The following is a 144,179-nucleotide window of genomic DNA, read 5'->3' as shown; positions in this document are numbered from 1 at the left end:
GTTCCATCTGGGGGAGGCGGGATGCGGTACCTACCCCATCTGGGACTTCCCGATGATCTCGGCTCTTTGTGGAACCTGTTTTTTTTTTTTTCCCTTCGGGATTTGTGGATCCCGCCCTCCATGTTGTCCTTCTCTTCGGCTAAATGCTGTCAAGATGGCGCTGGGGGGCGGTCTGTGGGCGTGAATTCCGGAATCTGAGGTTACCTGGGAGATGTAGTCCCGGCATTTTTGAGGAAAAGTCCTAGTTCCCGCATACTCGAGCTGTGCTTGTAGAGGTTTCTGGTCACCGGGGTTCCATCTGGGGGAGGCGGGATGCGGTACCTACCCCATCTGGGACTTCCCGATGATCTCGGCTCTTTGTGGAACCTGTTTTTTTTTTTTTCCCTTCGGGATTTGTGGATCCCGCCCTCCATGTTGTCCTTCTCTTCGGCTAAATGCTGTCAAGATGGCGCTGGGGGGCGGGCTGTGGGCGTGACTTCCGGAATCTGAGGTTACCTGGGAGATGTAGTCCCGGCATTTTTGAGGAAAAGTCCTAGTTCCCGCATACTCGAGCTGTGCTTGTAGAGGTTTCTGGTCACCGGGGTTCCATCTGGGGGAGGCGGGATGCGGTACCTACCCCATTTGGGACTTCCCGATGATCTCGGCTCTTTGTGGAACCTGTTTTTTTTTTTTTTCCTTCGGGATTTGTGGATCCCGCCCTCCATGTTGTCCTTCTCTTCGGCTAAATGCTGTCAAGATGGCGCTGGGGGGCGGGCTGTGGGCGTGACTTCCGGAATCTGAGGTTACCTGGGAGATGTAGTCCCGGCATTTTTGAGGAAAAGTCCTAGTTCCCGCATACTCGAGCTGTGCTTGTAGAGGTTTCTGGTCACCGGGGTTCCATCTGGGGGAGGCGGGATGCGGTACCTACCCCATCTGGGACTTCCCGATGATCTCGGCTCTTTGTGGAACCTGTTTTTTTTTTTTCCTTCGGGATTTGTGGATCCCGCCCTCCATGTTGTCCTTCTCTTCGGCTAAATGCTGTCAAGATGGCGCTGGGGGGCGGGCTGTGGGCGTGACTTCCGGAATCTGAGGTTACCTGGGAGATGTAGTCCCGGCATTTTTGAGGAAAAGTCCTAGTTCCCGCATACTCGAGCTGTGCTTGTAGAGGTTTCTGGTCACCGGGGTTCCATCTGGGGGAGGCGGGATGCGGTACCTACCCCATCTGGGACTTCCCGATGATCTCGGCTCTTTTTGGAACCTGTTTTTTTTTTTTTCCTTCGGGATTTGTGGATCCCGCCCTCCATGTTGTCCTTCTCTTCGGCTAAATGCTGTCAAGATGGCGCTGGGGGGCGGGCTGTGGGCGTGACTTCCGGAATCTGAGGTTACCTGGGAGATGTAGTCCCGGCATTTTTGAGGAAAAGTCCTAGTTCCCGCATACTCGAGCTGTGCTTGTAGAGGTTTCTGGTCACCGGGGTTCCATCTGGGGGAGGCGGGATGCGGTACCTACCCCATCTGGGACTTCCCGATGATCTCGGCTCTTTTTGGAACCTGTTTTTTTTTTTCCCTTCGGGATTTGTGGATCCCGCCCTCCATGTTGTCCTTCTCTTCGGCTAAATGCTGTCAAGATGGCGCTGGGGGGCGGGCTGTGGGCGTGACTTCCGGAATCTGAGGTTACCTGGGAGATGTAGTCCCGGCATTTTTGAGGAAAAGTCCTAGTTCCCGCATACTAGAGCTGTGCTTGTAGAGGTTTCTGGTCACCGGGGTTCCATCTGGGGGAGGCGGGATGCGGTACCTACCCCATCTGGGACTTCCCGATGATCTCGGCTCTTTTTGGAACCAGTTTTTTTTTTTTTCCTTCGGGATTTGTGGATCCCGCCCTCCATGTTGTCCTTCTCTTCGGCTAAATGCTGTCAAGATGGCGCTGGGGGGCGGGCTGTGGGCGTGACTTCCGGAATCTGAGGTTACCTGGGAGATGTAGTCCCGGCATTTTTGAGGAAAAGTCCTAGTTCCCGCATACTCGAGCTGTGCTTGTAGAGGTTTCATGTCACCGGGGTTCCATCTGGGGGAGGCGGGATGCGGTACCTACCCCATCTGGGACTTCCCGATGATCTCGGCTCTTTTTGGAACCTGTTTTTTTTTTTCCCTTCGGGATTTGTGGATCCCGCCCTCCATGTTGTCCTTCTCTTCGGCTAAATGCTGTCAAGATGGCGCTGGGGGGCGGGCTGTGGGCGTGACTTCCGGAATCTGAGGTTACCTGGGAGATGTAGTCCCGGCATTTTTGAGGAAAAGTCCTAGTTCCCGCATACTCGAGCTGTGCTTGTAGAGGTTTCTGGTCACCGGGGTTCCATCTGGGGGAGGCGGGATGCGGTACCTACCCCATCTGGGACTTCCCGATGATCTCGGCTCTTTTTGGAACCTGTTTTTTTTTTTTTCCTTCGGGATTTGTGGATCCCGCCCTCCATGTTGTCCTTCTCTTCGGCTAAATGCTGTCAAGATGGCGCTGGGGGGCGGGCTGTGGGCGTGACTTCCGGAATCTGAGGTTACCTGGGAGATGTAGTCCCGGCATTTTTGAGGAAAAGTCCTAGTTCCCGCATACTCGAGCTGTGCTTGTAGAGGTTTCTGGTCACCGGGGTTCCATCTGGGGGAGGCGGGATGCGGTACCTACCCTATCTGGCACTTCCCGATGATCTCGGCTCTTTTTGGAACCTGTTTTTTTTTTTTTCCCTTCGGCATTTGTGGATCCCGCCCTCCATGTTGTCCTTCTCTTTGGCTAAATGCTGTCAAGATGGCGCTGGGGGGCGGGCTGTGGGCGTGACTTCCGGAATCTGAGGTTACCTGGGAGATGTAGTCCCGGCATTTTTGAGGAAAAGTCCTAGTTCCCGCATACTCGAGCTGTGCTTGTAGAGGTTTCTGGTCACCGGGGTTCCATCTGGGGGAGGCGGGATGCGGTACCTACCCCATCTGGGACTTCCCGATGATCTCGGCTCTTTTTGGAACCTGTTTTTTTTTTTTCCCTTCGGGATTTGTGGATCCCGCCCTCCATGTTGTCCTTCTCTTCGGCTAAATGCTGTCAAGATGGCGCTGGGGGGCGGGCTGTTGGCGTGACTTCCGGAATCTGAGGTTACCTGGGAGATGTAGTCCCGGCATTTTTGAGGAAAAGTCCTAGTTCCCGCATACTCGAGCTGTGCTTGTAGAGGTTTCTGGTCACCGGGGTTCCATCTGGGGGAGGCGGGATGCGGTACCTACCCCATCTGGGACTTCCCGATGATCTCGGCTCTTTTTGGAACCTGTTTTTTTTTTTTCCCTTCGGGATTTGTGGATCCCGCCCTCCATGCTGTCCTTCTCTTCGGCTAAATGCTGTCAAGATGGCGCTGGGGGGCGGGCTGTGGGCGTGACTTCCGGAATCTGAGGTTACCTGGGAGATGTAGTCCCGGCATTTTTGAGGAAAAGTCCTAGTTCCCGCATACTCGAGCTGTGCTTGTAGAGGTTTCTGGTCACCGGGGTTCCATCTGGGGGAGGCGGGATGCGGTACCTACCCCATCTGGGACTTCCCGATGATCTCGGCTCTTTTTGGAACCTGTTTTTTTTTTTTTTCCCTTCGGGATTTGTGGATCCCGCCCTCCATGTTGTCCTTCTCTTCGGCTAAATGCTGTCAAGATGGCGCTGGGGGGCGGGCTGTGGGCGTGACTTCCGGAATCTGAGGTTACCTGGGAGATGTAGTCCCGGCATTTTTGAGGAAAAGTCCTAGTTCCCGCATACTCGAGCTGTGCTTGTAGAGGTTTCTGGTCACCGGGGTTCCATCTGGGGGAGGCGGGATGCGGTACCTACCCCATCTGGGACTTCCCGATGATCTCGGCTCTTTGTGGAACCTGTTTTTTTTTTTTTTCCCTTCGGGATTTGTGGATCCCGCCCTCCATGTTGTCCTTCTCTTCGGCTAAATGCTGTCAAGATGGCGCTGGGGGGCGGGCTGTGGGCGTGACTTCCGGAATCTGAGGTTACCTGGGAGATGTAGTCCCGGCATTTTTGAGGAAAAGTCCTAGTTCCCGCATACTCGAGCTGTGCTTGTAGAGGTTTCTGGTCACCGGGGTTCCATCTGCGGGAGTCGGGATGCGGTACCTACCCCATCTGGGACTTCCCGATGATCTCGGCTCTTTTTGGAACCTTTTTTTTTTTCCCTTCGGTATTTGTGGATCCCGCCCTCCATGTTGTCCTTCTCTTCGGCTAAATGCTGTCAAGATGGCGCTGGGGGGCGGGCTGTGGGCGTGACTTCCGGAATCTGAGGTTACCTGGGAGATGTAGTCCCGGCATTTTTGAGGAAAAGTCCTAGTTCCCGCATACTCGAGCTGTGCTTGTAGAGGTTTCTGGTCACCGGGGTTCCATCTGGGGGAGGCGGGATGCGGTACCTACCCCATCTGGGACTTCCCGATGATCTCGGCTCTTTGTGGAACCTGTTTTTTTTTTTTTCCCTTCGGGATTTGTGGATCCCGCCCTCCATGTTGTCCTTCTCTTCGGCTAAATGCTGTCAAGATGGCGCTGGGGGGCGGGCTGTGGGCGTGACTTCCGGAATCTGAGGTTACCTGGGAGATGTAGTCCCGGCATTTTTGAGGAAAAGTCCTAGTTCCCGCATACTCGAGCTGTGCTTGTAGAGGTTTCTGGTCACCGGGGTTCCATCTGGGGGAGGCGGGATGCGGTACCTACCCCATCTGGGACTTCCCGATGATCTCGGCTCTTTTTGGAACCTGTTTTTTTTTTTTTTCCCTTCGGGATTTGTGGATCCCGCCCTCCATGTTGTCCTTCTCTTCGGCTAAATGCTGTCAAGATGGCGCTGGGGGGCGGGCTGTGGGCGTGACTTCCGGAATCTGAGGTTACCTGGGAGATGTAGTCCCGGCATTTTTGAGGAAAAGTCCTAGTTCCCGCATACTCGAGCTGTGCTTGTAGAGGTTTCTGGTCACCGGGGTTACATCTGCGGGAGGCGGGATGCGGTACCTACCCCATCTGGGACTTCCCGATGATCTCGGCTCTTTTTGGAACCTGTTTTTTTTTTTTTCCCTTCGGGATTTGTGGATCCCGCCCTCCATGTTGTCCTTCTCTTCGGCTAAATGCTGTCAAGATGGCGCTGGGGGGCGGGCTGTGGGCGTGACTTCCGGAATCTGAGGTTACCTGGGAGATGTAGTCCCGGCATTTTTGAGGAAAAGTCCTAGTTCCCGCATACTCGAGCTGTGCTTGTAAAGGTTTCTGGTCACCGGGGTTCCATCTGGGGGAGGCGGGATGCGGTACCTACCCCATCTGGGACTTCCCGATGATCTCGGCTCTTTTTGGAACCTGTTTTTTTTTTTCCTTCGGGATTTGTGGATCCCGCCCTCCATGTTGTCCTTCTCTTCGGCTAAATGCTGTCAAGATGGCGCTGGGGGGCGGGCTGTGGGCGTGACTTCCGGAATCTGAGGTTACCTGGGAGATGTAGTCCCGGCATTTTTGAGGAAAAGTCCTAGTTCCCGCATACTAGAGCTGTGCTTGTAGAGGTTTCTGGTCACCGGGGTTCCATCTGGGGGAGGCGGGATGCGGTACCTACCCCATCTGGGACTTCCCGATGATCTCGGCTCTTTTTGGAACCTGTTTTTTTTTTTTCCCTTCGGGATTTGTGGATCCCGCCCTCCATGTTGTCCTTCTCTTCGGTTAAATGCTGTCAAGATGGCGCTGGGGGGCGGGCTGTGGGCGTGACTTCCGGAATCTGAGGTTACCTGGGAGATGTAGTCCCGGCATTTTTGAGGAAAAGTCCTAGTTCCCGCATACTCGAGCTGTGCTTGTAGAGGTTTCTGGTCACCGGGGTTCCATCTGGGGGAGGCGGGATGCGGTACCTACCCCATCTGGGACTTCCCGATGATCTCGGCACTTTTTGGAACCTGTTTTTTTTTTTCCTTCGGGATTTGTGGATCCCGCCCTCCATGTTGTCCTTCTCTTCGGCTAAATGCTGTCAAGATGGCGCTGGGGGGCGGGCTGTGGGCGTGACTTCCGGAATCTGAGGTTACCTGGGAGATGTAGTCCCGGCATTTTTGAGGAAAAGTCCTAGTTCCCGCATACTCGAGCTGTGCTTGTAGAGGTTTCTGGTCACCGGGGTTCCATCTGGGGGAGGCGGGATGCGGTACCTACCCCATCTGGGACTTCCCGATGATCTCGGCTCTTTTTGGAACCTGTTTTTTTTTTTCCCTTCGGGATTTGTGGATCCCGCCCTCCATGTTGTCCTTCTCTTCGGCTAAATGCTGTCAAGATGGCGCTGGGGGGCGGGCTGTGGGCGTGACTTCCGGAATCTGAGGTTACCTGGGAGATGTAGTCCCGGCATTTTTGAGGAAAAGTCCTAGTTCCCGCATACTCGAGCTGTGCTTGTAGAGGTTTCTGGTCACCGGGGTTCCATCTGGGGGAGGCGGGATGCGGTACCTACCGCATCTGGGACTTCCCGATGATCTCGGCTCTTTGTGGAACCTGTTTTTTTTTTTTTTTCCCTTCGGGATTTGTGGATCCCGCCCTCCATGTTGTCCTTCTCTTCGGCTAAATGCTGTCAAGATGGCGCTGGGGGGCGGGCTGTGGGCGTGACTTCCGGAATCTGAGGTTACCTGGGAGATGTAGTCCCGGCATTTTTGAGGAAAAGTCCTAGTTCCCGCATACTCGAGCTGTGCTTGTAGAGGTTTCTGGTCACCGGGGTTCCATCTGGGGGAGGCGGGATGCGGTACCTACCCCATCTGGGACTTCCCGATGATCTCGGCACTTTTTGGAACCTGTTTTTTTTTTTTCCTTCGGGATTTGTGGATCCCGCCCTCCATGTTGTCCTTCTCTTCGGCTAAATGCTGTCAAGATGGCGCTGGGGGGCGGGCTGTGGGCGTGACTTCCGGAATCTGAGGTAACCTGGGAGATGTAGTCCCGGCATTTTTGAGGAAAAGTCCTAGTTCCCGCATACTCGAGCTGTGCTTGTAGAGGTTTCTGGTCACCGGGGTTCCATCTGGGGGAGGCGGGATGCGGTACCTACCCCATCTGGGACTTCCCGATGATCTCGGCTCTTTTTGGAACCTGTTTTTTTTTTTTTCCTTCGGGATTTGTGGATCCCGCCCTCCATGTTGTCCTTCTCTTCGGCTAAATGCTGTCAAGATGGCGCTGGGGGGCGGGCTGTGGGCGTGACTTCCGGAATCTGAGGTTACCTGGGAGATGTAGTCCCGGCATTTTTGAGGAAAAGTCCTAGTTCCCGCATACTCGAGCTGTGCTTGTAGAGGTTTCTGGTCACCGGGGTTCCATCTGGGGGAGGCGGGATGCGGTACCTACCCCATCTGGCACTTCCCGATGATCTCGGCTCTTTTTGGAACCTGTTTTTTTTTTTTCCCTTCGGCATTTGTGGATCCCGCCCTCCATGTTGTCCTTCTCTTCGGCTAAATGCTGTCAAGATGGCGCTGGGGGGCGGGCTGTGGGCGTGACTTCCGGAATCTGAGGTTACCTGGGAGATGTAGTCCCGGCATTTTTGAGGAAAAGTCCTAGTTCCCGCATACTCGAGCTGTGCTTGTAGAGGTTTCTGGTCACCGGGGTTCCATCTGGGGGAGGCGGGATGCGGTACCTACCCCATCTGGGACTTCCCGATGATCTCGGCTCTTTTTGGAACCTGTTTTTTTTTTTTTCCCTTCGGGATTTGTGGATCCCGCCCTCCATGTTGTCCTTCTCTTCGGCTAAATGCTGTCAAGATGGCGCTGGGGGGCGGGCTGTGGGCGTGACTTCCGGAATCTGAGGTTACCTGGGAGATGTAGTCCCGGCATTTTTGAGGAAAAGTCCTAGTTCCCGCATACTCGAGCTGTGCTTGTAGAGGTTTCTGGTCACCGGGGTTCCATCTGCGGGAGTCGGGATGCGGTACCTACCCCATCTGGGACTTCCCGATGATCTCGGCTCTTTTTGGAACCTTTTTTTTTTTCCCTTCGGTATTTGTGGATCCCGCCCTCCATGTTGTCCTTCTCTTCGGCTAAATGCTGTCAAGATGGCGCTGGGGGGCGGGCTGTGGGCGTGACTTCCGGAATCTGAGGTTACCTGGGAGATGTAGTCCCGGCATTTTTGAGGAAAAGTCCTAGTTCCCGCATACTCGAGCTGTGCTTGTAGAGGTTTCTGGTCACCGGGGTTCCATCTGGGGGAGGCGGGATGCGGTACCTACCCCATCTGGGACTTCCCGATGATCTCGGCTCTTTGTGGAACCTGTTTTTTTTTTTTTCCCTTCGGGATTTGTGGATCCCGCCCTCCATGTTGTCCTTCTCTTCGGCTAAATGCTGTCAAGATGGCGCTGGGGGGCGGGCTGTGGGCGTGACTTCCGGAATCTGAGGTTACCTGGGAGATGTAGTCCCGGCATTTTTGAGGAAAAGTCCTAGTTCCCGCATACTCGAGCTGTGCTTGTAGAGGTTTCTGGTCACCGGGGTTCCATCTGGGGGAGGCGGGATGCGGTACCTACCCCATCTGGGACTTCCCGATGATCTCGGCTCTTTTTGGAACCTGTTTTTTTTTTTTTCCCTTCGGGATTTGTGGATCCCGCCCTCCATGTTGTCCTTCTCTTCGGCTAAATGCTGTCAAGATGGCGCTGGGGGGCGGGCTGTGGGCGTGACTTCCGGAATCTGAGGTTACCTGGGAGATGTAGTCCCGGCATTTTTGAGGAAAAGTCCTAGTTCCCGCATACTCGAGCTGTGCTTGTAGAGGTTTCTGGTCACCGGGGTTACATCTGCGGGAGGCGGGATGCGGTACCTACCCCATCTGGGACTTCCCGATGATCTCGGCTCTTTTTGGAACCTGTTTTTTTTTTTTTCCCTTCGGGATTTGTGGATCCCGCCCTCCATGTTGTCCTTCTCTTCGGCTAAATGCTGTCAAGATGGCGCTGGGGGGCGGGCTGTGGGCGTGACTTCCGGAATCTGAGGTTACCTGGGAGATGTAGTCCCGGCATTTTTGAGGAAAAGTCCTAGTTCCCGCATACTCGAGCTGTGCTTGTAAAGGTTTCTGGTCACCGGGGTTCCATCTGGGGGAGGCGGGATGCGGTACCTACCCCATCTGGGACTTCCCGATGATCTCGGCTCTTTTTGGAACCTGTTTTTTTTTTTTTCCTTCGGGATTTGTGGATCCCGCCCTCCATGTTGTCCTTCTCTTCGGCTAAATGCTGTCAAGATGGCGCTGGGGGGCGGGCTGTGGGCGTGACTTCCGGAATCTGAGGTTACCTGGGAGATGTAGTCCCGGCATTTTTGAGGAAAAGTCCTAGTTCCCGCATACTCGAGCTGTGCTTGTAGAGGTTTCTGGTCACCGGGGTTCCATCTGGGGGAGGCGGGATGCGGTACCTACCCCATCTGGGACTTCCCGATGATCTCGGCTCTTTTTGGAACCTGTTTTTTTTTTTTCCCTTCGGGATTTGTGGATCCCGCCCTCCATGTTGTCCTTCTCTTCGGTTAAATGCTGTCAAGATGGCGCTGGGGGGCGGGCTGTGGGCGTGACTTCCGGAATCTGAGGTTACCTGGGAGATGTAGTCCCGGCATTTTTGAGGAAAAGTCCTAGTTCCCGCATACTCGAGCTGTGCTTGTAGAGGTTTCTGGTCACCGGGGTTCCATCTGGGGGAGGCGGGATGCGGTACCTACCCCATCTGGGACTTCCCGATGATCTCGGCACTTTTTGGAACCTGTTTTTTTTTTTCCTTCGGGATTTGTGGATCCCGCCCTCCATGTTGTCCTTCTCTTCGGCTAAATGCTGTCAAGATGGCGCTGGGGGGCGGGCTGTGGGCGTGACTTCCGGAATCTGAGGTTACCTGGGAGATGTAGTCCCGGCATTTTTGAGGAAAAGTCCTAGTTCCCGCATACTCGAGCTGTGCTTGTAGAGGTTTCTGGTCACCGGGGTTCCATCTGGGGGAGGCGGGATGCGGTACCTACCCCATCTGGGACTTCCCGATGATCTCGGCTCTTTTTGGAACCTGTTTTTTTTTTTCCCTTCGGGATTTGTGGATCCCGCCCTCCATGTTGTCCTTCTCTTCGGCTAAATGCTGTCAAGATGGCGCTGGGGGGCGGGCTGTGGGCGTGACTTCCGGAATCTGAGGTTACCTGGGAGATGTAGTCCCGGCATTTTTGAGGAAAAGTCCTAGTTCCCGCATACTCGAGCTGTGCTTGTAGAGGTTTCTGGTCACCGGGGTTCCATCTGGGGGAGGCGGGATGCGGTACCTACCGCATCTGGGACTTCCCGATGATCTCGGCTCTTTGTGGAACCTGTTTTTTTTTTTTTCCCTTCGGGATTTGTGGATCCCGCCCTCCATGTTGTCCTTCTCTTCGGCTAATTGCTGTCAAGATGGCGCTGGGGGGCGGGCTGTGGGCGTGACTTCCGGAATCTGAGGTTACCTGGGAGATGTAGTCCCGGCATTTTTGAGGAAAAGTCCTAGTTCCCGCATACTCGAGCTGTGCTTGTAGAGGTTTCTGGTCACCGGGGCTCCGTCTGCGGGAGTCGGGATGCGGTACCTACCCCATCTGGGACTTCCCGATGATCTCGGCTCTTTTTGGAACCTGTTTTTTTTTTTCCCTTCGGGATTTGTGGATCCCGCCCTCCATGTTGTCCTTCTCTTCGGCTAAATGCTGTCAAGATGGCGCTGGGGGGCGGGCTGTGGGCGTGACTTCCGGAATCTGAGGTTACCTGGGAGATGTAGTCCCGGCATTTTTGAGGAAAAGTCCTAGTTCCCGCATACTCGAGCTGTGCTTGTAGAGGTTTCTGGTCACCGGGGTTCCATCTGGGGGAGGCGGGATGCGGTACCTACCCCATCTGGGACTTCCCGATGATCTCGGCGCTTTGTGGAACCTGTTTTTTTTTTTTTCCCTTCGGGATTTGTGGATCCCGCCCTCCATGTTGTCCTTCTCTTCGGCTAAATGCTGTCAAGATGGCGCTGGGGGGCGGGCTGTGGGCGTGACTTCCGGAATCTGAGGTTACCTGGGAGATGTAGTCCCGGCATTTTTGAGGAAAAGTCCTAGTTCCCGCATACTCGAGCTGTGCTTGTAGAGGTTTCTGGTCACCGGGGTTCCATCTGGGGGAGGCGGGATGCGGTACCTACCCCATCTGGGACTTCCCGATGATCTCGGCTCTTTTTGGAACCTGTTTTTTTTTTTTTTTCCCTTCGGGATTTGTGGATCCCGCCCTCCATGTTGTCCTTCTCTTCGGCTAAATGCTGTCAAGATGGCGCTGGGGGGCGGGCTGTGGGCGTGACTTCCGGAATCTGAGGTTACCTGGGAGATGTAGTCCCGGCATTTTTGAGGAAAAGTCCTAGTTCCCGCATACTCGAGCTGTGCTTGTAGAGGTTTCTGGTCACCGGGGTTACATCTGCGGGAGGCGGGATGCGGTACCTACCCCATCTGGGACTTCCCGATGATCTCGGCTCTTTTTGGAACCTGTTTTTTTTTTTTTCCCTTCGGGATTTGTGGATCCCGCCCTCCATGTTGTCCTTCTCTTCGGCTAAATGCTGTCAAGATGGCGCTGGGGGGCGGGCTGTGGGCGTGACTTCCGGAATCTGAGGTTACCTGGGAGATGTAGTCCTGGCATTTTTGAGGAAAAGTCCTAGTTCCCGCATACTCGAGCTGTGCTTGTAGAGGTTTCTGGTCACCGGGGTTCCATCTGGGGGAGGCGGGATGCGGTACCTACCCCATCTGGGACTTCCCGATGATCTCGGCTCTTTTTGGAACCTGTTTTTTTTTTTTTCCTTCGGGATTTGTGGATCCCGCCCTCCATGTTGTCCTTCTCTTCGGCTAAATGCTGTCAAGATGGCGCTGGGGTGCGGGCTGTGGGCGTGACTTCCGGAATCTGAGGTTACCTGGGAGATGTAGTCCCGGCATTTTTGAGGAAAAGTCCTAGTTCCCGCATACTCGAGCTGTGCTTGTAGAGGTTTCTGGTCACCGGGGTTCCATCTGGGGGAGGCGGGATGCGGTACCTACCCCATCTGGGACTTCCCGATGATCTCGGCTCTTTTTGGAACCTGTTTTTTTTTTTTCCCTTCGGGATTTGTGGATCCCGCCCTCCATGTTGTCCTTCTCTTCGGCTAAATGCTGTCAAGATGGCGCTGGGGGGCGGGCTGTGGGCGTGACTTCCGGAATCTGAGGTTACCTGGGATATGTAGTCCCGGCATTTTTGAGGAAAAGTCCTAGTTCCCGCATACTCGAGCTGTGCTTGTAGAGGTTTCTGGTCACCGGGGTTCCATCTGGGGGAGGCGGGATGCGGTACCTACCCCATCTGGGACTTCCCGATGATCTCGGCACTTTTTGGAACCTGTTTTTTTTTTTTCCTTCGGGTTTGTGGATCCCGCCCTCCATGTTGTCCTTCTCTTCGGCTAAATGCTGTCAAGATGGCGCTGGGGGGCGGGCTGTGGGCGTGACTTCCGGAATCTGAGGTTACCTGGGAGATGTAGTCCCGGCATTTTTGAGGAAAAGTCCTAGTTCCCGCATACTCGAGCTGTGCTTGTAGAGGTTTCTGGTCACCGGGGTTCCATCTGGGGGAGGCGGGATGCGGTACCTACCCCATCTGGGACTTCCCGATGATCTCGGCTCTTTTTGGAACCTGTTTTTTTTTTTTTCCCTTCGGGATTTGTGGATCCCGCCCTCCATGTTGTCCTTCTCTTCGGCTAAATGCTGTCAAGATGGCGCTGGGGGGCGGGCTGTGGGCGTGACTTCCGGAATCTGAGGTTACCTGGGAGATGTAGTCCCGGCATTTTTGAGGAAAAGTCCTAGTTCCCGCATACTCGAGCTGTGCTTGTAGAGGTTTCTGGTCACCGGGGTTCCATCTGGGGGAGGCGGGATGCGGTACCTACCCCATCTGGGACTTCCCGATGATCTCGGCACTTTTTGGAACCTGTTTTTTTTTTTCCTTCGGGATTTGTGGATCCCGCCCTCCATGTTGTCCTTCTCTTCGGCTAAATGCTGTCAAGATGGCGCTGGGGGGCGGGCTGTGGGCGTGACTTCCGGAATCTGAGGTTACCTGGGAGATGTAGTCCCGGCATTTTTGAGGAAAAGTCCTAGTTCCCGCATACTCGAGCTGTGCTTGTAGAGGTTTCTGGTCACCGGGGTTCCATCTGGGGGAGGCGGGATGCGGTACCTACCCCATCTGGGACTTCCCGATGATCTCGGCTCTTTTTGGAACCTGTTTTTTTTTTTTTCCTTCGGGATTTGTGGATCCCGCCCTCCATGTTGTCCTTCTCTTCGGCTAAATGCTGTCAAGATGGCGCTGGGGGGCGGGCTGTGGGCGTGACTTCCGGAATCTGAGGTTACCTGGGAGATGTAGTCCCGGCATTTTTGAGGAAAAGTCCTAGTTCCCGCATACTCGAGCTGTGCTTGTAGAGGTTTCTGGTCACCGGGGTTCCATCTGGGGGAGGCGGGATGCGGTACCTACCCCATCTGGCACTTCCCGATGATCTCGGCTCTTTTTGGAACCTGTTTTTTTTTTTTCCCTTCGGCATTTGTGGATCCCGCCCTCCATGTTGTCCTTCTCTTCGGCTAAATGCTGTCAAGATGGCGCTGGGGGGCGGGCTGTGGGCGTGACTTCCGGAATCTGAGGTTACCTGGGAGATGTAGTCCCGGCATTTTTGAGGAAAAGTCCTAGTTCCCGCATACTCGAGCTGTGCTTGTAGAGGTTTCTGGTCACCGGGGTTCCATCTGGGGGAGGCGGGATGCGGTACCTACCCCATCTGGGACTTCCCGATGATCTCGGCTCTTTTTGGAACCTGTTTTTTTTTTTTTCCCTTCGGGATTTGTGGATCCCGCCCTCCATTTTGTTCTTCTCTTCGGCTAAATGCTGTCAAGATGGCGCTGGGGGGCGGGCTGTTGGTGTGATTTCCGGAATCTGAGGTTACCTGGGAGATGTAGTCCCGGCATTTTTGAGGAAAAGTCCTAGTTCCCGCATACTCGAGCTGTGCTTGTAGAGGTTTCTGGTCACCGGGGTTCCATCTGGGGGAGGCGGGATGCGGTACCTACCCCATCTGGGACTTCCCGATGATCTCGGCTCTTTTTGGAACCTGTTTTTTTTTTTTTCCCTTCGGGATTTGTGGATCCCGCCCTCCATGTTGTCCTTCTCTTCGGCTAAATGCTGTCAAGATGGCGCTGGGGGGCGGGCTGTGGGCGTGACTTCCGGAATCTGAGGTTACCTGGGAGATGTAGTCCCGGCATTTTTGAGGAAAAGTCCTAGTTCCCGCATACTCGAGCTGTGCTTGTAGAGGTTTCTGGTCACCGGGGTTCCATCTGGGGGAGGCGGGATGCGGTACCTACCCCATCTGGGACTTCCCGATGATCTCGGCTCTTTTTGGAACCTGTTTTTTTTTTTTTCCCTTCGGGATTTGTGGATCCCGCCCTCCATGTTGTCCTTCTCTTCGGCTAAATGCTGTCAAGATGGCGCTGGGGGGCGGGCTGTGGGCGTGACTTCCGGAATCTGAGGTTACCTGGGAGATGTAGTCCCGGCATTTTTGAGGAAAAGTCCTAGTTCCCGCATACTTGAGCTGTGCTTGTAGAGGTTTCTGGTCACCGGGGTTCCATCTGGGGGAGGCGGGATGCGGTACCTACCCCATCTGGGACTTCCCGATGATCTCGGCTCTTTGTGGAACCTGTTTTTTTTTTTTCCCTTCGGGATTTGTGGATCCCGCCCTCCATGCTGTCCTTCTCTTCGGCTAAATGCTGTCAAGATGGCGCTGGGGGGCGGGCTGTGGGCGTGACTTCCGGAATCTGAGGTTACCTGGGAGATGTAGTCCCGGCATTTTTGAGGAAAAGTCCTAGTTCCCGCATACTCGAGCTGTGCTTGTAGAGGTTTCTGCTCACCGGGGTTCCATCTGCGGGAGTCGGGATGCGGTACCTACCCCATCTGGGACTTCCCGATGATCTCGGCTCTTTTTTGAACCTGTTTTTTTTTTTTCCCTTCGGGATTTGTGGATCCCGCCCTCCATGTTGTCCTTCTCTTCGGCTAAATGCTGTCAAGATGGCGCTGGGGGGCGGGCTGTGGGCGTGACTTCCGGAATCTGAGGTTACCTGGGAGATGTAGTCCCGGCATTTTTGAGGAAAAGTCCTAGTTCCCGCATACTCGAGCTGTGCTTGTAGAGGTTTCTGGTCACCGGGGTTCCATCTGGGGGAGGCGGGATGCGGTACCTACCCCATCTGGGACTTCCCGATGATCTCGGCTCTTTGTGGAACCTGTTTTTTTTTTTTTTCCTTCGGGATTTGTGGATCCCGCCCTCCATGTTGTCCTTCTCTTCGGCTAAATGCTGTCAAGATGGCGCTGGGGGGCGGGCTGTGGGCGTGACTTCCGGAATCTGAGGTTACCTGGGAGATGTAGTCCCGGCATTTTTGAGGAAAAGTCCTAGTTCCCGCATACTCGAGCTGTGCTTGTAGAGGTTTCTGGTCACCGGGGTTCCATCTGGGGGAGGCGGGATGCGGTACCTACCCCATCTGGGACTTCCCGATGATCTCGGCTCTTTGTGGAACCTGTTTTTTTTTTTTTCCTTCGGGATTTGTGGATCCCGCCCTCCATGTTGTCCTTCTCTTCGGCTAAATGCTGTCAAGATGGCGCTGGGGGGCGGGCTGTGGGCGTGACTTCCGGAATCTGAGGTTACCTGGGAGATGTAGTCCCGGCATTTTTGAGGAAAAGTCCTAGTTCCCGCATACTCGAGCTGTGCTTGTAGAGGTTTCTGGTCACCGGGGTTCCATCTGGGGGAGGCGGGATGCGGTACCTACCCCATCTGGGACTTCCCGATGATCTCGGCTCTTTTTGGAACCTGCTTTTTTTTTTTTCCCTTCGGGATTTGTGGATCCCGCCCTCCATGTTGTCCTTCTCTTCGGCTAAATGCTGTCAAGATGGAGCTGGGGGGCGGGCTGTGGGCGTGACTTCCGGAATCTGAGGTTACCTGGGAGATGTAGTCCCGGCATTTTTGAGGAAAAGTCCTAGTTCCCGCATACTCGAGCTGTGCTTGTAGAGGTTTCTGGTCACCGGGGTTCCATCTGGGGGAGGCGGGATGCGGTACCTACCCCATCTGGGACTTCCCGATGATCTCGGCTCTTTTTAGAACCTGTTTTTTTTTTTTTCCCTTCGGGATTTTTGGATCCCGCCCTCCATGTTGTCCTTCTCTTCGGCTAAATGCTGTCAAGATGGCGCTGGGGGGCGGGCTGTGGGCGTGACTTCCGGAATCTGAGGTTACCTGGGAGATGTAGTCCCGGCATTTTTGAGGAAAAGTCCTAGTTCCCGCATACTCGAGCTGTGCTTGTAGAGGTTTCTGGTCACCGGGGTTCCATCTGGGGGAGGCGGGATGCGGTACCTACCCCATCTGGGACTTCCCGATGATCTCGGCTCTTTTTGGAACCTGTTTTTTTTTTTTTCCCTTCGGGATTTGTGGATCCCGCCCTCCATGTTGTCCTTCTCTTCGGCTAAATGCTGTCAAGATGGCGCTGGGGGGCGGGCTGTGGGCGTGACTTCCGGAATCTGAGGTTACCTGGGAGATGTAGTCCCGGCATTTTTGAGGAAAAGTCCTAGTTCCCGCATACTCGAGCTGTGCTTGTAGAGGTTTCTGGTCACCGGGGTTACATCTGCGGGAGGCGGGATGCGGTACCTACCCCATCTGGAACTTCCCGATGATCTCGGCTCTTTTTGGAACCTGTTTTTTTTTTTTCCCTTCGGGATTTGTGGATCCCGCCCTCCATGTTGTCCTTCTCTTCGGCTAAATGCTGTCAAGATGGCGCTGGGGGGCGGGCTGTGGGCGTGACTTCCGGAATCTGAGGTTACCTGGGAGATGTAGTCCCGGCATTTTTGAGGAAAAGTCCTAGTTCCCGCATACTCGAGCTGTGCTTGTAGAGGTTTCTGGTCACCGGGGTTCCATCTGGGGGAGGCGGGATGCGGTACCTACCCCATCTGGGACTTCCCGATGATCTCGGCTCTTTGTGGAACCTGTTTTTTTTTTTTTCCTTCGGGATTTGTGGATCCCGCCCTCCATGTTGTCCTTCTCTTCGGCTAAATGCTGTCAAGATGGCGCTGGGGGGCGGGCTGTGGGCGTGACTTCCGGAATCTGAGGTTACCTGGGAGATGTAGTCCCGGCATTTTTGAGGAAAAGTCCTAGTTCCCGCATACTCGAGCTGTGCTTGTAGAGGTTTCTGCTCACCGGGGTTCCATCTGGGGGAGGCGGGATGCGGTACCTACCCCATCTGGGACTTCCCGATGATCTCGGCTCTTTTTGGAACCTGCTTTTTTTTTTTTCCCTTCGGGATTTGTGGATCCCGCCCTCCATGTTGTCCTTCTCTTCGGCTAAATGCTGTCAAGATGGCGCTGGGGGGCGGGCTGTGGGCGTGACTTCCGGAATCTGAGGTTACCTGGGAGATGTAGTCCCGGCATTTTTGAGGAAAAGTCCTAGTTCCCGCATACTCGAGCTGTGCTTGTAGAGGTTTCTGGTCACCGGGGTTCCATCTGGGGGAGGCGGGATGCGGTACCTACCCCATCTGGGACTTCCCGATGATCTCGGCTCTTTTTGGAACCTGTTTTTTTTTTTTCCCTTCGGGATTTGTGGATCCCGCCCTCCATGTTGTCCTTCTCTTCGGCTAAATGCTGTCAAGATGGCGCTGGGGGGCGGGCTGTGGGCGTGACTTCCGGAATCTGAGGTTACCTGGGAGATGTAGTCCCGGCATTTTTGAGGAAAAGTCCTAGTTCCCGCATACTCGAGCTGTGCTTGTAGAGGTTTCTGGTCACCGGGGTTCCATCTGGGGGAGGCGGGATGCGGTACCTACCCCATCTGGGACTTCCCGATGATCTCGGCTCTTTTTGGAACCTGTTTTTTTTTTTTCCCTTCGGGATTTGTGGATCCCGCCCTCCATGTTGTCCTTCTCTTCGGCTAAATGCTGTCAAGATGGCGCTGGGGGGCGGGCTGTGGGCGTGACTTCCGGAATCTGAGGTTACCTGGGAGATGTAGTCCCGGCATTTTTGAGGAAAAGTCCTAGTTCCCGCATACTCGAGCTGTGCTTGTAGAGGTTTCTGGTCACCGGGGTTCCATCTGGGGGAGGCGGGATGCGGTACCTACCCCATCTGGGACTTCCCGATGATCTCGGCTCTTTTTGGAACCTGTTTTTTTTTTTTTTCCCTTCGGGATTTGTGGATCCCGCCCTCCATGTTGTCCTTCTCTTCGGCTAAATGCTGTCAAGATGGCGCTGGGGGGCGGGCTGTGGGCGTGACTTCCGGAATCTGAGGTTACCTGGGAGATGTAGTCCCGGCATTTTTGAGGAAAAGTCCTAGTTCCCGCATACTCGAGCTGTGCTTGTAGAGGTTTCTGGTCACCGGGGTTCCATCTGGGGGAGGCGGGATGCGGTACCTACCCCATCTGGGACTTCCCGATGATCTCGGCTCTTTTTGGAACCTGTTTTTTTTTTTTTCCCTTCGGGATTTGTGGATCCCGCCCTCCATGTTGTCCTTCTCTTCGGCTAAATGCTGTCAAGATGGCGCTGGGGGGCGGGCTGTGGGCGTGACTTCCGGAATCTGAGGTTACCTGGGAGATGTAGTCCCGGCATTTTTGAGGAAAAGTCCTAGTTCCCGCATACTCGAGCTGTGCTTGTAGAGGTTTCTGGTCACCAGGGTTCCATCTGGGGGAGGCGAGATGCGGTACCTACCCCATCTGGGACTTCCCGATGATCTCGGCTCTTTGTGGAACCTGTTTTTTTTTTTTCCCTTCGGGATTTGTGGATCCCGCCCTCCATGTTGTCCTTCTCTTCGGCTAAATGCTGTCAAGATGGCGCTGGGGGGCGGGCTGTGGGCGTGACTTCCGGAATCTGAGGTTACCTGGGAGATGTAGTCCCGGCATTTTTGAGGAAAAGTCCTAGTTCCCGCATACTCGAGCTGTGCTTGTAGAGGTTTCTGGTCACCGGGGTTCCATCTGGGGGAGGCGGGATGCGGTACCTACCCCATCTGGGACTTCCCGATGATCTCGGCTCTTTTTGGAACCTGTTTTTTTTTTTTTCCCTTCGGGATTTGTGGATCCCGCCCTCCATGTTGTCCTTCTCTTCGGCTAAATGCTGTCAAGATGGCGCTGGGGGGCGGGCTGTGGGCGTGACTTCCGGAATCTGAGGTTACCTGGGAGATGTAGTCCCGGCATTTTTGAGGAAAAGTCCTAGTTCCCGCATACTCGAGCTGTGCTTGTAGAGGTTTCTGGTCACCGGGGTTCCATCTGGGGGAGGCGGGATGCGGTACCTACCCCATCTGGGACTTCCCGATGATCTCGGCTCTTTTTGGAACCTGTTTTTTTTTTTCCCTTCGGGATTTGTGGATCCCGCACTCCATGTTGTCCTCCTCTTCGGCTAAATGCTGTCAAGATGGCGCTGGGGGGCGGGCTGTGGGCGTGACTTCCGGAATCTGAGGTTACCTGGAAGATGTAGTCCCGGCATTTTTGAGGAAAAGTCCTAGTTCCCGCATACTCGAGCTGTGCTTGTAGAGGTTTCTGGTCACCGGGGTTCCATCTGGGGGAGGCGGGGTGCGGTACCTACCCCATCTGGGACTTCCCGATGATCTCGGCTCTTTGTGGAACCTGTTTTTTTTTTTTTCCCTTCGGGATTTGTGGATCCCGCCCTCCATGTTGTCCTTCTCTTCGGCTAAATGCTGTCAAGATGGCGCTGGGGGGCGGGCTGTGGGCGTGACTTCCGGAATCTGAGGTTACCTGGGAGATGTAGTCCCGGCATTTTTGAGGAAAAGTCCTAGTTCCCGCATACTCGAGCTGTGCTTGTAGAGGTTTCTGGTCACCGGGGTTCCATCTGGGGGAGGCGGGATGCGGTACCTACCCCATCTGGGACTTCCCGATGATCTCGGCTCTTTTTGGAACCTGTTTTTTTTTTTTTCCCTTCGGGATTTGTGGATCCCGCCCTCCATGTTGTCCTTCTCTTCGGCTAAATGCTGTCAAGATGGCGCTGGGGGGCGGGCTGTGGGCGTGACTTCCGGAATCTGAGGTTACCTGGGAGATGTAGTCCCGGCATTTTTGAGGAAAAGTCCTAGTTCCCGCATACTCGAGCTGTGCTTGTAGAGGTTTCTGGTCACCGGGGTTCCATCTGGGGGAGGCGGGATGCGGTACCTACCCCATCTGGGACTTCCCGATGATCTCGGCTCTTTTTGGAACCTGTTTTTTTTTTTCCCTTCGGGATTTGTGGATCCCGCCCTCCATGTTGTCCTTCTCTTCGGCTAAATGCTGTCAAGATGGCGCTGGGGGGCGGGCTGTGGGCGTGACTTCCGGAATCTGAGGTTACCTGGGAGATGTAGTCCCGGCATTTTTGAGGAAAAGTCCTAGTTCCCGCATACTCGAGCTGTGCTTGTAGAGGTTTCTGGTCACCGGGGTTCCATCTGGGGGAGGCGGGATGCGGTACCTACCCCATCTGGGACTTCCCGATGATCTCGGCTCTTTTTGGAACCTGTTTTTTTTTTTTTCCCTTCGGGATTTGTGGATCCCGCCCTCCATGTTGTCCTTCTCTTCGGCTAAATGCTGTCAAGATGGCGCTGGGGGGCGAGCTGTGGGCGTGACTTCCGGAATCTGAGGTTACCTGGGAGATGTAGTCCCGGCATTTTTGAGGAAAAGTCCTAGTTCCCGCATACTCGAGCTGTGCTTGTAGAGGTTTCTGGTCACCGGGGTTCCATCTGGGGGAGGCGGGATGCGGTACCTACCCCATCTGGGACTTCCCGATGATCTCGGCTCTTTTTGGAACCTGTTTTTTTTTTTTTCCCTTCGGGATTTGTGGATCCCGCCCTCCATGTTGTCCTTCTCTTCGGCTAAATGCTGTCAAGATGGCGCTGGGGGGCGGGCTGTGGGCGTGACTTCCGGAATCTGAGGTTACCTGGGAGATGTAGTCCCGGCATTTTTGACGAAAAGTCCTAGTTCCCGCATACTCGAGCTGTGCTTGTAGAGGTTTCTGGTCACCGGGGTTCCATCTGGGGGAGGCGGGATGCGATACCTACCCCATCTGGGACTTCCCGATGATCTCGGCTCTTTTTGGAACCTGTTTTTTTTTTTTTCCCTTCGGGATTTGTGGATCCCTCCCTCCATGTTGTCCTTCTCTTCGGCTAAATGCTGTCAAGATGGCGCTGGGGGGCGGGCTGTGGGCGTGACTTGCGGAATCTGAGGTTACCTGGGAGATGTAGTCCCGGCATTTTTGAGGAAAAGTCCTAGTTCCCGCATACTCGAGCTGTGCTTGTAGAGGTTTCTGGTCACCGGGGTTCCATCTGGGGGAGGCGGGATGCGGTACCTACCCCATCTGGGACTTCCCGATGATCTCGGCTCTTTGTGGAACCTGTTTTTTTATTTTTCCCTTCGGGATTTGTGGATCCCGCCCTCCATGTTGTCCTTCTCTTCGGCTAAATCCTGTCAAGATGGCGCTGGGGGGCGGGCTGTGGGCGTGACTTCCGGAATCTGAGGTTACCTGGGAGATGTAGTCCCGGCATTTTTGAGGAAAAGTCCTAGTTCCCGCATACTCGAGCTGTGCTTGTAGAGGTTTCTGGTCACCGGGGTTCCATCTGGGGGAGGCGGGATGCGGTACCTACCCCATCTGGGACTTCCCGATGATCTCGGCTCTTTTTGGAACCTGTTTTTTTTTTTCCTTCGGGATTTGTGGATCCCGCCCTCCATGTTGTCCTTCTCTTCGGCTAAATGCTGTCAAGATGGCGCTGGGGGGCGGGCTGTGGGCGTGACTTCCGGAATCTGAGGTTACCTGGGAGATGTAGTCCCGGCATTTTTGAGGAAAAGTCCTAGTTCCCGCATACTCGAGCTGTGCTTGTAGAGGTTTCTGGTCACCGGGGTTCAATCTGGGGGAGGCGGGATGCGGTACCTACCCCATCTGGGACTTCCCGATGATCTCGGCACTTTTTGGAACCTGTTTTTTTTTTTTTTCCTTCGGGATTTGTGGATCCCGCCCTCCATGTTGTCCTTCTCTTCGGCTAAATGCTGTCAAGATGGCGCTGGGGGGCGGGCTGTGGGCGTGACTTCCGGAATCTGAGGTTACCTGGGAGATGTAGTCCCGGCATTTTTGAGGAAAAGTCCTAGTTCCCGCATACTCGAGCTGTGCTTGTAGAGGTTTCTGGTCACCGGGGTTCCATCTGGGGGAGGCGGGATGCGGTACCTACCCCATCTGGGACTTCCCGATGATCTCGGCTCTTTTTGGAACCTGTTTTTTTTTTTTTCCTTCGGGATTTGTGGATCCCGCCCTCCATGTTGTCCTTCTCTTCGGCTAAATGCTGTCAAGATGGCGCTGGGGGGCGGGCTGTGGGCGTGACTTCCGGAATCTGAGGTTACCTGGGAGATGTAGTCCTGGCATTTTTGAGGAAAAGTCCTAGTTCCCGCATACTCGAGCTGTGCTTGTAGAGGTTTCTGGTCACCGGGGTTCCATCTGGGGGAGGCGGGATGCGGTACCTACCCCATCTGGGACTTCCCGATGATCTCGGCTCTTTTTGGAACCTGTTTTTTTTTTTTTCCCTTCGGGATTTGTGGATCCCGCCCTCCATGTTGTCCTTCTCTTCGGCTAAATGCTGTCAAGATGGCGCTGGGGGGCGGGCTGTGGGCGTGACTTCCGGAATCTGAGGTTACCTGGGAGATGTAGTCCCGGCATTTTTGAGGAAAAGTCCTAGTTCCCGCATACTCGAGCTGTGCTTGTAGAGGTTTCTGGTCACCGGGGTTCCATCTGGGGGAGGCGGGATGCGGTACCTACCCCATCTGGGACTTCCCGATGATCTCGGCTCTTTGTGGAACCTGTTTTTTTTTTTTTCCCTTCGGGATTTGTGGATCCCGCCCTCCATGTTGTCCTTCTCTTCGGCTAAATGCTGTCAAGATGGCGCTGGGGGGCGGGCTGTGGGCGTGACTTCCGGAATCTGAGGTTACCTGGGAGATGTAGTCCCGGCATTTTTTGAGGAAAAGTCCTAGTTCCCGCATACTCGAGCTGTGCTTGTAGAGGTTTCTGGTCACCGGGGTTCCATCTGGGGGAGGCGGGATGCGGTACCTACCCCATCTGGGACTTCCCGATGATCTCGGCTCTTTTTGGAACCTGTTTTTTTTTTTTCCCCTCGGGATTTGTGGATCCCGCCCTCCATGTTGTCCTTCTCTTCGGCTAAATGCTGTCAAGATGGCGCTGGGGGGCGGGCTGTGGGCGTGACTTCCGGAATCTGAGGTTACCTGGGAGATGTAGTCCCGGCATTTTTGAGGAAAAGTCCTAGTTCCCGCATACTCGAGCTGTGCTTGTAGAGGTTTCTGGTCACCAGGGTTCCATCTGGGGGAGGCGAGATGCGGTACCTACCCCATCTGGGACTTCCCGATGATCTCGGCTCTTTGTGGAACCTGTTTTTTTTTTTTCCCTTCGGGATTTGTGGATCCCGCCCTCCATGTTGTCCTTCTCTTCGGCTAAATGCTGTCAAGATGGCGCTGGGGGGCGGGCTGTGGGCGTGACTTCCGGAATCTGAGGTTACCTGGGAGATGTAGTCCCGGCATTTTTGAGGAAAAGTCCTAGTTCCCGCATACTCGAGCTGTGCTTGTAGAGGTTTCTGGTCACCGGGGTTCCATCTGGGGGAGGCGGGATGCGGTACCTACCCCATCTGGGACTTCCCGATGATCTCGGCTCTTTTTGGAACCTGTTTTTTTTTTTTTCCCTTCGGGATTTGTGGATCCCGCCCTCCATGTTGTCCTTCTCTTCGGCTAAATGCTGTCAAGATGGCGCTGGGGGGCGGGCTGTGGGCGTGACTTCCGGAATCTGAGGTTACCTGGGAGATGTAGTCCCGGCATTTTTGAGGAAAAGTCCTAGTTCCCGCATACTCGAGCTGTGCTTGTAGAGGTTTCTGGTCACCGGGGTTCCATCTGGGGGAGGCGGGATGCGGTACCTACCCCATCTGGGACTTCCCGATGATCTCGGCTCTTTTTGGAAACTGTTTTTTTTTTTTTCCCTTCGGGATTTGTGGATCCCGCCCTCCATGTTGTCCTTCTCTTCGGCTAAATGCTGTCAAGATGGCGCTGGGGGGCGGGCTGTGGGCGTGACTTCCGGAATCTGAGGTTACCTGGGAGATGTAGTCCCGGCATTTTTGAGGAAAAGTCATAGTTCCCGCATACTCGAGCTGTGCTTGTAGAGGTTTCTGGTCACCGGGGTTCCATCTGGGGGAGGCGGGATGCGGTACCTACCCCATCTGGGACTTCCCGATGATCTCGGCTCTTTTTGGAACCTGTTTTTTTTTTTTCCCTTCGGGATTTGTGGATCCCGCACTCCATGTTGTCCTCCTCTTCGGCTAAATGCTGTCAAGATGGCGCTGGGGGGCGGGCTGTGGGCGTGACTTCCGGAATCTGAGGTTACCTGGAAGATGTAGTCCCGGCATTTTTGAGGAAAAGTCCTAGTTCCCGCATACTCGAGCTGTGCTTGTAGAGGTTTCTGGTCACCGGGGTTCCATCTGGGGGAGGCGGGGTGCGGTACCTACCCCATCTGGGACTTCCCGATGATCTCGGCTCTTTGTGGAACCTGTTTTTTTTTTTTTCCCTTCGGGATTTGTGGATCCCGCCCTCCATGTTGTCCTTCTCTTCGGCTAAATGCTGTCAAGATGGCGCTGGGGGGCGGGCTGTGGGCGTGACTTCCGGAATCTGAGGTTACCTGGGAGATGTAGTCCCGGCATTTTTGAGGAAAAGTCCTAGTTCCCGCATACTCGAGCTGTGCTTGTAGAGGTTTCTGGTCACCGGGGTTCCATCTGGGGGAGGCGGGATGCGGTACCTACCCCATCTGGGACTTCCCGATGATCTCGGCTCTTTTTGGAACCTGTTTTTTTTTTTTCCCTTCGGGATTTGTGGATCCCGCCCTCCATGTTGTCCTTCTCTTCGGCTAAATGCTGTCAAGATGGCGCTGGGGGGCGGGCTGTGGGCGTGACTTCCGGAATCTGAGGTTACCTGGGAGATGTAGTCCCGGCATTTTTGAGGAAAAGTCCTAGTTCCCGCATACTCGAGCTGTGCTTGTAGAGGTTTCTGGTCACCGGGGTTCCATCTGGGGGAGGCGGGATGCGGTACCTACCCCATCTGGGACTTCCCGATGATCTCGGCTCTTTTTGGAACCTGTTTTTTTTTTTCCCTTCGGGATTTGTGGATCCCGCCCTCCATGTTGTCCTTCTCTTCGGCTAAATGCTGTCAAGATGGCGCTGGGGGGCGGGCTGTGGGCGTGACTTCCGGAATCTGAGGTTACCTGGGAGATGTAGTCCCGGCATTTTTGAGGAAAAGTCCTAGTTCCCGCATACTCGAGCTGTGCTTGTAGAGGTTTCTGGTCACCGGGGTTCCATCTGGGGGAGGCGGGATGCGGTACCTACCCCATCTGGGACTTCCCGATGATCTCGGCTCTTTTTGGAACCTGTTTTTTTTTTTTTCCCTTCGGGATTTGTGGATCCCGCCCTCCATGTTGTCCTTCTCTTCGGCTAAATGCTGTCAAGATGGCGCTGGGGGGCGAGCTGTGGGCGTGACTTCCGGAATCTGAGGTTACCTGGGAGATGTAGTCCCGGCATTTTTGAGGAAAAGTCCTAGTTCCCGCATACTCGAGCTGTGCTTGTAGAGGTTTCTGGTCACCGGGGTTCCATCTGGGGGAGGCGGGATGCGGTACCTACCCCATCTGGGACTTCCCGATGATCTCGGCTCTTTTTGGAACCTGTTTTTTTTTTTTCCCTTCGGGATTTGTGGATCCCGCCCTCCATGTTGTCCTTCTCTTCGGCTAAATGCTGTCAAGATGGCGCTGGGGGGCGGGCTGTGGGCGTGACTTCCGGAATCTGAGGTTACCTGGGAGATGTAGTCCCGGCATTTTTGACGAAAAGTCCTAGTTGCCGCATACTCGAGCTGTGCTTGTAGAGGTTTCTGGTCACCGGGGTTCCATCTGGGGGAGGCGGGATGCGGTACCTACCCCATCTGGGACTTCCCGATGATCTCGGCTCTTTTTGGAACCTGTTTTTTTTTTTTTCCCTTCGGGATTTGTGGATCCCTCCCTCCATGTTGTCCTTCTCTTCGGCTAAATGCTGTCAAGATGGCGCTGGGGGGCGGGCTGTGGGCGTGACTTGCGGAATCTGAGGTTACCTGGGAGATGTAGTCCCGGCATTTTTGAGGAAAAGTCCTAGTTCCCGCATACTCGAGCTGTGCTTGTAGAGGTTTCTGGTCACCGGGGTTCCATCTGGGGGAGGCGGGATGCGGTACCTACCCCATCTGGGACTTCCCGATGATCTCGGCTCTTTGTGGAACCTGTTTTTTTATTTTTCCCTTCGGGATTTGTGGATCCCGCCCTCCATGTTGTCCTTCTCTTCGGCTAAATCCTGTCAAGATGGCGCTGGGGGGCGGGCTGTGGGCGTGACTTCCGGAATCTGAGGTTACCTGGGAGATGTAGTCCCGGCATTTTTGAGGAAAAGTCCTAGTTCCCGCATACTCGAGCTGTGCTTGTAGAGGTTTCTGGTCACCGGGGTTCCATCTGGGGGAGGCGGGATGCGGTACCTACCCCATCTGGGACTTCCCGATGATCTCGGCTCTTTTTGGAACCTGTTTTTTTTTTCCTTCGGGATTTGTGGATCCCGCCCTCCATGTTGTCCTTCTCTTCGGCTAAATGCTGTCAAGATGGCGCTGGGGGGCGGGCTGTGGGCGTGACTTCCGGAATCTGAGGTTACCTGGGAGATGTAGTCCCGGCATTTTTGAGGAAAAGTCCTAGTTCCCGCATACTCGAGCTGTGCTTGTAGAGGTTTCTGGTCACCGGGGTTCCATCTGGGGGAGGCGGGATGCGGTACCTACCCCATCTGGGACTTCCCGATGATCTCGGCACTTTTTGGAACCTGTTTTTTTTTTTTTTCCTTCGGGATTTGTGGATCCCGCCCTCCATGTTGTCCTTCTCTTCGGCTAAATGCTGTCAAGATGGCGCTGGGGGGCGGGCTGTGGGCGTGACTTCCGGAATCTGAGGTTACCTGGGAGATGTAGTCCCGGCATTTTTGAGGAAAAGTCCTAGTTCCCGCATACTCGAGCTGTGCTTGTAGAGGTTTCTGGTCACCGGGGTTCCATCTGGGGGAGGCGGGATGCGGTACCTACCCCATCTGGGACTTCCCGATGATCTCGGCTCTTTTTGGAACCTGTTTTTTTTTTTTTCCCTTCGGGATTTGTGGATCCCTCCCTCCATGTTGTCCTTCTCTTCGGCTAAATGCTGTCAAGATGGCGCTGGGGGGCGGGCTGTGGGCGTGACTTGCGGAATCTGAGGTTACCTGGGAGATGTAGTCCCGGCATTTTTGAGGAAAAGTCCTAGTTCCCGCATACTCGAGCTGTGCTTGTAGAGGTTTCTGGTCACCGGGGTTCCATCTGGGGGAGGCGGGATGCGGTACCTACCCCATCTGGGACTTCCCGATGATCTCGGCTCTTTGTGGAACCTGTTTTTTTATTTTTCCCTTCGGGATTTGTGGATCCCGCCCTCCATGTTGTCCTTCTCTTCGGCTAAATGCTGTCAAGATGGCGCTGGGGGGCGGGCTGTGGGCGTGACTTCCGGAATCTGAGGTTACCTGGGAGATGTAGTCCCGGCATTTTTGAGGAAAAGTCCTAGTTCCCGCATACTCGAGCTGTGCTTGTAGAGGTTTCTGGTCACCGGGGTTCCATCTGGGGGAGGCGGGATGCGGTACCTACCCCATCTGGGACTTCCCGATGATCTCGGCTCTTTTTGGAACCTGTTTTTTTTTTCCTTCGGGATTTGTGGATCCCGCCCTCCATGTTGTCCTTCTCTTCGGCTAAATGCTGTCAAGATGGCGCTGGGGGGCGGGCTGTGGGCGTGACTTCCGGAATCTGAGGTTACCTGGGAGATGTAGTCCCGGCATTTTTGAGGAAAAGTCCTAGTTCCCGCATACTCGAGCTGTGCTTGTAGAGGTTTCTGGTCATCGGGGTTCCATCTGGGGGAGGCGGGATGCGGTACCTACCCCATCTGGGACTTCCCGATGATCTCGGCACTTTTTGGAACCTGTTTTTTTTTTTTTTCCTTCGGGATTTGTGGATCCCGCCCTCCATGTTGTCCTTCTCTTCGGCTAAATGCTGTCAAGATGGCGCTGGGGGGCGGGCTGTGGGCGTGACTTCCGGAATCTGAGGTTACCTGGGAGATGTAGTCCCGGCATTTTTGAGGAAAAGTCCTAGTTCCCGCATACTCGAGCTGTGCTTGTAGAGGTTTCTGGTCACCGGGGTTCCATCTGGGGGAGGCGGGATGCGGTACCTACCCCATCTGGGACTTCCCGATGATCTCGGCTCTTTTTGGAACCTGTTTTTTTTTTTTTCCTTCGGGATTTGTGGATCCCGCCCTCCATGTTGTCCTTCTCTTCGGCTAAATGCTGTCAAGATGGCGCTGGGGGGCGGGCTGTGGGCGTGACTTCCGGAATCTGAGGTTACCTGGGAGATGTAGTCCTGGCATTTTTGAGGAAAAGTCCTAGTTCCCGCATACTCGAGCTGTGCTTGTAGAGGTTTCTGGTCACCGGGGTTCCATCTGGGGGAGGCGGGATGCGGTACCTACCCCATCTGGGACTTCCCGATGATCTCGGCTCTTTTTGGAACCTGTTTTTTTTTTTTTCCCTTCGGGATTTGTGGTTCCCGCCCTCCATGTTTTCCTTCTCTTCGGCTAAATGCTGTCAAGATGGCGCTGGGGGGCGGGCTGTGGGCGTGACTTCCGGAATCTGAGGTTACCTGGGAGATGTAGTCCCGGCATTTTTGAGGAAAAGTCCTAGTTCCCGCATACTCGAGCTGTGCTTGTAGAGGTTTCTGGTCACCGGGGTTCCATCTGGGGGAGGCGGGATGCGGTACCTACCCCATCTGGGACTTCCCGATGATCTCGGCTCTTTGTGGAACCTGTTTTTTTTTTTTTCCCTTCGGGATTTGTGGATCCCGCCCTCCATGTTGTCCTTCTCTTCGGCTAAATGCTGTCAAGATGGCGCTGGGGGGCGGGCTGTGGGCGTGACTTCCGGAATCTGAGGTTACCTGGGAGATGTAGTCCCGGCATTTTTGAGGAAAAGTCCTAGTTCCCGCATACTCGAGCTGTGCTTGTAGAGGTTTCTGGTCACCGGGGTTCCATCTGGGGGAGGCGGGATGCGGTACCTACCCCATCTGGGACTTCCCGATGATCTCGGCTCTTTGTGGAACCTGTTTTTTTTTTTTTCCCTTCGGGATTTGTGGATCCCGCCCTCCATGTTGTCCTTCTCTTCGGCTAAATGCTGTCAAGATGGCGCTGGGGGGCGGGCTGTGGGCGTGACTTCCGGAATCTGAGGTTACCTGGGAGATGTAGTCCCGGCATTTTTGAGGAAAAGTCCTAGTTCCCGCATACTCGAGCTGTGCTTGTAGAGGTTTCTGGTCACCGGGGTTCCATCTGGGGGAGGCGGGATGCGGTACCTACCCCATCTGGGACTTCCCGATGATCTCGGCTCTTTTTGGAACCTGTTTTTTTTTTTCCCTTCGGGATTTGTGGATCCCGCCCTCCATGTTGTCCTTCTCTTCGGCTAAATGCTGTCAAGATGGCGCTGGGGGGCGGGCTGTGGGCGTGACTTCCGGAATCTGAGGTTACCTGGGAGATGTAGTCCCGGCATTTTTGAGGAAAAGTCCTAGTTCCCGCATACTCGAGCTGTGCTTGTAGAGGTTTCTGGTCACCGGGGTTCCATCTGGGGGAGGCGGGATGCGGTACCTACCCCATCTGGGACTTCCCGATGATCTCGGCTCTTTTTGGAACCTGTTTTTTTTTTTCCCTTCGGGATTTGTGGATCCCGCCCTCCATGTTGTCCCTTCGGCTAAATGCTGTCAAGATGGCGCTGGGGGGCGGGCTGTGGGCGTGACTTCCGGAATCTGAGGTTACCTGGGAGATGTAGTCCCGGCATTTTTGAGGAAAAGTCCTAGTTCCCGCATACTCGAGCTGTGCTTGTAGAGGTTTCTGGTCACCGGGGTTCCATCTGGGGGAGGCGGGATGCGGTACCTACCCCATCTGGGACTTCCCGATGATCTCGGCTCTTTTTGGAACCTGTTTTTTTATTCCTTCGGGATTTGTGGATCCCGCCCTCCATGTTGTCCTTCTCTTCGGCTAAATGCTGTCAAGATGGCGCTGGGGGGCGGGCCGTGGGCGTGACTTCCGGAATCTGAGGTTACCTGGGAGATGTAGTCCCGGCATTTTTGAGGAAAAGTCCTAGTTCCCGCATACTCGAGCTGTGCTTGTAGAGGTTTCTGGTCACCGGGGTTCCATCTGGGGGAGGCGGGATGCGGTACCTACCCCATCTGGGACTTCCCGATGATCTCGGCTCTTTTTGGAACCTGTTTTTTTTTTTTCCCTTCGGGATTTGTGGATCCCGCCCTCCATGTTGTCCTTCTCTTCGGCTAAATGCTGTCAAGATGGCGCTGGGGGGCGGGCTGTGGGCGTGACTTCCGGAATCTGAGGTTACCTGGGAGATGTAGTCCCGGCATTTTTGAGGAAAAGTCCTAGTTCCCGCATACTCGAGCTGTGCTTGTAGAGGTTTCTGGTCACCGGGGTTCCATCTGGGGGAGGCGGGATGCGGTACCTACCCCATCTGGGACTTCCCGATGATCTCGGCTCTTTTTGGAACCTGTTTTTTTTTTTCCCTTCGGGATTTGTGGATCCCGCCCTCCATGTTGTCCTTCTCTTCGGCTAAATGCAGTCAAGATGGCGCTGGGGGGCGGGCTGTGGGCGTGACTTCCGGAATCTGAGGTTACCTGGGAGATGTAGTCCCGGCATTTTTGAGGAAAAGTCCTAGTTCCCGCATACTCGAGCTGTGCTTGTAGAGGTTTCTGGTCACCGGGGTTCCATCTGGGGGAGGCGGGATGCGGTACCTACCCCATCTGGGACTTCCCGATGATCTCGGCTCTTTTTGGAACCTGTTTTTTTTTTCCATCGGGATTTGTGGATCCCGCCCTCCATGTTGTCCTTCTCTTCGGCTAAATGCTGTCAAGATGGCGCTGGGGGGCGGGCTGTGGGCGTGACTTCCGGAATCTGAGGTTACCTGGGAGATGTACTCCCGGCATTTTTGAGGAAAAGTCCTAGTTCCCGCATACTCGAGCTGTGCTTGTAGAGGTTTCTGGTCACCGGGGTTCCATCTGGGGGAGGCGGGATGCGGTACCTACCCCATCTGGGACTTCCCGATGATCTCGCCTCTTTTTGGAACCTGTTTTTTTTTTTCCCTTCGGGATTTGTGGATCGCGCCCTCCATGTTGTCCTTCTCTTCGGCTAAATGCTGTCAAGATGGCGCTGGGGGGGCGGGCTGTGGGCGTGACTTCCGGAATCTGAGGTTACCTGGGAGATGTAGTCCCGGCATTTTTGAGGAAAAGTCCCAGTTCCCGCATACTCGAGCTGTGCTTGTAGAGGTTTCTGGTCACCGGGGTTCCATCTGGGGGAGGCGGGATGCGGTACCTACCCCATCTGGGACTTCCCGATGATCTCGGCTCTTTTTGGAACCTGTTTTTTTTTTTTTTCCTTCGGGATTTGTGGATCCCGCCCTCCATGTTGTCCTTCTCTTCGGCTAAATGCTGTCAAGATGGCGCTGGGGGGGCGGGCTGTGGGCGTGACTTCCGGAATCTGAGGTTACCTGGGAGATGTAGTCCCGGCATTTTTGAGGAAAAGTCCTAGTTCCCGCATACTCGAGCTGTGCTTGTAGAGGTTTCTGGTCACCGGGGTTCCATCTGGGGGAGGCGGGATGCGGTACCTACCCCATCTGGGACTTCCCGATGATCTCGGCTCTTTTTGGAACCTGTTTTTTTTTTTTTCCTTCGGGATTTGTGGATCCCGCCCTCCATGTTGTCCTTCTCTTCGGCTAAATGCTGTCAAGATGGCGCTGGGGGGCGGGCTGTGGGCGTGACTTCCGGAATCTGAGGTTACCTGGGAGATGTAGTCCCGGCATTTTTGAGATAAAGTCCTAGTTCCCGCATACTCGAGCTGTGCTTGTAGAGGTTTCTGGTCACCAGTGTTCCATCTGGGGGAGGCGGGATGCGGTACCTACCTCATCTGGGACTTCCCGATGATCTCGGCTCTTTTTGGAACCTTTTTTTTTTTTTTCCTTCGGGATTTGTGGATCCCGCCCTCCATGTTGTCCTTCTCTTCGGCTAAATGCTGTCAAGATGGCGCTGGGGGGCGGGCTGTGGGCGTGACTTCCGGAATCTGAGGTTACCTGGGAGATGTAGTCCCGGCATTTTTGAGGAAAAGTCCTAGTTCCCGCATACTCGAGCTGTGCTTGTAGAGGTTTCTGGTCACCGGGGTTCCATCTGGGGGAGGCGGGATGCGGTACCTACCCCATCTGGGACTTCCCGATGATCTCGGCTCTTTTTGGAACCTGTTTTTTTTTTTCCCTTCGGGATTTGTGGATCCCGCCCTCCATGTTGTCCTTCTCTTCGGCTAAATGCTGTCAAGATGGCGCTGGGGGGGGCGGGCTGTGGGCGTGACTTCCGGAATCTGAGGTTACCTGGGAGATGTAGTCCCGGCATTTTTGAGGAAAAGTCCTAGTTCCCGCATACTCGAGCTGTGCTTGTAGAGGTTTCTGGTCACCGGGGTTCCATCTGGGGGAGGCGGGATGCGGTACCTACCCCATCTGGGACTTCCCGATGATCTCGGCTCTTTTTGGAACCTGTTTTTTTTTTTCCCTTCGGGATTTGTGGATCCCGCCCTCCATGTTGTCCTTCTCTTCGGCTAAATGCTGTCAAGATGGCGCTGGGCGGCGGGCTGTGGGCGTGACATCCGGAATCTGAGGTTACCTAGGAGATGTAGTCCCGGCATTTTTGAGGAAAAGTCCTAGTTCCCGCATACTCGAGCTGTGCTTGTAGAGGTTTCTGGTCACCGGGGTTCCATCTGGGGGAGGCGGGATGCGGTACCTACCCCATCTGGGACTTCCCGATGATCTCGGCTCTTTTTGGAACCTGTTTTTTTTTTTCCCTTGGGGATTTGTGTATCCCGCCCTCCATGTTGTCCTTCTCTTCGGCTAAATGCTGTCAAGATGGCGCTGGGGGGCGGGCTGTGGGCGTGACTTCCGGAATCTGAGGTTACCTGGGAGATGTAGTCCCGGCATTTTTGAGGAAAAGTCCTAGTTCCCGCATACTCGAGCTGTGCTTGTAGAGGTTTCTGGTCACCGGGGTTCCATCTGGGGGAGGCGGGATGCGGTACCTACCCCATCTGGGACTTCCCGATGATCTCGGCTCTTTTTGGAACCTGTTTTTTTTTTTCCTTCGGGATTTGTGGATCCCGCCCTCCATGTTGTCCTTCTCTTCGGCTAAATGCTGTCAAGATGGCGCTGGGGGGCGGGCTGTGGGCGTGACTTCCGGAATCTGAGGTTACCTGGGAGATGTAGTCCCGGCATTTTTGAGGAAAAGTCCTAGTTCCCGCATACTCGAGCTGTGCTTGTAGAGGTTTCTGGTCACCGGGGTTCCATCTGGGGGAGGCGGGATGCGGTACCTACCCCATCTGGGACTTCCCGATGATCTCGGCTCTTTTTGGAACCTGTTTTTTTTTTTCCTTCGGGATTTGTGGATCCCGCCCTCCATGTTGTCCTTCTCTTCGGCTAAATGCTGTCAAGATGGCGCTGGGGGGCGGGCTGTGGGCGTGACTTCCGGAATCTGAGGTTACCTGGGAGATGTAGTCCCGGCATTTTTGGGGAAAAGTCCTAGTTCCCGCATACTCGAGCTGTGCTTGTAGAGGTTTCTGGTCACCGGGGTTCCATCTGGGGGAGGCGGGATGCGGTACCTACCCCATCTGGTACTTCCCGATGATCTCGGCTCTTTTTGGAACCTGTTTTTTTTTTTCCTTCGGGATTTGTGGATCCCGCCCTCCATGTTGTCCTTCTCTTCGGCTAAATGCTGTCAAGATGGCGCTGGGGGGCGGGCTGTGGGCGTGACTTCCGGAATCTGAGGTTACCTGGGAGATGTAGTCCCGTCATTTTTGAGGAAAAGTCCTAGTTCCCGCATACTCGAGCTGTGCTTGTAGAGGTTTCTGGTCACCGGGGTTCCATCTGGGGGAGGCGGGATGCGGTACCTACCCCATCTGGGACTTCCCGATGATCTCGGCTCTTTTTGGAACCTGTTTTTTTTTTTTTCCTTCGGGATTTGTGGATCCCGCCCTCCATGTTGTCCTTCTCTTCGGCTAAATGCTGTCAAGATGGCGCTGGGGGGCGGGCTGTGGGCGTGACTTCCGGAATCTGAGGTTACCTGGGAGATGTAGTCCCGGCATTTTTGAGGAAAAGTCCTAGTTCCCGCATACTCGAGCTGTGCTTGTAGAGGTTTCTGGTCACCGGGGTTCCATCTGGGGGAGGCGGGATGCGGTACCTACCCCATCTGGGAATTCCCGATGATCTCGGCTCTTTTTGGAACCTGTTTTTTTATTCCTTCGGGATTTGTGGATCCCGCCCTCTATGTTGTCCTTCTCTTCGGCTAAATGCTGTCAAGATGGCGCTGGGGGGCGGGCCGTGGGCGTGACTTCTGGAATCTGAGGTTACCTGGGAGATGTAGTCCCGGCATTTTTGAGGAAAAGTCCTAGTTCCCGCATACTCGAGCTGTGCTTGTAGAGGTTTCTGGTCACCGGGGTTCCATCTGGGGGAGGCGGGATGCGGTACCTACCCCATCTGGGACTTCCCGATGATCTCGGCTCTTTTTGGAACCTGTTTTTTTTTTTTTCCTTCGGGATTTGTGGATCCCGCCCTCCATGTTGTCCTTCTCTTCGGCTAAATGCTGTCAAGATGGCGCTGGGGGGCGGGCTGTGGGCGTGACTTCCGGAATCTGAGGTTACCTGGGAGATGTAGTCCCGGCATTTTTGAGGAAAAGTCCTAGTTCCCGCATACTCGAGCTGTGCTTGTAGAGGTTTCTGGTCACCGGGGTTCCATCTGGGGGAGGCGGGATGCGGTACCTACCCCATCTGGGAATTCCCAATGATCTCGGCTCTTTTTGGAACCTGTTTTTTTATTCCTTCGGGATTTGTGGATCCCGCCCTCTATGTTGTCCTTCTCTTCGGCTAAATGCTGTCAAGATGGCGCTGGGGGGCGGGCCGTGGGCGTGACTTCTGGAATCTGAGGTTACCTGGGAGATGTAGTCCCGGCATTTTTGAGGAAAAGTCCTAGTTCCCGCATACTCGAGCTGTGCTTGTAGAGGTTTCTGGTCACCGGGGTTCCATCTGGGGGAGGCGGGATGCGGTACCTACCCCATCTGGGACTTCCCGATGATCTCGGCTCTTTTTGGAACCTGTTTTTTTTTTTTCCTTCGGGATTTGTGGATCCCGCCCTCCATGTTGTCCTTCTCTTCGGCTAAATGCTGTCAAGATGGCGCTGGGGGGCGGGCTGTGGGCGTGACTTCCGGAATCTGAGGTTACCTGGGAGATGTAGTCCCGGCATTTTTGAGGAAAAGTCCTAGTTCCCGCATACTCGAGCTGTGCTTGTAGAGGTTTCTGGTCACCGGGGTTCCATCTGGGGGAGGCGGGATGCGGTACCTACCCCATCTGGGACTTCCCGATGATCTCGGCTCTTTTTGGAACCTGTTTTTTTTTTTTTCCTTCGGGATTTGTGGATCACGCCCTCCACGTTGTCCTTCTCTTCGGCTAAATGCTGTCAAGATGGCGCTGGGGGGCGGGCTGTGGGCGTGACTTCCGGAATCTGAGGTTACCTGGGAGATATAGTCCCGGCATTTTTGAGGAAAAGTCCTAGTTCCCGCATACTCGAGCTGTGCTTGTAGAGGTTTCTGGTCACCAGTGTTCCATCTGGGGGAGGCGGGATGCGGTACCTACCCCATCTGGGACTTCCCGATGATCTCGGCTCTTTTTGGAACCTGTTTTTTTTTTTTCCTTCGGGATTTGTGGATCCCGCCCTCCATGTTGTCCTTCTCTTCGGCTAAATGCTGTCAAGATGGCGCTGGGGGTCGGGCTGTGGGCGTGACTTCCGGAATCTGAGGTTACCTGGGAGATGTAGTCCCGGCATTTTTGAGGAAAAGTCCTAGTTCCCGCATACTCGAGCTGTGCTTGTAGAGGTTTCTGGTCACCGGGGTTCCATCTGGGGGAGGCGGGATGCGGTACCTACCCCATCTGGGACTTCCCGATGATCTCGGCTCTTTTTGGAACCTGTTTTTTTTTTTCCTTCGGGATTTGTGGATCCCGCCCTCCATGTTGTCCTTCTCTTCGGCTAAATGCTGTCAAGATGGCGCTGGGGGGCGGGCTGTGGGCGTGACTTCCGGAATCTGAGGTTACCTGGGAGATGTAGTCCCGGCATTTTTGAGGAAAAGTCCTAGTTCCCGCATACTCGAGCTGTGCTTGTAGAGGTTTCTGGTCACCGGGGTTCCATCTGGGGGAGGCGGGATGCGGTACCTACCCCATCTGGGACTTCCCGATGATCTCGGCTGTTTTTGGAACCTGTTTTTTTTTTCCTTCGGGATTTGTGGATCCCGCCCTCCATGTTGTCCTTCTCTTCGGCTAAATGCTGTCAAGATGGCGCTGGGGGGCGGGCTGTGGGCGTGACTTCCGGAATCTGAGGTTACCTGGGAGATGTAGTCCCGGCATTTTTGAGGAAAAGTCCTAGTTCCCGCATACTCGAGCTCTGCTTGTAGAGGTTTCTGGTCACCGGGGTTCCATCTGGGGGAGGCGGGATGCGGTACCTACCCCATCTGGGACTTCCCGATGATCTCGGCTCTTTTTGGAACCTGTTTTTTTTTTTTCCCTTCGGGATTTGTGGATCCCGCCCTCCATGTTGTCCTTCTCTTCGGCTAAATGCTGTCAAGATGGCGCTGGGGGGGCGGGCTGTGGGCGTGACTTCCGGAATCTGAGGTTACCTGGGAGATGTAGTCCCGGCATTTTTGAGGAAAAGTCCCAGTTCCCGCATACTCGAGCTGTGCTTGTAGAGGTTTCTGGTCACCGGGGTTCCATCTGGGGGAGGCGGGATGCGGTACCTACCCCATCTGGGACTTCCCGATGATCTCGGCTCTTTTTGGAACCTGTTTTTTTTTTTTTTCCTTCGGGATTTGTGGATCCCGCCCTCCATGTTGTCCTTCTCTTCGGCTAAATGCTGTCAAGATGGCGCTGGGGGGGCGGGCTGTGGGCGTGACTTCCGGAATCTGAGGTTACCTGGGAGATGTAGTCCCGGCATTTTTGAGGAAAAGTCCTAGTTCCCGCATACTCGAGCTGTGCTTGTAGAGGTTTCTGGTCACCGGGGTTCCATCTGGGGGAGGCGGGATGCGGTACCTACCCCATCTGGGACTTCCCGATGATCTCGGCTCTTTTTGGAACCTGTTTTTTTTTTTTTCCTTCGGGATTTGTGGATCCCGCCCTCCATGTTGTCCTTCTCTTCGGCTAAATGCTGTCAAGATGGCGCTGGGGGGCGGGCTGTGGGCGTGACTTCCGGAATCTGAGGTTACCTGGGAGATGTAGTCCCGGCATTTTTGAGATAAAGTCCTAGTTCCCGCATACTCGAGCTGTGCTTGTAGAGGTTTCTGGTCACCAGTGTTCCATCTGGGGGAGGCGGGATGCGGTACCTACCTCATCTGGGACTTCCCGATGATCTCGGCTCTTTTTGGAACCTTTTTTTTTTTTTTCCTTCGGGATTTGTGGATCCCGCCCTCCATGTTGTCCTTCTCTTCGGCTAAATGCTGTCAAGATGGCGCTGGGGGGCGGGCTGTGGGCGTGACTTCCGGAATCTGAGGTTACCTGGGAGATGTAGTCCCGGCATTTTTGAGGAAAAGTCCTAGTTCCCGCATACTCGAGCTGTGCTTGTAGAGGTTTCTGGTCACCGGGGTTCCATCTGGGGGAGGCGGGATGCGGTACCTACCCCATCTGGGACTTCCCGATGATCTCGGCTCTTTTTGGAACCTGTTTTTTTTTTCCCTTCGGGATTTGTGGATCCCGCCCTCCATGTTGTCCTTCTCTTCGGCTAAATGCTGTCAAGATGGCGCTGGGGGGGCGGGCTGTGGGCGTGACTTCCGGAATCTGAGGTTACCTGGGAGATGTAGTCCCGGCATTTTTGAGGAAAAGTCCTAGTTCCCGCATACTCGAGCTGTGCTTGTAGAGGTTTCTGGTCACCGGGGTTCCATCTGGGGGAGGCGGGATGCGGTACCTACCCCATCTGGGACTTCCCGATGATCTCGGCTCTTTTTGGAACCTGTTTTTTTTTTTCCCTTCGGGATTTGTGGATCCCGCCCTCCATGTTGTCCTTCTCTTCGGCTAAATGCTGTCAAGATGGCGCTGGGCGGCGGGCTGTGGGCGTGACATCCGGAATCTGAGGTTACCTAGGAGATGTAGTCCCGGCATTTTTGAGGAAAAGTCCTAGTTCCCGCATACTCGAGCTGTGCTTGTAGAGGTTTCTGGTCACCGGGGTTCCATCTGGGGGAGGCGGGATGCGGTACCTACCCCATCTGGGACTTCCCGATGATCTCGGCTCTCTTGGAACCTGTTTTTTTTTTTTCCCTTCGGGATTTGTGTATCCCGCCCTCCATGTTGTCCTTCTCTTCGGCTAAATGCTGTCAAGATGGCGCTGGGGGGCGGGCTGTGGGCGTGACTTCCGGAATCTGAGGTTACCTGGGAGATGTAGTCCCGGCATTTTTGAGGAAAAGTCCTAGTTCCCGCATACTCGAGCTGTGCTTGTAGAGGTTTCTGGTCACCGGGGTTCCATCTGGGGGAGGCGGGATGCGGTACCTACCCCATCTGGGACTTCCCGATGATCTCGGCTCTTTTTGGAACCTGTTTTTTTTTTTCCTTCGGGATTTGTGGATCCCGCCCTCCATGTTGTCCTTCTCTTCGGCTAAATGCTGTCAAGATGGCGCTGGGGGGCGGGCTGTGGGCGTGACTTCCGGAATCTGAGGTTACCTGGGAGATGTAGTCCCGGCATTTTTGGGGAAAAGTCCTAGTTCCCGCATACTCGAGCTGTGCTTGTAGAGGTTTCTGGTCACCGGGGTTCCATCTGGGGGAGGCGGGATGCGGTACCTACCCCATCTGGTACTTCCCGATGATCTCGGCTCTTTTTGGAACCTGTTTTTTTTTTTCCTTCGGGATTTGTGGATCCCGCCCTCCATGTTGTCCTTCTCTTCGGCTAAATGCTGTCAAGATGGCGCTGGGGGGCGGGCTGTGGGCGTGACTTCCGGAATCTGAGGTTACCTGGGAGATGTAGTCCCGTCATTTTTGAGGAAAAGTCCTAGTTCCCGCATACTCGAGCTGTGCTTGTAGAGGTTTCTGGTCACCGGGGTTCCATCTGGGGGAGGCGGGATGCGGTACCTACCCCATCTGGGACTTCCCGATGATCTCGGCTCTTTTTGGAACCTGTTTTTTTTTTTTTCCTTCGGGATTTGTGGATCCCGCCCTCCATGTTGTCCTTCTCTTCGGCTAAATGCTGTCAAGATGGCGCTGGGGGGCGGGCTGTGGGCGTGACTTCCGGAATCTGAGGTTACCTGGGAGATGTAGTCCCGGCATTTTTGAGGAAAAGTCCTAGTTCCCGCATACTCGAGCTGTGCTTGTAGAGGTTTCTGGTCACCGGGGTTCCATCTGGGGGAGGCGGGATGCGGTACCTACCCCATCTGGGAATTCCCGATGATCTCGGCTCTTTTTGGAACCTGTTTTTTTATTCCTTCGGGATTTGTGGATCCCGCCCTCTATGTTGTCCTTCTCTTCGGCTAAATGCTGTCAAGATGGCGCTGGGGGGCGGGCCGTGGGCGTGACTTCTGGAATCTGAGGTTACCTGGGAGATGTAGTCCCGGCATTTTTGAGGAAAAGTCCTAGTTCCCGCATACTCGAGCTGTGCTTGTAGAGGTTTCTGGTCACCGGGGTTCCATCTGGGGGAGGCGGGATGCGGTACCTACCCCATCTGGGACTTCCCGATGATCTCGGCTCTTTTTGGAACCTGTTTTTTTTTTTTTCCTTCGGGATTTGTGGATCCCGCCCTCCATGTTGTCCTTCTCTTCGGCTAAATGCTGTCAAGATGGCGCTGGGGGGCGGGCTGTGGGCGTGACTTCCGGAATCTGAGGTTACCTGGGAGATGTAGTCCCGGCATTTTTGAGGAAAAGTCCTAGTTCCCGCATACTCGAGCTGTGCTTGTAGAGGTTTCTGGTCACCGGGGTTCCATCTGGGGGAGGCGGGATGCGGTACCTACCCCATCTGGGAATTCCCAATGATCTCGGCTCTTTTTGGAACCTGTTTTTTTATTCCTTCGGGATTTGTGGATCCCGCCCTCTATGTTGTCCTTCTCTTCGGCTAAATGCTGTCAAGATGGCGCTGGGGGGCGGGCCGTGGGCGTGACTTCTGGAATCTGAGGTTACCTGGGAGATGTAGTCCCGGCATTTTTGAGGAAAAGTCCTAGTTCCCGCATACTCGAGCTGTGCTTGTAGAGGTTTCTGGTCACCGGGGTTCCATCTGGGGGAGGCGGGATGCGGTACCTACCCCATCTGGGACTTCCCGATGATCTCGGCTCTTTTTGGAACCTGTTTTTTTTTTTCCTTCGGGATTTGTGGATCCCGCCCTCCATGTTGTCCTTCTCTTCGGCTAAATGCTGTCAAGATGGCGCTGGGGGGCGGGCTGTGGGCGTGACTTCCGGAATCTGAGGTTACCTGGGAGATGTAGTCCCGGCATTTTTGAGGAAAAGTCCTAGTTCCCGCATACTCGAGCTGTGCTTGTAGAGGTTTCTGGTCACCGGGGTTCCATCTGGGGGAGGCGGGATGCGGTACCTACCCCATCTGGGACTTCCCGATGATCTCGGCTCTTTTTGGAACCTGTTTTTTTTTTTTTCCTTCGGGATTTGTGGATCACGCCCTCCACGTTGTCCTTCTCTTCGGCTAAATGCTGTCAAGATGGCGCTGGGGGGCGGGCTGTGGGCGTGACTTCCGGAATCTGAGGTTACCTGGGAGATATAGTCCCGGCATTTTTGAGGAAAAGTCCTAGTTCCCGCATACTCGAGCTGTGCTTGTAGAGGTTTCTGGTCACCAGTGTTCCATCTGGGGGAGGCGGGATGCGGTACCTACCCCATCTGGGACTTCCCGATGATCTCGGCTCTTTTTGGAACCTGTTTTTTTTTTTTCCTTCGGGATTTGTGGATCCCGCCCTCCATGTTGTCCTTCTCTTCGGCTAAATGCTGTCAAGATGGCGCTGGGGGTCGGGCTGTGGGCGTGACTTCCGGAATCTGAGGTTACCTGGGAGATGTAGTCCCGGCATTTTTGAGGAAAAGTCCTAGTTCCCGCATACTCGAGCTGTGCTTGTAGAGGTTTCTGGTCACCGGGGTTCCATCTGGGGGAGGCGGGATGCGGTACCTACCCCATCTGGGACTTCCCGATGATCTCGGCTCTTTTTGGAACCTGTTTTTTTTTTTCCTTCGGGATTTGTGGATCCCGCCCTCCATGTTGTCCTTCTCTTCGGCTAAATGCTGTCAAGATGGCGCTGGGGGGCGGGCTGTGGGCGTGACTTCCGGAATCTGAGGTTACCTGGGAGATGTAGTCCCGGCATTTTTGAGGAAAAGTCCTAGTTCCCGCATACTCGAGCTGTGCTTGTAGAGGTTTCTGGTCACCGGGGTTCCATCTGGGGGAGGCGGGATGCGGTACCTACCCCATCTGGGACTTCCCGATGATCTCGGCTGTTTTTGGAACCTGTTTTTTTTTTCCTTCGGGATTTGTGGATCCCGCCCTCCATGTTGTCCTTCTCTTCGGCTAAATGCTGTCAAGATGGCGCTGGGGGGCGGGCTGTGGGCGTGACTTCCGGAATCTGAGGTTACCTGGGAGATGTAGTCCCGGCATTTTTGAGGAAAAGTCCTAGTTCCCGCATACTCGAGCTCTGCTTGTAGAGGTTTCTGGTCACCGGGGTTCCATCTGGGGGAGGCGGGATGCGGTACCTACCCCATCTGGGACTTCCCGATGATCTCGGCTCTTTTTGGAACCTGTTTTTTTTTTTTCCCTTCGGGATTTGTGGATCCCGCCCTCCATGTTGTCCTTCTCTTCGGCTAAATGCTGTCAAGATGGCGCTGGGGGGGCGGGCTGTGGGCGTGACTTCCGGAATCTGAGGTTACCTGGGAGATGTAGTCCCGGCATTTTTGAGGAAAAGTCCCAGTTCCCGCATACTCGAGCTGTGCTTGTAGAGGTTTCTGGTCACCGGGGTTCCATCTGGGGGAGGCGGGATGCGGTACCTACCCCATCTGGGACTTCCCGATGATCTCGGCTCTTTTTGGAACCTGTTTTTTTTTTTTTTCCTTCGGGATTTGTGGATCCCGCCCTCCATGTTGTCCTTCTCTTCGGCTAAATGCTGTCAAGATGGCGCTGGGGGGGCGGGCTGTGGGCGTGACTTCCGGAATCTGAGGTTACCTGGGAGATGTAGTCCCGGCATTTTTGAGGAAAAGTCCTAGTTCCCGCATACTCGAGCTGTGCTTGTAGAGGTTTCTGGTCACCGGGGTTCCATCTGGGGGAGGCGGGATGCGGTACCTACCCCATCTGGGACTTCCCGATGATCTCGGCTCTTTTTGGAACCTGTTTTTTTTTTTTTCCTTCGGGATTTGTGGATCCCGCCCTCCATGTTGTCCTTCTCTTCGGCTAAATGCTGTCAAGATGGCGCTGGGGGGCGGGCTGTGGGCGTGACTTCCGGAATCTGAGGTTACCTGGGAGATGTAGTCCCGGCATTTTTGAGATAAAGTCCTAGTTCCCGCATACTCGAGCTGTGCTTGTAGAGGTTTCTGGTCACCAGTGTTCCATCTGGGGGAGGCGGGATGCGGTACCTACCTCATCTGGGACTTCCCGATGATCTCGGCTCTTTTTGGAACCTTTTTTTTTTTTTTCCTTCGGGATTTGTGGATCCCGCCCTCCATGTTGTCCTTCTCTTCGGCTAAATGCTGTCAAGATGGCGCTGGGGGGCGGGCTGTGGGCGTGACTTCCGGAATCTGAGGTTACCTGGGAGATGTAGTCCCGGCATTTTTGAGGAAAAGTCCTAGTTCCCGCATACTCGAGCTGTGCTTGTAGAGGTTTCTGGTCACCGGGGTTCCATCTGGGGGAGGCGGGATGCGGTACCTACCCCATCTGGGACTTCCCGATGATCTCGGCTCTTTTTGGAACCTGTTTTTTTTTTTCCCTTCGGGATTTGTGGATCCCGCCCTCCATGTTGTCCTTCTCTTCGGCTAAATGCTGTCAAGATGGCGCTGGGGGGGCGGGCTGTGGGCGTGACTTCCGGAATCTGAGGTTACCTGGGAGATGTAGTCCCGGCATTTTTGAGGAAAAGTCCTAGTTCCCGCATACTCGAGCTGTGCTTGTAGAGGTTTCTGGTCACCGGGGTTCCATCTGGGGGAGGCGGGATGCGGTACCTACCCCATCTGGGACTTCCCGATGATCTCGGCTCTTTTTGGAACCTGTTTTTTTTTTTCCCTTCGGGATTTGTGGATCCCGCCCTCCATGTTGTCCTTCTCTTCGGCTAAATGCTGTCAAGATGGCGCTGGGCGGCGGGCTGTGGGCGTGACATCCGGAATCTGAGGTTACCTAGGAGATGTAGTCCCGGCATTTTTGAGGAAAAGTCCTAGTTCCCGCATACTCGAGCTGTGCTTGTAGAGGTTTCTGGTCACCGGGGTTCCATCTGGGGGAGGCGGGATGCGGTACCTACCCCATCTGGGACTTCCCGATGATCTCGGCTCTCTTGGAACCTGTTTTTTTTTTTTCCCTTCGGGATTTGTGTATCCCGCCCTCCATGTTGTCCTTCTCTTCGGCTAAATGCTGTCAAGATGGCGCTGGGGGGCGGGCTGTGGGCGTGACTTCCGGAATCTGAGGTTACCTGGGAGATGTAGTCCCGGCATTTTTGAGGAAAAGTCCTAGTTCCCGCATACTCGAGCTGTGCTTGTAGAGGTTTCTGGTCACCGGGGTTCCATCTGGGGGAGGCGGGATGCGGTACCTACCCCATCTGGGACTTCCCGATGATCTCGGCTCTTTTTGGAACCTGTTTTTTTTTTTCCTTCGGGATTTGTGGATCCCGCCCTCCATGTTGTCCTTCTCTTCGGCTAAATGCTGTCAAGATGGCGCTGGGGGGCGGGCTGTGGGCGTGACTTCCGGAATCTGAGGTTACCTGGGAGATGTAGTCCCGGCATTTTTGGGGAAAAGTCCTAGTTCCCGCATACTCGAGCTGTGCTTGTAGAGGTTTCTGGTCACCGGGGTTCCATCTGGGGGAGGCGGGATGCGGTACCTACCCCATCTGGTACTTCCCGATGATCTCGGCTCTTTTTGGAACCTGTTTTTTTTTTTCCTTCGGGATTTGTGGATCCCGCCCTCCATGTTGTCCTTCTCTTCGGCTAAATGCTGTCAAGATGGCGCTGGGGGGCGGGCTGTGGGCGTGACTTCCGGAATCTGAGGTTACCTGGGAGATGTAGTCCCGGCATTTTTGAGGAAAAGTCCTAGTTCCCGCATACTCGAGCTGTGCTTGTAGAGGTTTCTGGTCACCGGGGTTCCATCTGGGGGAGGCGGGATGCGGTACCTACCCCATCTGGGACTTCCCGATGATCTCGGCTCTTTTTGGAACCTGTTTTTTTTTTTTTCCTTCGGGATTTGTGGATCCCGCCCTCCATGTTGTCCTTCTCTTCGGCTAAATGCTGTCAAGATGGCGCTGGGGGGCGGGCTGTGGGCGTGACTTCCGGAATCTGAGGTTACCTGGGAGATGTAGTCCCGGCATTTTTGAGGAAAAGTCCTAGTTCCCGCATACTCGAGCTGTGCTTGTAGAGGTTTCTGGTCACCGGGGTTCCATCTGGGGGAGGCGGGATGCGGTACCTACCCCATCTGGGAATTCCCGATGATCTCGGCTCTTTTTGGAACCTGTTTTTTTATTCCTTCGGGATTTGTGGATCCCGCCCTCTATGTTGTCCTTCTCTTCGGCTAAATGCTGTCAAGATGGCGCTGGGGGGCGGGCCGTGGGCGTGACTTCTGGAATCTGAGGTTACCTGGGAGATGTAGTCCCGGCATTTTTGAGGAAAAGTCCTAGTTCCCGCATACTCGAGCTGTGCTTGTAGAGGTTTCTGGTCACCGGGGTTCCATCTGGGGGAGGCGGGATGCGGTACCTACCCCATCTGGGACTTCCCGATGATCTCGGCTCTTTTTGGAACCTGTTTTTTTTTTTTTCCTTCGGGATTTGTGGATCCCGCCCTCCATGTTGTCCTTCTCTTCGGCTAAATGCTGTCAAGATGGCGCTGGGGGGCGGGCTGTGGGCGTGACTTCCGGAATCTGAGGTTACCTGGGAGATGTAGTCCCGGCATTTTTGAGGAAAAGTCCTAGTTCCCGCATACTCGAGCTGTGCTTGTAGAGGTTTCTGGTCACCGGGGTTCCATCTGGGGGAGGCGGGATGCGGTACCTACCCCATCTGGGAATTCCCAATGATCTCGGCTCTTTTTGGAACCTGTTTTTTTATTCCTTCGGGATTTGTGGATCCCGCCCTCTATGTTGTCCTTCTCTTCGGCTAAATGCTGTCAAGATGGCGCTGGGGGGCGGGCCGTGGGCGTGACTTCTGGAATCTGAGGTTACCTGGGAGATGTAGTCCCGGCATTTTTGAGGAAAAGTCCTAGTTCCCGCATACTCGAGCTGTGCTTGTAGAGGTTTCTGGTCACCGGGGTTCCATCTGGGGGAGGCGGGATGCGGTACCTACCCCATCTGGGACTTCCCGATGATCTCGGCTCTTTTTGGAACCTGTTTTTTTTTTTCCTTCGGGATTTGTGGATCCCGCCCTCCATGTTGTCCTTCTCTTCGGCTAAATGCTGTCAAGATGGCGCTGGGGGGCGGGCTGTGGGCGTGACTTCCGGAATCTGAGGTTACCTGGGAGATGTAGTCCCGGCATTTTTGAGGAAAAGTCCTAGTTCCCGCATACTCGAGCTGTGCTTGTAGAGGTTTCTGGTCACCGGGGTTCCATCTGGGGGAGGCGGGATGCGGTACCTACCCCATCTGGGACTTCCCGATGATCTCGGCTCTTTTTGGAACCTGTTTTTTTTTTTTTCCTTCGGGATTTGTGGATCACGCCCTCCACGTTGTCCTTCTCTTCGGCTAAATGCTGTCAAGATGGCGCTGGGGGGCGGGCTGTGGGCGTGACTTCCGGAATCTGAGGTTATCTGGGAGATATAGTCCCGGCATTTTTGAGGAAAAGTCCTAGTTCCCGCATACTCGAGCTGTGCTTGTTGAGGTTTCTGGTCACCGGGGTTCCATCTGGGGGAGGCGGGATGCGGTACCTACCCCATCTGGGACTTCCCGATGATCTCGGCTCTTTTTGGAACCTGTTTTTTTTTTTTTTCCTTCGGGATTTGTGGATCCCTCCCTCCATGTTGTCCTTCTCTTCGGCTAAATGCTGTCAAGATGGCGCTGGGGGGCGGGCTGTGGGCGTGACTTCCGGAATCTGAGGTTACCTGGGAGATGTAGTCCCGGCATTTTTGAGGAAAAGTCCTAGTTCCCGCATACTCGAGCTGTGCTTGTAGAGGTTTCTGGTCACCAGTGTTCCATCTGGGGGAGGCGGGATGCGGTACCTACCCCATCTGGGACTTCCCGATGATCTCGGCTCTTTTTGGAACCTGTTTTTTTTTTTTCCTTCGGGATTTGTGGATCCCGCCCTCCATGTTGTCCTTCTCTTCGGCTAAATGCTGTCAAGATGGCGCTGGGGGTCGGGCTGTGGGCGTGACTTCCGGAATCTGAGGTTACCTGGGAGATGTAGTCCCGGCATTTTTGAGGAAAAGTCCTAGTTCCCGCATACTCGAGCTGTGCTTGTAGAGGTTTCTGGTCACCGGGGTTCCATCTGGGGGAGGCGGGATGCGGTACCTACCCCATCTGGGACTTCCCGATGATCTCGGCTCTTTTTGGAACCTGTTTTTTTTTTCCTTCGGGATTTGTGGATCCCGCCCTCCATGTTGTCCTTCTCTTCGGCTAAATGCTGTCAAGATGGCGCTGGGGGGCGGGCTGTGGGCGTGACTTCCGGAATCTGAGGTTACCTGGGAGATGTAGTCCCGGCATTTTTGAGGAAAAGTCCTAGTTCCCGCATACTCGAGCTGTGCTTGTAGAGGTTTCTGGTCACCGGGGTTCCATCTGGGGGAGGCGGGATGCGGTACCTACCCCATCTGGGACTTCCCGATGATCTCGGCTGTTTTTGGAACCTGTTTTTTTTTTCCTTCGGGATTTGTGGATCCCGCCCTCCATGTTGTCCTTCTCTTCGGCTAAATGCTGTCAAGATGGCGCTGGGGGGCGGGCTGTGGGCGTGACTTCCGGAATCTGAGGTTACCTGGGAGATGTAGTCCCGGCATTTTTGAGGAAAAGTCCTAGTTCCCGCATACTCGAGCTCTGCTTGTAGAGGTTTCTGGTCACCGGGGTTCCATCTGGGGGAGGCGGGATGCGGTACCTACCCCATCTGGGACTTCCCGATGATCTCGGCTCTTTTTGGAACCTGTTTTTTTTTTTTCCCTTCGGGATTTGTGGATCCCGCCCTCCATGTTGTCCTTCTCTTCGGCTAAATGCTGTCAAGATGGTGCTGGGGGGCGGGCTGTGGGCGTGACTTCCGGAATCTGAGGTTACCTGGGAGATGTAGTCCCGGCATTTTTGAGATAAAGTACTAGTTCCCGCATACTCGAGCTGTGCTTGTAGAGGTTTCTGGTCACCGGGGTTCCATCTGGGGGAGGCGGGATGCGGTACCTACCCCATCTGGGACTTCCCGATGATCTCGGCTCTTTTTGGAACCTGTTTTTTTTTTTTCCCTTCGGGATTTGTGGATCCCGCCCTCCATGTTGTCCTTCTCTTCGGCTAAATGCTGTCAAGATGGCGCTGGGGGGCGGGCTGTGGGCGTGACTTCCGGAATCTGAGGTTACCTGGGAGATGTAGTCCCGGCATTTTTGAGGAAAAGTCCTAGTTCCCGCATACTCGAGCTGTGCTTGTAGAGGTTTCTGGTCACCGGGGTTCCATCTGGGGGAGGCGGGATGCGGTACCTACCCCATCTGGGACTTCCCGATGATCTCGGCTCTTTTTGGAACCTGTTTTTTTTTTTTCCCTTCGGGATTTGTGGATCCCGCCCTCCATGTTGTCCTTCTCTTCGGCTAAATGCTGTCAAGATGGCGCTGGGGGGCGGGCTGTGGGCGTGACTTCCGGAATCTGAGGTTACCTGGGAGATGTTGTCCCGGCATTTTTGAGGAAAAGTCCTAGTTCCCGCATACTCGAGCTGTGCTTGTAGAGGTTTCTGGTCACCGGGGTTCCATCTGGGGGAGGCGGGATGCGGTACCTACCCCATCTGGGACTTCCCGATGATCTCGGCTCTTTTTGGAACCTGTTTTTTTTTTTTTCCTTCGGGATTTGTGGATCCTGCCCTCCATGTTGTCCTTCTCTTCGGCTAAATGCTGTCAAGATGGCGCTGGGGGGCGGGCTGTGGGCGTGAATTCCGGAATCTGAGGTTACCTGGGAGATGTAGTCCCGGCATTTTTGAGGAAAAGTCCTAGTTCCCACATACTCGAGCTGTGCTTGTAGAGGTTTCTGGTCACCGGGGTTTCATCTGGGGGAGGCGGGATGCGGTACCTACCCCATCTGGGACTTCCCGATGATCTCGGCTCTTTTTGGAACCTGTTTTTTTTTTTTCCTTCGGGATTTGTGGATCCCGCCCTCCATGTTGTCCTTCTCTTCGGCTAAATGCTGTCAAGATGGCGCTGGGGGGGCGGGCTGTGGGCGTGACTTCCGGAATCTGAGGTTACCTGGGAGATGTAGTCCCGGCATTTTTGAGGAAAAGTCCTAGTTCCCGCATACTCGAGCTTCGCTTGTAGAGGTTTTTGGTCACTGGGGTTCCATCTGGGGGAGGCGGGATGCGGTACCTACCCCATCTGGGACTTCCCGATGATCTCGGCTCTTTTTGGAACCTGTTTTTTTTTTTTCCCTTCGGGATTTGTGGATCCCGCCCTCCATGTTGTCCTTCTCTTCGGCTAAATGCTGTCAAGATGGCGCTGGGGGGCGGGCTGTGGGCGTGACTTCCGGAATCTGAGGTTACCTGGGAGATGTAGTCCCGGCATTTTTGAGGAAAAGTCCTAGTTCCCGCATACTCGAGCTGTGCTTGTAGAGGTTTCTGGTCACCGGGGTTCCATCTGGGGGAGGCGGGATGCGGTACCTACCCCATCTGGGACTTCCCGATGATCTCGGCTCTTTTTGGAACCTGTTTTTTTTTTTTTCCCTTCGGGATTTGTGGATCCCGCCCTCCATGTTGTCCTTCTCTTCGGCTAAATGCTGTCAAGATGGCGCTGGGGGGCGGGCTGTGGGCGTGACTTCCGGAATCTGAGGTTACCTGGGAGATGTAGTCCCGGCATTTTTTGGGAAAAGTCCTAGTTCCCGCATACTCGAGCTGTGCTTGTAGAGGTTTCTGGTCACCGGGGTTCCATCTGGGGGAGGCGGGATGCGGTACCTACCCCATCTGGGACTTCCCGATGATCTCGGCTCTTTTTGGAACCTGTTTTTTTTTTTTCCTTCGGGATTTGTGGATCCCGCCCTCCATGTTGTCCTTCTCTTCGGCTAAATGCTGTCAAGATGGCGCTGGGGTGCGGGATGTGGGCGTGACTTCCGGAATCTGAGGTTACCTGGGAGATGTAGTCCCGGCATTTTTGGGGAAAAGTCCTAGTTCCCGCATACTCGAGCTGTGCTTGTAGAGGTTTCTGGTCACCGGGGTTCCATCTGGGGGAGGCGGGATGCGGTACCTACCCCATCTGGGACTTCCCGATGATCTCGGCTCTTTTTGGAACCTGTTTTTTTTTTTTCCTTCGGGATTTGTGGATCCCGCCCTCCATGTTGTCCTTCTCTTCGGCTAAATGCTGTCAAGATGGCGCTGGGGGGCGGGCTGTGGGCGTGACTTTCGGAATCTGAGGTTACCTGGGAGATGTAGTCCCGGCATTTTTGAGGAAAAGTCCTAGTTCCCGCATACTCGAGCTGTGCTTGTAGAGGTTTCTGGTCACCGGGGTTCCATCTGGGGGAGGCGGGATGCGGTACCTACCCCATCTGGGACTTCCCGATGATCTCGGCTCTTTTTGGAACCTGTTTTTTTATTCCTTCGGGATTTGTGGATCCCGCCCTCCATGTTGTCCTTCTCTTCGGCTAAATGCTGTCACGATGGCGCTGGGGGGCGGGCCGTGGGCGTGACTTCCGGAATCTGAGGTTACCTGGGAGATGTAGTCCCGGCATTTTTGAGGAAAAGTCCTAGTTCCCGCATACTCGAGCTGTGCTTGTAGAGGTTTCTGGTCACCGGGGTTCCATCTGGGGGAGGCGGGATGCGGTACCTACCCCATCTGGGACTTCCCGATGATCTCGGCTCTTTTTGGAACCTGTTTTTTTTTTTTTCCTTCGGGATTTGTGGATCCCTCCCTCCATGTTGTCCTTCTCTTCGGCTAAATGCTGTCAAGATGGCGCTGGGGGGCGGGCTGTGGGCGTGACTTCCGGAATCTGAGGTTACCTGGGAGATGTAGTCCCGGCATTTTTGAGGAAAAGTCCTAGTTCCCGCATACTCGAGCTGTGCTTGTAGAGGTTTCTGGTCACCAGTGTTCCATCTGGGGGAGGCGGGATGCGGTACCTACCCCATCTGGGACTTCCCGATGATCTCGGCTCTTTTTGGAACCTGTTTTTTTTTTCCTTCGGGATTTGTGGATCCCGCCCTCCATGTTGTCCTTCTCTTCGGCTAAATGCTGTCAAGATGGCGCTGGGGGGCGGGCTGTGGGCGTGACTTCCGGAATCTGAGGTTACCTGGGAGATGTAGTCCCGGCATTTTTGAGGAAAAGTCCTAGTTCCCGCATACTCGAGCTGTGCTTGTAGAGGTTTCTGGTCACCGGGGTTCCATCTGGGGGAGGCGGGATGCGGTACCTACCCCATCTGGGACTTCCCGATGATCTCGGCTCTTTTTGGAACCTGTTTTTTTATTCCTTCGGGATTTGTGGATCCCGCCCTCCATGTTGTCCTTCTCTTCGGCTGAATGCTGTCAAGATGGCGCTGGGGGGCGGGCCGTGGGCGTGACTTCTGGAATCTGAGGTTACCTGGGAGATGTAGTCCCGGCATTTTTGAGGAAAAGTCCTAGTTCCCGCATACTCGAGCTGTGCTTGTAGAGGTTTCTGGTCACCGGGGTTCCATCTGGGGGAGGCGGGATGCGGTACCTACCCCATCTGGGACTTCCCGATGATCTCGGCTCTTTTTGGAACCTGTTTTTTTTTTTTCCCTTCGGGATTTGTGGATCCCGCCCTCCATGTTGTCCTTCTCTTCGGCTAAATGCTGTCAAGATGGCGCTGGGGGGCGGGCCGTGGGCGTGACTTCCGGAATCTGAGGTTACCTGGGAGATGTAGTCCCGGCATTTTTGAGGAAAAGTCCTAGTTCCCGCATACTCGAGCTGTGCTTGTAGAGGTTTCTGGTCACCGGGGTTCCATCTGGGGGAGGCGGGATGCGGTACCTACCCCATCTGGGACTTCCCGATGATCTCGGCTCTTTTTGGAACCTGTTTTTTTTTTTTTCCTTCGGGATTTGTGGATCCCTCCCTCCATGTTGTCCTTCTCTTCGTCTAAATGCTGTCAAGATGGCGCTGGGGGGCGGGCTGTGGGCGTGACTTCCGGAATCTGAGGTTACCTGGGAGATGTAGTCCCGGCATTTTTGAGGAAAAGTCCTAGTTCCCGCATACTCGAGCTGTGCTTGTAGAGGTTTCTGGTCACCAGTGTTCCATCTGGGGGAGGCGGGATGCGGTACCTACCCCATCTGGGACTTCCCGATGATCTCGGCTCTTTTTGGAACCTGTTTTTTTTTTTTCCTTCGGGATTTGTGGATCCCGCCCTCCATGTTGTCCTTCTCTTCGGCTAAATGCTGTCAAGATGGCGCTGGGGTCGGGCTGTGGGCGTGACTTCCGGAATCTGAGGTTACCTGGGAGATGTAGTCCCGGCATTTTTGAGGAAAAGTCCTAGTTCCCGCATACTCGAGCTGTGCTTGTAGAGGTTTCTGGTCACCGGGGTTCCATCTGGGGGAGGCGGGATGCGGTACCTACCCCATCTGGGACTTCCCGATGATCTCGGCTCTTTTTGGAACCTGTTTTTTTTTTCCTTCGGGATTTGTGGATCCCGCCCTCCATGTTGTCCTTCTCTTCGGCTAAATGCTGTCAAGATGGCGCTGGGGGGCGGGCTGTGGGCGTGACTTCCGGAATCTGAGGTTACCTTGGGGATGTAGTCCCGGCATTTTTGGGGAAAAGTCCTAGTTCCCGCATACTCGAGCTGTGCTTGTAGAGGTTTCTGGTCACCGGGGTTCCATCTGGGGGAGGCGGGATGCGGTACCTACCCCATCTGGGACTTCCCGATGATCTCGGCTCTTTTTGGAACCTGTTTTTTTTTTTTTCCTTTGGGATTTGTGGATCCCGCCCTCCATGTTGTCCTTCTCTTTGGCTAAATGCTGTCAAGATGGCGCTGGGGGGCGGGCTGTGGGCGTGACTTCCGGAATCTGAGGTTACCTGGGAGATGTAGTCCCGGCGTTTTTGAGGAAAAGTCCTACTTCCCGCATACTCGAGCTGTGCTTGTAGAGGTTTCTGGTCACCGGGGTTCCATCTGGGGGAGGCGGGATGCGGTACCTACCCCATCTGGGACTTCCCGATGATCTCGGCTCTTTTTGGAACCTGTTTTTTTTTTCCTTCGGGATTTGTGGATCCCGCCCTCCATGTTGTCCTTCTCTTCGGCTAAATGCAGTCAAGATGGCGCTGGGGGGCGGGCTGTGGGCGTGACTTCCGGAATCTGAGGTTACCTGGGAGATGTAGTCCCGGCATTTTTGAGGAAAAGTCCTAGTTCCCGCATACTCGAGCTGTGCTTGTAGAGGTTTCTGGTCACCGGGGTTCCATCTGGGGGAGGCGGGATGCGGTACCTACCCCATCTGGGACTTCCCGATGATCTCGGCTCTTTTTGGAACCTGTTTTTTTTTTTTCCTTCGGGATTTGTGGATCCCGCCCTCCACGTTGTCCTTCTCTTCGGCTAAATGCTGTCAAGATGGCGCTGGGGGGCGGGCTGTGGGCGTGACTTCCGGAATCTGAGGTTACCTGGGAGATATAGTCCCGGCATTTTTGAGGAAAAGTCCTAGTTCCCGCATACTCGAGCTGTGCTTGTAGAGGTTTCTGGTCACCGGGGTTCCATCTGGGGGAGGCGGGATGCGGTACCTACCCCATCTGGCACTTCCCGATGATCTCGGCTCTTTTTGGAACCTGTTTTTTTTTTTTTCCTTCGGGATTTGTGGATCCCTCCCTCCATGTTGTCCTTCTCTTTGGCTAAATGCTGTCAAGATGGCGCTGGGGGGCGGGCTGTGGGCGTGACTTCCGGAATCTGAGGTTACCTGGGAGATGTAGTCCCGGCATTTTTGAGGAAAAGTCCTAGTTCCCGCATACTCGAGCTGTGCTTGTAGAGGTTTCTGGTCACCAGTGTTCCATCTGGGGGAGGCGGGATGCGGTACCTACCCCATCTGGGACTTCCCGATGATCTCGGCTCTTTTTGGAACCTGTTTTTTTTTTTCCTTCGGGATTTGTGGATCCCGCCCTCCATGTTGTCCTTCTCTTCGGCTAAATGCTGTCAAGATGGCGCTGGGGGGCGGGCTGTGGGCGTGACTTCCGGAATCTGAGGTTACCTGGGAGATGTAGTCCCGGCATTTTTGAGGAAAAGTCCTAGTTCCCGCATACTCGAGCTGTGCTTGTAGAGGTTTCTGGTCACCGGGGTTCCATCTGGGGGAGGCGGGATGCGGTACCTACCCCATCTGGGACTTCCCAGATGGGAATCGAGGTTAGGTTACTTTTCTGTGCTCGCTCCTCCTTCCTGAGGAATGCTTGTAGAGCTATAAACTTTCCTCTTAACACAGCTTTTGCTGTGTCCCATAAGTTTTGGTACCTCATGTTCTCATTTTCATTCATTTCTAGGAATCTTTTGATTTCCTCTTTGATTTCCTGTCTAAGCCACTCGTTGTTCAATAGCGCACTGTTTAATTTCCAGGTGTTTGATTTAGTTTTCTGTTTTTGTGTGTGATTAACTTCTAATTTCAGCGCATTATGGTCTGAGAAGATTTTTGGTACAATCTCTATCTTCTTAATTTTATGTAGGCATGTTTTGTGGCTCAGCATGTGGTCTATCTTGGAGAATGTTCCATGTACGCTTGAGAAGAATGTGTATTCAGCTTTTTGTGGATGAAGTGTTCTGTATATATCTACTAAGTCCCTTTCTTCCATTGTTTCCCTCAGATGAAGTATGTCCTTGCTAAGCTTGGGTCTGTTTGATCTATCAAGAGGTGACAAACCGGTGTTGAAGTTTCCCACTAGTATTGTGTTGCTATTGATGTCTTTTTCCAAATCTATGAGTAGTTGTTTTAAGTACTTTGCTGGTCTCTCATTAGGTGCATATACATGTATTATTGTAAGTTCTTCCTGTTGTACAGATCCTTTGATCAATAAGAAATGGCCTTCACTGTCTCTTATGACCTTCTTCACTCTGAAATCGATGTAGTCTGATATTAGGATGGCTACCCCAGCTTTTTTATGGGAGCTGTTTGCCTGTAGGATTGTTTTCCAGCCTTTGACTCTGAGTCTGTGTTTGCTTTGACTATTGAGATGTGTTTCTTGCAGGCAGCAGAATGTTGGGTTCAATTTTCTAGTCCATCCTGCCACTCTATGTCTTTTAATTGGTGCGTTTAGACCATTGACATTGAGAGAGATTATTGTTATGGGATTTTGTCCCATTGTTCTGTTGAAATTTGGTGTATTTGAGGGGCCTGTTTTGCCTTAAAGTAGCCCATTTAGTTGTTCTTGTAACCATGGTTTTGAGTCTGTGAAGTTCCTGAGCTGTTGTTTGTCTGTGAAACTGTGTGTTGTTCCTTCTATTATGAATGAGAGTCTCGCTGGGTAAAGTATTTTTGGAGAGGCATTTATTTCACTGAGTTTTTTCACTATGTCCCACCACTGTTTGCGGGCCATGAGGGTTTCATCAGAAAAATCAGCTGTGAATTTTAAGGATGCTCCTTTGTAAGAGATTTCTTTCTTCGATCTTGCTGCTTTCAGAATTTTGTCTCTGTCTAAGGTTTTGGTCATTTTGATCAGAATGTGTCTTGGGGTATTTTTATTCGGAGTTCTTCTAGCTGGTACCCTTCGGGCCTCCTGAATGTGGTCACAAGTTTTCTTCAGTTCTGGAAACGTTGTAGCAATGATGTCTTTGACGGTTTCTTCTTCATCAAGGTTTTCTTCCTGTCCCTCTGGGACTCCAATAATTCTTATGTTAGCCCTCTTGGCTTCGTCACGATCTTCTCTTGCCGTCTGTTCCCGAATAGTGAGTCTCTTTTCCATTTTCTGCTCTTTCCTGGAGAGTCTCTGAACTTCATCTTCGAGCTCACTGACTCTGTTCTCAGCGGCTGTTACTCTGCCGCTGAGGCCCTCCACTGAGGTTTTCAATTCGCCTACCAGGTTTTTCAGGTCTAACATTTCCGATTGCATTTTCCTCCTTTCTGCCTTGAAATCCTCTTGTCTTTTATTGGCATTGCTTTCCATTGTTTCTTTTAGTTCCCCAAGCATCCTAAGTAGCTCCCTTCTGAATTCCTTGCCAGAGAGGTTGTCTAACACTACAGTACTGTTGATGTCTTCTGGGCTAGCCTCTTCAATAAGAAAGCTTGGTGGGCTTTTGCGTTGCTTTACCATTGTGACAAGTGTGGTTTAGTCCTTCACATTCACTGTTACTATTCTGCTTAATATGCAGTGTGACTTGAGATAGGCTTATGAGTTATTGGCTACTGAGTTTCTAGTGGTTGAGCTAAAATAGAGAAGATTCCATCTAAGAAGGTAGCTTATGGTTTCTAGGGCATATGTAGTGGGAGAATATTTCGTGGCTTCGTTAGCGGCCGCGGCTCTGGAAAGGGTCCCTGCGCTGGTCCCGCGCAGATCAGGGGGAAAAAATGGCTGTCCTATGAGATCGAGCTAGCTGCGCATGCCCAGAGAAGAGTCCCAGGCCTTGGGGGCAGGCTGTACCTGAATGGAAGGGGAGAGAGTTCGCAGAGACCTTCAGCTTTGTTGCTGGGAGGTGGGGCTTGGTTCCCGTCCCGCGCAGATCAGGGGGAAAAAACGGCTGTCCTATGAGAACGAGCTAGTTGCGCATGCCCAGAGAAGAATCCCAGGCCTTGTAGGCAGGCTGTACCTTCAGCTTTGTTGCTGGGAGGTGGGGCTTGGTTCCCGTCCCACGCAGATCAGGGCAAATCGACGAATAATGAGAAGTCAAGTGCTCAAGTGTTCAAGTGATTTCCTGTATGAGATTTACAGTGACTCAGGAGAACTTTTTTGCAAAATAACTTTTTCCTTCAAAAGATTTCTCTCCTGCATGAATTCTTTGTGTTGAGTGAGGTAGGATTTGATTGAGAAAGTCCTCCAACATTCTTTACAATTCTTAGGTTTTCTCACCTGTATGAATACGCTATTACTGAATTCTATGTCATTTTAGTGAGAAAGATTTCCTGCATTCCTTCATAGGGCTTGTAACCTTGTTGTAATATTGTTGAATTAGAAACGATTTCAGTGAAACCTTGGGTCAATATACAACTTCATTCAGAATGATTACATGAGGGCAGAAGGAGCATTATATGTGCGGGACAGTTGATAGGGTTGCAGAGATTGACACTGGGCCTTCCTCAAAGTAGGCCCTCCTAGAGCATTCTGAGTCATCTCTTAGGAATCGATCTCTTTCAGCATTTGCTGTTTGTTATTTTGTTAATAGAGTTTATTACAGATAAGCTCATTGTCGTTTTGATTTGCATTTTCCTGATATAGGAAATTGTAAATTGAATCTTCCTTGCCTGGAATATACAACTTTTCCATACATGTGCCTGTCAGATTCTAGAAAGAAAACAACTCTAAAGACAGGGAGTAAGTTTCATCTGTAAAGGCTTGATCTGTTTGGTAAGACCCAACAGATAATTGAGGTAGTCACTTATACGTATGGAAGTAAGTAATCTAAATGTAAATACTGTTAAGGTTGGGGCCATATTATAGCAGTTTAAGATGTTTGCTTGCCCTGCATTCTGCCCACCAGATTAGATCCATGTCACTTTAATATTCTTGGTAACAGATACCTTGCTGAAAAATACCAAGCTCCTTGTGGTTTTGACTTCCATTTTTCTGATAGGTTCCTTACCTGGGATATACTATTTTCCCAATATATGTGTCTGTAAGATTAGGTTCCTTACCTGGGATATACTATTTTCCCAATATATGTGTCTGTAACATTCTAGCCATTTAACAACTCATAAGCAAGGAGTTTGCTTCATCTGGAGAGGCTTGATCTGATTCAGTAAGACCCACCAGGTTTTTGAGGTTAGACACTTAAACTTAATATTTCTAGTGCTGGAACGATTATCAGCAGGTAAGATGCTTACCTTGTACGTGGTCAACCGGATTTGATTTCTTACTGTATGAATGTGGTATTTTTGAATTCTACATGACTGTCGTTAGAAAGTTTTACTACCTGCTTTACATTTATAAGGTTTTTCATCAGAGTGATTTCCATATTGTTGAATTAGATATGATTCTAGTGGAAAGATTTCCGACATGCTTTACACCCCTAGGATTTCATACTGTATGAATTTGATATTGCTGTATTATGCATGAAAGTTTTGCTACCTGCTTTATTTTGGAAAGTTTTATCTTCAGAGTGACTTCAATATTGTTGAATTTGATATGATTTCAGTGGGTTAGATTTCCTACATGCCTTATACCCCTCGATTTTGATAGCACTGCGGGTAGGGCTTTTGCCTTGCACGCAGCCAACATGGCGAACTCGAGTTCGATTCCTCTGCACATCTCGAGAGCCCGGCAAGCTACCAAGAGTATCTCGCCCACACAGCAAAGCCTTGCAAGCAACCTATGACATACTTGATATGCCAAACACAGTAAAAAATCTCACAATGTTACTGGGCCTGCTCGAGCAAATCGTTGAACAGCGGGAGGACAGTGACAGTGACAGTGATGAATTTGATATTGCTGTATTCTACGTGACTTTCATGAGAAAGTTTTACTACGTTCTTTACATCGATAAGGTTTTTTAGTCACAGTGACTTCCATATTGTTGAATTAGATATTCTAGTGGGAAAGATTTTCTGCGTCCTTTACGCCCCTAGGATTTCATATTACGAATTTGATATTGCTGAATTCTGCATGACTTTCGTGCGAAGGTTTTGATACCTGCTTTACATTTGAAATATTTATCTTCAGAGTGACTTTGATATTGTTGAATTAGATGTGATTTCAGTGGGAAAGGTTTCTTACATGCTTCCTTGCCTTGCATGCAGACCATCAGTTTGATCCTTGACATCCCAGTACTCTCTCAGGATTTGATGTTTGGTATTTTTCTGAGAGATAAGAAGTGATAAGTTTTTGGTATTTTGTTAATACCTTTGCTGTAAGATACCAAGTGATAAGCCTCTTGAGGTTTTGACTTGCATTTTTCTGATCTTTCACTTGCCTGGTATATACTATTTTCCCAATATATGTGTCTGTCAGATTCTAGCAAGAAAACAACTCGGAAGTCAAAAATTTAGCTTCTTCTGGAGTGGCTTGATCGGATAGGTAATACTAGAATTTTTAAGTTACTCACTTCTGAAAGAGTATTTCTAGGGCTGGAGCGATTGTGCATCAGGTAAGATGTATGTGGTCGACTGGGTTTGATCTCTGGCATTTGTATAATTGCCTGAGTTCAGAGCCAAGAGTAAGCCCTGAGGACAGTGTGGGCTGGACCAGGGTCGGATTGATCCAAATGCAGAAGAGAATGTGCTGTAACTTGCACGGGATTGGATGGAGTTCTGGTAAGAGAAGAGAATCAGAAAGAAGAAAGGGTTCCTCGGGCAGTTCCACCGCTGTGAGGTGTGAGGAAACAAAGTACCACCTAAGATCAGTGGAAAGAAGACCAGGAGGATTGATCCATGGTTGGAAGCCAGCCTCAAGGTCTGGGGGATTCCATCATTTCCCTCTTTTTTTTAAATTGAATTAGATATAATTTTTGTGAGAGCATTTTCCTACCTTCTCCTTGAAAATTCATGGGGTTACTTACCTGTACCACTTTAATGTTGTTGACTTGGATATGGCTTTTGTGACAAAGGTTTCTCACCTGACTGACTTCCATATTGTTGAATTAGATATGATTCTCTGAAAAATATTTCCTACATGCTTTACACCTCTTGGATTTCTTACTGTATGAATTTGATATTGCTGAATTCTACATGACTTTCGTGAAAAAGTTTTACTACCTGCTTTACATTGATAAGGTTTTTCATCAGAGTGACTTCCACATTGTTGAATTAGATATGATTGTAGTGGAAAAAATTTCCTACATGCTTTACACCCCTAGAATTTCATATTGTATGAATTTGATATTGCTGAATTCTGCATGACTTTCGTGCGAAAGTTTTGCTACCTGCTTTACATTTGGAAGGTTTATCTTCAGAGTGACTTCGATCTTGTTGAATTAGATGCGATTTCAGTGGGAAAGATTTCCTACATGCTTACTTGCCTTGCATGCAGCACATCAGGTTGATCCCTGGCATCCCAGTATTCTATCTCAGCATTTGATGTTTGGTATTTTGCTGACAGATACCCAGTGATAATTGTTTGGTATTTTTTAAATTCCTTCCTGGCAGATACCAAGTGATAAGACTCTTGTGGTTTTGACTTGCATTTTCCTTATCTTTTTCTTGCCTGGGACATAATACAGGATATATTTCTCTGTCAGATACTAGCAAGAAAACAACTTGAAAGATAAGAAGTTAGCTTCATCTGGTGAGGCTTGATCTGATTTGGTAAGATCCACCAGATTTTTGAGGTTAGTCACTTATACTTAAAAATTTACATAGCTGCAACAATAGTACAGAAGATTAGATGCTTTCCATCCTTGGGGCCAACTGAGTTTGATTCCCCGCAGAGCAGATCATTTCTTGAGTGCAGAGCAGTGGGGTCAGAATAGGTACCTTTTTGACAATGATGATTGGAAGGGATTGCTCTGGATGGAGTTGTGTTTTGAAATTGGGTCATGGAGCAAACATGATGGCCTCTCCGTATCAGTATTGGAAGACCTAAAGCCAAAAAGAAGAGAGAAAGACAAGATGAAATATGCCTGTCTACAGGCATGCTTGGTGGCCCAGAATGTGTGGAGCTGGTAGGAGGGAAACTCAGGACATTGGTGGTGGGAAGTGTATTTGGTGAAATGATGGATGTTGGAACATTGTATGTCTGAAACCTGATCACGAAAGGTTTATAACTATCTCACAATTTCAGTTCAATTACAATGAATACAATCGAGCAAATCAATGAACAATGGGAGGACAGTGATAGTGACAGTTGCCCTGGGGATTAAATCCTGCATCATGTTACATAGTTCTGGAAAAAAGTTTTAACAACTTACTCATGTAAACCTCTTGTCCCCTGCTCCAGGCTGTCTTCAGCCTGGACCTCCTTGGAGCGGGCGGTTGAGTTTCCCTCCCCGCCCAAAACAGAGGCCTGCATACTCCTCTATCCAGATCCCCCGGTTTCCAGTAGCTTGGTGGCCACACCCACAATTCACCCTCAGCACCATGTAATCTCTTATACAGCCAGCCAAGAAACAGAGAGTATAAAATAAATCTCCCCCAATAGAGCAACGCAGTTTTTTCCTGGACAGTGTGGCCAATCAGTCAACAAAAAGCTTGAATTCGCTAGATTGGGGGCAACTGTAAGAGTGATTAAATGCCGCCCCAGAAGCCTCCGTCCTTCTCGGAGAGCCAGCATGCTAGCGAGAGTATTCCGCACGCACGGCAGACTGTCAAGATCCCCGTGGCATATCCAATATGCCAAAAGCAGTAACAATAACGAACCTCATTCCCCGTACCCTGAAAGAGCCTCCAATACGCCATTGGGCTATTCTAGCACATGACAGGGATTAATGGAGTCATTACTGGTGCCCGCTCAAGCAAATCGATGATCATCAAGATGACAAGTGACAAGTGACTGGTGTAAAATATGCAATTCAAAGAATTTCAGCTGTGTGTTGGTATCACTGTCTTTATAATAAAATAAGGTCTTGAGGTTATAAAGAAACAGGGAACAACAAATGGCGACAGTCATTGAAATTGAAGGTTTTGTTTGCAAGAAAAGTGTAGGCAGTATTCTCATAAATCCTTCTATCACAATGGTTTAAATAATAGAGATTCCTGCATGCTGAGAAAGTGCCACGGTGTATGAATTCTTATTTTTCTGTTCCTGAAAGGGGGCTTTTGATTGTGGGGAGAAAAACACCCCCAGTATCTTCCGCAGTGAGGCAAGTACTGGTTCTTACTAGGGCACAACAAATTGAGGCTGAGCAGGGTGCATGTAGAGCAGACATCCTCAGGCCTGGTCTTAGGAGCCCATTCGCCCCCCACCATGCCATGTTTCAGGGTTTACCAACCAGATGATCTTGGCTTTGACATAGCAGACCCACGATGTATTAAATATGGAGCATTTCATCTCGGAGTTCTGTGGCTCTATTTGCACTTCTCTGGTAGTTCTAACTGTGTCCATTTCTCCACTTTTGGAAATGAGGGTCAATTTGTACGTTCTGCAAAAACGCTCTCTTAGTCTTTTTATAATCCTGAACTGTAATCCATTTGCCATCACCCTGATAGAGAGCATTAGTGCAATTATCATCATCTTTGTAGTGTAGGCCTTATTCCTCCCATAGTTTTTCAAAGTGGAATCAGCTTAACTGCTGGACCAACCTCTTTTTCCCAGGTTATCTCCAAAGACATACTGAGCAAGCTATCTTAGGCCCCTTGATCCCCACCTGACAGTGTGGTGTCTTAAAATATAGTTTATTTGGTTTGGGGTGGGGGTTATTTTGGGGATCACACTCAGCTCTGCTATGCTCAGTGCTTAATCTTGGCTCTATGGTTATGGTGTTCAGAGTGCCGAGAAGACCATATGCAGTGCCAGGATTGAATGTGGGGTTGGCTATGTACAAGAAACGCAACTATTTTTTCATTATATGGTCATGGTCCTCCTGTTGTTCATCGATTTGCTCGATCGGGCCCAGTAACGTCTCCATCATGAGACTTGTTGTTACGGTGTTTGGCATATTGAATACGTCACAGGTAGCCTGCCAGGCTCTGCCGTGCGGGCGAGATACTCTCGGTAGCTTGCCGGGCTCTCTGAGAGGGGCGGAGGAATCGAACTCGGGTCGGCCATGTTGGCCGCTTGTAAGGCAAATAACTTATCGCTGTGCTATCGCTCCAGCCCTTTCATTATATACATATATATATAATTTTCTTAAACGTAGTTCACAATAGTTCTTTACAAAAATAGTTCATTACAGATAATATTCAAATACCAATTGCACCGCTGAGCACCTTCCACTTCAATGAAGTGGGAAGTGTGTAAGGGTTGTTGTCTTTTATTCTGGAGCCACTTAAGCCTGAATATAAGAGAATACAATCAAGTATATTAGAAAACAAACAACTATGTGATACTTTTGATAAGTAAGTGAGATAGAGTATATGAGGTTGCATAGCCGAAAATGTGGCAGCACACTCCAGGAAGGCAACTTAACCCCTCTTTTATCTCTCTGGCCCCTGAGCATAGTGCCTTTTTTGTCCAACGGACATTGACTGAAGCATGCGAGAAACTCATCTTAGCACTGCCTGTTTTCTTGGTCTCTCCTTGTATTCACCTTTAAAGGAAGATGTGATACAGAGCATTTCCTGTAAGGCAAGGTAGCCTTTTGTGTTAGTAAGTCCTGAGAACAACCAGGTATGGCCTGTAAACAAACAATAACAAAACCCAAACCCCCACAATATTGCATTACTTTTCTCTCTATAATGAGCATGAGTCAAAATGTTGTGTTTTCCATTTAGAGTGGAGAACAGAATTTTGAAAATGATTGAAGACATGTAGGTTCTTTAAAGAAAGCATTCAGTCTCAACTAATGCTTTGCTCTCATGCTCGTGAAAAACAGATAATACCATCCCATCCCATTCCCCTTAGGTTAGGGTTAGAATTGGCTTTTTTTTTTTTTCCCCCTTTATTTTATTTTATTTTTTTTAAAGTTGTAGATTTACAATTTTTTGTGCTTTGGTTTCAATTATACAATGATCAGATACCCATCCCTCCACCAGTGCCCATTTTCCACCACCATGGATAATATCCCTCCCACCCCCATCCCCCCATCCCCCCATCTCTGTGGCAGGGCAATCCCCTGTGTTCTCTCTCTCCTTTTGGGTGTTGTGGTCTGCAAAAGAGGCATTGAGTGGCAAACATGTTCAGTCCATAGTCTACTTTCGACATGCATCTCCCCTCCTGGGAGGATCCTCCAAACATCCTTTATTTGGTGCTCCCTTCTCTATCTGAATAGCCCTTTCCTCTAGGATACCCGGCTGGCCTCTAAGTTATGGAGTAATCCTCCTGGTGCTGATCTCAGCTATTCTTGGGTATTAATCTCATACTTTGTTACTTTATATCCCCCAGATGAATGCAATCTTTCTATGTCTATCCCTCTCTTTCTGACTCATTTCGCTTAGCATGATACTTTCCATATTGTACCACTTGTATGTAAATTTCATGACTTCATCTTTTCTAAGAGCTACATAGTACTCCATTGTGTAGATGTACCAAAGTTTCTTTAACCAGTCATCTGTTCTTGGGCATTCAGGTTTCTTCCAGTTTCTGGCTATTGTAAAGAGGGCTGCAATGAACAAACAAGTGCAGATGTCACTTCGACTATACATTTTTGCCTCTCTGGGATATATTCCCAGGAGTGGTATTGCTGGGTCAAATGGGAGCTCAATTTCTAATTTTTTGAGAATCGTCCATACTGTTTTCCAGAAGGGCTGAACCAGTGGACATTCCCACCAACAGTGAAGGAGTGTCCCTTTCTCGCCACATCCACGCCAGCATCGGTTGCTTTTGTTCTTTTGAATTTGGGCCAGTCTCTGAGGTGTGAGATGGTATCTCATTGTGGTTTTGATCTGCATCTCCCTGATGATTAATGATGTAGAGCATTTTCTCATGTGCTTTTTTGCCATTCGGATTTCTTCTTTGAGAAAGTTTCTGTTCATTTCATTGCCCCATTTTTGGATGGGGTTGGATGTTTTCTTCTTGTGGAGTTTAACCAGTATTTTGTATATCCTGGATATCAACCCCTTGTCAGATGTGTATTCGGTGAATATCCTTTCCCATTCTGTAGACTGTCTTTGTATTTTGGTCACTGTTTCTTTGGAGGTGCAGAAGCTTCTTAGTTTAAGATAGTCCCATTTATCTATCTCTGTTTTCACTTGCTCGGCCAGTGGCGTGGCATCTTTGAAGATACCATTAGCTTCAATGTCATGGAGGGTTTTGCCAACTTTATCTTCAATGTACCTTATGGTTTCTGGTCTGATGTTGAGGTCTTTAATCCATTTTGATCTTACTTTTGTACATGGTGTTAGGCAGAGTTCTGAGCCTATTTTTTTGCATGTAGCCGTCCAGTGATGCCAACACAATTTATTAAAGAGGCTTTCCTTACTCCACTTCACATTACTTGCACCTTTATCAAAGACTAGATGATCATATGATTGAGGAGAGATGTCAGTGTATTCAACCCTGTTCCATTGGTCTGCAGTTCTGCCTTTGTTCCAGTACCATGCTGTTTTAATTATTACTGCTTTGTAGTACAGTTTGAAGTTCGGGAGGTTGATTCCTCCCATTTTCTTTTTCCCAAGAATTGCTTTAGCTATTCGTGGGGGCTTATTGTTCCATATAAATTTCAAGAGTGTTTGCTCCATTTCTTTGAAGAATGTCATGGGTATCCTTATAGGGATTGCATTGAATTTATACAATGCTTTCGGTAGTATTGCCATTTTGACAATGTTAAGTCTCCCGACCCATGAGCAGGGGATATCTTTCCATTTCCTCATGTCCTCTTTTATTTCCTGAAGTAGCGTTTTGTAGTTTTCTTTGTACAGGTCCTTTACTTCCTTAGTTAAGCTGATTCCTAGGTACTTGATTTTCTGGGGCACAATTGTGAATGGGATTGTTTTTTTCATGTTGCTTTCTTCTCTCTCACTGTTTGCGTATAGGAAAGCCATGGACTTTTGGGTATTGATTTTATAACCTGCAACTTTACTATACGAGTCTATTGTTTCTAAGAGTTTTTTGGTGGAAGTTATTGGGTTCTCTAAGTAGAGTATCATATCATCTGCGAATAGTGAGAGCTTGATTTCTTCCTTTCCTACCTGAATGCCCTTAATATCTTTTTCCTGCCTAATCGCTATTGCAAGTACTTCCAGTACTATATTGAACAGCAGTGGAGAGAGTGGGCATCCCTGTCTCGTCCCTGATCTTAGAGGGAAGGCTCTCAGTTTTTCCCCATTGAGGATGATGCTTGCTGTAGGTTTGTGGTAGATGGCTTTAATTATGTTGAGGAAGGTCCCCTCTATACCCATTTTGGCTAGGGTTTTCATCATAAAGGGGTGCTGGATCTTATCAAATGCTTTCTCTGCATCTATTGATATGATCATATGCTTTTTATCTTTTCTTTTGTTGATATGGTGGATTATGTTGATTGATTTCCGAATGTTGAACCATCCTTGCATCCCTGGGATGAATCCTACTTGGTCATGGTGTATGATCTTTTTGATGAGTAGTTGGATTCTATTTGCTAGTAGTTTGTTGAGGATCTTTGCATCTGTGTTCATCAGGGATATCGGCCTGTAATTCTCTTTCTTTGTGGTATCTCTGTCTGCTTTTGGTATCAGTGTGATATTTGCTTCGTAGAAACTGTTTGGAAGTGTTTTTGATATTTCAATTTCGTGGAAAAGCTTAAAGAGTATTGGGAGTAAGTCCTCTTTAAAGATTTGGAAGAATTCACTAGTGAATCCATCCGGGCCAGGACTTTTGTGCTTGGGGAGACTTTTTATTACCATTTCAATTTCCTTGATGGTGATAGGTCTGTTCAGGTATTCCAGGTCTTCTTGGTTCAGCCTTGGGAGTCTGTAGGAGTCTAAGAATTTATCCATTTCCTCGAGGTTTTGATGTTCCGTGGCATAAAGCTTCTCAAAGTACTCCCTGAGGATCCTCTGAATTTCTGTGGTTTCTGTTGTAATGACCCCCTTTTCATTTCTGATTCGGTTGATTAGGGTTTTCTCTCTCCCTTTCTTTGTGAGTTTTGCTAGAGGCTTATCGATCTTGTTAATTTTCTCAAAGAACCAGCTCTTGGTTTCATTGATCTTTCGGATTGTTTTTTGGGTTTCCATCTCGTTAATCTCTGCTCTGAGTTTTATTATTTCCTTTCTCCTGTTCGGGTTGTGCTCCTTTTTTTGGTCCTTCTCCAAGCTCTTAAGCTGTGAGGTTAGGTTACTTATGTGTGCTCGCTCCTCCTTCCTGAGGAATGCTTGTAGAGCTATAAACTTTCCTCTTAACACAGCCTTTGCTGTGTCCCATAAGTTTTGGTAACTCGTGTTCTCATTTTCATTCGTTTCTAGGAATCTTTTGATTTCCTCTTTGATTTCCTGTCTAATCCACTCATTGTTCAATAGTGCACTGTTTAATTTCCAGGTGTTTGATTTAGTTTTCTGTTTTTGTGTGTGATTTACTTCTAATTTCAGCGCATTATGGTCTGAGAAGATTGTTGATACAATCTCTACCTTCTTAATTTTATGGAGGCATGTTTTGTGGCTCAGCATGTGGTCTATCTTGGAGAATGTTCCATGTACGCTTGAGAAGAATGTGTATTCAGCTTTTTGTGGATGAAGTGTCCTGTATATATCTACTAAGTCCCTTTCTTCCATTGTTTCCCTCAAATGAAGTATGTCCTTGCTAAGCTTGAGTCTGGTTGATCTATCAAGAGGTGACAAAGCAGTGTTGAAGTCTCCCACTAGTATTGTGTTGCTATTGATGTCTTTTTCCAAATCTATGAGTAGTTGTTTTAAGTACTTTGCTGGTCTCTCATTAGGTGCATATACATTTATTATTGTAAGTTCTTCCTGTTGTACAGATCCTCTGATCAATAAGTAATGGCCTTCACTGTCTCTTATGACCTTCCTCACTCTGAAATCAATGTGGTCTGATATAAGGATGGCTACCCCAGCTTTTTTATGGGAGCTGTTTGCCTGTAGGATTGTTTTCCAGCCTTTGACTCTGAGTCTGTGTTTGCTTTGACTATTGAGATGCGTTTCTTGCAGGCAGCAGAATGTTGGGTTCAATTTTCTAATCCATCCTGCCACTCTATGTCTTTTAATTGGTGCGTTTAGCCCATTGACATTGAGAGAGATTATTGTTATGGGATTTTGTCCCATTGTTATGTTAAAATTTGGTGTATTTGAGGGGCCTTTCTTGCCTTAAAGTAGCCCATTTAGTTGTTCTTGTAACCATGGTTTTGAGTCTATGAAGTTCCTGAGCTGTTGTTTGTCTGTGAAACTGTGTGTTGTTCCTTCTATTATGAATGAGAGTCTTGCTGGGAAAAGTATTTTGGGGGAGGCATTTATTTCATTGAGTTTTTTTACTATGTCCCACCACTGTTTTCGGGCCATGAGGGTTTCATCAGAAAAATCAGCTGTGAATTTTAAGGATGCTCCTTTGTAAGAGATTTCTTTCTTCGATCTTGCTGCTTTCAGAATTTTGTCTCTGTCTAAGGTTTTGGTCATTTTGATCAGAATGTGTCTTGGGGTATTTTTATTCGGATTTCTTCTAGCTGGTACCCTTCGGGCCTCCTGAATGTGGTCACAAGTTTTCTTCAGCTCTGGAAATGTTGTAGCAATGATGTCTTTGACAGTTTCTTCTTCATCGAGGTTTTCTTCCTGTCCCTCTGGGACTCCAATAATTCTTATGTTACCCCTCTTGGCTTCATCACGATCTTCTCTTGCCATCTGTTCCCGAATTGTGAGTCTCTTTTCCATTTTCTGCTCTTTTCGGGAGAGTCTCTGAACTTCATCTTCGAGCTCACTGATTCTGTTCTCAGCCGCTGTTACTCTGCTGCTGAGGCCTTCCACTGAGCTTTTCAATTCGCCTACGAGATTTTTCAGGTCTGACATTTCTGATTGCATTTTCCTCATTTCTGCCTTCAGATCCTCTTGTCTTCTATTGGCATTGCTTTCCATTGTTTCTTTTAATTCCCTAAGCATCCTAAGTAGCTCCCTTCTGAATTCCTTGTCAGAGAGGTTGTCTAACACTACAGTACTGTTGGTGTCATCTGGGCTAGACTCTTCAATATGAATGTTTGGTTTATCTCTCTGGCCCCTGAGCATAGTGCCTTTTTTGTCCAACGGACATTGACTGAAGCATGCGAGAAACTCATCTTAGCACTGCCTGTTTTCTTGGTCTCTCCTTGTATTCACCTTTTAAGGAAGATGTGATACAGAGCATTTCCTGTAAGGCAAGGTAGCCTTTTGTGTTAGTAAGTCCTGAGAACAACCAGGTATGGCCTGTAAACAAACAATAACAAAACCCAAACCCCCACAATATTGCATTACTTTTCTCTCTATAATGAGCATGAGTCAAAATGTTGTGTTTTCCATTTAGAGTGGAGAACAGAATTTTGAAAATGATTGAAGACATGTAGGTTCTTTAAAGAAAGCATTCAGTCTCAACTAATGCTTTGCTCTCATGCTCGTGAAAAACAGATAATACCATCCCATCCCATTCCCCTTAGGTTAGGGTTAGAATTGGCTTTTGAAGAGATGTTAGTAATGACTCTGATTATGGTTCTATTTATTTATTTAATGAATTTTGCTTTTTGAATCACAGCCGGGATGCACAGGGGTTACTCATGGCTGTGCCTTCAGGATTACTCCTGGTGGTGCTCAAGGGATCATATGGGATGCTAGGGATCAAACTTGGGTTGGCCCCATGCAATGTAAACGCCTTACTTGCGGTACTATAGCTCCAGCCTCCTGATGATGCTTTTCTATGAGAAAGGTGTTAACTATTAACAGCAAAAAAAAATCCTTCACGATTATTAGTTAGATTCTCAAGTTTCTTTGGATTGTTATTTAATTTTAGAGAATGCGTGCACTCCTTAGCTCACTGCTATAACTATTGCTTCCATATTTCATGCCTTTATCTTAATCCGTTTCTTGTCTCTCTCTTTCAAGAACCCCTGTGATTACAATGGGACTTCCTGTATAATCCATGAAATCGCCCCAGTTTTAAGATTATTTAACTTAATCATATCATCATCTGTCATTTTGTGTAAGGCAAGTGTGTGTGCCTTGCACTGATCATAGACTCATTGTAATCCTGCTTAGTGCTAGGTGTTATGTTGCCTGAGGCAGAATTTGAACCAGGTGACTGGAATTCTGGTCGCGTTTTACTCCTCAGATGTTGGGGAATTCTCTTTTGTAGAGAAATAGGATAAAGTTGGCTCTGTTCCAAAGCTTTTTTTCCTACAAGCATTCAAACAGTCATGGGTTCGGGTGTTTAAGGCCCCACTGTTTTGCCGAAAACAAAGAATTAATTCCCATCTTAGGCTCCCAACCATGCCTTCAGGCACATAGCCTCTTTTAGGCCAAAGGGCTAACCTTAGTGTGCATAGTGGCAGTGTGTAGTGGGAGAAAAGCCTATGCACTTTTCAAAGGCTTACACCTTCACTGTGATGATTACTGTGCTTACAAAGAACTTTCTAGGTTCAAGTCACACCATCTGAGCTAGGTGCTATTGTTATCACAGATTACATGTGAAGAAACTGATCCTTGAAGAAATGAAAGGAGTTATCTAAGGTCAACCAAATATAAAGGAATGGCAAAGGTTGGTATAGAATTAAATTATTGGGGCTGGGGTGATACTGAAGTGTGTAGGGTACTTGCCTTGCAAGGGGCTAACTCAGGTTAACCCATGGCACTTCTGATGGTCCCCAGAGCACCACCAGGGATGAACCATGAGTGCAGAGCCGGTAGAAAGTGCTGAACACTACCGGGTATGGCCCAACCTCACCCTTCCTGAAAATAATCTAGTTGTCACTCTTTCTCCAATGAATTATTTGCTATCAACATAGCAGAAGCTTGGTGATGATAAGGTGAATGTCAGTATGCTAAATATATGCATGTCCAGGATCTGGAGAGATAATTGAGCGGGAAGCAGACTTACTTACTTCTTGGGTTTTATCCCTGGCATCCATCTCCAAGACTCCTGCAAGTGATCCCTGAGCACAGAGACATAAGTTAGTCCTGTGTACCATCAGGTGTGATTTCAAACCAAAACCAGAATAAAACAAATGTAAACATATCCTAATCCCTGGAACCTGTCATTATATTGGCAAAAGGAACTTTGCAGATGTGATTAAGATTCTTGTGATGGGAAGAGTTGCCTGGACTTTCCAGGTGGGCTCAATGTTGTTATTACAGAGATAATTATAAGAGAAACAGGAGATTAGAGTGAGTTGTTTGGTTGTTTGAAGGGATGTGTCAGTGGAAGCAAGGGGTTGAAGAGATGCAAGGAAGGAATTATCAGCCAAGCACTGCACAGTGTTTCTGGAAGCCAGTAAAGGCAAGATGACAATTTCTCCCCTGAAGCCTTTAGGAGGAACTAGACCAACAGACACTGAAACTGTAAACCTAAAGAGACCGATCTGACAAGGCTCTAAAGGGACATGGCTACACAACCTTGATAAATTTGGTTAGACAAAAATAACTTTTACATTCTTGGCTTGAAGCAGCTCTTTTCCAGATTTTTAAAATATATTACAATCATTTTGTAGAGAACGAATATGCAGAAACTCACGCAGAGCATCCTTTGTTTTTCTTCATTTTATCTTTGAACCAGCCAGAGGATTTTAAGAGCTGCTACAAATTATTATGATTTGGAGAGAATAGAACAAAACACATTTTACACTGTTATTCAGGAAGGTAGATGACCTCAATCCCCCCACTGTTGTTTGTCCAGAAAACTGTAAGGAATAGAAACAAACAGTGAAGCCTTTTTTCTATTAGTATAAAGATTACTTGAAACAAAAGGACAAGATGTAGATTTAAGCATTGCTCCAACCATTCTCAGGACTTCAGTGAAGCCTTTTCCTGTCTTGCTAAAGCTGCTAAGTAGTGCTGCTCTTTGCATTGGGCATTGGTCTTTCCACATTTTGACTCTATCCCAGCGAAACTGATTTCAGAATTCTGAGCTTGGAAACCGTACAATAATAAATCTGTGCTGTTCTAAGTCAATAAATTTATGATAACTTCTTTTAGTAGCAATAGGAAAACAATAATGTGCTAAGGGGTTAATTAGAGGAAAACATAAAAAATGTTTCCTCATAATGCTGCTTGTTAGGGTTTACTTCCCTAGAGATATTCGCTTGAAATACTTTGAGAGTTCCTACTAAACCAGAAAAGAAGATATTGCCAACCTTAGATGCCAAAATTGTTTGGCATCAAAATGAGTTGAAAGCCCAGTAGAGGGCAAGAACTTTCCAGAGCAGGAGCGGGGAGAAGTTATCCTAAAAGTTTGCTCCTCTGTAGTCATATATACAGGAAAGGGCTCTAAAATCAAAGCTTTCTCGGCAATGCTGGTTGCTTTGGTTAGGTTGCAGTTTAGCTGCACTTCTTACTGGCTAGAGTTTCATGCTGAGAAGAATGATATTTTCACTTGATGCTTAAGGCTGAGGATCTTGCTGTTACTTATTGGTACAGTACACTGAGTCCTCTCCACCTCTGCAGAGGTAAACATCAGGTTAAGTTGCACAGCTTGGGACAAAGATTGGTTGAGGAAAGAAAATATATATTCAGGGCTGGAAAAAGAGTCCTTGTCTGACCTGCATTTGAACCCCTGGCACCGTATATAGTCTCCCACAACCCTCCAGGAGTAATCCCTGAGTGCACTCAGGATTAACCTCTAAACACAGCCTGGTGTGTTCCACAACTTGTTCATGTTTACGGAAAATCTTTCTGAAAGGGTATTCTCCCATGATGGAAATTTGGAAGGCTAAAGTACCTGAGAGAAAAATGGTATAGATTTATGGGACTCTCTTAACACAGGAGTCTAGGTGGATACTGAAAGGGACCCTAGAGGGAATGGATAGGAGTGGAGCTTAGCCAGAATTGAGGTTTCATGTTGAGGGCAGTGGGAGACAAGGCTGAAGTATAGGGCCTGCTGCAGATACGAGTGCCAGAGGAACTAGGAGTCATACAATAATGACTTGGAATAGGACTGTAACCAGATGCAATTCATTTTACAGATAATGCAATGGCATAATTAATAGAAACTGATAATTGGTTAAATATTTTTGAGTGACGAATAGGTAATGCATGTTTGTGAGTCTGGCCTATCAGGAGAAGGGTCAAAATACTGATGGCAAGAGGGAAAGCTGTCTGGGGGTGTGGTATGGTGGTGAGAAGTGGAGAGATGACTTGGCTGAACAAGTAGTTTGGCCTTTCCTTAAATGTCGGGATTGGATTCAGCTTCCTTATTGCCCACAGGAAAGAACTTTGTATAGAATAGGTACTAAATCCATATTATTGGGGGAGATCAATGATGATTACAGGGTATGACATATACAAATTATCATTTCAGACTTTTAAGATAAGGCTATCTTCTGAATTGCCATGCTTTTTCTACTTGGACTTTCTGAAATCTAGGTGTTTTCTTATCTATATTTTCCTATCCATTGCAGACATCCATTGAAATGGCCCAGGCAAATCCAGGTGCCTTTCAGTTTTCCTGCCTTCAGAATGTATTTCTGCTAAACCCACCAACAGGTTCATAGCAGTTTTCTTTTGTTCTCTTCAACCTAATTTATGCTTAACTTTTTCTTCGTTTTTCCTCTGAATGTTATGACCATGGCCCTGGTTGAAAACCCAACTCTCATTTCTTAGTCACTCAAAGAAACCAGTAAGATAGTGCTGGATGCTAGTTAACAATTTTTCAGTGGTGACTTTAACCCTACATCTAAGCAACCTAAGATTCCTAGGAGCAGAAAAAAAACCCATACGCAATCTGTCACTGTTTAGTTTGCATGGCCAAGATAATTTTATAAAGTTAATGTATAGCTGGGATGGGGTGGGTGAGAGGCAAAGATAGAATGAATTAAGAGAAACTGTAGTTTGTGGGCAGCCTCTGTTTTGCTCCTTGGAAGGGCACTGAACCTCTTCAGGGTATGGTTTTCCTTATGACCCTCATTATCAAAGTGCCTTTGATAATATATTTACTTACTTGCTTGCTTGATTGATTGCTTTTTGGGCACACCCGGTGATGCTCAGGGGTTACTACTGGCTCTACACTCAGGAATTACTCCTGGCAGTGCTTGGGGGACCATATGAGATGCCAGGCATCAAACCCAGTCGGCCTTGTGCAAGCATCCTACCCACTATAATCGCTCCAGCCCCTCAAAGTACCTTCCGGAAGGACTTCATTTCTGCATCTCTGAGCTGGACCTTCACAAGTCTCGGCCCTCATTTTTAGGACATTATGATTTGAGTTATGGACATAAATATATTCCAGTCGAATTCAAATATTCAATATGATTTAGATCACATATGCTTCCATCTCTTCTACTCGTTGCTCGTTATTTCTAGAGTGAAATGTACATAATTCACTGAGAACTGATGCTCAAATGCCTGTTTGCAGATTCTGATGAAATCAACCTGATCTCACAGGCTGAGTCAGAGTACCTTGCAAACTAACTTCTTTGAACCTCAGTTGCTGGAGGGCCAATATGTGTAAATTTCTTATTCCATAGTCTCTTTTTACTTATTATCAGCTTAATAGAAATTACTATTAATACATGTAATTATAATTTTTATTTATGCTCCTCACTTGAGTAAGAGTCACCATGGAAAGAGATGGTAAAGGTAAAAGGTAAAGGCCCTCCAGTTGATCGTCGATTTGCTCGAGCGGGCCCAGTAACGTCTCCATTGGAGACTTTGTTGTTACTGTGTTTGGCATATCAAATACTCTCGGTAGCTTGCCGGGCTCTCCGAGAGGGGCGGAGGAATCGAACTCGGGTCGGCCATGTTGGCCGCTTGTAAGGCGAATGCCCTACCACTGTGCTATCTTTTGAGTAGTAATTTTCCTATAAATCTGAGCATTTAATTCTGCATAGAGGGTCACACTAGTCAGTTGCCTATGAGATGGATTTGAGGGACAACAAAGAATTTTCCTTCTCAAATTTTCCTTTTCTACTGAAACTCCTGTTCTTTTTTTCTTTTAATCAGCCCTGGAGGGGGGTGGAGTGGTGGAGGCAGGGCACCTTCCAATCACAAATGTGCTATTATTGTCTGTGAGTTTCTTTTAGTTTTCTCTGTTAAGTTTTTTTTAAGGACCATATTTTAAGCAATGTATTTGCAATTTTTTCCCTCTTGTCTTTTGGGACCTCACAACAATCAGGCAAACACTCTACTACTGAGTTAGCACCCTCAGCCTAGAAAATGGCTTTATTTGGTGGATCACATTTGTCAGTACTCTGGGTCTATTCTGGGTTTGATGCAAGAGGAACGTAACTGGTTCCAGGAAGAGAGACGCAAAACATACATTCAGGCTTGCATAGTTATTTTTCATAGGTTGTAGCATTTCATAGTTTGGTTGTACTATAATACCCAGTATGGATTTTTCCAAAAGCTGCTATACAGGTATACAAACTTTTTACATTTCTGAATATTCCGTACTGGATTTTTGTGTGAGGACTTTCATTTCTTTAAAAAAATCCATGAATTAGTTTACAAGATTACAGAATTTCAGGGAGTATAGTTTAACAACTTTCTGGGCTGGAGCGATAGCACAGCGGTAGGGCATTTGCCTTACAAGCGGCCAACATGGTCGACTCGAGTTCGATTCCTCTGCACCTCTGCGAGAGCCCGGCAAGCTACCGAGAGTATCTCGCCCGTACGGCAGAGCCTGACAAACCACCCGTGATGTATTCGATATGCCAAACACAGTAACAACAAAATCTCCAATGGAGATGTTACTGGGCCCGCTCGAGCAAATCGATGAAAAACGGGACAGGCTCGAGGGCCTTCTTAAGAGAATAGAATCAAAGGCAGCCATCAATAAAAGGTCCAAGTGACAAGGGATGTTTTATTTATTTTTTATTGTTTTTTTAACTGTTTTTTGATTTTTTGGGTCACACCCCGCGATGCACAGGAGTCACTCTAGACTCATATACTCAGAAATTACTCCAGGCAGCACCCAGGGGGACCATATGTGATGCTGGGAATTGAACCCCGGGCAGTCGCCTGCAAAGCAAACCCTCTAGCCCCTGTGCTATCGCTCCAACCCTGACAAGGGATGTTTTAGATACGAGTCCATCTCAATATGTATCTGAGTGTCACCTAAACAGGGTTTTTAGTACTGGAAGTAAAGGATGCGATCAAAAGCACCGAATCAGTCATCTTGTCCCAGCTTTCAATCAGCAAATACTAGTGGCGCACGTAATCAGCATCCCAGGCGTAAAGAATATGGTGGACGGCAACAGACGCATTTCGCACTTCAGGTTCACAGGCAGAAGGTAGGGACTAGGAGGGAAAAAAGTGTGGCAAAGTCAAAGTTGCTGTGAGACACGTCCCGGTTCTAGTGCGCATGCGTTCCTCGCCTTATGTCACGACGTGCCTAATCTCTTCCGGTTTGAATTATCTCTTCCGGGGCAGCTCTAGTCCAATGGGATTGCGCGCTGAAGCCGGGCGACGGTTAAACGGCTTTTTCCAGAGGTCGTTACATCCGCATCTTGGAGCAGAAACCTGTGGAAGATGAAGTAAGGCTCCGGTTGTCCTCCGTGGAGTGTGGGAGGTCGGGGCTGGGGGATTGGGATGCAGGGCGGGAGGAGCTGAGGGAAGTGGCGTGGCGGGGGGCGAAGCGTCCGAGGGGGCGGGGGTCGCGAAGTCGGGACGGCGCCGAGACTCACTCTTCCAGGGTACCCCTGGTTGGGCGCTCTCGGTCGCCGGGCCGTTTCTTTACTCGGTGGCAACTTCCGCAGCCCGTTGACGAAATTGAAGTTAATCAACGAGCTCAAGGAGCGAGGGGACCAGCTGGGGGTGGCGGAGAAGGTGTCCTGGCACGCCGAGTACAAGGACAGCAGCGCCTGGATCTTCTTGGGTGAGTTCTGCTGCCGTGCGCCTCGGGTTCCCCGCCGCCTGGCTTTCGAGGGAGGGTTTCAGCCTTCCGCCTCTCTTCTCCCGTTATTCCTCTACTCTCCCTGGCTCTCGCGACCCCCCCCCCCCCCGTTTAGGTGACACCCAGCGATGGTCAGACGTCACTCGGGGCTCTGCATTCAGCAGTTACTTCAGGCGATGCTCGCAGAACCTATGGGATGGTCCAGGGATGGTGCCAGGGATCGAACCTGGGTCAGCCTCATGCAAGACGACTGCCCTACGTACTACACGAGCGCTCCAGCCCTGCCGGCATGTATTTCTGCTTCTTTTCTTGGGGGCCACACCCGGCAGTTCTCCTGGGTTTCTCCTGGCTCAATGCACCAGGATCACAACTGGCGGTGTCTGGGGAATATATGGTATGCCAGAGATGGGACCCCCGACATTGGCCACGGGCAGGGCAAGCGCCGTACCCACGGTACTATTTCTCCAGCACCCTTATTTCTGTTCTTTTTCCAGGTTTTTATATTTCCCCGCATTTCCCCCCCCACACACAATTACCTCTTTCTCTTCCCCCTCCCCATTTCCTTTGTCACCCCCTCTCCCCTCTTCTCCCCGACCCTTCATGTCCATTTTCCTTTCCCCTGTCCTCCTCTACGCCTCTCCTTATCTCCTTATTTTCCTCTCCCCCTCCCCTTGTCTTCTCCTTCCCCCTCCCCCGTGCTCTCCCCCTCTTCTTCCCACGCCCCCTGCTCTCCCCATTCCCTTTCCTCCTCTATTTTTTAATGTTGTACAGTTTTATTTATTTTTAATTTTTAATTTCGATAGCACAGCGGGTAGGGTGTTTGCCTTGCAAGTGCCCAATATGGCCGACTCGAGTTCGATTCCTCCACACCTGTCAGAGAGCCCAGCAAGCTACCCAGATTATCTCGCTGGCTCGGCAAAGCCTGGCACGCTCCCCTTGACATTTTCAATATGCCAAACACAATAACCACAAGTCTCATGATGGAGACGTTACTGGGCACACTAGAACATATATCTATGAACAACGGTGGGACAGTACACTTCAGTGCTTCTTTTTGGGTCACACCCGGCCTTGCACAGGGTTACTCCTGGCTTATGCACTCGGGAATTACTCCTGGGACTATATAGGATTCTGAGAATTGAACCCGGGTTGGCCATGTGCAAGGCAAACACCCTACCTGCTGTGCTATGCTCCAGTTCCTGTCCTCCCCTTACCCTTCTCATCCTCTTATAATCCTCTCCCTTGTTCCTTCTTCGTTTTCCCTTCTCCCTATCATCCTCTTTCCCTCTCCTCTTCCCCTTCTCTCCCCTCCTCTTCCCCTTCCCTTCACTGGTTTACTCTCTCCCTAGCCTTCCCCCATGCCTCTCTTCACTTCTGACTTATTCCCTCTCCCTTTACCCTTCCATCTTCCTCTTTTTTGCCTTCCACCACCCCTCCCACCTCTCCGCTTTCACTTCCCCATGCCCTCCCTCTTTTCTTTTTTCTTACCTTCCTCTTCCCTTTCCACTTCCCCCTTTCCCCTTATCTCTTCCACCACTTCTTGCTCTTTCCTTTCTCCTCCCCTACCCTTAACTCCTATCTTCTTCCCCCTGCCCCTTTTCACTTTCCCCATCCTCTCATTGCTTTGTCTGGGACACATTCCTAGCTGCTTTGAAAAATCTCATAAGTCATACTAATAAACGCATTTATAGAGGTAGGACATGTTTGAATGAGGATTTACATTTGTGAAATGCTTAAAAGTTTTCTTTATAATCCTTAATCTGTGTGAGGTAGGGTTAATATTTATATATTCAAACTGATTTTGCGGGGCAAGGAGATAGCAGGTTAGGACCTTAGATTATTAAACTAGGTCTGATGTCCCACAGCACTAAAAGCACTGCTCAATGCTTCAAGAGGTATATCCTTGGTGGGCCCAGAGCACTGCCAGGTGGCACTGGAGGTTCCCCAATCTGTAGTGTCAGTGCAGCACCACATCCTTGAGCCCTTCCACTGAGTTGTCTGACCCAATATCCACGGAATGGTCCCTGGGTTCTGTTTGTAAGGCCCCCTTGCAGACATTTGATTTTGAAGGTAGCTATGGTGGATAATGAGCAGATAACTTGAACAATTTTTTTGTATTTTGGGCACAGTGGTTCTCAGTCTTACTCTCCAATTTGATGTGTGCTAGTACTGTGCCATTATTCTTTCATGTTGAGAAGTTTTTAGTTTGAGGTCTAGAGAGGCCTTTTAAAACCAGTTCCTCTACTGTTTCTTTGATTTTTATCTTGAAATACTGCTTATATTTCATGTTCATGTATTTTAAACTTTCATTTCAAAACTAATACAGAAAAATTATAAAATGTAAGGAATGCCACTCTATCCCCTTAGCCAAGTCCCTGTCTATTACTATAGTATCTAATTGTTATTACTATTTTTACCTGTTTCACATTTTCTGATTTTACTAAATTATCTTAGAGTCCATTGCAAGACATGATTTGTGTGTTTGGACCATACCTGGCGATGCTCAGGGATTACTCCTGGCTGTGCACTTAGGAATTACTCGTGGCAGTGCTTGGGGTAGCACATGGGATGCTATGTGAACCCTAGTCACGAGGCAAGTGCCTTGTGCTGCCCTCCAGCCCAGTACCAAAATTCTTCAATTTGTTTTTTCAAAAGAATAATGCCATCAGGAAATCAACTGTCATACAGAAGTATTATCGAACCTTTCTGTTTTATTCAGTTTCACCTTCTGTCTCAAAAAGCCCTTTGTTGTTTCTGGGCCTTACCCAGTGGTGCTTAGGGGCTACTCCCAGTCCATTGCTCGGGGTCGTTCTCACTGGTGCTCAAGGGAACATATGGTGCTGGTGATCAACCCTGAGTTTCTAGAATGCAGTGCAGTGGTAACAGCCCTTTGAGTCGTCTCCCCAGCTTGCTGATAATCTCTTTAGTGTAGCAGAAAAATTGCTTTGTAGTCCTTGACCTGTCATGTAAATTATAAAAATTTCTTATTCTTTTTTATCTTGCCAGAAATTTCAGGGTTAAGTGCTTGTCTTGCATGTGGTTCATCCTGTTTTTTTTTTCTTAAATTTTTATTAGTGAAACACCATGAGGTACAGTTGTAGAGTTACAAATTTTTGTGTTAGGGTTTCAGTTATACAATGATTGAATACCCATCCCTCCACCAGTTCACATTATCCACCACCAACAGTCCCAGTATCCCTACCACCCCCACCCCCCTATCCCACCCTACCTCTGTGTTAATCCCCAGCATCACAGATGGTCCCCTAGAGTGTCTAGAATGACCCCTGAGCATAGAGCTAGGAGTAACACCCGAGCACCACTGGGTATTTCTTTTTTCTTCCTTTTTGGGTCACACCCGGCAATGCACAGGGGTTTCTCCTGGATTTGCATTCAGGAGTTACACCTGGTGGTGCTCAGGGGACCATGTGGAATGCTGGGAATTGAACCCAGGTTGGCCACATGCAAGGCTAATGCCCTATCTGCTGTGCTATCACTCCAGCCCCGTTCCTAGTTATTCTTATGTTCATTTTCCCACAAGAATGTTGGAAGCAACTTACTCTACTTCAGGGAAAAAAGGTGTGCATTTTAAAACTGGAATGAAGTTTATATATTAATTTTGAGAAGGATTTTTAGTGTTTTGATTATGTTTGCATATCCTAACCAACAACAAAGGATATTTTTCTGCCAATTTTATTTTTATAAAATTGTTCAGAAGAATTTATTACATTCAGTATTCCATCACCAATTCCACCACCATTACACCTTCTCACCCCCATTATTTCGGATTGTCTGACCACAACTTAAGCCTGCCCTCAAACCAAGTACTAGATAATACATTTTGTATTGCTTGTTATGAATAATGCATTAAAATGATCCAAAAATGTTTTCTTATTTGTATATGTGTGAAGATTTTTGTATCTCACCTTAGAGCCATTAAGCCCAACAAGGGATATTTTTATATTTTTATATTTTTATATTTACTTAAATCTATGTTTCTTTGAGGAGTTATAAAAAGTATTACTGAAAGTACCATTTATACTTTATTTTTCTTTTGGTGTGATACCTGATGTTGCTCATGGCTTATTCCTGGCTCTGTTATCAGTGTCCCCTAGTGTCAGGGCCCAGGGCCCATATGTCATAACGAGGATTAGGCCAAGTCTGTCACATTTCAGGCAAGCGCTTTGACCCTGTACTCTATCTCCAGCCCTGTTCAAGTCCATTTTCATTATTTATTTATTTACATTTTTTTGTTTTGGCCATATTCTGCGTGCTCCGGGTTTATTCCTGACTCTGCATTCAGGAATTAGACCTGACAGTGATTGGGGGACCTCATAGAGAGAATAGAACCCAGATGGGATATGTGTAAGGCATGTGCCCTACCCACTGTACTCTTTCTCCAATCCCTCAAGTTTATGTATTTATTTATTTTTGTTTTTGGTCCATACACGGCAGTGCTCAGGTGTTACGCCTGGCTCTGCCCTCAGAAATTTTTCCTGGCGGTGCTTAGGGGACCATATTGGATATCGTGGATCGAATTTGTGTCTGACACTTGTAAGGCAAGTACCTTCCCCACTGTACTATTGTTCTGCCCCTGAAGATTTTTTTAAATTTTATTTTTCTTGCTAATTATAAATGTGGTTCCTTCTCCATTATATATTTCTAACCAATCACTGTTTGAATTCAAGAAAGTGGTTTATCCCAAGCACAAAAATTTATAAGTCTATAACTGTACCTCATGGTGTTTCACTAATAAAAAATATATAAAAAAAGAAAGTGGTTTATTTGTAACTATATCCTAGTTTTAAGAAAAAATTTAATTAGGCATTGTGATTTTAAGTAAATTTTGGACTCTTAATTAGGAGTATTTTGGGTTTCCTATAGTACAATCACATCTAGTCTTCAAACGGATACGGTTTCACCTTTTATTTCTGATTTATATGTTTTCTCCTAATTGCATTGGCAGATAACAGTACACTGTAACACTGTCCTCCCGTTGTTCATCGTTTTGCTCCAGCGGGCACCAGTAACGTCTCCATTGTGGGACTTATTGTGACTGTTTTTGCCATAACAAATACGCCACGAGGAGCTTGCCAGGATCTGCTTTGCGGACGGGATACTCTTGGTAGCTTGCCAGGCTCTCCAAGAGAGATCGAGGAATCAAACCCGGGTCAGCTATATGCAAGGCAGATGCTCTACCCGCTGTGCTATAGCTTCATCAATTAAGTAGGTAAATGTTCTTGGCAACACTTGAGCTGTTTTTGTACTTCTTATTAAAGATTCTAGGTTTTGGCAGAAATATGTGTCTATGATTATGTTTATAATGTATTCATCAATTTTTTTTTTGTATTTGGCCCTATCCACTGATGCTTGGGAACTTTTTCCAGCTTGGTGCAGGGGGAGTACTTCTGGTGGTACCTGGGGAAGCATTTGGTACCAGGAATTGAGCCTAGGTGTCCCACCTGCAAAGCATATACTGAACTCACCACTGAGTTTTCTGCTTGCTGTTTTCTTTTTCTGACTCTATTAAAAATATTAGGTTTTTGTTTTTGTGCCTCACCTGGCAATACTCATGGGTTTGGGCTCAGGAATCATACTTTGTGGTGCTTGAAGAATGTATGAGATGCCGGGGATTGACCCTGGGCCGGCCGTGTGCAAGGAAAGTACCTTACTAGCTATACCGTTGTCCCAGTGACACCGAGCTCTGCTCAGGGATTACTCCTGGCTTTGTGCTCTGGGATCTCTCCTGGGAGTGATTGAGTATGTTAATTTAGGTGGGAGGCATGAATTTTGAATCTTAGTTATTATCTGTATATTTAAACCTTTTACCTTTTTAATTGAATCACTGTGAGATAGACCCTTAAAAAGCTGTTTGAGATTAAGTTTCAGTCGGTGTTCCAACACCCATCTCTCTACCAGTGTATATTTCCCAGCACCGGTGTCCCCAGTTTCCCCTCCCATCACCCTTCACCCCCCACTCCCCAGCCTTCAGCTATGTCAGGCACTTTTCTTTTCTTCACTCACTGTTTAAATGGGACATTTCTCATTAACTTTTTTGTCTTATTTAGGGATGCTACACCAGTGGTGCTCAGGGATCACTCCTGGTGGGGCTCAAGGAATGATATGGGGTGCTAGGGATTGAACCTGATTGACTGCATGCAAGGCAAGAGCTCTACCCACTGTCGTGCTTTAGCTCCCTCCCTATAAGTTTTTATAGTTAACCTTCATTTGTCATCTGGTTCTAGCTCTGTCTTCATAGTCAATATTTAAGTTTTGTTTGTCATCCATTCTGAACATTTTACTTCAAATAGTGTCTTTTTTTGTTAAATAGATATGGTGAGATTGTTAACATAAGTCTGGTACACAATAAGAAGATTGGGAAATCCAAGGGATTCTGTTTCCTTTGCTATGAAGACCACCGGAGCACAATTCTGGCTGTTGACAATTTTAATGGCATCAAGGTGAGTAAAAGTATGAAGCAGGATTTGGCGAAATGTTTCTGATGGAATGGTTTGGTTTTATTTTTCTCCTGATTCAGAGAGGCCCAGGGGCCACCAGGATGAGACTATAAGAGTTTCAGGGGTGTGGGGAAATTGTTCTAGGGAGCAATTACATGGGCCTGTGCCCCAGTCAGCATTTCTTTCTTCCTCAGTATTAGCTATTCTCCCACCCACCCAGGGAAGCCTTTGTTTCTTACCTTTCCCTCCTCACCACTGTATTTCTCCAGCCCAGGAGAGTGACTCTTAGAGAATTTGTCACTGATTGCACCAGTAATAAGTAGTTACGAGGACAGCATGGAATGGGGTTATAGGTTTTCATTTTATGGATCCTATATTCAAAGTCAGTCATAGAAGGGATGGTTTTCAAAACATGTTTTCCCTCTTTGGGTCATACACAGCGATGCTCAGGGTTACCCCTGGCTCTGCACTCAGGGAATACTCCTGGCCTTGCTGGGGGAACCATATGGGATGCTGTGGATCGAACCTGTGTCGGCCACGTGCAAGGCAAATGCCTTACCCTCTGTGCTGTCACTCTGGACCCTCAAAAATGTCTTTATTTATTTGTTTATTTATTTAATTTGTGTTTTGGGTGACACCTGGGGATGCACAATGACTCCTGCTTCTGCACTCAGGAATTACTACTTGCCTTGCTGGGGGAACCATATGGGATGCTGGGAATTGAACCGTGTTTCGCCGTGTGCAAGGAAAATGCCCTATCCTCTGTGCTCTCTCTCCAGGTCCTCAAAAATGTTTTTCAATGGGAAATGTGATAGATGATAAAAGGTGGATTAGACTGAAAGTAAAACTAAAATCAGACCTTGTATTGGAACAATAAAAGCTAGACTTTGGGAATGTTGAGTGCCTAATGAATATAGAATTGAGTATGTATCAGAGAGTGAAGTGATCCTACTGTGGGTAGGGCTCAGACCTTACCAGGCTGACCAGGGTTATGACCTGGACAGCCCATATGATCTGAGCACATTCAGTAGTGGTTCAACATCCCCCACCATCAAAAAAGAATTTTTAAGTATGTGCTTGAAAAAAGAAATGGTTTTGTTTGATGTGAGTTTTTGATATTCTGTTGTTTGCCCAGAGTTTGTGTTTCATAGCAAAAGTATCAGTGTGATCTAGTTACAAAAATTCCCAGAGTTTTTTTTATATCATGCCATCAATAGAGCACAAAAATATTTGTATGGCACACAGGGGTAAACTGACCGAAGATGCTAGTGCACTTGCCTCAGGGGCGCAGTAGCCCTCAGTCCTGTGGTTGCCCAGAGAGCAGAGAAAATTGCTGGCTGGGAAATGTGCTCAAACACACCTGTTGGGCAAACAGTTTTGGAGATTTCCCCAGATATAGAATTAGCACGAAGTTTGTGTGGGTCACTTCGTTTCGTAGAAGGGCTATCTTTGCTGATGCGTTGTCTTTCTGTCTGAGATCAAAGGACGGACTATTCGAATGGATCATGTGTCTAACTATAGGGCTCCTAAGGACTCAGATGAATTGGATGATGTGACCAGATTGCTTCAGGAGAAGGGTTGTGGGGCACACAAGCCTCCAAAATTTTCAGATGAGGACTCTGAGGATGACAAGCCCACAAAAAAACGCAAAAAAGGTAAAGTGTTATGACCAAAACTGATTCCAGGTGGTCTTAACTTTTTTGATGGATAAAGCTGTTTATTTAACGGTAGAAAGGTAAGTTTATTTTCTAATAGAAAGAAAATGTTCATATAACCAAAACTCTTAAGAAATAGTGACTTAGTAAATTTAAGTTTATGTCAAGATACAAATATAGATACTGATTATTTTTCTTTTTTCTCCTACCTGGCGATACACAGGGGTTACTCCTCGCTCTGCACTCAGGAATTACACATGGTGGTACTCAGGGGACCATATGGGATGCTGGGTATCGAACCCGACCCGGGAGTGTGCAAGGCAAATGCCCTACCTGCCTCGTTATTGCTTCACCCCAATACTCTTTTTATTTCATCCGACTTCCCTAGAGAAAAGTAAATTTAAGGAATATCTGATGGGCATACACACTTTCTAGAAAATCTTCTAAGACATTTTCAAAGCTCATGATTTTTATATTAGAGGATGACAAATATGATACTTTGACTGTTCATCTTATAAACTTTGCTTTTTTTGCAGTCTTGCCATGAATATTAATATACTATTAAAATTCAAATAATTAAACTGGATGATAATAGTGCAGCGAGTGGGTAGCGTGTTTGATTTATACACAGCCAACCCGGGTTTGAACTCTTGCATACTGTATGGTCCTCCAAGCATCACCACCCCAACTTCAAGTTAGTTTTGGGGGGTGGGAGTCACACCTGATGGTGCTTTGGCTTACTCCTGGTTCTGCATTTGATCTAGTGTATTTAGAAAATAGGAACTTTTGTGGGAGAGTTGTATATTTTTTCATTTCCTATTTGTTGCTTTCGTCCATTTTTTTATCTCCAGATAAAAAGGAAAAAAAAGTAAATGAAGAAAAGCGGGAGGTACAGCACGATGCACCAGTCTCCTCTTCATCACGCAGAAGCAAGATGCTAAAGGAAAACAATTCCCCCGACTGTAAAAAGTTCAATAACAAGAACTCAAAAAAGGTTCAGAAGTCAGAATTCAGGGAGGGGCTGAAGCAGTACCACACCTCCCTTGAGGTCAGGACAGCCTACCACTCCTGAACAGAGGCCTGAGCAGAGACAGGGAGCCAAAGAAGAAGAAGCCCAAACAGGAACACAGGTCCTTAAGTAGGAGGGAGGAAAGGGAAGAAAAGAACAGGGATAGGGACAGAGATCAAAGGTCAGATACCCACATTGGCTGGCAGGCACAAGGAGCATTCTAAATGGCATGGTCCTAAGAGTAGGAGTAGGAGCAATGATATATCCCACAGGTATCAAATCCTGGCACTCCCGGAACTTGGGATCTCCCAATTCCAGAGATTACAGGCATCACTAAGACTGCAGCCGATTGAGTTGCTTGGTAGAATTGCACATGAAATGGTGTGTTCTTGTGTGTGTGTATGTTTGTGTGTGTATGTTGGGTCCCACCAGGATCTACTCATGACTTAACTCCTAGCTCTGTGCACAGGGGTCAATCCTGGCAGGGCTCAGGACTATATGAGGTTCTGGGGACAGAACATAGGACAGCTGCCTGGAAAAGAATCACCCTGTCCACCGAAGTGTCTGTCTGGCCCCAGATTTGAACTTTTATAAGAAGCATTTTTTAAAAATCAAAACCAATTATATCTCACTTTTGATATGTAAAATCTTTTGGAGGTCAATGATTTTATTCCCGTGTACATTAATCCTTGAGGGATATATACTCTCTAAAGTCTGATGCCCTTACTTATTTTGGGCGCGGGTGGTCAGGTAACACCTGGCGATTCTTCTGGATTTCTCCTGGCTCTGCACTCAGTTATTACTATTGGCAGTGCTTGGAAGACCATATTGGATGCCAAGGAGATTGAACGCAGGTTAGCTATGTGCAGTTCACACGCCTGACCTGCTTTTTCATCTCTCCATTGCCTCATGTTCTTAATTTTTAAGCGCAGTTTATTATCCTTGGGAATATATTTGATACCAATCAGATTACATGGGGTAAATTGGTTCATATATAGATCCAAGAACCTAACCCCCCCAAGAACGATGAGAAATATTTAAGAAATAGGAAAACATTAGTTCTTGAATTTTCATCTGTGTTGGATGACTTTCCATTTGGCAGATAAAACCGATAGAGATGTGTGACTTAATTCGGTTTAAGTAGCGTGACATAGATACAGTAATGAAGCTGTTAGTCTGTTCTGTTTATTTTGAGATGTGTCTTTTCCTGAACCATTTTTTTGGTTGATACTTTTCCACATATGTTCCTTGGCATTTATTTTTATCGAGAAATTGACACAACAAAATTCACCTCATACAGAAATGTACTTTTTCAAAATTGCCTTAAAATTGTTTTGAAGTATTGTGAAGGTTCTGCTGTTAACTTCAGACCTTTATATGTGTATAATTGTCACAACATCCACCACCAAGCTTTGGTTGCTATCCCACCACCAAAAAGACCATGCTGGTTCCTTGCTCTACCAACTCCATCTCTCTGAGAGTCACCATTGTATTCCTTCGGTCTAGCAAGTTTGTTATTTTCTTTCACTTTTAATTTTTTTAGTGAAGCAGGAGAGTTAATATAATTGTTTTTTTTTTGGGGGGGTGGGGTCAGACCCGGTAGAAACTCAGGGGTTGCTGCTAGCTCTACCCTCAGTAATTACTCGTAGCTGTACTTGGGGGACCACATGGGATGCTGGAGATAGAATGCGGGTTGGCTCTGTGTAGGCACATGCTCTCGTCACTGTACTATTGTCCAAGCCCTTAAGCAAATTAGTTTGAAAACTTGAAAAGCTGTGACGGTAGAGAAAGGAAGAAATGTGTGTTCGGGAGAGAGCACTGGATACTCCAGAGTAGAAAAAGGTAAATCAAGAACATAGAGGCAAGTGATATGCATGTTTAAGTGAGTACATGGGCTTCAAGAGCAAGCCCATTTTGTTAGTTCTTTGGGGTATACTTTCTTTAGTAATGCATGCTCCAAATGAGTAAATAGTGATGATTGTCTTTCACTTCCAGACTTAGCTCATGGTCTATTTCAGTTTGTCCAGAATAACATTTCATCTTTAAAAATGGCAGAATAGTATTCTAGAGTCAGTATGCCCTTGCTTCTTTAGCCAGTCATATGTGGATGGGCATTTAGGTGAATTCCTATGTTTCACCTATCACGAATCTGCTATGATCAAATCGGGTTATAAATGTCTCTAGATGGGTATTTTCATGTCAGATAAATGCCCAGAAACTTTTTTTTTCAGGAGTAGTTTTGTTGTGTCACAGTCTTTCCTTTTTCTTGTATTTTAGGCCATATCTTGCTCTGTTCAGGGCTTACTTCTGGCTTTGTACACAGGAATCACTCCTGACAGGTTTGGGAGAAAATATGCTTTGCTGGGGACCAAATCAGGGTCGCCTGCATGCAAGGCACACACCTTACTTAAATACTCTGTCAATCCTTGAGAATTAACCATTTTGTCATAGACTCACAGACTCTGACTCTGAGGGTTGATATCTGTGCTCTGAATTCAGGATTCCATGTATCTGAAAGTTCCATCATTCCTTTAAGTTTGTAAGTTTATTTAAACACTTATTTACAAAGTAGCCTGTCCCAACACTGAGAAAGCCTGTAGATTTTAGTCACAAAGACCTGCAGACCTGAACTTTCAGCAGGTTAATTTCTGGGTGAGTCCTGTTCTGAGATAGTGGAGACTGACCAGATGCATGACTGCGATTTTGCAGTTGGGGAGTGACCAGCAGCCGGGGCTCTGTTTGGGCGGGCCCTGGGCTGGCCCCTGAGGTCTCAGCCATGCATGGGTGATAGAAGGAGTTTTGGCAGCTGTTTGTTCTCTTTCAAGATTTTGAGTCATTGAAGCAAGAATGATAGAAGACCCTTTGCGGTATGGTGGGTGATTTGTGGGTATGACTGCAGAGCTTCCAGAAGTACAGGGAGGTAAGGGGAGGTAGCCCATTCCAAGTCAAGTTATCAGTCACAAAAAATTGCATACTTGAATTTTCAGCAAGTTAATTTCTTAGTACAGGTCAATCCTGAAACAACGGGTTCCACCCAGAGAGAAGGCAGTGTGGGCTGGCTTTCCCACCGTGTAGAAAGTTCTCTTGCATTCACAGGGTTTCTCTCCTTTGTGAATCTTCTCAAGTTCAGTGAGGTTTCATTTCAATGGATAATCTTTGCCTACATTTCATGCTCTTAAGGGTCTGTCTCCTTTGTATGGTATGTTGTGTATCAGGTGAACTTATTTGTTGTAAAAAGTTTTCATCCACACTTTACATTCATATCGTTTCTCTCCTGCACGAATTATGTTGAGTGAGGTACAATTCTATCAAAAAGGTTTTCTTACATTCTTTGCAATAAACAGTGTTTTTCACGTGTATGAATTCTATATTGTTTAATGAGATACGATTATAATGAGAACGTTTTCCTGTTTACTTTCCATTCACAGGTTTTCTCTCAATGAATTTCACTCCTATTCAGTGAGGTATGATTTTTTTTTTTCTTCTTGAGTCACACCTGGCGATGCACAGGGTTTACTCCTGGCTCTGCACTCAGGAATTACCCCTGGCGGTGCTCGGGAGACCATATGGAATGCTGGGAATGCCTTATCTGTTGTGCTATCGCTCCAACCCAATGTGAGGTATGATTTAAAAGGAAAGTTTTCCTACTTGCGTAGGGTCTCCTCTCATGGTTAGTGAGGTTTGATTTCAATGAGAATGTTTCCCTACATTTACAGGGTTTCTCTCGTGTGAATCCTGTTATGTTCAATCAGTAATGACTTAATGGAGAAAGATTTCTTCCTGCATTCACTGCATTGGTAGGGTTTATCGCATGTGAATTCTTATGTTTTATCAGACATGACTTACAAGAGAAAGACCTTGATCATTCAGTACATGAATTAGGTTTCTCTCTTGTTTGAGTTCTCATGTTGAAAGAGAGAGGATTTCACTGTGAATGTTTTCCTACATTGTATATGTTCATAGGGTTTCTCTCCTGTGTGAAATCTTTCATGTTGAATTAGATCTGGCTTCCTTGAGAAAGTTTTTCTACATTGTTTTTATTTGTGTTTCTCTCCTGAGAGACTCTGTTTTGAGTTATCTCTCATCCATGGCTCTACTCCTTGTTTTATTTTTATTTTTTCATGGCTCTACTCTTTATTGAACTTGATGATTGCTTCAGGTGTGATGACAGAATGTCCCAATGATTCCAGGTCCTGTAGTTTTCCAGTGTCACCTCACTGAACGGGGTCCTCTGTTCATCAGCCAGGAACTGCCATTCTTTCCACGTGAAGTTCACACGCTCCTCCTCAAACAGCACTGTCCCCAGAGGTGATTTCATTGGGAAAGCACTAGCATCAGAGGACATGAGTATGTATGGGATGGAGGGCTCCTGAGGTACAGAAGGAATGGTCTTGTGTTTTAGTTGTTTTGTTTTGTTTTGTTTTGGGACCACACCTAGTGATGCTCATTCATTATTCCTGGGTCTAAACTCAGGACTTAATCCTGGCAGAACTTGAGGAACCATATTAGATGCTGTGGATTGAAGGTGGATTCAAGAAGTAAAAGACAAATGTCCTACTCACTATTTAGTGCTCTTGCCCAATGTTCTGGTAGTTCTAAGAAAAATCATAAGCCAATTCTTGTCCACAGTCTGAAATCATATTTTGGGTGGTCTTGCCATTCCTGGATGCAAAATGCTTCCTGGGTTCCACAATATTCATTTCCTATTCGAGCATGCCAAAATCTTTGTTCCTGCCATCCAACCAGTCAGTTTGATGTTGCAGGGGCAAACCTGGGAGTCTTTTGTGTTGGGTCCTGCTTTTCCCATGGACAGGATGCCAGGATTGTTGTGGTCCTAGGTGAAATTCTCCTTATTCCGCATCTCCTTAATTTTTTACCTTTTAAAAAAACATTTAATTGTAGCCTTTGTCTATCCAGTGCTTTGTGATGTGCCCTCCTAGGGTCTCACGCCTATCCCTGCATTCATGACAGGAGAATGCAGGAGTCTGGCCACCAAGTGAGAGTTCATCATCAACAGGCGCAGTTTTAGGGGACAATGGCGGCTTGGCCCCCATGAGGGAGACTTAGTGAACCCAGTCTTTCTGAGGTAGGAAGGAAGCTTTTTCAGTGATGTTGATGGCTTTTTAATTATTTATCTTCACATCTGGATGGCAATGGCAAATGGTGCGTATAGTTTTGTGCCTGTACCACTGCAAAGAAAAAAAACACATAGATAAATAATTTAATAGAAAATATATATACACCTGGTGTCTTTAAGACCTGTTCCGAAAGAGACTAGGCTAGGGTTATTATAAACACAGAGAAAAGATATTTACTGTAGGAAGTGTCTAGAACCTGTATATGCACACACTCTGCATTGGTCCCATCAGAGCTACTTTTTCTGAAGTATCTGAACTTTGGGAAGGTAGGGCTGGAGGAACTCAGGAGGGGTCTGTAGTGTGGTTGGGGTCCCGGGTGCGGGGGCCTCGGGTTCTGGTTCCGTGTTCAGCTCAGCAGCATAGACGATTAGGTCGGCGGTGTAGAAGAGCAGGAGTTTCACCAGGTGGAACTTAACCTGCTATTAGGGTGTGAGGGGGTCGCCCAGGATCTGAACAAGTGCACTTTTTTAAATCTACTTTACAATGATGAGGTTTTTCGTCAGGGTGACTTCCATATTTTTGAATTAGATATTCTAGTGGGAAAGATTTCCGACATGCTTTACACACCTAAGATTTCATTCTGTATGAACTTGATCTTGCTGAATTCTGCATGACTTTGTGAAAATGTTTTGCTCACTGTTTCACATTTGAAATGGTTATCTCCTGAGGGACTTCTATATTGCTGAAGTAGATGTGATTTCAGTGGAAAAGATTTCCTACATGCTTGCTTGGTTTGCATGCAGCCCATCGGCTTGTTCCCTGGCATCCCAGGACTCTGTCTCAGCATTTGATGTCTGGTATTTTGCTGACAGATACCAAGTGGTAAGTGTTTGTTATTTTGTTAATGCCCTGGCTGGCAGATACTACTTGGTAAGTTTCTTGAGGATTTGACTCGCATTACCCTGATCTTTCACTTGCCTGGAATATACTATTCTCCGGATATATGTATCTGTTAGATTCTAGCAAGTAAACAACTCGGAAGTGAAGAATGTAGCCTCTTTTGGAGAGGCTTGATCTGATTGGCAAGGCCCACTAGAATTTTGAGGTTACTGACTTATACTTAAATATTTCTAGGGCTGGGGCCACCCCACATCAGGTAAGATGGTTCCCTTGTATGTGGTCGACCCGGTTTGATCCCTGGCATCCGAATAGTTGCCTGAGTGCAGATCCAAGAGTAAGCCCTGAGCAGGTTGTGCACTGGACCGGACTGGGATTGATCCCAAATCCAGAAGAGAAATTGCTGTAACTTGCATGGGATTGGATGGACTGCTGGTAAATTTAAGAGAATCAGAAAGAACAAAGGACTCATCAGGCAGTCTCACCTATACGAGGTGTAAGGAAACAAGGTACCACCCAAGGATAGTGGAAAGAAGACCAGGAGGATTATTCCATGGTAGGAAGCCTGCCTGAATGGCTGAGGGATTCCCAGTGTCTCCCTCTTTGGGTTTTTAATTGAATTAGATATTTTTTTGAGAACATATTCCCACCTCTTCCGTGAAAATTAAACCTGTGTTTTTCACTAAGATCCTCCTTCACATCACAATGAATTTGAGTGAAGCAGCGCTTTTGACCCAGGATAACCCTGGCAGCAGCAAGTTCTGGTGGATAACGTCAATGGAATTTTGATGGGCTCTGCAGGAAATCTTTTGAATGCTTTGGACTGACCAGGAGAATTGTGCCACCCCTTGAACACCAGAGTTTTCTTCCCTGGTGATCCTGATAGGGAAAGTGTATCCCTTGAGCTCTGTGTAAAAAAGCTGTGGCAGCTACTGCTCTTAAAGCACTTGGCCATCCTGCTGCACCTGGCTCTGGCTTCTTGCTTGAATAACCCGTTGGTCTTTTTCTGGGACCTAATGACTGGGTTAAATCTCCAGATGCTATGCCTAACTTTTGGAGTGAAACATTAAAGCGCTTGCTTGTGCAGCTGTGGCAAAGGTAAAGCTGGGGCTCACGTTTAAGCCCACATTGGGTCCAGAAAGGCAGTTCTCCGTTCTGATCTACAAAAGAAGAGGAATGTCCTTGGCATCCCTCAGACTTTCACGTAGGGCTTTATTGCACTGTAGGATCAATGGTTCAGTCCACACTGTGAGGCTTGAAGGTGCTTCTGGGTTGTAGGCATTGAAGCGTCAATATAGCATGGAAAGTCTGGTTCTAAGGTTCTAGTCGTGGGGACCCGAATAACTCCCAGGCGTTTCACCTGTTATTGGTTGAGCTTGGCCTTATTTCTTAGGATTTCATATCCCCAAAGCTAAAAATTTAGAGGAGTTTGCACAGTTTTTGTTATCCTTATTGTGTAGGGGAACAGATGAACAGATTATCCACACACTGAACAGGTTTTACCTTTGTAAGAGTACATCCTCTGTATCATGACCCAGAGCACGTGCACATAGAAGAGCATGGTTCCAAAAATCCTGAGGAAATAGACATAGTAAAACGAGTAGTTTGTTTCCCCGCATCCCATTTTAAAGGTAATAGGTGCTGCGAGTCTGAATGCAGAAAGGATTTTTTTCGTTCTACTTCTGTCAACCAGAGTGTGGACGGTGAAATTTTTCCGAAGATGCAGTTGGGATCTGGTAGTGTAGGCTAGATTGGAATAAGAGGTTCCTGGGGTGCTCTTAAAGGACTTTTGTACCATCCTTCATTACGCACACCTGGTAATGCACAGGGGATACTCCTGGCTCTGCACTCAGGAGTTACTCTTGACCTTATGGGATGCTGGGCCTTGAACCCAGTTCGGCCACGTGTAAGGCAAATGCTCTACCCGCTGTGCTGTCTCTCCAGCCCCTGTTCTGGTAGTTTTAAGAGAAATCATAAGCCATTAATATTGTGCACAGTCTGATATCATATTTTGGGTGGTCTTGTCATTGCTGGATGCAAAATGCTCCCTGGCTTCCATGATATGCATGTCCCTTTGCATGCCAAAATCTTTGTGCTTACATTCCAACCCGTGAGTTTGATGGTGCAGGGGAAGAACTGCGAGTCTTTTGTATTGGTTCCTGCTTTTGCCGTGGACAAGATGCCAGGATTGGTGTGGTTTAAGATGAAATTCTCATTATTCAGCATCTCCTATTGTTTTTTTTTTATTTTTAAACTTAGCCTTTGAATATCCAGTGGTTTGTAATATGTCCGCCTAGGGCCTCACTCCAATCCCTGCATTGATAATAGGAGAATGCAGGAGTCTGGCCACTGAGTCAGAGTTCTTCAGCAACAGACATATTTGTAGGGGGCAGAGAGTGGCTTGCTCCCCCAGAGCGAGACCTAGTGCTCCCCTTCTTTTCGAGGCAGCTTCCCAGTCTTTCCCTGGTGGTGCTCAGGGAACCGTATGGGATACTGGGAATGGATCCCGGGTCAGCTGCGTGGAAGGCAAAGGCCCACCCGCTGTAGTATGGCTCCAGTGCTGAAGGTCTGATTTCTTGTAAAAAGTTTTCCTCTATTCTTTACATTCATAAGGTTTATTTCCTGTATGAGATTTACAGTGACTCAGGAGAACTTTTAGGCAGAAGAAATTTTTCCTTCAAAAGATTTCTCTCCTGCATGAATTCTTCGATTTGAGAGAGATAGGATTTGGGAAAGTCCTACTGTGTTTTTTACATTTCATAGGGTTTTTCACCTATACAAATTCGATATTGCTGAATTCGATATGATTTTAGTGAGAACGACTTCCCACGTTCTTTCATAAGGTTTCTCTCCTGTATGAATACGATAGTGTTGTATTAGGTATGATTTTAGTGAGACTGGGTGTCCACAGACAACTTCATTCACAATGATTATATGTGGGCAGAAGAAACCTTGTATATGCGAGCCAAGTCGTTATGGTTTCAGAGTTTGACACTGGCCCGTCCTCAAAGTATGCCCTGCTAGATCATTCTGAGTCATCTCCCAGGAACCAGTCTCTTTCACCATTTGCTGTTATTTGTTAATAGAGTTGATTACAGATAAACTCATTGTTGATTTGATTTGCATTTTCCTGGTGTAGGAAATTGTCAATTAAATCTTCCTTGGCTGGCATATACAACTTTTCCATATATGTGTCTGTCAGATTCTAACCAGAACACTACTCAGAAGTCAAGAAGTTAGCTTCTTCTGCAGAGGCTTGATCTCTCTGGGTAAGACCCACCAGAATTTTGAGGTTACTAACTTAGACAAGTGTATTTCTAGGGTTATAGCGATTGTGCAGCAGGTAAGATCCTTTCGTTGATTGTGTTTGACCGGGTATGCTCCCTAGCATCCGGACAGTTGCCTGAGTGCAGAGCCAAGTGTAATCCCTGAGGCGTAGTGTGCGCTGGACCGGCCTGGGATTGATCCAATTCCAGAAAAGCAAATGCTGTAACTTGCATGGGATTGGATGGACTTCGGGAAAGGGAAGAGAGTCAGAAAGAACAAAGGGCACATCGGGCAGTTTCACCTATTTGAGGTGAAAGGAAAGAAGGAACGAACCTAGGACAGTGGAAAGAAGACCAGGAGGATTCATCCATGGTTGGAAATCTGCCTCAAAGGCTGTGGGATTCCCAATGTCTTTGTCTTTGAGTTTTTTAATTGAATTAGATATGTTTTTGTGAGAACATTTCCGTACCTCCTCCGTGAAAATTAATGGGGACTCTTAACTCTATGAATTTAATGTTGTTGACTTAGTTGTTACTTTAGTGAGAAAGGTTTCTCTTCTGTCCGACTTTGATATTGTTGAATTAGATACGATTTCAGTGGGAACGATCTCCTACATGCTTACACCCCTCGGATTTCTTAGTATATGAATTTGATATTGTTGAATTCTGCAGGACTGTCATGAGAAAGTTTTTCTGCCTGTTTTACATTGAGGAGGTTTTTGATCATAGTGACTTCCATATTGTTGGTCTCCGTATTATTCTAGTGGGAATGATTTCCGACATGCTTTACACCCCTAATATTTCATTCTGTATGAACTTGATCTTGCTGAATTCTGCATGACTTTGTGAAAATGTTTTGCTCACTGTTTCACATTTGAAATGGTTATCTCCTGAGGGTCTTCTATATTGCTGAAGTAGATGTGATTTCAGTGGAAAAGATTTCCTACATGCTTGCTTGGTTTGCATTCAGCCCATCGGCTTGATCCCTGGTATCCCAGGACTCTGTCTCAGCATTTGATGTCTGGTATTTTGCTGACAGATACCAAGTGGTAAGTGTTTGTTATTTTGTTAATGCCCTGGCTGGCAGATACTACTTGATAAGTTTCTTGAGGATTTGACTTGCATTACCCTGATCGTCCACTTGCCTGGAATATACTGTTTCTTCGATATATGTTCCTTTCCTATTCTAGCTAGAGAACAACTCGGAAGTTAAGATGTTAACTTCTTCTGGAGAGGCTTGATCTGATTGGGTAAGACCCATGAGAATTTTAAGGTTACTTACTCATACAAGGGGATTTCTAGGATTGGATTGATTGAGAATCAGATATGATGCTTCCCGTGCTTATGGTCAACCCGGGTTTTTTCCATACTATCTTTATAGTTGCCTAAATGCAGAGCCAAGAGTAAGCCCTGAGCACAGTGCGGGCTGTTCTGGGGTGAGTTTGGTCCAAATCCAGAAGAGAACATTCTGTAACTTTCATGGGATTGGATGGAGTTCTAGTAAGTGAAAAGAATCACAAAGATAAAAGAGGTCATCGGGCAATCTCACTTATGGGAGTTGTAAGGAAAGAAGGTACCACTCAAGTACAGTAGAAAGAAGACCAGGAGGATTGGTCCATGGTTGGAAGCCTGCCTAGAAGTCTGGGGGATTGCAATATCTCCCTGGTTTTTTTTTTGCTTTATAATATTATTAGATAGGATTTTTATGAGAGCATTTTACTACGACCTATTAGAAAATTCATGGGTTTTCCTACCTGTACCCATTTAGTGTTAATGAGTTAAATGTGACTTTCGTGAGAAAGATTTCTCACCTGTTCTGAATTTGATATTGTTGACTTAGATATGATTTCAGTGGGAAAAATTTCCTAAATACTTTAGATCCCTCGGATTTCTTACTATATGAATTTGATATTGTTGAATTCTACATGCCTTTCATGAGAAAATTTTAGTACGTGCTTTACATTGATAAGGTTTTTCATCAGAGTGACATCCTTATTGGTGAATGAGATATGATTCTAGTGGGAAAGATTTCCTACATGCTTTACACCCCTAGAATTTTATACTGCATGTTTTTAATATTGCTGAATTCTGCATGACTTTCGTGCGAAAGTTTTGCTACCTGCTTTACATTTGAAAGGTTTATCTTCAGAGTGACTTCCATCTTGTTGAATTAGATGTGATTTCAGTGGGAAAGATTTCCTACATGCTTGTGTGCTTTGCATGCAGCGCATCGGTTTGATCCCTGGCATCCCAGTACTCTGTCTCAGCATTTGATGTTTAGTATTTTGCTGACAGATACCAAGTGATTTAAGTGTTTGGTATTTTCTAAATACCTCCCTGGCAGATACCAAGTGATAGTTCTCTTGTGGTTTTGACTTGCATTTTCCTGATCTTTTCCTTGCCTGGGACATACTATTTTCCCAATATATTTTTCTGTCAGATTCTAGCAAGAAAACAACTTGGAAGATAAAAGTTAGCTTCATGTGGTGTGGCTTGATCTGATTGGGTAAGATCCACCAGACATTTGAGGCTAGTCACTTATACTTAAAAATTTATATGGCTGGAGCATATTAGATGCATACAGCAGATTAGATGCTTTCCTTCCTTGGGTCCAACTTGGTTTGATCCACTGCACAGCAGATAATTTCCTGAGTACAGAGCAGTTGGGATCAGAATAGGGACCATTTGACAATGATGGTTGGAAGGGATTTCTCTGGATGGAGATGTGTTTTCAAATTGGGTAACTGACCAAGCATGATGACCTCTCTGTATCGGTATTGGAAGCTGTAAACCCAATAGTTGAGAGAGAGAGACAAGATTAAATATGCTTGTCTACAGGCACACTTGGTGGCCCAGAATGTGTGGAGCTGGTAGAAGGGAAACTCAGGACATTGGTGGTGGTAAGTGTTTTTGGTGAAAGGATGGATGTTGGAACATTGTATATCTGAAACCAGATCACGAAAAGTTTTTAACTATCTCACATATTCAGTTCAATTACTATGAATTAAATAATATAGGTACTATTATAAAATATACATACATATTTTAACTAAAAGTACAATGGTTAAGGGTGATCTGTACTTTGGTGCTTTCTAAAATGTACAATAACTTTGTACTTGAAAACTATATATGTTAATACTTTCATAACATGTTACTTTCAGTGCAATGAAAATGAAAGAAAAATGTAAAACCTCCACTGGTGGAGGTGGGCACTTTTCATTGGGAAGTTGTAATGTTGGTCGAGGGAAATGGAGAGTATGGTCTGGACTGTGGTGTTTAAAGGTTATTTTCTGAAACGTTATCATTGACAATATTGTAAAATTGTAAATCTTTCTGAAATTAAAAAAAGCATTTTATAGCAACTGTGCTCTCTCCGATTAATTGATGGCAATACACAATCTGCTGTTCTGTGTATACAAAATACAAACCAAAAATCTTGACCACTGTATAGGTTAAAACTGTTGTAAGCAAATTGCCTTCAATGTAATAAAAATTAAATTTTGTGTGTTTGTTTTGTTGCTTTTTGGGTCACACCCAGCAATGCTCAGGGATTACTCCTGGCCCTGCACTCAGGAATGACTCCTGGCAGTCCTGAGGGGACCATATGTGATGCTGAGAATCGAACCTGGGTCAGCCATGGGCAAGGCAAACACCCTATCCGCTGTGCTATTGCTCCAGCCCCGTAAAAATTAAATTTAAAAAACCCTACTGTTTCCTGTTATTACCTACATCTGCATAATTTTTTGTAGCTTTTTGCTCAGACCCAGAGATGCTCACGGATTACTTCTGGATCAGAACTCAGAAATTATTCCTGGCGGTACATGGTGGACCATATGGGATGCTGAGAATCAAACCCAGGTGGGCAGCATGCAAGGTAAATGCCCTATCCACTGTTATATGGCTCCGGACCCTGCATATATGTTTTTTCAGTAACACTGAGTTTGACACTTACTAACTGGATACTGCAGCCTCAGTGGATACTGTAGCCGCCTATCCCATCCCCAGGCCTCAGAAATATCCTGCTATTGCATAAAAATGCTATTAACCCTTAACACATGTTACACTTGGATCATGTAGGGCAGTGTTTTCTTAGGGGGCTTTCAAAAGTGGGGATATGGTGTAATACTTGGGGGAGGACTGGAGTATCAGAGATAGTGCACTCGCCTTGCATGCTGTCCACTCAGGTTTGATCCACAGCATCCCAGATGGTCCCCTGAGCCTTGCCAAGAGTAATTCGTGAATACACAGCCAGGAGAAATCAATCAATATCACCAGGTGTGGACCCCAAAAGAAATCAATACAAAACAAAAAGTAGTGGGAACCCCCAGTAAGAAAATACGGATGGAAGGAGATATCATGGTCAGAAAACGGTTGAGAAACACTGATGTTGGGTTTCATCATAAATACCAAAATGTTTCTTGTTAGAAGTTATATAATTTTTCTCTGTATAGTCAATAACCTGTGAACTGTTTCTATTTTTACCTGTTTGTAGGTATGAAACTTCACTTGGCTTAATTCAGGTTAACATAAACGTTAATCATCACACTTTACACTTGTTCGTGGAGGGGGCTGTTTCAGAGGTTTCCACTTTCCTCACTCTGGTATCACTGAAACTACAGGCCTAGGATCCACTTAGAAGTTAACTCCCAACTGCCGACTCACACCCATTTATGTATGGTAGACTTGAATATGGCTGCTGTGTAAGTGTGCGGGCCCGTTACAGGCCTCTTTTAGTTAGTTATTACTTGGCCCCTGTAAGCATCCAGTCTAACAGGAGCTATGAGGGTGGTTTTCAACCTCTATCTGTACTGATGAAAGCTCAGCACCTCTTACTTGCTCTCCATAGGTCTGTTTCCCCAGTATGCACACATTCAAGTAAGTGCCTATATGATTCACCTTGGCATAAGCAGCGGGGAATTCATCATTTCCACATAGTACCCTTCCTCCTTGAGACCCTGTTACTTATCACAGCTCTAAAAGGCTTTAAATGGAAACTAGGCAAGGAATTATGACTTTTCATTGGGAGGGCACCTTTGTGTAAACACCCTGCTTCCCCATTCTTCCCTCTCAGCTTGCAGATCTTGTGCTGTACTGTTTGTAACTCTGTCTCTATTCTTTCAAGGATCACCATGATGGTACTTAGCATCTCCCTAGATCTCTCTGGGTATAAACCCCTTAGCTGCCATTTGGACCTTGTGGTTCATTTTGGTATTTGGTGGACAAGGCGTTGTTCCTGGCTTGTAGTGGAAAAGCACCTTTATGTGGCATTTTATACTCTGGGTCCCTAGTTTGCTCACTGTTGGCTAGGACTTCTCATGGGCTTCAGAGATCCACATAGTTTTCACCCTGGTACCCTGGGGATTAAATCCTGTGTAGAATAACACTGCCACGGGGAGCTGAGGTTTATCTGGTCACACCCATCACAGTGCTCTCAAATCACTCCCATTCCTCTGTTTATCTGTAAATTCTTCTCTGTGCTCTCCTCCCCAGCCAGTTAATCACCTTTTCTCCCTAATCAGATTCTGTTAGCTTGTAAGATCAGATCCTTCTAAGGATACTGATCTTGTATTGTAATTTATGTCCTTTGCATAGTATACCTGGAAGCAATGTCCTTTCTGTATCGACACAGGAAGACAGTTAATATTATGTTTTGTAACTTGGGAGTTGATTGAGTCCAAATAATATTTACTCGTGGGCATCTGCCTTCTTGTCTCAGTTGCCCTTAGTTCCTAGCACCCCAAAAGCAGGGTCCCACCGAGGGACTTAATGGACCCAGGGCAAGCTATGGCATCGAAATGGGCCAGGCCAAAGCACCACGATGCTCAACTATAAATTGAGGGCATGATCATAGACAAATGCTGTCATGATCCAAAAGTAAGTAACGGCGAGACTAGGATCCTGCTGGGCTAGGAAGACTAACCTGGCCTGAGGACTCTAATATATATATATATATATATATATATATATATATATATATATAGATGTCCTCAGGAAGAACCAAACTGTAAGTTTATCTCTTGGTGTGCTCATACAGAATGACATAATGATATTGCTAGAATTATTAGAAGTAGACTTCCTACAACTATTTAAGTAGATTACAAGATGAGGAAAGAACACACCCTTGTTGGGATCCCACCCTTGAGCTGATCTCCTAGTAATCTGGAATAAATCTCTTTAGATGAGATTTAATCCTTGTGTTAATCTCCTCCAGGAGTGGTCTTATCTCTCTTTGCTTTTTTGTTAATGTTCAACCCACCTTTGTGTCACCACCCTATGTGATTGCTATATAAACTAAGTCTGTAAGCTCCAAGGAAGCTTGGGCTCAAGAGAGCAGAGACTGAGTTGAGGCTGAGGCTGAGGCCCGGGCAGAGGCTCAAGCTGAAGTGCAGGATCGGGCTCCGGAGCTTAGGCTCCAGAGGGCAGAATCAGAGGTGAGAGTGAAAATTGGAATAAACTACAATTGATACCGACCATCCTGGCCCTCGTTCGTTCCTTTGCCTGCCCATCGCCATCGACTTCCCTGAGGTGGGGGACACGGCTTGAGACTACCGAATGCAGGCGGCAGGAAAGATAGAGCGCCCCTGGACCTTCTGTAAACACACAGTCCTGCATCCTGTTACATTGTTTTTGAAAAAAAGTTTTAACAACTTACTTATGTAAATCTCCTGCCCCCTGTTCCAAGCTGTCTCAGCCAGGAGTGGGAGAGCCTTGGAGGTGGGTGAGTTGAATTTCCCTTCCCGCCCCAAACAGAGCCCCTCAGCCTCCTCTGTCCAGATCTCCAGGTTTTTAGTAGCTTGGTAGTCACAACCACAAACTGCCCCATGCACAATGTAATCCCATCAATAACCAATACCCAGAGACTATAAAAAAAAGTTCCTGGAAGAGAGCAATGCAGAATCTCTTGCCCCTGCGCCAGGCTGTTTTCACCTGGGACCCTTGGCAGGAAGGTGGGTTGAGTTTCCCTCCCTGTCCTAAGCAGAGCCCAGGCAGCCAACAAACTCCAGAACCCAGCCACAACCATGTTCAAGGCCACTCTCCACTTGCTCAGGTGAGATCACCCATGAAGGAACCCTCAGAGGAACCCAGCTATGTGGGGCTCATGGCTGAAATCTCCAAGCCTGCTTGGATCGAGACTGGGCCCCCTCCACCCAGATCCCCAGTTTTCCAGAAGCTTGGCAGCCACACCCACAGTTCGCCCCTGGTTCCATGTAATCTCATCAACAGCCAAGATCCAGAGAATATAAAATAAATCTTCCCCAAAAGAGCAACGCATTTTTTCCTGGAGAGTGTGGCCGACCAGTGGACCAAAAGCTTGCATTCGGTGGACAGAGAGTAACTGTAAAAGTGATTAGAGGCCGCCCCAGAAGCCTCCGTCCTTCCCCGAGAGCCTGGCAAGCTAGCGAGAGTATCCTGCCCGCATGGGAGAGCCTGGCAAGCTCCCTGTGGCATATCGGATACGCCAAAAACAATAACGAGCCTCATTCCCCGTACCCTGAAAGAGCCTCCAGTTCGCCATTGAGCTATGCTAGCATGTGACAGGGATTAATGGAGTAATTACTGGTGCCTGCTCAAGCCAATCAATGATCAGCAGGATGACAAGTAACTGGTGTAAAATATGCAATTCAAAGGAGTTTAGCTTGATGCATCTCTGTGTGTTGGTGTCACTGTCTTCACATTAAAAAAAGATCTTGTAAGTTATAAAGGAACATGGAACAACAAATGGCGAAAGTCATTGAAATTGAAGGTCTTGTTTGCATGAAAAGTGTAAGCAGTATTCTCATAAATCCTTCTATCAGAATGGTTTAAAAAACAGAATCCTGCATGTTGAGAAAGTGTCACGGTCTATGACTTCTTATTTTTCTGTTCCTGAAAGGGGGCTTTTGATTGTGGGGAGAAACGCACCCCCAGCATCTTCTGCAATGAGGCAAGTGCTGGTTCTTACTAGGGCACAACAAATTGAGGCTGAGCAGGGTGGATGCAGAGCAGACATCCTCAGGCCTGGCCTCAGGACACCCCCCCCCACCATGCCGTGTTTCAGACTTTACCAACCAGATGACCTTGGCTTTGACGTAGCAGACCCACGATGTATTAAATATGGAGCATTACATCTCGGAGTTCCATTACTATTTTTGCACTTCTCTGGTGGTTCTACTTTGGCCATTTCTCCACTGTTGGAAATGAGAGCCAATTTGTGTGCTCTACAGAAACGCTCTCTTAGTCTTTTTTCTACTCCCGAACTGTCATCCATTTGCCATCACGCTAGTAGAGAGCATTAGTGCAACCATCACCATATTTGTAGGCCTTATTCCTCCCATAGTTTTTCAAAATGGAATCAGCTCAACTGCAGGGCCAGCCTCTCTTTTCCCAGGTCATCCAAAGACATACTGAACAAGCTATCTTGGGCCTCTTGATTCCCACCCCAAAATGTGCTGTTTAAAAAAATAATTTATTTTGTTTGGGATGAGGGTTGGTTTGGGGGTCACACTCCGCTCTGTTCTGCTCAGTTCTTAATTTTGGTTCTATATTTAGGGTGTTCACAGTACTGAGAAGACCATATGCAGTGCCAGGATTGAATGTGGGGTTGGCTATGTACAAGGAAAGCAATTTTTTTCACTATATATATTATATTTACAAACATAGTTCACAATAGTTCATTACAGAAATAGTTCATTACAGATAATATTCAAATACCAATCCCACCACCGAGCACCTTCCCACCACAGTATAGAGGTAAGTGTGTGAGGGTTGTTGTCTTTTATTCTGGAGCCATTTTAGCCCGAATATGAGAGAATGCAAGCAAGTATATTAGAAACCAAACAAACGTGTGATACTTTTCATAAGTAAGTGAGGTAGAATATATGAGGTCACGTGGCCGCAAATGTGGCCGCACTCTCCAGGGAGGCAACTTAAGCCCTATCTTATCTCTCTGTCCCCTGAGCATAGTGCCTTTTTTCCCCAACATACATTGACTGAAGCATGCCAGAACCAGCTGTTGTCTTGGTCTCTCCTGCAACCATTTGTGCTAGTCCGGGATTCTCTGAGAATGGGATTCCAAAATGGGATTAGGCATGCTGGATTTAGAAAACCTCTGGGAGAGGACCATGGGGGTGAGGAGCTAGAGCTGTAAGGTAGAGCTGTCAGACCGGACACAGCTTTCACCCTTGTGGCAAAATGAGGGAAGAGCTGACGGGGTTGCAGGAAGGAAAAGCCAGACTGCAGTGAGGTGCTAAGAACTGGCAAATCAAATGTGTAAGGAGAGGCAATCCACCGTGGCCCTCGAGCATCCCATTGCATGTTCTTGGTATGGATCTTTATTCATTCATTCATTCATTCATTTATTGCTTTTTGGGTCACACCAAGGATGCTCAGGGTTTACTCCTGTCTCTGCAGTCAGGAATCCCTCCTAGCAGTGCTCAAGGGACCATATGCGATGCTGGGAATTGAACCTGGATTGACCACGTGCAAGGCAAATGACCAACTCTCTGTGTCCCTAGTGTGGACCTTTAAAGGAAGATGTGATACGGAACATTTCCTGTAAGACAAGGTAGCATTTTGTGTTAGTAAGTCCTGAGAACAACCAGGTATGGCCTGAAAACAATCAACAACAAAACCCAAACCCCCACAATATTGCATTACTTTTCACTCTATAATGAACATGAGTCAAAATGTTGTGTTTTCCATTTAGAATGGAGAACAGAACTTTGGGAATGATTGCAGACATGTAGGTTCTTTAAAGAAACCATTCAGTCTTAACTAATGCTTTACTCTCATGCTTGTGAGAAACAGATAATACCATCCCATTCCATTCTCCTTAGTTTACGTTTAGAATTGGCTTTTGAAGAGATGTTTTTAATGACACTGATGATGCTTTTATTTATTTAGTTTATTTTTCTTTCTGGATCACAGCCGGGGATGCACAAGGGTTCCTCATGGATCTATACTATGGATTTACTCCTGGTGGTGCTTAGGGGCCCATATGGGATGCTTGAGATAGAATATGGGTCGGCTGCATGCAATGCAGACACCTGCAACCCCATAGCTCCAGCCTCCTGATGATGCCTTTCAATGAGAAAGGTGTTAACTAATTAACAGCAAAAAAATCCTTCATGATTATTAGTTTGACTCTCCAGTGTCTTTGAATTGTTATAAGTATACCATGGGGTATAAGTCAATTATTTGTTTTAAAATGTGATGAGTTTCAGGATCAGAGAGATTGTACATTGAGTAAAGTGCTTGCCTTGCACGTCCAGGCATGATTCCTGAGTGCATATCTAGGAGCAAGCCCTGAGTGCACATGGGTGTGGCCCTGCTATTTGCATCTTTTTTTAAATATACCTTTAATTTACCATGTTTTGAGCATATAGTTGTAATATTTTAATTTGTACAAAGGCTCAATGCCTTACTTTGGTTTTTGGGCCACACCTACCAGTGCTCAGAGCTTATTCCTGGCTCTGTACTCAGGGATCACAACTGGTCGTACTCGGAAGAGCATATGAAATGCCGGGGACAGAACTCGGGATAGCTGTATGCAAGGCAAATGCCCTATCAGCCATGCTATCTCTCCGGCCCACCTTGACTTACTTTTTAATATCACGTTTAATAATCTTGTGAAAATTTTTGTTCTTTTAAATTTCACCTTGTTAATGATTTCCTTTTGCACAGCGGGTAGGGCGTTCGCCTTACAAGCGGCCAACATGGCCGACCCGAGTTCGATTCCTCCGCCCCTCTCGGAGAGCCCGGCAAGCTACCGAGAGTATTCGATATGCCAGACACAGTAACAACAAAGTCTCCAATGGAGACGTTACTGGGCCCGCTCGAGCAAATCGACGATCAACGGGAGGGTCTTTTATTATTTATTTTATTACTGATTTCCTTAGACCACAGTCCCCAAAATGGAAGCAGAAGATGTAAAAAAAAAAAACAGGTTCATAGAACCATAAATTGTCTTATTAAATTGCTTTTATGAAAGATCAGGTATGTGGAACCATCAGCACTATGAAGCTTATGTTCAATTATTTCCCTACACTCTGACAACACTGGGCTGTATTCCTTTTTTTCCTCTGCAAGGTATATTGTGTTAACTTCAGGCTACTCTAATTTGCAGTTTTAATTGCGACTCGGCCATGATTTCATTTTTAGTGCTTTTGTGTGTTTCTTTGTATTTAAGTAGTTCCTTCTCCAATAAATAATTGATCTACAGAATTGAGTTGTTGGGGGTGGGTGTTGAAAGGGAGGGTGTTAGGTTCGTTGCGGAGGTACACTGGTGGTGGGTGTCATGTTGAAGTTATGTGCATGAGAAACCATTATTAATAGTATTGTAAACCACAGAATATAAATCAATATATTTTTAAATGTGATCATTTTCAGGGTTCGAGAGATAGTACATCGAGCAAGGTGCTTGCCTTGCACCTCCAGGAGTGATTCCTCAGCACAAAGCTAGGAGGAAGCTCTGAGCATGGATGGGTGTGGCTCCCCCAAAAGTGATCAACTTGTATATTTTTTCAAATATACATTTTAATTTACCATGTTACAAGCATATGCTTGTAGCATATTAATTTGTATATCAAAATGCGATGTGCAAATAAATGTTACTTAAGCTAAATAATTATAAAATATAACTACGGGACTAGGCACATAGCTCAGTGTGAAAGCACTTGACTTGCATGTGTGAAGCTCTAGGCCCGATTCCTAGTACTGCAAAAGGTATAACGCAAAAAGTCTACAATTTATGTTCTGTATGTGATAAATAAGTTAGGGCAAGGATGAGTGTGTACATGAAGGCAACAATATGAGGCAGAATGGTTTACCATTCTCTTTCCTAACTCTGTCACAATTTTTGGAATATAGGTAGAGCATAGAGGAAAATTTGTTTTGAAATATCTCCTTAGAGAGTCTGATAAGTTGGGACCTATCTCTGCCCTAACTTCTTAGATAAACCTGGGGGATAAGAGTAGTTGAGTGAGAATCTTCTTGTGATATAAGAGAGAGGTGGTCAGCGGGGGAAGGAGGAGGAGATGAGAGAGAGAGTGGGTGGGGAAGAGAGAGATTAGAATGGTGTTTTCAGTGGTAAAGTGGTTCCTGTCACTGAAAGCAGTTTCCTAAAAATACTGCTTGTAGGAAAGTCTTTCATTTGCTCTGTGGTTTCTTGACTTCGTATTCTAGATGGCGCCTGAGTTATGTAAGGAGGCTTTAATTTTTGTCCTTGCTAGAGGTTGTGCGAGATTTGGTGACAGTGGCATCAGTTTGTAAAACACTTTGGAAAAAGCTGCTGAAACTAAATTTCATCATCTTAGATCCACGTTTCAAAGTGTTCTTTATTTCAGCATCTGTGAGCAAACCAAAAGAGAACTAAGGTCATTTATTGGGTTTTCCAACAGAGCTGTCAGGCTAGGGGGGATTGGTAATTTAGAGTGAAAAAAAAGTATTGATGTAATGACGGAGGTTTAAATTTTTTTTAATTTTTAAAAATTTTATTAAAGAGCTAGGATTTACAATGTTACTGATAGTTGAGTTTTAGGCATACAATAATTCTACACCAATTCCTGCATCAGTGTCACTTCTCTCCACCAGTGTTCATAGATTCCCTCCCCAGCCCAATCCCCACTCCATCCCTGATTGTCGACTTGATAGGCACATTACAAAAGTTTCCGTGATTGTCACTTAGATCTCATGTTTTCAGTTATATTGAATCTATGTTTTGGAGATAAGGCTGTATCCCTCACTCGTATCACTGGTATAACTGAAGCCCTGATGCCTTTTCACCCATTACTTCCCCTTTCGTTCTTCATTTCTTTCCTTCTCTGTACTTCTCCTCTCTAAACACTGGGGCAAGGGTCACCTAGGCAACCCCCTTTTACAATAATACATTTCCTCATCCGGTATTCTATACACCACAGACAAGTGAGCTCACAGTGTATTTGTTTTTCTTCTTCTGGCTTACTTCGTTCAGCAAGGTGTCTTCCAGCTCTAACCAAGTAGCAGAAGTTGCATGATTTCATCGTTCCTTGGAGCTGCAAAGTATTCCATTGTGGATTAAAATGTTATTATGGGGACTTTAGAAATAGTATAGTGGGTAGGGTACTTATATTACATTTGGTCAACACGGGTTTCATCCCTGGCACACCACATTCACGGTCTGCCAGAAGTAAGTCCTGAATACTGCTTGTTGTGGCCACAAAACAAAAGAAAAATTTTATTATGAAGTGAAAACAATTCTATTTGCATTTATCTCTCCATACATATAAATATAGGTGTATGATGCGTACATATAAAATAGCAATATTTATTAAATCTGTCTTGCAACACTTGCCAAGCTACTTGTGTCAAATATGAAGGGTTTGGGGCCATATCTGGTGCTCCACTGGTCTATTTACATCTTAGTTTTATTTTGTGAATTTCCACTACAATGGAATTACAACTATTGCTGATATCTTCTGATTAGAATTAGTAATGAATACATTTGTAAGGTCAATAAATGACTATCATGTATCAGTGGCCATACTATTATTTCCTACCAAATATAAGAAACCTGAGTTCACTGTATCACTGTATCACTGTCATCTGTTGTTCATCAATTTTCTCGAGCAGGCACCAGTAACGTCTCCTTCCTAGCCCTGAGATTTTGAAAAGTGCCACATTCGAGGCTCTTTCAGGGTCAGGGGAATGAAACCCATCATTATTACTGGTTTTTGGCATATTGAATACGCCACAGTGTGTTTGCCAAACTCTGTATATAATAAACATATAATTCAGTATATCACTTGGTGGAGTTCATTATTGTATATTATCTCTCAGGCTCCATGCTATTTTTATAGTTCAAACTTGCAATGTCTAAAAACATATAATGAAGACTGTCACTTTTATTTATTTAAGAGTGGAACTTTTACAATACTCTTTTTTTTTTTTTTGCTTTTTGGGACCCACCTGGTGATGCACAGGGGTTTCTCCTGGCTCTTCACTCAGGAATTACTCCTGGCAGTGTTCAGGGGGACCATATGGGATGCTGGGAATCAAACCAGGTTTGGCCATGTTCAAGGGAAACACCCTATCTGCTGTGCTATCTTTCCAGCCCTCTTTTATCATTTTCACAAGTAGCAATGTTGCATTAATTGTACTCAAATGGTTTGGCTAAAGTTGTTTTAAAAATTTTACTTGTTTTTTTCATTATTATCACTCTCAGGCCATAGGAAAAGTAATAAATGCAAACATTGTTCTAACTATAATATTTGCTCATTCCAGTGATCTCACTTGTAGTAATAAAAACTCACTACAGAGTGGGTCTGAAAACTCAGCAGGACCATTTTAAGTCAGATCTGAACCAGCATTTAATCCTGTCTTCACATTTCTATTTCCTAGCAAGCCTAACAATAAAACTCTGTGACCTTGGACTCTAGGCTCAACGGGACCTGGAGCAAAGATCCTCTGCCCACTTTCCCCAGTCTCTGGTGAGCCAGAGGTCATGTCCACTAGCCACCTCATGCTGGCGCAAGATAATCGTGTCATCGGCCACCGTCCAGATCAGGCCCCCATAACCATGCCACCTGACTCATGCCAGGCTGTTTCAAATGGGGTGTGCCAGAGTAGGGTGGGTGAGAACCCTCCCCACCCCAAGGGACCCAGCTCCAGCAGCCAAAACCTCCACAACCTAACCATGGCACGCTCAAGGCCGCGCCTCACGTATGAGTGAAGTCCTACAGAACACCCAGGCATTGCGGAACTCTGTGAACTTAGACTCTCGGCTTAACAAAACCAGGATCTCCACAGTTCCTCTGGCTGCTTTGCCCAGTCTGTCAAGGCAGGGGTCACACCCATACGCCACCTCCTGGCGGTGCTAGATAATCTAGTCTTCAGACTCTGTCCAGATCACATGGCTGCTTCTCCCGAATGGGAGCATTACATGAGGCCCCCATAACCATGCCACCTGAATCACGCCAGGCTGTTTCAGATGGGGTACGCCAGAGCAGGGTGGGTGAGAACCCTCCCCGCCCCAAGGGACCCAGCTCGGGCAGCCAAAATCCTTCACTGCCCAACCGCCACAATGCTCAAGGCCGTTCCCCATGCGCTGTGGCCTAGCCTCACATACGAATGAACATATTCCTGGACACATTATAAAACACTCCCTACTCATTCTCCATAATTATCACACCACACCACATTTGATGGCTTCAGATATTAGGCAACAAATCATAGATGAAAATTATATATATGCATATATACATATTTTTAGATATATATACCAAAGCTCACATCACCCAAACTTTAAAAACATGTTAGTGATATCCTATAGAATGTCTTAATGGGTCCTGCCAAAATAGAACAATCTTCACACTGTTTCCTATATGGACACTTTGTTGTAACCATGTTTGTAGGATAACATTGGTTTGTTCTTTCTCCCTTGCCACAGGGAACTTAGCTTTATCGGGTTACACTCATCACAGTGCTCCCGAGTCACTCCCATTCCTCTGGGTTTATCTGTAAACTCTTCTCTGTGCTCTCCTCCCCAACGGGTTAATCACCTTTTCCCCTAATCAGATTCTGTTAACTTGTATGGTCAGATCTTTCTAAGGATGCTGAACTTGTAAGTTAAATATTGCTTTTCTCGATCCTTTGGACAGTTTACTTTTTTTTGCTTTGTGGATCACACCCAGCGATGCTCAGGGGTTATTCCTGGCTCTGCACTCTGGAATTACTTCTGGCAGTGCTTGGGGGACCATATGGGATGCCAGGGATTGAATCCAGGTCGGCTGCGTGCAAGGCAAACGCCCTACCCGCTATGCTATTGCTCTAGCCCCGATTGCACAGTTTACTTTTAAGCTTACTTTTAAGCAATGCCCTTTTTGTATGGACACAGGGAGACATTTAATATTATGCTTTTGTAACTTGGGATTTAATTCACTCCAAATAGTCTTCACTCCTGGACACTGCTTTCTCGACTTAAGCCTCAGTTGCCCTTAATTCCTAGCACCCTAAAAGCAGGGTCCAGACGAGGGATTGAACGGACTCAGCGCAAGCTGTGAGTTACCCTGACGTTAGGGGAGAATTTATCATCTTGCCTTTACTCGTTTTAGAAACGCTGTGCAATTCTTGGCTGATGATTATTTCCTTGCATCTCGTCAACCTCTTGCTTCCACGGACACATCCCATCAAACAACCAAGCAACCCACTCTAATCTCCTGTTTCTCTTATAATGATCTTTGTAATTACAACATTGAGCCCACCTGGGAAGTCCAGGCAACTCTCCCCACTACAAGAATCTTAATCACATCTGCAAAGCTCCTTTTGCCAACATAATTACAGGTTCCAGGGATTAGAACATGTATACCTTTGTTTTATTGTGGTTTTAGTTTGGGTCACACCTGATGATACACAGACTTACTTGTATATCTGTGCTCAGAGATCACTTGCAAGGGTCTTAGAGATGATATGGGGTGCTGAGAAACAAAACCCAGTGGGTCACAAGAAAGGTAAGTGCGCTTCCCACCATACTATGTTTTCAGATCCTGGACATATGTATATTTGGGATACTTCCATTCACCTTATCATCACCAAGCTTGTGCTAAGTTGACAGCAAAAAATTCATTGGACAAAAAGTAACAACGAGATTATTTTTACGAGGGGCGAATTTGGGCTACCCTCTGCACTATCACCCCAGGACTAAAAATTGTATTCTATACAAACCTTTGCCATTCCTTTCTAGTTGGTTAACCTTAGATAACTCCTTTCATCTCTTCAAGAATCAGTTTCTTCATGTGGAATCTGTGGATAACAGAAACACCTAGCTCAGACGGTGTGACTTGAACCTCGAACGTTCTTTGTAAGTACAGTAACCATCACAGAGCAGGTGTAAGTGTTTGATAAGTATAAGGGTTTGATAGGCTTTTTTCCCACTACACACACTGAGCACAGCTTAGCCCTTTGGCCTACAAGAGGCTATGTGCTTGATGGCATGTTTGGGAGCTTAAGATGGGATGAATCCTTTGTTTTCAGCAAAACAGTGGAACCTTAAACACCTGAACCCATGACTGTTTGAATGCTTGTAGGGAAAGAAGCTTTGGAACAGAGCCAGCTTTCTCTTATTTCTCTACAAAAGAGAATTCCCCTAATATCTGAGGGGGCTAATGCCACCAGAATTCCAATAAGTCATCTGGTTCAAATTCAGACTCAGGCATCACAGCACCTAGCACTAAGCAGAATTATAATGGATCAGTGCAAGGCCCACACACACTTGCCTCACACCCAAATATTTGATCTTACACAAAGAGAGATATGAAGATATAGATTAAGTTAAAACATTTTAAGACGGGGGTATTTCATGGATTACACAGGAAGTCCCACTGAAATCACAGGGGTTCTTGAAAGAGCGAGACAAGAAATAGATTACCGATACGGAGAGGCCATTATGTTTGGTCAGCTACCAAATTTCAAAACATCTCCATCCAGAGCAATCCCTTCCAAACATCATTGTCAAAAAGGTCCCTATTCTGATCCAAACTGCTCTGCACTCAGGAAATTATCTGCTGTGCAGGGATCAAACCCAGTTTGCCCCAAGGAAGGAAAGCATCTAATTTAATGTACTATTGCTCCAGCCATATAAATTTTTAAGTGTAAGTGACTAACCTCAAAAATCTGGTGGATCTAACCCAATAGATCAAACTCACAAGATGAAGCTAACTTCTTTTCTTACGAGTTGTTTTCTTGCTAGAATCTGACAGAAAAACATATCGGGAAAATTGTATGTCCCAGGCAAAAAAATATTAGGAAAATGCAAGTTAAAACCACAAGAGTCTTATCCCTTGGTATACGCCAGTAAGGTATTAACAAAATACCAAACACTTATCACTGGGTACCTGTCAGCAAAATACCAAACATCAAATGCTGGGACAGAATACTGCGATGCCAGGGATCAAACAGATTGGCTGCATGCAAGGCAAGCAAGCATGTGGGAAATCTTTCCCACTGAAATCGTATAGAAGTCAACAATATCGAAGTCACTCCAACGAATAACCTTATAAATGTAAAGCAGGTACTAAGACTTTGGTATAAAAGTCATGTAGAATTCGGCAATATCAAATGCATATCAAATATAGTAAGAAATCCTAGGGGTGTAAAGCATGTCGGAAATCTTTTCCACTAGAATCATACGGAGTTCAACAATATGGGAGTCACCTTATAAATGTAAAGCAGGTAGGAAAACTTGCTCATGAAATTCCTGTAGAATTCATAAATATCAAATTCATAGAATAATAAATCCGAGGGGTTTAAAGCATGTAGTAAATCTTTCCCACTGAAATCATATCTAACTCAAGAATATCAAAATCGAACAGGTGAGAAACCTTTCTCACTTAAAGTGACATCTAAGTCAACAATATTAAATTCATACAGGTAACAGTCCCCATTAATCCTCACGGAGGAGGTAGGAAAATGTTCTTACAAAGGAATATGTAATTCCGTTAAAATACCCAAAGAGGGAGACACTGGGAATCCCCCAGTCCTTGAGGTAGTCTTGCAACCATGGAATAATCCTCCTGGTCTTCTTTCCACTGTCCTAGGGTGGTACTTTGTTTCCTTACACCTCACATAGGTGAGACTGACCGATGAGCCCTTTGTTCTTTCTGATTCTCTTCACTTATCAGAAGTCCATCCAATCCCATGCAATTTACAACATTTTCTCTTCTGGATTTGGATCAATTCCACCCCGGTCCAGCACACAATCTGCTCAGGGCTTACTCTTGGCTCTGCACTCAGGCAACTATACGGATGCCAGGGATCAAACCTGGTCGACCACATAGAAGGGAAGCATCTTACCTGATGCACAATTGCCCCAGCCCTAGAAGTACTTAAGTATAAGTTAGTAACCTCAAAATTCTAGTGGGTCTAACCAATCCTATGAAGCCTCTCCAGAAGAAGCTAACTTCTTGACTTCCGAGTTGTTTTCTTGCTAGAATCTGACACATATATATATCAGGTAAATAGTATATTCCAGGCAAGTGAAAATCAGGGTAATGCAAGTGAAAACTGCAAGAAGCTTATCAATTGGTATCTGCCACAAGGGTATTACCAAAATACCAAACACTTATCTCTTGGCATCTCTCAGCAAAATATGAAACATCAAATGCTGAGACAGAGTACTGGGATGCCAGGGATGAAACCAATTGGCTACATGCAAGGCAAGCAAACATATAGGAAATCTTTCCCACTGAAAAAAACATTTAACTCAACCATATTGAAGTCACTCTGAAGATAAACATTTCAAATGTAAAGCAGGTAGCAAAACGTTCACAAGCAAGTCATGCAGAATTCAGTAATATCAAATTCATATAGTATGAAATCCTAATGGTGTAAAGCTTTTAGGAAATCTCTCCCACTAGTATCATATCTAATTCAACAATATGGAAGTCACTCTGATGAAAAACCTTATCAATGTAAAGCAGGTAGTAAAACTCTCCCTCGAAAGTCATGTAGAATTCAATAATATAAATTTCATCACTGTCACTGTCTTCCCGTTGTTCGACTATTTGTTCGAGCAGGCCCAGTAACATTGTGAGATTGTTTACTGTGTTTGGCATATCGAATACGTCACGGGTAGCTTGCCATGCTTTGCTGTGAGGGCGAGATATTCTAGGTACCTTGCCGGGCTCTCCGAGAGGGGTTGAGCAATCGAACTCAAGTTGGCCATTTTTGCTGCGTGCAAGGCAAACGCTCGAACTGTTGTGCTATCGAAATCAGAGGGGATGTAAAGTATGTAGGAAATTTTTCCTATGAAACAAATCAAATTCAACATCATCGAAGTCACTCTGAAGACAAATCTTTCAAATATAAAGCAGGTAGCAAAACTTTCATGCAGAGTTCAGCAATATCAAATTCATACAGTATGAAATCCTAGGGATGTAATGTATGTCGGAAATCTTTCCCACTAGAATCATATCTAATTCAACAATATGGAAGTCACTCTGATGGAAAACCTTATAAATGTAATGCAGGTAGTAGAACTTTCTAACAACAGTCATGTAGAACTCAACAATATCACATTCATACGGTAAGAAATCTGAGGGGTGTATAGCATGTAGCAAATATTTCCCACTGAAATCATATCTAACTCACCAATATCGAAGTCGGACAGGTGAGAATCCATTCTCACTAAAGTCACATCTACGTCCACAATCAGGAACAAACCCCATGAATGTTCAAGGAGGAGGTAGGAAAATCCTCTCACAAAAATCATATCTAATTCAATTAAAATCAAAAACCAAAAAGGGAGACGTTGGAATCCCCCAGCCCTCAAGGCAGGCTTCCAAACATGGAACAACCCTCCTGGTCTTCTTTCTACTGTTCTTGTGTGGTACTTTGTTGCCTTACACCTCACATTGGTGAGATTGCCTAATGAACCCTTTGTTCTTTCTGTGTCTCTCGACTTGCCAGAACTCCATCCAATCACATCCAAGTTACAGCATTTTCTCTTTTGGACTTGGAGCACTCCTACCCCGGCCTAGCACCCCACAGTGCTCTGGGCTTACTCTTGGCTCTGCACTCAGGCAACTATACGGATGCCAGGGATCAAACCAGGCTGACCACATACAAGGTAAGCATCTTACCTGCTGCACAATCGTTCTAGCCCTAGAAATATTAAGTATAAGAGTCAAAAACCTGGTGGGTCTTACCGAATCAAATCAAGCCTCTCCAGATGAAGCCAACTCCTTGTCTTCTGAGTATTTTAATAGCTAGAATCTTACAGACATGTATATCCTAGGTAAGGAACCTATCGGGAAAATGCAGGTCAAAACCGCAAGGAGCTTGGTATTTATCAGCAAGGTATCTGTTACCAAGAATATTGAAGTGACAGGGATCTAACCTGGTGGCCACATGCAAGGCAAGGAAACATCTTACACTGCTTTAATATGGTCCCAACCTTAACAGTATTTACGTTTACATTACTTACCTCAATACGTATAAGTGACTACCTCAATTATCTGTTGGGTCTTACCAAACACATCAAGCCTTTCCAGATGAAACTTACTCCAATTCTTTAGAGTTGGTTCCTTTCTAGAATCTGACAGACACATACATAGAAAAAATTGTATATCCCAGGCAAGGAAGATTCAAATAACAATTTCCTATATCAGGAAAATGCAAATCAAATAAATAATAAGTTTATCGGTAATCAACTCTATTAAGAAAATAACAAACAAAAAATGCTAAATGAGATCTATTCCTGGGAGATGACTCAGAAAGCTGTAGGATGGCATCCTTTGAGGAAGGCCCATTGTCGATCTCTGGAACCATATCAACTTGTCTCACACATATAATGCTCTGTCTGCCCTCATGAGGCCATTCTGAACGAAGTTCTATATTGATCCCCAGTCTCACTAAAATTGTATCCAAATCAACAATATGGAATTCATACAGGTTACAAACCCTATGAAGCAATGCAGGAAATCTAACTCACTAAAATGATATCAAATTCAGCAATACAGAATTCAAACAGGTGAGAAATCCTATGGATTGTAAAGAATGTAGGAGGACATTCTCAATCAAATATGTTCACACTCACACGAAGAATTCATGCGGGAGAGAAATCTGTTGAAGGAAAAAATCCATTTGCAAAAAAGTTGTCCCGAGTCACTGTAAATCTCAAGCAGGAAATAAACCTTATAAATGTAAAGAATGGATGAAAACTTTTTACTGGAAATCTGACCTTCAAGGCTGCAGCAATACTACAGCGGGTAGGGCGTTTGCCTTGCACGCAGCTGACCCAGGTTTGATTCCTAGTATCCCAATATGGTCCCCTGAGCACCGCCAGGGGCGATTCCTGAGTACAGAGCCAAGAGTAACCCCTGTGCATTGCCGGGTATGACCCAGAAAGAAAAAATAAAAGAATATAGGACAAGAGTTTCTGTGAAATTAAACTTCACTGAACATGAAGAGATCTGACAAAGGAGATAAAGCCTCTGAGCATGGAATGCACATAAAGATTCAACGTGAAATAAAATTTCACTGAACATGAAAAGGATTCACAAAGGAAAAAAATCCAATGACTTTACACAATATATATATCGGAGGGATGGGGGCCTGCTTAGGGACTGCCCAAACCCTGCAAAACCTTCACCATGCCATTGGCAGGACCTCATTGCCTTGGTATTAAGCCTCTCCTGCAAATTATCTTACTGAATATTCAGGTATACTTGTCCTTGTGATTGAAATTCCAAGGATTTCTCAGAGTCAGTATGGGCTACCTGTGCTCTCCTTCCTGTACTTCTAGAAGGCCAGGTACTCAGGCCTATGATCCAACTCTGCCACATGGAAGCTCATCTACTTAGAGTACTCTACTTTATGAACCCTTGAAACAGACTCATAAATAGAACTCAAAAGAGGACAACCAGCCGCCAATAATCCTCCGGACACCCAAGCATGCCTGAGACATCAGGGTCACCTGAAGGATGGGGGGCCAGCTCGGGGAACTCCCAAACACAACCCCAGTAGCGCCTTGTTCCCATTCTGGGAGAACATCAAATAGCATTTGCAAGATCTTAAAGGGAACTTTAAGATCTACATGGAGCTAGAGAAGTTCTATAAAGAAGACCACACCTTCTACAAGATCATTGTGGGTGATTTTAATGCCAAGATAGGACCGAGAAGATCAGCTGAAGAACTTCACATCGGAACCCATGGCCTAGAATGGAACGAACAGGGTGAGAGACTGTCTGAGTTCATCATGTCGACCAAGACCATTCATGGTAACTCACAGTTCCAGAAGGCAGAATCTAAACGATGGACATGGGAGTCTCCCGGTGGACGATTCCACAACGAAATAGACCACATCATATTCAATCGACGGTTTTGCCTGACTGATGTCGCTGTTGTCCCAAAATTTCGAACGGGATCGGACCACCGTCTCCTTCGTGCAAAATTCTACTTCACAGAGCGGGGAGAAAGGGCTGCAAAGTTCAAAAAGAGAACTCCCAGAACGACCACCAACTGGGAACTCTTTGGTACTATTGCGGCAACATGGGAAGATGCCATTGTTGACAACATTGACGAGGAATACGATCGACTGGTTCAGCACCTCCATGAATGTGCGAGGAACGCCAAGAGAGAGATAGCTACAAAAAGTCGCCTATCTTCGAAAACTCTTGAGCTAATTCGCCAGCATGGTTTGGCGCATGCCTCAGGCAACCGCAAGCTAACGTCCGAGCTTGCAAAGCAGTGCAGAGATGCGATCAAGGAAGACCTCAAAGAGAGAAGAGCAGAAGTACTGGTAGATGCGGCAGAAGCCGGGAAAAGTATTCGTAAGGCCCGCCTGTCCTTCGCCAACTATAAGACCAAGATGACTGCCCTCCGACGTCCTGATGGATCCATCACATCCTCCAGAACGGCAATGGAGAAGATTATCCATGACTTCTACTCAAATCTCTTCGATAGCCATGTCCACTTGCCGACATACCAAATTCCACAGGATGGGTATGTCGTTCCCAACGTTCTCCCTTCCGAAATCCGACACGCCATTTCGTCAGTAAAGAAGCAAACAGCACCCGGCCCAGACAAGGTCAGACCTGAACACCTGAAGAACCTGCCGTCAGTACTCATCAATACACTGGCTCGGCTCTTCACTCGCTACCTGTCTGAATGCAAGGTTCCATCTCAATGGAAAACCAGCAGGACCGTACTACTGTTCAAGAAGGGAGACATCCATGACATTGGCAACTATCGCCCGATCTGCCTATTGTCTGTCATCTACAAGTTGTTCACTCAAGTCATCCTGAATAGGATTGGCAGAACACTAGATGAAGGACAACCATGTGAGCAAGCAGGGTTCCGCAAAGGATTCAGCACCATCGACCATATCCACACGATAATCAAACTCATTGAGGTTTCTCGGGAGTTCAAGATGCCGCTCTGCTTAACGTTCATTGATTTAAAGAAGGCCTTTGATTCTGTTGAGACGGAAGCGGTCATTGAAGCCCTAGCCAATCAGGGCATTCAAGCCCAATACATCAGGATCCTCCGTGAGCTGTATTGCGGATTCACTACCAGGATCTCACCATTCTACAAAGAAGTGATCGTTGATGTCAAGAGAGGGGTGCGGCAGGGTGATACCATTTCACCAAAACTCTTCAGTGCCACCCTCGAGAACATCATGCGACGACTGGAATGGGAAGGAATGGGAGTGAAGATAGATGGTCGGCAACTACACCACCTCCGCTTTGCTGATGACATTGTTTTAATAACACCAAACATCAGCCAAGTGGCACAAATGCTGGCCGACTTTGACCGTGAGTGTGGAAAGGTAGGACTACAGCTGAATCTTACGAAGACAATGTTTATGAGAAACAGTCTTGTTCCTGACGCCCCATTCGCTCTCAATGGAACGACCATCTCCGAATGCAACAGCTATGTGTACCTAGGTCGAGAGGTCAACATGACAAATGACCTGGCACCCGAGCTGCGCAGGAGGAAGAGAGCGGCTTGGAACGCCTTCAAGAACGTCGAAGAAATAGCTAAGAGGACGAAGAACCTCCGGCTCCGGGCACATCTCTTTGATTCCACTGTTCTTCCTGCATTAACATATGCCTCAGAGACCTGGGCCCTACGCAAACAAGATGAGAACGCCATTCAGGTCTCCCAAAGAAGAATAGAAAGAGCTATGCTTGGAATATCACGTTTCACTCAAATGAGAGAACGAATCCGGAGTTCTGACATCCGTCGACGATCAAGGATCAGGGACGCTGTCTCATTTGCCAAGGTGTCGAAAATCAGATGGGCTGGTCACGTAATGAGATTTAAAGACGACCGTTGGACTAGAGCTGTTACTGATTGGATTCCACGGGATGTCAAGAGACCGCGTGGCCGCCCACCTACCAGATGGTCAGACTTCTTTGTCAAGGTCATGAACGATCGGTTTGAGGCCCTCCATGTTCCCGGAGCGAAGAGATGCCATTGGGCTACACTAGCACGCGACAGGGACAAATGGAGACGTTACTGGCGCCCGCTCGAGCAAATCGACGACTAACGGGAAGTTAAGTGATTCAGTGAAAGGGAACTTCAACACCCAGAACCTCCAGAAAAAAGAATTTTCCAGGGGAAAAATGACCAGAGCCAAGACTGCTCTGTGAGAGTTTCAGTTACTGAGCCCCCTTTGCGGTGCCCACACAGACCCTGAGAGCTTCCTTCTTAAGAGGCCTCCCAGGACCGTCTGACCCTGATGGATGTTTGTCCGGTGACCATGAACAGGCAGGCAGATACTTGCGCAAAACTGGACTCATCTATAGATATCCCCAGGTTGCAGCTGCTGCCATAAGACCCTTTAATGTACAGATGTTTACCTTGAATGCTATGTAAAGTTCTTGTTGCTGACCTTACCATGTATGATTATATTGCTTTTGCTTGTGACTGGGCCGCTCCGGATCCTATATAACAGCCTGTAGCACTCAATAAAGTCTTTCCCTTTTCTTCTCTGTTTCTACACTGCACTCTGTCTCGTGTCTTCTGTTCATTCGGTCGGTCCCTCCTTGCACCTACGGACCATAGGGCCACATCCGCGGGCCGGAGGATTGGTCTGGAGGGGCCCCCCGCACATGTACTAATTTCCTTCTGCCCCTATATACTCACTGCTTACCATGAATAAAGTTGTATAATGACCACCAGACGTTAGTCTGTGTCTTTTGACCATCCGTTGATAGTCTAATTTGCCTACCAGCTCCATGCACCAGGTAACCATACAGCCTGACAGTTCACCTGTGTTCAACACAGGTCCGCCATGTGCAAGGCTCACACCCTATCCACTTAACATTTGCTCCAAAGAAGCCTTGTTTTAATACTTATCATCATGATTTCCTAAGATATCTCCTGAAATATGCTGCAGTGCTTCCCAGTGCCAGAGATTAGTAAACACCATAGGCACACCGCCAGAGCATTTTGTGGAGCACACGTCCCATTTATTCTCAGTATATTTTTACAAGTTTCTGGAAAACAATCTCTTGGGAATTTCCAGACTACCATTCTGGTCTTTAGTTTTTCAAACCTTAACAAATTTAACATGAACCAAAAACAGACGGCCGCTCCCCAGAGAACATGGAGTGGAGGGTGAGCAAAATAGGGTAAGGGGCTTAAGGGATGCACTTTCCTTTCAAACGACTCCATTATAGAGAATCCCTATTAACCGTGCAGCTCAATTCTCCCCTGTAGGCACTATGATCCTCCACAAAGTATTCTACAGCTCTTCTGTAGTGTTCATTAAAACTCCATGATTCTTCAGAGACCCAGAACAAAGTTTAAGGACATCTGTTAAGGGACCTACAGAACAAATTCTGAATACACAGTAAGTGTTCTAAGGAAAGAGAACATGCAAGAACATGCAAGTGTCCATCTACTGACACTGAACAGGACAAAACCCAGAGCAATTAAAAGAGTGTGGCCCTTAACTGTAAACATCTAGTCAGAAACAACCAATCTGGTGAAGATAGCTTTAAAAAAATTTTATTAGTGACAAACCATGAGGTACAGTTGTAGACAAAGATAGCTTTGACAGGGAGGAAAGGGTAACACCAGCTGGTTCTGTCAGAGCTCACAGGCAGTGGGGATGGCACAAAAGTGAATCGAAAGACTCACTCTCAACGTGCAAAACTCAAAATGGGGAAATAGATCAGATCCCTGCCACACCAAGGAAAGATGACAGCCTTAGAGATTCAACCACTAACAGCCAGGTATATAAACACGGACAAGTACTTGAGAGGAAATTCTGAAGATGTGCTTGTAAAGTGGCAGTCAAAAAACCCATGACTTTTGTATAAATAAATAATGAAATAAAAGAGGGAGAAATTGAAAAAATAATCCAAGTGCCCAGTAGCTTAACAAAAGAGGAGAAATCCCAATACAAGGAAAGCTATGAAACATTATTTAAATGAAGGATGCCAGGGTTAAGAAACACATTCCTTGCTTATAAATCAGGACGACAAATACTGTCAAAATGGAAATACTCTCCGAAGCACTATAAAATTTAATGCAATCCCAAAACATATCAGTTAAACATCCATGAAATTCATTTGGAAAACAACCCCCAAGTAGTCAAAGCAACCCTAGGGGAAAAACATGGGAAGCATCACATTCCAACTTCAAAGTCTACTACAAATCTGTAGTAATTAAAATCAAATGGGACTAGAATAAGGAAAAACTCTCAGATCAATTGAAAAGAATTGAAAATTCAGAGAGCTAAAAGAAAAAAAAGTAAGAGAGACCACAAATGTCCCAAAAACAATAGAAATGAGATCTGCCTATATGGCCCCAGGAGTAATTCCTGAGTGCATAAGCCAGGAGTAACCGCTGTGCAACGCTGGATGTGACCCAAAAAGTAAAAAATTTAAAAATTAAAAATAAAGGAAACTGTACAACATTTAAAAAAAGAGGAGGACGGGGATGGTGCGATCAGGCAGGGGGCGAGGGGGAGAGGAGGGTAAGAGGAGGGGGAGAGCAGAGCAAGGAGAGGCAGAGAGGAAGACCAGGTAAAGCCACGTGGACATTAAGAGCAGAGGGAGAAGAGGGGAGAGGAGAATGAGAAAGGAAACGGGGAGGGGCAAGAGAAAAAGGGAATGGGAGGGCGAAACGGAGGGGGAAAAAATCAAAACTGTCCACGTGAGACACGTCCCGGTTCTAGTGCGCATGCGTTGCCCGCGTTAAGGCCCGACGTGCCTAATCTCTTCCGGTTTGAACGATCTCTTCCGGGGGAGCTCCAGTCCAATGGGATTGCGCGCTGAAGCCAGGCGACCGTTAAACGGCTTTTTCCGGGGGTCGTTACATCGGCATCTTGCAGCGGGAACCGGTGGAAGATGAAGTAAGCTCCGGCTGTACTCCGTGGAGTGTGGGAGTTCGGGGCTGGAGGATTGGGATGCGGGGCGGGAGGAGCTGAGGGAAGGGGCTGGGGGAGAAGCGTCCGAGGAGGCGGGGGTTGCGAAGTCCGGACAGCGCCGAGACTCTTCCAGGGGAGCCCTAGTTGGGCGCTCTCCGTCGCCTGGCCGTTTCTTTACTCTGCGGCAACTTCCGCAGCCCGTTGACGAAAGTGAAGTTAATCAACGAGGTCAAGGAGCGAGGGGTCCAGCTGGGGTGGCGGAGAAGGTGTCCTGGCACTCCGAGTACAAGGACAGCAGCGCCTGGATCTTCTTGGGTGAGTTCTGCCATGGTGCGCCTCGGGTTCCCCCCAGCCTGGCTTTCGAGGGAGGGTTTCAGCCTTCCGCCTCTCTTCTCCCTGGCTCTCGCGCCGCCCCCCCCCACCCCCTCCTCGTTTAGGTGACACCCAGCGATGGTCAGGCGTCACTCCGGGCTCTGCATTCAGCAGTTCCTTCTGGCGGTGCCCACAGAACCAATGGGATGGTCCAGGGATGGTGCCAGGGATCGAACCTAGGTCAGCCTCATGCAAGACGATTGCCCTACCCGCTACACGAGCGCTCCAGTCCTGCCGGCATGTATTTCTGCTTCTTATCTTGGGGGCCACACCGGGCAGTTCTCCTGGGTTTCTCCTGGCTCAATGCACGGTGTCTGGGGAATATATGGTATGCCAGAGATGGGACCCATGATTTTGGCCACGGTCACGGCAAGCGCCATACCCACGGTACTATTTCTCCGGCACCCTTATTTCTGTTCTTTTTCCAGGTTTTCATTTTTTCCCTCCTTTTCACACCCCCCATTCCCTCTTTGTCTTCCCACTCCCCCTTTCCTTTCTCATCCCCCTCTCCTCTTTTCTCCCCTCCCCTTCATGTCCACTTCCCATTCCCCTGTCCTCCTCTCCGCCTCTCCTTGCTCTCCTCTCCCCCTCCCCGTGCTCTCCGCGTCTTCTTTCCACTCCCCCTGCTCTCCCCATCCCCTTTCCTCCTCTTTTTTTAACGTTGTACAGTTTTCTTTATTTTTATTTTTTTTAACTTTTCGGTCACACTCGGCCTTGCACATGTCTCACTCCTGGCTTCTGCACTCAGGAAGTACTCCTGGGGCCATATAAGAATCTGGGAATCAAACCGGGTTGGCCACGTACAAGGCGTTTGCCCTACCTGTGCTATCGCTCAAGTCCCTGTCCTCCTCTTACCCTTCTCATCCTCTAATAATCCTCTCCCTTGTTCCTATTTCCCTTCCCCTTCTCCCCATCATCCTCTTTCCCTCTCCTCTTCCCCTTCTCTCCCCTCCTCCTCTTCCCCTTCCCTTCCCCGATTTTCTCTCTCCCACTTGCCTTTCCCATGCCTCTCTTCCCCCCACTTCTTCCCTCTCCCCTTATTCCTCCACCTTCCCCTTTTTTGCCTTCCTCCACCCCTCCCACCTCTCCCCCTTTTCTCTTCCCCATGCCCTCCCTCTTTTCTTTTTCCTTACTTTCCTCTTCCCTTTCCCCTTCCCCCCTTTGCCCTTCTCTGTTCCACCTCTTCCCCCTCTTTCCTTTCTCCTCCCCTACCCCTTACTCCTCTCTTCTCCTTCCCCCTGTTCCTCTTCAGTTTCCCCCTCCTCTCCTTGCTTTGTCTGGGACACATTCCTGGCTGCTTTGAACAATGTCATGAGTCGTACTAATAAACGCGTTTATAGAGGTTGGACATGTTTGCATGAGGATTTGCTTTGGTAAATTGCCTAAAAGTTTTCTTTATAATCCTTAGTCTGTGTGAGGTAGGGTTAGTATTTGCATATTCAAATTGATTTTGGGGGGCAAGGAGATAGTGGGTTAGGAGCGTAGATTATTAAACTAGGTCTGATGTCCCGCAGCACTAAAAACCCTGCTCACTGCTTCAACAGGTGTAGCCTTGGTGGCCCCAGAGCACTGCCAGGTGGCACTGGAGGTTCCCCAATCTGCAGTGTCAGTGCAGCACCACATCCTTGGGCCCTTCCAGTGAGTTGTTTGACCCAATATCCATGGAATGGTCCCTGGGTTCTGTTTGTAAGGCCCCTTGCAGACATTTGATTTTGAAGGTAGCTATGGTAGATAATGAGCAGATGACTTGAACAATTTTTTTTTGTATTTTGGGCACAGTGCTGCTCAGGCTTACTGCTGGTTCTATGCTCAGGGCTTCTTTCTAGTGGGGCTTGGGGAACCATCTGTGGTGCAGGAAATTGAACCTGAGCAAGCTGCATACAATACAAATGCACTAATTGATCTAGTATGCTCAGGTCAACTTTATTTATTTGTATATAAACACACACATATATATGTATGTGTACACACATATGTATACACACATATGTATGCAGATACGATCATATCTATACACACAAATTTTGGTTTGGGGGCCACACCCGCTGTGCTCAGGAGTTACTCCTGGTTCTACATTCAGAGATCACTCTGGGCTTGGGGGAGTCATATTGGTTACTGAGGATCAATGTTGGGGTAAGGCTAGCATCTGCTATATTCTCTTTTACATGCTGATAATGTATTTTAAGAAATATTTGTCATGTTGGAAACTAACTCCTTTGTCTACAAAGTTTTGCTTGTGAAGGCCAGCAAGAATATTCGGGTACGGCCTTGAAACTTGCTGACCTTAGTTGCATACCATTTTACCACTTGCCATTTATGGTCCCCTGAGTACCTCTAGGAGTGATCCTTTCGCATAGCTGGATTTCGCAACATAATTGAAACAAAACATTTTAAAACCTAAAAAAAGAAATTGGGGGTTTGAGGAAAGATTATTTTGCTCCATTACTGGTTTTCTTTGTTGTTGTTGTTTTTGTATTTTTATTTTATTGAATCATCATGAGATAGTTACAAGCTTTCATGTTTGGGTTACAATCACACAATGATCAAACACCCATCCCTTCACCACTGCACATTACCAACCACCAATATCCCTGGTATACCCCACCTTTCCTACCCTCCCCCTGCCTCCATGACAGACAATATTCCCCATGGTCACGGTCACGGTCCTCCCGTTGTTCACTGATTTGCTCGAGTGGGCCCAGTAACTTCTCCATGTGAGACTTGTTGTTACTGTGTTTGGCATATCGAATACATCACGGGTAGCTTGCCAGGCTCTGCTGTGCAGGCGAGATTCTCTCGGTAGCTTGCCGGGCTCTACGAGAGGGGCGGAGGAATTGAACTCGGGTCGGCCATGTTGGCTGCGTGCAAGGCAAACACCCTACCACTGTGCTGTTGCTCCACATTACTGGTTTTCTTGACCTTTCCATGTTGAAACTTAAAACTTTTTCTATACTTCTGGTGTACTGCATTCTATCAGATGGTGAGTTCAGATCCTCTTTTTTGGTAACCTCAAGGCTAGGCCTAGATCTGTTGCATAGTGCATGCTAGGTCAATGTTTGAACTGAAGTGTGATTTTTCTCTTGTAGGAAGACTTCTTTGTGAACTGACTAAAGGGGATGTTATCTGTGTCTTCTACCAGTAAGTCCGCTTTCATTTTCTGCTTCATGGATTATAGGTATCATTTTCTTCCACGATGATAAAATTTGTTTCCTTACATATTGTAGACTGACTGGCATTTCTCCAGAGGGAGAGCTCAATTCAAGTTTTTGCTTTAGTTATACCCAGGACATAGATCTAGAGCTCTCCCAGTGTGGAAAACCCAGCAACTCGTCTTGAGGCTTCTGCTCTGCTTCTTTTCCTTTTCTACTTCTTTTTTTGCAGTGTGGGGAATCCTTCCTGACTCTGCTTAGGAATCACTCTTCTATTTTCTCTATGGCTGTTTCCTTGATCTTTCATTGAGACTTTTTAAACCTGGTCCTGCGGTAGAGCCGATTAAAAGACTCCTAGAAAGCTACAGTTCCCCTACAAAGTTACTTTTTGAACCCCTACAAACTAAGGATAACAGCCCTTCTCTGCCCGCACCTGTGTGACACTTTTCACTTAGGGCAAAGTTTGCAGGATTTAGGAGGAAAAGCAAAATATTTAGGTAGCAGTTTGCTTTCTTTGTTTCCAGATAGGTGTCAGGTTACTGAGCCGACCAGATCTCCTCTGGCTGGACAGCTTAGGGGACAGTAGGTTCTGGTCAGGGGATGCGTACCATAGAGGTTAGAGGCCCATGGGAAAGAAACTTGGCAGTGTTTGTGAGAAGTGAACCATGGGTATAGGTTTTGGGCACCCCACTCAGGCTGAGGGCTCTGGCAGGAGTAGAGGTGTCTTCCTCCTAGCTTTTGGGTGTTGGGGAAATTCACAGTAGGTACAGCCCAGGATTATGTCGTTTCTTCATGGTATCTGTTCCTGGTCTAGTCTCTCATCTAGGGCTTCATCCTTGCATATCACCTGCCTGCAGACTGGTCCATGGATCCATTGATCTAGATGTTTCTATCTTGTTTCTTTTGAGTGTTGGTCAGCTAGTATGTGTATTCTAGTTCTTGCTCCACCGTGCTCTTAATGAAGACCTTTTGCCATTGTTAATAATGCCGTTGAAAAATATTTTTGATTTAGATCATTTGTCTAGGGTTTGGTTCGAACAGAGTGGTTGACTATGTGGAGTTACTGTGAGGGACTTTGGAGGGTTATGGAACTGTCTTTGAAATTTCGGAAAAGTGTTTTATCTGGAGACTGAAAGCTAAGGACAACAAACAAACATTGGCAAATTCACTACAGAGTTTTGTTTTTTATTATCAGAGAATTACATTAGTAATTACAACTTGTGAAAAAAATGGTATTGAAAAGAATATAGGAAGGAGGACCAGAGAGTACAGTGGTTAGGGAAGCAGGAAAACACAATGGTAGAATTGTCTTTTAATTGTTGGCAATGTTTCCAGTAGTTTGCTGTTGTAAATTAAACCATAATATACATTTTAGTATGCAGCTCTTCTTTGTGCAATTATTGGATTAATGTTGCCAGTTTTCTCTTTACTGATTTAAATTTTTTTTTAGTTTTGAGGCTGCACCAGTCTCTGTTTAAGTATCCTTTCTGAAGAGCTCAAGGGACCATATGAGGTGATCAAAGATGGATTGGTTTTGTGCAAGGTAAGCAGCCTGGCTGCTGTCCTCTCTCTCCAGTCCCTCTTTGCTAACTTTTAAATATTACTTTAAGATGTATTTATATTATTGTCAGATTGCTCACCATAAAGGTCTTCCAGATTTTGCCTCAATAGAATGTCCCTTTTTTCTTTATTCTAATCAGCAGAGATTTGTTATTTAAAAATATATTTGCCATTGACTTTCTTAAATTTATTTTATTAAAGACTTATGTTTTCCAAAGTCATTTGCAGTTGAGTTTTAGACATGTATTTCAAAACTTATCCTACTACTGGTGTTCTCTTATTCCCTCCCCAGCACAACCCCCAAACCCCCACACCATTGCCCCGCCTGTCAACTTGGCAAGAACATTACAAAGTTTCAGTGGTTACAGCTTAGATATAATGGGCTATTTTGGGGTCACACCCAGCAATGCTCAGGGGTTACTCCTGGCTTTGCACTCAGGTATTAGTCCTGGTGGTGCCCTGGGGACCATCTGGGATGTTGGGGATTGAACCCGGGTGGGCCGCGTGCAAGGCAAACGCCCCACCCGCTGCGGTATTGCTCAGGCCCCTAGATCCCATTTTTTTTTTAAGATTTTCTATGTACTTGCTTACTCTTTTACTTTGCTTTTAAGTTCACCATCAGTGACATTAAACATCTTTTTCATAGATCAACAGGTCTATGAAATTCCCTTTAGTATGTTATGTACTTTGCCTATTTTTTTCTAGTGGTGTGTTCCTAATTTTCATAGTGATTTTACAAGGCTCCTTGATAGACTATGCATATTAGTTTTGTTATATCATTTTATCATGACACTGTCACTGTCGCTGTCACGGTCACTGTCCTCCCCTTGTCATCGATTTGCTTGAGTCAGCCCAGGAACGTCTCCATTGGGACATTTGTTACTGTGTTTGGCATATCGAATATGTCCCTGGTAACTTGCCAGGCTTTGCCGGTTTTATCATGTATTTATTGATGTTTAAAATGTGATATATTAGGCTGGACAGAATACATAGATTAAGGTCCTTCCCTTGCATACTATTTTTAACTACAATAGTGGCTCAAATTTGGGCACTGGAGCGATAGCACAGTGGTAGGGCGTTTACCTTGCACGCAGCCAACATGGCTGACCCGAGTTCGATTCATCAGCACCTCTTGGAGAGCCCGGCAAGCTACCGAGAGTATCTCGCCCGCACGGCAGAGCCTGGCAAGCTCCCTGTGACGTATTCGATATGCCAAACACAGTAACAACAAAGTCTCCGATGGAGACGTTACTGGGCCCGCTCGAGCAATATGATTTCTTGAACACAGCTAGCAGTTGTCACTGAACTTCTCTGGGTTTCCTTCTCCAATTTGATGTGTGCTAGAACTGTGCCATCATTCTTTTTTGATGAGGAGTTTTCAATTTGAGACCTAGAAAGGCCTTTTTAACCGGTTCCTCTACTGTTTCTTTGATTTTTATCTTGAAATACCTCTTATATTCCATGTTCATGTATTTTATGCTTTTATTTCAAAACTAATACAGAAAAATTATAAAATGTAAGGAATGCCACTGTATCCCCTTAGCCAAGTCCCTGAATATTACTATTGTAACTAATTGTTATTACTATTTATACCTGTTTGACGGTTTCTGATTTTACTAAATTATCAGAGAGTCCTTTGCAAGACATGATTTGTGTGTTTGGACCATCCCTGGCGATGCTCAGGAATTACTCCTGGCTGTGCACTCAGGAATTACTCGTGGTGGTGCTTGGGGTAGCATATGGGATGCTGGGGATTGAACCTCAGTCACAAGGCAAGTGCCTTTGTACTGCTATCCAGCCCAGTACCAAAATCCTTCTGTTTGTTTTTCAAAAAAAATATGCCATCAGGAAATTAACTCTGATACAGAGCTATTATCAAACCTTTCTGTTTTATTCATTTTCACCCCGTCTCAAAAAGCCCTCTTTTTGTTTCTGGGCCATATCCAGTGGTGCTTAGGGGCTACTCCCAGTACATTACTTGGGGTCGTTCTCACTGGTGCTCAGGGGACCATGTGGTGCTGGTGATCAAACCTGGATCTCCAGCATGCAATGCAGTTGTACCAGCCCTTTGAGTCATCTCCCCAGCTTGCTGATAATCTATTATTGTAGGAGAAATTGCTTTCTGGTCCTTGATCTGTCATGTAAATTATAAAAATCTCTTAGTCTTTTTAATTTTGCAGAAAGTTTTAGGGTTAATATGCTTGTCTTGAATGTGGCTGACCCTTTTTTAATCCCCAGCACCACAGATGTTCCCCTGAGTGCCTAGATTGAGCCCTGAACATAGAAAAAGCCTAGGAGTAACCCTCCAAGCACCAGTAGGTATTTATTACAGGATACAACACATTTTAGGGAGTTCATTTTTTAAAAGTTTGTGTTGAGTATTGATAACAGGGTCTCACATGTACTGTAATGCTGAGCCACCTTCCTGGCCCCTATAAATTTTAGTGCATAGAATTTTGTAATCATCACCTGAATTAGATTGAATATCAGTTCCATTACCCTCAAACTTCCTTCATGTTGTACCTTTTGTAGTCTTTCCTTTGATTTTATTTCTCTATTTTTCTTTGAGTCTGGGCACTCCCAGCTGTGCTCAGGGTTTACTCCTGGCTCTGTACTCCATGATTACTCCTGGTAGGCTCCGGGGACCATATGTGGTTTTTGTTTTCTGGTTTTGCTTTTATTTTATTGGCCATTGCCAGTGGTGCTCTGGAGTTGATATTCTTGGCTCAGTAGTCTGAAGTCATTTCCGGTAGACTCGGAACGAACTCCACCTCCCTCCCACACCGTCGTTTGATTATTTTTCATGGGAAATTGTATCATTCATTCATGTTTCTGGATTTGGAATCAGTTATAAGTGTTTCTACTCACCCACTGGTCTGATTTTTTTTTTCATTTATATGGCTTTAGTGCCATAAATTTAAATCCCTGATCGTTTTAGATTTATTTTTATGGATTTTTTAAAGATACAGATTCAATTTGTCTTTTCAAATGACTATTTTTTGTAGCACTGTTTGTTATTTTACCCTCACAAATTGAAACATTAACCATACCACATTTGTATACTAATTCATATATGCTTAACTTTCTTGTTTTTTTTCTTTCATTTTATTGGTTTGTCTCTTCATGAGCACATACCAACTAGTTAATCATATGAGCTCTTCCAAGTTTTTCTCGTTCTTTTTTCTTCCTTTTTGGGTCACACCCGGCAATGCACAGGGGTTACTCCTGGATTTGCACTCAGGAATTACACCTGGCGGTGCTCAAGGGACCATGTGGATTGCTGGGAATTGAACCCGGGTTGGCCACATGCAAGGGTAATGCCCTATCTGCTGTGATATCACTCCAGCTCCATTCCTAGTTATTCTTTTTTTTCTTTTCTTTTTTTTTTTATTTAGTGAATCACTATGGGAAAAGTTACAAAGCTTTCAGGTTTAAGTCTCAGTCATTCAATGATCAAACACATTCCCCTTGACCAGTACTTATTTTTCACCACCAAGAACACCAATATATGAGCCACAAGAATGTTGGAAATTGTTCACAAGAATTTAACACATTCATTATTCCAGCACCAATTCCACCACCATTACACCTTCTCACCCCCATTATTTCGGATTGTCCTACTGCAACTTAAGCCTGCCTTCAAACCAAGTCCTAGATAATACATTTTGTATTACTTGTTATGAATAATGCATTAAAATGATCCAAAAATGTTTTCTTATTGGTATATGTGTGAATATTTTTGTATCTCACCCTAGAGCCATTAAGCCGAACAAGGAATATTTTTATATTTATTTAAATCTCTGTTTCTTTGGGGAGATATAAAAAGTATTACTAAAAGTACAATTTATACTTTATTTTTCTTTTGGGGTCATACCTGATGGGGCTCATGGCTTATTCCTGGCTCTGTTAGAGGTGACCCCTTGTGTCAGATCTCAGGGCCCATATGTCATACCAAGGATTAGGCCAAGTCTGTCACATTTAAGGCAAGCGCTTTGACCCCTGTACTCTCTCTCCAGCCCTGATCAAGTCCATTTTCATTATTTACTTACTCTTTGTTTTGTTTTGGCCATAGTCTGCGTGCTCCGGGCTTATTGCTGGCTCTGCATTCAGGAATTAGACCTGGCAGTGCTTGGGGGACCTTATATAGGGAATAGAACCCAGGTGGGATATGTGTAAGGCATGTGCCCTATCCACTGTACTCTTTCTCCAAACCCTCAAGTTTATTTATTTCTTTATTTTTGTTTTTGGACCATACACGGCAGCAATGCTCAGGGTTTACTCCTGGCTCTGCCCTCAGAAATTTTTCCTGGCAGTGCTTAGAAGACCATTTGGGATACTGTGGATTGAATTCATGTCTGACACTTGCAAGGCAAGTACCTTCCCTACTGTACTATTGCTCTGACCCCTGAAGTTTTTTAATTTTATTTTTCTTGCTAATTATAAATGTGGCTCCTACTCCATTATATATTTCTAACCAATCACTGTTTGAATTCAAGAAAGTGGTTTATTTGTAATTATATCCTAGTTTTAAGAAAAATTTTAATTAGGCATTGTGATTTTTAAGTAAATCTTGGACTCTTAATTAAGAGTATTTTGGGTTTTCTATAGTACAATCACATCTAATCTTCAAACAGATATGGTTTCACCTTTTATTTCTGATTTATATGTTTTCTCCTAATTGCATTGGCAGATAACAGTACACTGCAACACTGTCCTCCCGTTGTTCATCGATTTGCTCCAGTGGGCACCAGTAACATCTCCATTGTGGGACATGTTGTGACTGTTTTTGCCATATCAAATACGCCACAAGGAACTTGCCAGGCTCTGCCATTCGGATGGGGTACTCTTGGTAGCTTCCCGGGCTCTCCAGGAGGGATGGAGGAATCGAACCTGGGTCGGCTGTACACGCAAGGCAGACGCCCTACTCTCTATGCTATCACTTCAGCAATTAAGTAAGTAAAAAGTTCTTGGTATCACTTGAGCTGTTTTAGTACTTTCTGTTAAAGATTCTAGATTTTGGCAGAAATCTGTGTCTGATTATGTTTATAATGTATTCATCAATTTTTATTTGTTCTTTTTGTTATTTGGCACTATCCAGTGATGCCTGGGAACTTTTCCCAGCTTAGTGCTGGAGGATTACTTCTCGTGGTACCTGGGGGAGCATTTGGTACCAGGAATTGAGCCTAGGTGTCCTACTTGCAAAGCATATACTGAACTCACCACTGAGTTTTCTGCTTCCTGTTTTCTTTTTCTGACTCTATTAAAAATACTAGTTTTTGTTTTCCTGCCTCACCTGGCAATACTCATGGCTTTGGGCTCAGGAATCATTCTTGGTGGTGCTCGGGAGAATGAATGAGATGCCGGGGATTGAACCTGGGTTGGCCGTGTGCAAGACAAGCACCTTACTAGCTATACTGTTGTCCCAGTGACACCGAGCTCTACTCAGAAATTACTCCTGGGTCTGTGCTCTGGGATGTGTCCTGGCAGTGATGGGTATGTTAATTTCCGTGGGAGGCATGCATTTTGAATCTTAAATACTATCACTATGTTTAAACCTTTTACCTTTCTTTTTAATTGAATCACTGTGAGATAGACCCTTACAAAGCTGTTCAAGATATAGTTTCAGTCAGTGTTCCAACACCCATCTCTCCACCAGTGTACATTTCCCAGCACCAGTGTCCCCAGTTTCCCCTCCCACCACGCTTCACCTCCCACTCTCTAGACTTCCTCTGTGGCAGGAACTTTTCTTCACTCACTTTTTAAATGGGACATTTCCTATTATATTAACTTTTTTATCTTTTTTGGGGGTGTTACACCAGTGGTGCTCAGGGATCACTCCTGGTGGGTTCAAGGAATGATATGGGGTGCTAGGGATTGAACCTGGTTGACTGCATACAAGGCAAGAGCTCTACTCACTGTCCTGCTTTAGTTCGCTTGGTATACCTTTTTGTTGTTAACCTTCATTCATCATCTGGTTCTAGCTTTGTCTTTTATAGTCAATATTTAAGTTTTGTTTTTCATCCATTCTGAACATTTTACTTCAAATAGTGTGTTTTTTTGGTAAATAGACATGGTGAGATCGTTAACATAAATCTGGTACGGAATAAGAAGACTGGGAAATCCAAGGGATTCTGTTTACTTTGCTATGAAGACCACCGGAGGACAATTCTGGCTGTTGACAATTTTAATGGCTTCAAGGTGAGTAAAAGTATGAAGCAGAATTTGGCTGAATGTTTCTGATGTAATGGTTTGGTTTGATTTTTCCCCTGATTCACACAGGCCTAGGGGCCACTAGGATGAGACAATAAAAGTTTCAGGGATGTGGGGAAATTGTTCTAGGAAGCAATAACATGGGCCTCTGCTCCAGTCAGCACTTTTTTCTTCCTCAGTATTAGCTATACCACCACCCACCCAGGGAGGCCTTTGTTTCTTACCTTTCCCACCTCACCACTGTATTTCTCCAGCCCAGGAGAGTTACTCTTAGAGAATTTGTCACTGATTGCACCAGTAATAAGTAGTTACGAGGACAGCATGGAATGGGGTTATAGGTTTTCATTTTATGGATCCTATATTCAAAGTCAGTCAAAGAAGGGATGGTTTTCAAAACATTTTTTCCCTCTTTGGTCATACGTAGCGATGCTCAGGGTTACTCCTGACTCTGCACTCAGGAATTACTCCTGGCCTTGCTGAGGAAACCATATGGGATGCTGGGGATCGAACCTGTATCGGCCACATGCAAGGCAAATGCCTTACCCTCTGTGCTTTAACTCTGGCCCCTCAAAACTGTCTTTATTTATTTATTTATTTTGGGTTTTTCTTATGACATCTGGGGATGCACAGGGACTCCAGGCTCTACATTCAGGAATTAATTCTGGCCTTACTGGGGGGAGCATATGGGATGCTGGAAATCGAACCCAGGTCGGCCACGTGCAAGGCAAACGCCCTATCCTCTGTGCTATCTCTCCAGCCACTCAAAAATGTTTTTAAGTTGGAAATTGGATAGATGATAAGAGGTAGATTAGACTTAAAGGTAAAACTAAAATCAGACCTTGTATTGGAACAATAAAAGCTAGACTTTGGGAATGTTGGGTGCCTAATGACTATAGAATTAAGTATCTATTAGAGAGTGAAGTGATCCTACAGTTGGTAGGGCTCATACCCTACTTGTGCCTTACCAGGGTTATGATCTGGACACCCTATATCATCTGAGCACATTCAGTATTGTTTCAATAACCCCCACCATCAAAAAAGAATTTTTAAGTCTATGCTTAAAAAAATGAAATGATGTTGATTAATGTGAGTGATGACTATTTTGTTGTTTGCCCAGAGTTTGTATTTAACAGCAAAAGTATCAGTGTGGGCTAGTCACAAAAATTCCTGGAGTTTTTTTTTTTTATATCATGACATCAATACAGCACAAAAATATTTGTATGGCACACAGGGGTAAACTGACAGAAGATGCTAGTGCACTTGCCTCAGGGGCTCAGTAGCCCTAAGGCCTGCAGAGAAAATTGCTAGCTGGGAAAGAGTACTCAAACACAACAGTTGGGCAAACAGTGTTGGAGATTTCCCCAGAGATAGAGTTAGCAGGAAGTTTTTGTGGGTCACTTCGTTTGGTAGGAGGGCTGTCTTTGCTGATGCATCGACTTTCTGTCTTAGTTCAAAGGACGAACTCCTCCAGTGGATCATGTGTCTAACTATAGGGCTCCTATGGACTCAGATGAATTGGATACTGTGTCCAGACTGCTTCAGAAGACGGGCTGTGGGGATTACACACCTACAAACAGTTCATCTAAGGACTCTGAAGATGACAAACCAACAAAAAAACACATAAAAGGTAAAATTTTATGACCAAAAATGATTCCAGGTGGTCTTAATTTTTTTGATGAATAAAGCTGTTTATTGAACGATAAAAAGGTAAGTTTATTTTCAAATAGGAAATAAATGTTCATATAACCAAAACTGTTAAGAAATAGTGACATAACCAAAACACAGAGACAGTCTACAGAATGGGAAAGGATATTCGCCAAATACACATCTGATAAGGGGTTAATGTCAGAGATATACAAAGTACTGGTTGAACTCCACAAAAAGAAAACATTCAACCCCATCAAAAAATGGGGAGATGAAATGAATAGAAACTTTCACAAAGAAGAAATCCGAATGGCTAAAAGGCACATGGGAAAATGCTCCACATCATTAATCATCAGGGAGATGCAGATCAAAACCACAATGAGATATCACTTCACACCACAGAGACTGGCCCATATCCACAAGAACAAAAGCAACCAGTGCTGGCGCGGATGTGGTGAGAAAGGGACACTCCTTCACTGTTGGGGGAATGCCGACTGGTTCAGCCCTTTTGGAAAACAGTATGGACGATTCTCAAAAACTTAGAAATTGAGCTCCCATTTGACCCAGCAATACCACTCCTGGGAATATATCCCAGAGAGGCAAAAAAGTATAGTCGAAGTGACATCTGCAATTGTCTGTTTATTGCAACACTCTTTACAATAGGCAGAATCTGGAAAAAACCTGAGTGCCCGAGAACAGATGACTGGTTAAAGAAACATTGGTACATTTACACAATGGAGTACTATGTAGCTGTTAGAAAGGACGGAAGTCACGAAATTTGCATACAAGTGGTACTACATGGAAAGTATCATGTTAAGCAAAATGACTCAGAAAGAAAGGGATAGACATAGAAAGATTACATTCATCTGGGGAACATAAAGTAACAAAATAGGAGACTAACACCCAAGAATGGCCGAGATTAGTACCAGGAATTTTACTCCATGGCTTGGAGGCCAACCACACATACTAGGGGAAAAGGGAGCTCAGATAAAGAAGGGAACACCAAATAAAGGTTTCGGGATGATCCTTCCAGGGTGGGAGAAGCATGCAGAAGGTAGACTATAGACTAAACATGATTGTCACCCATTGACTCATTTGCAAACCACAACACCCAATAAGAGAGAGAACAAAAGGGAATACCCTGCCACAGAGGCAGGGTGGGAGGGCGGTATGGGGGGTGGGAGGGATACTGGGATCCGTGGGTATTTGAGCATTGTATAATTGAAACCCAAGCACAAAAATGTGTAAGTCTGCAACTGTATCTCATGATGTCTCACTATTAAAAATTTTTTTATTAAAAAAATAGTGACTTAGTAAACTTAAGTTTATTTCAAGATACAAGTATAGAATCACAATGTTTTTCTTTTTGGTTCATACCCGGCAATACACAGGGGTTACTCCTGGCTCTGCTCTCAAGAATTACACCTGTTGGCGCTCATGTGACCATATGGGATGCTGGGAATCGAACCCAGTTCGGCAGTGTGCAAGGCAAACGCCCTACCTGCTGCGTTATTGCTCCACCCCTATACTGTTTTAATTTATCCGACTTCTCTAGAGAAACGTAAATTTAAGGAATATACTGATGGGCTTACGAACTTTCTAGAAAATCTTCTAAGACTTTTACAAAGCTCATCATTTTTAAATTGGAGGATGACGATTGGGATACTTTGACTCTTCATCTTATAAACCTTGCTGGTTTTGCTGTCTTTCCATGAATATTAATATACTATTAAAATTTAAATTATTAAACTGGATGATAATAGTACAGTGAGTGGGTTGGGTGTTTGATTTATACACAGCCAACCCAGTTTTGCACTCTTGCATACTATGTGGTCCTCCAAGCCCCACCACCCCAACTTCAAATTATTTTTGGGGGGTGGGAGTCACACCTGATGGTGCTTTGGCTTACAACTGGTTCTGCATTTGATCTAGTGTATTTAGAAAATAGGAAACTTTGGGGAGAGTTGTATGTTTTTTCATTTCCTATTTGTTCCTCCCGTCCATTTTTTTTCTCTCCAGACAAAAAGGAAAAAAAGAAAATGAAAAGCGGGAGGTACAGCCAGATCCACCAGTCTCCTCTTCATCACCCAGAAGCAAGATGCTAAAGGAAAACAATTCCCTTGACTGTAAAAAGTTCAACAGCAAGAACTCTGAAAAGGTTCAGAAGTAAGAGTCCAGGAAGGGGCTGAAGCAATACCACAGCTCCTCTGAGGTCAGGACAGCCTACCACTCCGGAGCAGAGGCCCAAGACAGGGAGCCAAAGAAGAAGCCAGACAGGAACACAGGTCCTTATGTAGGAGAGTGGAAACGGAAGAAAAGAATAGGCCTAGGGACAGAGATCAAAGGTCAGATACCCACTTTGGCTGGCAGGCACAAGGAGCGTTCTGAATGGCATGGTCGCAGGAGTAGGAGTAGGTGTAGGCTACGAGTAGGAGCGGTGATAAATCCCACAGGTATCAAAGATCCTGGCACTCCCAGGATTGGGGATCCCCTACTTCCAGAGACTACAGGCGTCACTGAGACTGCAGCCGATTGAGTTGCTTGGTAGAATTTGAGATGAAATGGTTTCTTATTGTGTGTGTGTGTGTGTGTGTGTGTGTGTGCGCGCGCGCGCGCGCGTGCGCGTGCGTGTATGTATGTAGAGTCCCATCATGAGGTACTCATGACTTCTAGCTCTGGTTTAGGGGTCAATCATGGCAGGGCTCAGAACTATATGAGGTTCCGGGGACAGAACTTAGGGCAACTGCCTGGAAGAGAAACAATCTGTACACCGAACTGTCTCTCTGGCCCCAGATTTGAACTATTTTAAGAAGCAGTTCTTAAAAAGCAAAACCAATTATTTCTCACTTTTGAATATGTAAAATCTTCTGAAGATCAAATATTTTATTCCCTTGTATATCAATCCTTGAGAGAGATGTACTCTCTATAGTCGGATGTCCTTACTTCTTTTCGAGGGGGGCAGGTAACACCTGGCGATACTTATGGATTTCTCCTGGCTCTGTACTCAGTACTATTGACAGTTCTTGGGAGACCATGTTGGATGCCACGGGAATTGAACGCAGGTTACCTATTTGCAATCGAACGCCTAACCTGCTTTTTTATCTCTCCGTTGCCTGATGTTCTCAATTTTTAAGCGCAGTTTGTTGTCCTTGGGAATATATTTGGTACTAATCAGATTACATGTGGTAAATTGGTTCATATATAGATCCAAGAACCTATAACCCCCCTAAGAAGGATGAGAAATATTTAAGAAATAGGAAAATATCAGTTCTTGAATTTTCGTCTGTGTTGGATGACTGTCCATTTGGCAGATAAAACCGATAGAGATGTGTGACTTAATTCGGTATAAGTAGCGTGATATAGATACAGTAATGAAGCTGTTAGTCTGTTCTGTTTATGTTGAGATGTGTCTTTTCCTGAACAATTTTGTTGATACATTTCCACATATGTTCCTTGCCACTTATTTTTATTGATAAATTGACACAACAAAATTTGCCTCATACAAAAATGCAGTTTTTCAAAATTGCCTTAAAATTGGTTTGAAATATTGTGAAGGTTCTGCTGTTAGCTTCAGACCTTTATATGTGTATAATTGTCACAACATCCACCACCAATCTTTGAGTGCTATCCCACCACGAAAAAGACCGTGCTGGTTCCTTCCACTACCAACTCCTTCTCTCTGAGAGTCACCATTGTGTTCCTTCAGTCTAGAAAGTTTGTTATTTTCTTTCCTTTTTACTGTTTTTGGTGAAGCAAGAGAGTTTTATTATTTTTTTAAAACTCAAACTAATTGATTTTTTGGGGGGTCAGACCCGGTGAAGCTCAGGGGTTGCTGCTAGCTCTACCCTTAGTAATTACTCCTCACTGTACTCGGGAGCCACATGGTTTTGTATTTTAGGCCATATCTTGTTCTGCTCAGGTCTTACTTCTGGCTTTGTACTCAGGAATCACTCCTGACAGGTTTGGGAGAAAATATGCTTTGCTGGGGACCAAACCCAGGTCTCCTGCATGCAAGGCACACACCTTACTTAAATACTCTGTCAATCCTTGAGAATTAACCATTTTGTCATAGACTCGCAGACTGTGACTCTCAGGGTTGATATCTCGGCTCTGAATTCAGGATTCCATGGTTCTGAAAGTTCCATCATTCCTTTAAGTTCCGAAGTTTATTTAAACACTGATTTACAAAGTAGCCAGTCCCAACACTGAGAAAGCCTGTAGATTTTAGTCACAAAGCCTGTAGATTTTGCACACCTGAACTTTCAGCAGGTTAATTTCTGGGTAAGGCTCTGTTCTGAGAGAGTGGAGTCTCTCCAGATGCATGACTGCGATTTTGCTGTTGGAGAGTGAGCAGCTTCTGGGGCTCAGTTTGAACAGGCCCTGGGCTGGCCCCTGAGGTCTCAGCCATGCATGGGTGATAGAAGGAGTTTTGGCTGCTGCTTCATCTCTTTCATGATTTTGAGTCTCTGGAGCAAGAACAATAGATGAACCTACACGGAACGGTGGGTGATTCATGGGTTTTACTGCCAGAGCTTCTAGAAGTACCAGGGAGGTAAGGGGAGGGAGCCAATCCCAAGTCAAGATATCAGCCACAAAACCTTGCATACTTGAATTTTCAGCAAGGTAATTTCTCAATAAGGCTCAATCCTGAAACAACGGGGTCCATTCAGAGAGAAGGCAGTGTGGGCTGGCTTTCCCACCGTGTAGAAAGTTTTCTTGCATTCACAGGGTTTCTCTCCTTCATGAATCTTCTCAAGTTCAGTGAGGTTTCATTTCATGGATAGTCTTTGCCTACGTTTCATGCTCTAAGGGTCTGTCTCCTTTGTAAGATATGTTGTGTATCGGGTGACCTTATTTGTTGTAAAAAGTTTTCATCCACACTTTACATTCATAGGGTTTCTCTCCTGCACGAATTATGTTGAGTGAGGTACAATTTTATCAAAAAGGTTTTCCTACATTCTTTGCAATAAACAGGGTTTTCACGTGTATGAATTCTATATTGTTTAATGAGATATGATTATAAGGAGAAAGTTTTCCTGTTTACTTTCCATTCACAGGTTTTCTCTCCATGAATTTCATTTCTATTCAGTGAGTTATAATTTTTTTTTCTACTTGAGTCACACCTGGTGATGCACAGGGGTTACTCCTGGCTCCGCACTCAGGAATTACCCCTGGCGGTACTCAGGAGACCATATGGAATGCTGGGAATTGAACCTGGGTTGGCCGCGTGCAAGGCAAATGCCGTACCTGCTGTGCTATCGCTCCAGCCCAATGTGAGGTATGATTTAAAAGGAGAGTTTTCCTACATGTATAGGGTCTCCTCTCATGGTTAGTGAGGTTTGATTTCAATGAGAATGTTTCTCTACATTTACAGGGTTTCTCTCGTGTGAATCCTGTTATGTTCAGTCAGTAATGACTTAATGGAGAAAGATTTCTTCGTGCATTCACTGCATTGGTAGGGTTTATCACATGTGAATTCTTATGTTTAATCAGACATGACTTACAAGAGAAAGATCTTCAGCATTCAGCACATGAATTAGGTTTCTCTGTTGTTTGAGTTCTTATGTTGAATGAAAGAGGATTTCGCTGTGAATGTTTTCCAACATTTTTTTTTTGTACATAGGGTTTCTCTTCTGTATGAAATCTTTCATGTTGAATTAGATCTGGCTTCCTTGAGAAAGTTTTTCTACATTGTTTTTATTTGTGTTTCTCTCCTGAGAGACTCTGTTTTGAGTTATCTCTCATCCATGACTCTACTCCTTGTATTATTTTTATTTTTTCATGGCTCTACTCTTTCTTGAACTTGATGATTGCTTCAGGTGTGATGACAGAGTGTCCCAATGATTCCAGGTCCTGTAGTTTTCCAGTGTCTCCTCACTGAACAGGGTCCTCTGTTCATCAGCCAGGAACTGCCATTCTTTCCACGTGAAGTTCATACGCTCCTCCTCAAACAGCACCGTCCCCAGAGGTGATTTCATTGGTATCTTTTAGAAATTCGGTGAGCTCTTGAAGTAGAGTTGAGGAAGATTGGGAAAACTGGCATGGTTGGCTCCTGTTTTTTAAGACTCTTATATTTATGGGTTGATCAGAAGATTGCACAATTTCATGATCATGCCAAATTAGAATCTTTCCTTCCTATACCTGCTGTCTGTGCTCTTCTGCTGCCTTACAACCTGTGTTTGGTACCAAGGTCTTCCAAAATGAATTTTATTGAAGCAGCCCATCATGTGGAGCGAATTTTGCCCATGACGACTCTGGCAGCTGCAAGTTCTGGTGGAAAGCGTCATTGGAATTATGATGGGCTCTGCAGGAAATCTGTTGAAAACCAGAAGAACTGTGCCACCCCTTGAACACCAGGGTATTTTTCCGTGGTGACCTCTGACAGGGAAAGTGTATCGCTTGAGCTCTGCCCCTCATTATGCTTATCCCAAATTGATCCTCTCTGGGGAGAAGTAATCTATTCTTGGTTAATTTTAATTTTTCTGGGTGGAGGCTGGTGGAGATGGGTATACCACCAGGTCTCAGGGCTTATTCTTGATATTAAGCTCAGGAATCGATCCTGGGTGAGCTGTGTGCAGGGCAAGTTTATTAGTCCTAATGCTATAGTGAACATCATTGAAATTGGTATGAGTATGTCAGGCAATCTGTTAAATAGTTTTTGTAGGATGGTCAGGATAATGGGGGTAATCTGCTCCCCCCCCTTGGTGAACACAAACTTTTCTTCCACTTCCTAGTTTCCTCTAATAAGGAAATTATATTTCTGGTACCCTTCACCTGTTTTGTTCCCCCCCCCCCCCCCCAACAATTGATCCAGCCGTGCCTGTTGTACTGGCTCTCTAGCTCTCTTTTTTAAAATTTTTTTTTAAACTCAAAGTAAAGCACAAAACCCTGATGTGTGTATTCCTAAGAGATTGAGTTTTTCAGAATAGCAGCTCCTTCCATCGTTGAATGAGGTGTGGAAAGAGGAAGCTAGCCACAAGCCAGTTGTGTCATGGAAAGGCTCTGGGCTTCCCCTATAGCTCCAGGACTGAATTTGAGTCAGCCACGAGCAAGGCAAACTCCCTATGCTCTGTATTCTGAATCTAGCCCCTTCTGTAATATTTTGGACAACTCGCTCATTGTTTTATTTATTTAATCATGAGCTTCTGCAATCTCACTGAAAGTGGAAAGGGAATATATAATAATATGAAACTGAAAGGAAAGCACTAGCATCAGAGGACATGAGTATGTATGGGATGGAGGGCTCCTGAGGAACAGAAGGAATGGTGTAGTTTAGTTGTTTTGTTTTGTTTTGTTTTGGGACCACACCTAGCGATGCTCATTGGTTATTCCTGACTCTAAACTCAGGACTTAATCCTGGCAGAACTTGAGGAACCATATTAGATGCTGTGGATTGAAGGTGGATTCAAGAAGTAAAAGGCAAATGTCCTACTCACTATTTAGTGCTCTTGCCCAATGTTCTGGTAGTTCTAAGAAAAATCCTAAGCCAATTCTTGTCCACAGTCTGAGATCATATTTTGGGTGCTCTTGCCATTTCAGGATGCAAAATGTTCCTGGGTTCCACAATATTCATTTCCTATTCGAGCATTCCAAAATCTTTGTTCCTGCCATCCAACCAGTCAGTTTGATGTTGCAGGGGCAAACCTGGGAGTCTTTTGTGTTGTGTCCTGCTTTTGCCATGGACAAGATGCCAGGATTGGTGTGCTCCTAGATGAAATTCTCCTTACTCAGCATCTCCTTAATTTTTTCCTTTTTAAAAAAACTTTTAATTGTAGCCTTTGACTATCCAGTGGTTTGTGATGTGCCCTCCTAGGGCCTCACTCCTATCCCTGCATTCATGACAGGAGAATGCAGGAGTCTGGCGACCAAGTGAGAGTTCATCATCGACAGGCACAGTTTTGGGGGGAGGGTGTGGCTTGCTCCCCATGAGGGAGACCCAGTGCTCCCAGTCTTTCTGAGGCAGTTTGGATGCTTTTTCAGTGATGTTGATGGCTTTTTAATTATTTATTTTCACATCTGGATGGCAGTGGTAAATGATGCGTATAGTTTTGGGCCTTTACCACTGCAAAAAAAAACCAGATAAATAATTTAATAAAAAATATATATACACCTGATGTCTTTAAGACTTGTTCTGAAAGAGACTAGGCTAGGGTTATTAAAAAGAAAGAGAGAAAAGATATTTACTGTAGGAAGTTTCTAGAACCTGCATATGCATACGCTGCATTGGTCCCATCAGAGATACTTTTTCTGAAGCATCTGAACTTTGGGACGGTGGGGCTGGAGGAACTTAGGAGGGGTCTGTAGTGTGGAGGGGGTCTTGGGTGCAGGGGCCTCGGGCTCAGGGTCCGGGTTCAGGTCAGCGGCATAGAAGATCAGATTTGCGGCATAGACGAGCAGGGGTTTCAGCAGGTGGACCTTATCCTGCAGCTGCGCTGTGAGGGGGTCTCCCAGGATCTGAACAAGTCGCCAGTCTGCTTCTTCACGTCCTGCACGATGATGTTGCCTTGCTGCGGTCTGGCCTTCACTGTCTTGATGATCAAATCTTTGCAATTGATCAGGGAGCTCCGCAGGTGCTCTGCAAAAGCTGTAGTGGTAGGTCGGTTGAAATGTTCCGCATAACATAGCCTGTTCACTTTCTTTCTTCCTTTTGGGGTCACACTCCATGGCATGGAGGTTTTTCATCTGGCTCAGTCTCAGGAATTACTCCTGATGCTGTTTGGAGGACCCTGTGGGTCAGAATCTCCTATTGATGAGTACTAATCTGCTGGTGCTGTTATGGTGAAGGAAGTCTCACCCCGGGATTATTTTGGGAAAGCAGGAACTTTTGTAACCAAAGCCTTTCTTACTGGTACTCAGCAAAAAAATTCTGCTGACTTTGAAAGTCTGCACTTCCCTGCACAACTATTGGATTTTTTTCTCCTATCCCATTCCAATCCATCTGTCAGGTTTCCTCCTGAAGGCAGATCTGATTTCTGTTGTTTTTGGGACATTTGTGGACTCTCTTTTTTTTTTAGCTCTCTGAATTTTCAATTCTTTTGAATTAATCTGAGAGTTTGTTCCTTATTCCAGCCCCACAAGATTTTAATTGCTCCAGATATGTAGTACACTTTGAAGATGGAAATAACAGGTTTATGGGGTGCTCTAAAGGTACTT

General features: G+C 46.9%; 2 pseudogenes; both read left to right on the top strand.

Annotated features, from left to right (window-relative positions):
* The first annotated feature begins 73,623 nt into the window (after positions 1–73,623).
* LOC130018103 (RNA-binding motif protein, X-linked 2-like) lies at positions 73,624–121,999 on the top strand (annotated as a pseudogene).
* A 72-nt stretch (positions 122,000–122,071) lies between these two features.
* LOC130018102 (RNA-binding motif protein, X-linked 2-like) lies at positions 122,072–137,131 on the top strand (annotated as a pseudogene).
* The last annotated feature ends 7,048 nt before the right edge of the window (positions 137,132–144,179 follow it).

Source organism: Sorex fumeus, unplaced genomic scaffold (assembly GCF_029834395.1).
Source record: "Sorex fumeus unplaced genomic scaffold, SorFum_2.1 ptg000236l, whole genome shotgun sequence".
NCBI classification, from domain to species: Eukaryota; Metazoa; Chordata; class Mammalia; order Eulipotyphla; family Soricidae; genus Sorex; species Sorex fumeus.
Note: the sequence above shows the minus strand (reverse complement) of the source record. Positions and strands in the feature narration are given on the sequence as shown.